Below are 144179 nucleotides of genomic sequence, written 5' to 3'. Positions count from 1 at the left end.
AAATTTATAATTCTTTCCCTTGAAGTTCTAATATTTATACCATTATAAAGTCCAGACAGCCGTCTGTACCTTAGGTTCATGAAAACAGACCATCTCCAAAGGCAAGACGATTTTAAATTCCAGGTAAATATCATACTGGACTGCTACGTCAAAAGACTATAAAGGTTCAGAAAATACCTGTGTAAATGGCGCCAATAAATAGTATTAAAACCATAAATTCATAAAATATAAATTCATGATAAAACACATAAATACAGGACACCAGATGGAGATAAAAAGCTAAACCCAAAATAAATAGCTTAAAATACAGTACAAAAATTGTCCAAAAAATACTATTAAATTCCGTGTGGATTTTAATCTAACTGCTGTTATAACATACCCAGACATAATTTTTTTAAAAGGCATGTCCTACTGCTGGAGGAGATCATAAAATATTTAGAGGTAGTGATGTAAATCCTCACAGTTATTGAGTCCTCTAGGAGCCTTAGTATCGAGCTCTAAAATATATTTGGTTTCCAGTTGTCTGAGCAACTTCTCCCTTTTGCCCCCTCTTTTATTGGGAGGGATACTATTGATTACAAAGTACTGTAAGACATTGAGATTATTGTCATGTTCTGTCTTAACGTGCCTAGCAACCGGATAGGAGGGATCTGAATTCACGGTTGCTCTTAAGTGCTGTAAAATGCAGGTGTGCACCTGGAGTTTCGTGCTCCCCACATATTGGAGACCACACATACAAGAGAGGACTTACACAGCATGAACTGTTTTGCATGTGAAATACCCTTGTATCTTGATCAACTCATCGGAAAATGCATTTTTATAGGAATTAGTGTTAATCCTAAATTTGCACGCTCTGCACGTACTGCACTTAAAAAAACCTTTCTTTGGTGAGAGCCAATTATCCTTATTGTAGAGCTCAGGACTCGTCTTAACCAAATCACTCCTCATAGAATGTGCCTTAGGTATGTAAAATTGGGTTTAGAAGGTAAAAACGGCATTAAGCGCTCCATCAGTTAAAACTATCGGCCATTGAGAATTGATGATCTTCCTTATGGTATGGGATTACCTGCTGTTTGTAGATATGAATCTACAATGTGTTTCAGACATGTTAGTCCCTGGATCAGTGGTATCAATTATAGGGATGACACTGATTTCTGTAGAGATAGTAGGGTTTTTCTTTAACAGTGCCGATCTATCCTTCTCGTTTGCTTTTTTCATAGCTAGATCTAACCTGTGGGCATTGTATCCCCGTTCTAATAATCTACACTTGGCTTTCTCTTGGGATTCTTTTATTGCCTTCTCAGTGCTGCATGCTCTGCCTATTCTCAAAAATTCCCCATAAGGAAGACTGGCTATCGTATGATGCGGATGGAAACTAGATCCGTGAAGTAGCGTATTGCTTATATATATATATCCAGCGGGTCCTAACCCCGCTTTATGGGTGCACCCGTCGCAAGTTCGGAGACCCTGTGGGAAGTTGGCAAATATTAATTTTGGCCTGCCTGAACCACCGTTGACCAATGGAGGTCATGGATTATCCAAATCCAGGGACAACTGCCATTTGACGGACGCCCGCAGGCGAGGGGTGTGATATAAATGGTGATTGAACACAGAAATTTACCATCAACAAGTGGCAGCCCAAGTGAGGGATTATTGAGGAGCGGCAGGACCGGTATGAGTGACAGGAGCCGGTATCCAATGAAACATCGGAAGAAATTTATATTGGCCATCGAGGTCTTTGATTTGAATTATAACATCGAGGATGCCGGCACATCATCACCATGCTGGGAATGACTGCTGTCCTCCCATTGCCCACGGATTAGCAGATTAAAACGCTGGACAATTTAAATGAATCCAACACTGTGTGTTTTCTACATTGGTTTTGCCACAATGAGTAAGGCATTAAGCTAAAACGCATCTTTGAAGGGGTTGTGCAACCAGCGGGTCCTACACCCGCTTTATGGCTGCACTCGTCGGGAGTTCGGCGGCCTCGGTGGGATGTTGGCAAAAGTATTAATTTTGGCCTTCCTGAACTGCCGCTGACAACCCCTATTGACCAATGGAGGTCATGGATTATCCAAATCCAGGGACGCCAGCTATTTGACTGACGCCGGCGGAGAGATTGCATTTTATCCAGCGGCAGGCAAGGGGTGTGATATACATGGTGGTTGAACACAGAAACTTACTATCAACCAGTGGCAGCCTAAGTGAGGGATTATTGAAGTGCAGCAGGTCTGGTATAAGTGACAGGAGCCGGCATCCAATAATACATCGGGAGAAATTTCAATTGGACATTGAGGCCTTTAATTTGAATTATAACATCAAGGATTCCGACATTATCACCATGCTGAGGGGGACTGCTGCCCTCTTGATTGGCCACAGATTAGCCAATTGAAAAGCTGGACAATTTAAATGAACCCAACACTGTTTTTATCCTACATTGGTTTTACCACACTGAGGAAGGCATTAAGCTGAAACACGTCTGTGGTTAATAAAGCGGTTTTATACCCTGTGAGTGCTCCAAGCATCCTTGAAGTGGTTCTATAACCAGCGGGTCCTACCCCCGCTTTATAGATGCACCTGTCACGAGTTTGGCGGCCTTGGTGGGGAATTGGCAAATATATATATATATATATAGCATACACTGCTGCATGCTGGGAAATGCAGTTTACTATCCAAGGCAGAGGCGACTCCATGCTGTGTTTGTCAGGTAACCCACACTACTTCAGAAGGTGGGACGGACAATTGAATTTAACTTTGTGGAACGGCAAGCAACAGAGACACAACTCGACCAGGGGGGCATTTGATAAAGGAATAACCCCCGAAACGCGTCATGCCCATGGTCTGAATAGAAAATAAATGGTAGATGTTCCACGAGCCTAGTGTGCTGCCTGTTTCTTTCTGCTGGAGGAGACGTCTTGGGTAATATTCAGCGTGTTGCCAGTGTTTAGCATTCGTGCTCAACCGCACGCAAGGCGTGCACCCCCCGCAAGTGTCTAATGGGGGTCGCGAAATGGAAGACCCTCTGACTACCCCGTATCAAGCCTGTAATGGACAATGCTGTAAATACAGTCCATACCTGTATGGAGCTCCGCCCCTACTTTATTGGCGTTTCCTTTTCCAGGACAATCTGAAGTGTGAGGAAGGGGAAGAGGCATGTGGAAGTCATCACCTGAGCCCAGAACAATTGCCACAGCTCCCGCCAGACGACATGGCATACCGGCTGCTGACCTAGCAAGAAAATCGAGCCGGTAATTGGTATCGCCGCCGGCATGCATACACTGCTGCATGCTGGGAAATGCACTTTACTATCCAAGACAGAGGCGACTCCATGCCGTGTTTGTCAGGCAACCCACACTACTTCAGAAGGTGGGACGGACAATTGAATTTAACTTTGTGGAACTGCAAGCAACAGAGACACAACTCGACCAGGGGGGCATTTGATAAAGGAATAACCCCCGAAACGCGTCATGCCCATGGTCTGAATAGAAAATAAAAGGTGGATGTTCCACGAGCCTCGTGTGCTGCCTGTTTCTTTCTGCTGGAGGAGACGTCTTGGGTAATATTGAGCGTGTTGCCAGTGTTTAGCATTCGTGCTCAACCGCACGCAAGGCGTGCACCCCCCGCAAGTGTCTAATGGGGGTCGCGAAATGGAAGACCCTCCGACTACCCCGTATCAAGCCTGTAATGGACAATGCTGTAAATACAGTCCATACCTGTATGGAGCTACGCCCCTACTTTATTGGCGTTTCCTTTTCCAGGCCAGTCTGAAGTGCGAGGAAGGGGGAGAGGCATGTGGAAGTCACCACCTGAGCCCAGAACAATTGCCACAGCTCCCGCCAGACGACATGGCATACCGGCTGCTGACCTAGCAAGAAAATTGAGCCGGTAATTGGTATCGCCGCCGGCATGCATACACTGCTGCATGCTGGGAAATGCAGTTTACTATGCAAGGCAGAGGCGACTCCATGCAGTGTTTGTCAGGCAACCCACACTACTTCAGAAGGTGGGACGGACAATTGAATTTAACTTTGTGGAACTGCAAGCAACAGAGACACAACTCGACCAGGGGGGCATTTGATAAAGGAATAAACCCCGAAACGCGTCATGCCCATGGTCTGAATAGAAAATAAAAGGTGGATGTTCCACGAGCCTCGTGTGCTGCCTGTTTCTTTCTGCTAGAGGAGACGTCTTGGGTAATATTCAGCGTGTTGCCAGTGTTTAGCATTCGTGCTCAACCGCACGCAAGGCGTGCACCCCCCGCAAGTGTCTAATGGGGGTCGCGAGATGGAAGACCCTCTGACTACCCCGTATCAAGCCTGTAATGGACAATGCTGTAAATACAGTCCATACCTGTATGGAGCTACGCCCCTACTTTATTGGCGTTTCCTTTTCCAGGACAGTCTGAAGTGCGAGGAAGGGGGAGAGGCATGTGGAAGTCATCACCTGAGCCCAGAACAAGTGCCACAGCTCCCGCCAGACGACATGGCATACCGGCTGCTGACCTAGCAAGAAAATAGAGCCGGTAATTGGTATCGCCGCCGGCATGCATACACTGCTGCATGCTGGGAAATGCAGTTTACTATCCAAGGCAGAGGCGACTCCATGCAGTGTTTGTCAGGCAACCCACACTACTTCAGAAGGTGGGACGGACAATTGAATGTAACTTTGTGGAACTGCAAGCAACAGAGACACAACTCGACCAGGGGGGCATTTGATAAAGGAATAACCCCCGAAACGCGTCATGCCCATTGTCTGAATAGAAAATAAAAGGTGGATGTTCCACGAGCCTCGTGTGCTGCCTGTTTCTTTCTGCTGGAGGAGACGTCTTGGGTAATATTCAGCGTGTTGCCAGTGTTTAGCATTCGTGCTCAACCGCACGCAAGGCGTGCACCCCCCGCAAGTGTCTAATGGGGGTCGCGAGATGGAAGACCCTCTGACTACCCCGTATCAAGCCTGTAATGGACAATGCTGTAAATACAGTCCATACCTGTATGGAGCTACGCCCCTACTTTATTGGCGTTTCCTTTTCCAGGGCAGTCTGAAGTGCGAGGAAGGGGGAGAGGCATGTGGAAGTCATCACCTGAGCCCAGAACAAGTGCCACAGCTCCCGCCAGACGACATGGCATACCGGCTGCTGACCTAGCAAGAAAATCGAGCCTGTAATAGGTATCGCCGCCGGCATGCATACACTGCTGCATGCTGGGAAATGCAGTTTACTATCCAAGGCAGAGGCGACTCCATGCTGTGTTTGTCAGGCAACCCACACTACTTCAGAAGGTGGGACGGACAATTGAATTTAACTTTGTGGAACTGCAAGCAACAGAGACACAACTCGACCAGGGGGGCATTTGATAAAGGAATAACCCTCGAAACGCGTCATGCCCATGGTCTGAATAGAAAATAAAAGGTGGATGTTCCACGAGCCGCGTGTGCTGCCTGTTTCTTTCTGCTGGAGGAGACGTCTTGGGTAATATTCAGCGTGTTGCCAGTGTTTAGCATTAGTGCTCAACCACACGCAAGGCGTGCACCCCCCGCAAGTGTCTAATGGGGGTCGCGAAATGGAAGACCCTTTGACTACCCCGTATCAAACCTGTAATGGACAATGCTGTAAATACAGTCCATACCTGTATGGAGCTATGCCCCTACTTTATTGGCGTTTCCTTTTCCAGGACAGTCTGAAGTGCGAGGAAGGGGGAGAGGCATGTGGAAGTCATCACCTGAGCCCAGAACAATTGCCACAGCTCCTGCCAGACGACATGGCATACCGGCTGCTGACCTAGCAAGAAAATCGAGCCGGTAATTGGTATCGCCGACCGGCATGCATACACTGCTGCATGCTGGGAAATGCAGTTTACTATCCAAGGCAGAGGCGACTCCATGCCGTGTTTGTCAGGCAACCCACACTACTTCAGAAGGTGGGACGGACAATTGAATTTAACTTTGTGGAACTGCAATTAACAGAGACACAACTCGACCAGGGGGGCATTTGATAAAGGAATAACCCCCGAAACGCGTCATGCCCATGGTCTGAATAGTAAATAAAAGGTGGATGTTCCACGAGCCTCGTGTGCTGCCTGTTTCTTTCTGCTGGAGGAGACGTCTTGGGTAATATTCAGCGTGTTGCCAGTGTTTAGCATTCATGCTCAACCGCACGCAAGGCGTGCACCCCCCGCAAGTGTCTAATGGGGGTCGCGAAATGGAAGACCCTCTGACTACCCCGTATCAAGCCTGTAATGGACAATGCTGTAAGTACAGTCCATACCTGTATGGAGCTACGCCCCTACTTTATTGGCGTTTCCTTTTCCAGGACAGTCTGAAGTGCGAGGAAGGGGGAGAGGCATGTGGAAGTCATCACCTGAGCCCAGAACAAGTGCCACAGCTCCCGCCAGACGACATGGCATACCGGCTGCTGACCTAGCAAGAAAATCGAGCCGGTAATTGGTATCGCCGCCGGCATGCTTACACTGCTGCATGCTGGGAAATGCAGTTTACTATCCAAGGCAGAGCCGACTTCATGCCGTGTTTTTCAGGCAACCCACACTACTTCAGAAGGTGGGACGGACAATTGAATTGAACTTTGTGGAACTGCAAGCAACAGAGACACAACTCGACCAGGGGGGCATTTGATAAAGGAATAACTCCCAAAACGCGTCATGCCCATGGTCTGAATAGAAAATAAAAGGTGGATGTTCCACGAGCCTCGTGTGCTGCCTGTTTTTTCTGCTGGAGGACACGTCTTGGGTAATATTCAGCGTGTTGCCAGTGTTTAGCATTTGTGCTCAACCGCACGCAAGGCGTGCACCCCCCTCAAGTGTCGAATGGGGGTCGCGAAATGGAAGACCCTCTGACTACCCCGTATCAAGCCTGTAATGGACAATGCTGTAAATACAGTCCATACCTGTATGGAGCTACGCCCCTACTTTATTGGCGTTTCCTTTTCCAGGACAGTCTGAAGTGCGAGGAAGGGGGAGAGGCATTTGGAAGTCATCACCTGAGCCCAGAACAATTGCCACAGCTCCCGCCAGACGACATGGCATACCGGCTTCTGACCTAGCAAGAAAATCGAGCCGGTAATTGTTATCGCCGCCGGCATGCATACACTGCTGCATGCTGGGAAATGCAGTTTACTATCCAAGGCAGAGGCGACTCCATGCTGTGTTTGTCAGGCAACCCACACTACTTCAGAAGGTGGGACGGACAATTGAATTTAACTTTGTGGAGCTGCAAGCAACAGAGACACAACTCGACCAGGGGGGCTTTTGATAAAGGAATAACTCCCAAAACGCGTCATGCCCATGGTCTGAATAGAAAATAAAAGGTGGATGTTCCACGAGCCTCGTGTGCTGCCTGTTTTTTCTGCTGGAGGACACGTCTTGGGTAATATTCAGCGTGTTGCCAGTGTTTAGCATTTGTGCTCAACCGCACGCAAGGCGGGCACCCCCCTCAAGTGTCGAATGGGGGTCGCGAAATGGAAGACCCTCTGACTACCCCGTATCAAGCCTGTAATGGACAATGCTGTAAATACAGTCCATACCTGTATGGAGCTACGCCCCTACTTTATTGGCGTTTCCTTTTCCAGGACAGTCTGAAGTGCGAGGAAGGGGGAGAGGCATTTGGAAGTCATCACCTGAGCCCAGAACAATTGCCACAGCTCCCGCCAGACGACATGGCATACCGGCTTCTGACCTAGCAAGAAAATCGAGCCGGTAATTGTTATCGCCGCCGGCATGCATACACTGCTGCATGCTGGGAAATGCAGTTTACTATCCAAGGCAGAGGCGACTCCATGCTGTGTTTGTCAGGCAACCCACACTACTTCAGAAGGTGGGACGGACAATTGAATTTAACTTTGTGGAGCTGCAAGCAACAGAGACACAACTCGACCAGGGGGGCATTTGATAAAGGAATAACCCTCGAAACGCGTCATGCCCATGGTCTGAATAGAAAATAAAAGGTGGATGTTCCACGAGCCGCGTGTGCTGCCTGTTACTTTCTGCTAGAGGAGACGTCTTGGGTAATATTCAGCGTGTTGCCAGTGTTTAGCATTCGTGCTCAACCGCACGCAAGGCGTGCACCCCCCGCAAGTGTCTAATGGGGGTCGCGAAATGGAAGACCCTCTGACTACCCCGTATCAAGCCTGTAATAGACAATGCTGTAAATACAGTCCAAACCTGTATGGAGCTACGTCCCTACTTTATTGGAGTTTCCTTTTCCAGGACAGTCTGAAGTCCGAGGAAGGGGGAGAGGCATGTGGAAGTCATCACCTGAGCCCAGATCAATTGCCACAGCTCCCGCCAGACGACATGGCATACCGGCTGCTGACCTAGCAAGAAAATCAAGCCGGTAATTGGTATAGCCGCCGGCATGCATACACTGCTGCATGCTGGGAAATGCAGTTTACTATCCAAGGCAGAGGCGACTCCATGCCGTGATTGTCAGGCAACCCACACTACTTCAGAAGGTGGGACGGACAATTGAATTTAACTTTGTAGAACTGCAAGCAACAGAGACACAACTCGACCAGGGGGGCATTTGATAAAGGAATAACCCCCGAAACGCGTCATGCCCATGGTCTGAATAGAAAATAAAAGGTGGATGTTCCACGAGCCTTGTGTGCTGCCTGTTTCTTTCTGCTGGAGGAGACGTCTTGGGTAATATTCAGCATGTTGCCAGTGTTTAGCATTAGTGCTCAACCGCACGCAAGGCGTGCACCCCCCGCAAGTGTCTAATGGGGGTCGCGAAATTGAAGACCCTCTGACTACCCCGTATCAAACCTGTAATGGACAATGCTGTAAATACAGTCCATACCTGTATGGAGCTATGCCCCTACTTTATTGGCGTTTCCTTTTCCAGGACAGTCTGAAGTGCGAGGAAGGGGGAGAGGCATGTGGAAGTCATCACCTGAGCCCAGAACAATTGCCACAGCTCCCGCCAAATGACATGGCATACCGGCTGCTGACCTAGCAAGAAAATCGAGCCGGTAATTGGTATCGCCGCCGGCATGCATACACTGCTGCATGCTGGGAAATGCAGTTTACTATCCAAGGCAGAGGCGACTCCATGCCGTGTTTGTCAGGCAACCCACACTACTTCAGAAGGTGGGACGGACAATTGAATTTAACTTTGTGGAACTGCAAGCAACAGAGACACAACTCAACCAGGGGGGCATTTGATAAAGGAATAACCCCCGAAACGCATCATGCCCATGGTCTGAATAGAAAATAAAAGGTGGATGTTCCACGAGCCTCGTGTGCTGCCTGTTTCTTTCTGCTGGAGGAGACGTCTTGGGTAATATATATATATATATATATATTTGCGTGCAAAACTTAAGAGAGTGTCGAATCCTGGTAGACTATCAATCCTTCATACTGACGTGGAAAAACAAGTGTGCAGGAGTGATCCTGTCAGTTTCTTCTTTATTTCATATTTGGATTTAGAAGAAGATATATTTGCTACATATTTTTGTTAGGGATTGAAGCCGCTCCTGGACACACCCATGGACCCTTCTCTTGCAACTCCTGCAAGTTCGGCGGCACCAGGAACAACCCCTCATCCACGAACTCCAAACAGAGCTCTGACACCAACCACCTCAAATGCATCCTGCTCAACACCCGCTCGGTCCACAGGCACGCCATCGACCTCTGGAATCTACTAGACACCGTCTCTCTGGACGTCGCCTTCCTAACAGAAACATGGAAGAACACCTCATCAGCCCCACACATCACCATTGCCATCCCGGAAGGCTACAAGATCATCCGTAAGGACCGCACCGACCACACAGGAGGAGGCATCGCTATCGTCCATAAGAACACCATCCACATCTCAACCAGCTCAGACGTCAACCTTGCCAGCGCCGAACACCTTCACTTCCAGATCCACACCGACCCCAAGACCACACTCAGAGGCACCCTCCTCTACCGGCCTCCAGGACCCCGCGCAAAATTCAGTGACGACATCACTGACTTTATCACCCCACACGCCCTCCCCTCCAAGGAATACATTCTATTGGGAGACCTCAACTTTCACCTGGAAAAGAGCAACGACAGCAACGCCACCACTCTCCTGGACAATCTCGCCAACCTCGGACTCAAACAACTCGTCACTACCCCCACCCACATTGCAGGTCACACTCTCGACCCTATCTTCACCTCCAGCAAACATGTCTCCTTCAGTCACACCACAGCTCTCCATTGGACGGACCACAGCTGCGTTCACTTCATCTACAATAAGACCACATCCCACAACCATCCTCAACCTACTCTGCGAAGAAATTGGAACAAAATCACCATCGACCAGATCTCCTCATCGCTTCTTCAAAACCCCCCTGCCCACTCCTCAAACCCCGACCAAGCAGCCACTAACCTCACCCAATGGCTCTCCAACAGCGCCGACATCCTAGCACCATTGAAAAAACGTCAAATCAAACTAGGCAGCAAAAACGCCTCCTGGTTCAACGATGACCTTAAGAAATCTAAGAAACTCTGTCGCTCCGTCATGAAGGCCTGGAAAAAAGACCCAAACACGAGCACCAGGGACGCCTTCAAAAACGCCACTCGCATACATCACCAACTAATCCGGTCTGCCAAGAAAGCTGCATTCAAAGACCGACTAGATAACAACGCCCATAACAGCAAGGAATTATTCAACATCGTCAAAGAATCTACCAACCCCTCAGCCAACTCCAACGACATCACCCCCTCACAAGCCCTCTGCGACTCCCTAGCTTCATTCTTCCACAACAAAATCGCAGACATCCACAACAGCTTCGACAACCGACCCGGACACCAACCCATCCAACCTCCTGCAGGACCTTCACCCCCCTTAAACATCCTTAATGACTGGAACCCAATCTCCACTGAGGACACCATCCGCCTGATGAACTCCATCCACTCAGGATCCCCCACAGACCCATGCCCTCACCACATCTTCAACAAAGCAGACTCCATCTAGCACCACACCTCCGAGACGTCATCAACTGCTCCCTCAACTCCGCCATCTTCCCAGAAAGTTGGAAACACGCAGAACTCAGCGCCCTTCTGTAAAAACCCACAGCTGACCCCACCGAACTCAAAAACTACCGCCCCATCTCGCTCCTTCCATTCCCGGCCAAAGTCATCGAGAAAGCTGTCAACAACCAGCTCGCCGCCTTCCTCGAAACCAACAAATCCCTCGACTCCTCACAGTCCGGCTTCCGAACCAAACACAGCACTGAGACCGCCCTCATCGCAGCAACAGACAACATTCGAACTTTACTGGACAATGGAGACACAGTCGCCCTCATCCTCCTCGACCTCTCCACAGCCTTCGACACAGTCTGTCACAGCACCCTGATACAACGCCTCAGAAACATCGGAATCCAAGGAAAAGCACTGGAATGGATCACCTCGTTCCTTACCGGAAGAACCCAGAGAGTCCGCCTCCCACCATTCAAGTCAGAGGCCACTGAAGTCATCTGCGGCGTACCACAAGGATCCTCACTCAGCCCCACCCTCTTCAACGTATACATGAGCCCCCTCGCGGCCATCGCACGCCAACACAACCTCAACATCATCTCCTACGCTGATGACACTCAACTGATCCTATCACTTACCAGAGACCCTAACACTGCCAAAACCAACCTACATGAAGGAATGAAAGAAGTAGCCGAGTGGATGAAGCATAGCCGTCTGAAACTGAACTCAGACAAAACAGAAGTCCTTATCTTAGGCACCTCCCCCTCCGCCTGGGATGACTCTTGGTGGCCAGAGGCCCTTGGAAAAGCACCCATCCCGACGGACCACGCACGGAACCTGGGCGTCATCCTGGACTCCACACTCTCCATGAACAGACAAGCCAACGCTGTTTCATCATCTTGCTTCAACATTCTTCGCATGCTCAAAAAAACATTTAGCTGGATCCCCACTAAAACTAGAAAAACTGTCACTCACGCACTAGTCACGAGCCGCCTGGACTACGGAAACACCCTATACGCCGGTACCACCGCAAAACTCCAGAAAAAACTCCAACGCATCCAGAACGCTTCAGCCAGACTCATACTAGACATCCCGCGTAAAGACCACATCTCTGGTCACCTGAAACACCTCCACTGGCTCCCCGTCAATAAGAGGATTACTTTCCGCCTCCTAACCCACGCACACATAGCACTTTACGAACTCGGACCCGAATGCCTCAACACACGACTTTCCTTCTACACCCCCTACCGCCAGCTACGATCCCTCAACCAAGCCCTTGCTACTGTACCTCGCATCAACAAAACCACCATGGGAGGAAGATCCTTCTCCTACCTGGCAGCTAAAACCTGGAACTCACTTCCCACTCACCTTCGCCTCACTCAGAACCACCTAGCATTCAGAAAGCAACTTAAAACTTGGATATTCGACAAGTAATTCCCCACCCTTCTTCAAGCGCCTTGAGACCCTCTGGGTATGTAGCGCACTATATAAATCATTTGACTTTGACTTTGACTTTGACTTTGACTATATGTCGGTTTCTACACGGAAGTGGAATAGCATGAAACCCCATAACTGGTAACAACCTTTTTAATGACTGGATGATGTCATTGGCCAATACTTTAGCACCCATAAAGATAAATACTATCCACAAAAAGTCAGCCCACTGGTTTACCCCACATCTAAAAGTCTTAAAAAGACAATGTAGACAAGTGGAGAAACAATGGCGCAAACTATTTGAAGTAGAAGACCTAGGGTTTTTCAAACTAGCCCTCAGATCATACCACCAACAAATTATAATAAAGAAAAAGACACAGTATTCTAATTTAATAAACAGGGCATATAATCAGAAAACTATTTTTAATATTGTGAAATCGTTCACTAATCAAACCAGTCTAAATCAAGAAATTCCACCTTCACAGGACCTATGCGATCGAATCTCTAAATTCGTTGAGGAAGAGCTGTGGCGCCACAGCCAGGGCGACTGACTACAGAATCTGGGGATCACGGTTCGATCCCCGGGCCCAGCACCATGTGACTCTGAGCAATAGCTAGCTTAACCTTCCCGACGGCCCTCAGCACCTAGAGACCCTTACGGGTGATTGTTCGCGCTTTACAAATTTGGATTATATTTGATAACAAAATTAAAGACCTAAAAAGGATTTCACTAATAAATCACATCAGCCAAACAAGGCCCAAGCCTTTAGAACGAAAAGGGAACCCACATGTTTTAAGGAGATCATTTTAGAAGAATCCAGGCAAGCCATTCTCTTATGTAAGTCTGGTTCGTCTTTCCATCCGTGCCCCCCCAAATATCCTACATGCATTGGTGGATACTGTAAATCCTGCTATCAATCAGATTATTAATACCACCTTTAGGCTAGCAAAAATCCCTCAAATTTGGAGAACTGCCGCTGTGAAGCTACTCCAAAAAAATAAACTCCCCGACCAAACCACTCTTTCCAACCTCAGACCGATTTCACTACTGCCATGTCTGAGCAAAATCTCTGAGAAATTAGTTAATATCCAACTCAATAATTTCCTGCAAGAAACTAACACCTTACACCCTAAACAATCGGGTTTCAGACCTGGCCATTCAACAGAATCAGTGCTGCTCCACACCACTGACACCCTAAAGTTTGCTCTAGTACTGGTTCTATTGGACTTATAGGCAGTGTTCGATACTGTCTCCCATGACATCTGGAGAGACAGGTTGGCACACAGCAGCGTCACGGACATGGAACTGGCCTGGATCACATCTTTCTTATAAAACAGGCATCAGATGGTAACATTGGGAAGCTACAAATCGGGAGAATAATGTCTGTCTTCAGGGGCTCCTCAGGGCTAATCCTTGAGCCCAACCCTTTTTAATCTTTATATGACACCACTTCTCTCGCTGATGGCCACTTTTGATGTTGAATCCATTGCATACGCAGATGACACTCAGCTGATTCTCATGCTCGATAAAAATTCTACAGTGCCAGAAGACAATTTTCGCCACTGTCACAGCAGTGATGGATTGGATGAAACTGAATCATCTGAAATGTAACAGCTCTAAAACAGAAATTATGCTGTTTGGAAAGTCAAATGTTTTAGGCCCAAACAGTGGTGGCCCTCAAATTCGAACGCTCCTCCCACTACAGTAGACACAGTGAGAATTTTAGGAGTAAAATTTGACCCCACATTATCTTTCCTCAAGCAGGCACTTGCTAAGGCAGGCATGTTTTTCCAAACCATAAAAACTCTTTAAAATTCTTGCACCTACTCCCAATGCTTGCCAGAAAGAAGGTTGCAGCAGTCCTAATTTTATTGCGCCTGGACTACTGCAATAGTCTATATGCTGGAAAAAAAAAGACAGTCATGAAAAGATGGCGGGGGGTCCAGAATGCTGCGGTGAGGTTGGTACTTAAACTGCATAGAGACTCCTCCCCAGCCACAGCACTCAAAACTCTTCACTGGCTACCTGTCCATAAGAGGATCCTTTTTAAAATATTGACCCTCACCTATAAAGCCATGAGAACAACTGGACCAGAATATCTAAGATCTAGAATCAAACCATACACCACCCAACGTACTCTGCCGTCCTCCTCAGAGAATTTAACAGAACCCAATTTCAAATTGAAATCCAGGGGGCGGAAAGACTATGGCGGTCCTAGGAACCAAAGCCTGGAACACCCTGCCCACTCGGCTGAGGCACACACTAATGGAAGTTACTTTCAGGAAGCTTTTAAAAACCTGGATTTTCACTGCCCCAGATCATACGGTATTATCTTTTATCTAAATTCCACTACTTAGTTGTCCTCTCTTCTGTGAAACCTTTCAGATATCCTTTCTCTGCAAAAGTGCCAAGATGCTCCTCGGAGTGAACGTTGCGCTATAAAAAACTGCTCATTCATTCATTCATATGTATATATCTATATCTATTTACCAACCTGCTCCATTATAAAGAACAGCCCCCGACACATCATGTGCTGCATATTCGGCCTTTTTCAACATGAAGGGCGCCATTGGAGGTCTGTATTTATGCAATGATGTATCATGGATGGAATGGAAAGCACACTCCTTGAATATTTATTCACTACAAACCAGTCTATGGGACTCCTACGTTTTACTAACCATGTCACAACACAAGTCCATTTTTTATCAATCCAATCCTACTAATTATTTTGGTGTAATAATCATGTTTTCAAGTGGGGCATGGTGGCACAAGTTAATATTGCCATTTATTACATAATACATTTCAAATGGGGATCCAAATGTTTATTGGGCAGAGACGAAAACGTCGGCAGAAGCCAGGAGGTTAAAATAGTTCTGTTTTCAATAGTTTCCTAAACCTGTGGTGGGCAGTACATTCTCATTGGTTTAAGGGAAGTTTATTCCAAAGATGGAGGGCTAGGAAATTAAATGAGCTGCCTCCTCAGAGGGTTTTTTTGATGTGTGGTATGAGAAGTAGAGACTTGTTCGTAGTTCTTAAAGCTCTACTTGGTCGATAGGGAATACGTTTTTCCATCATATAGCTGGGTCCCTTTCCACTAAGTGCAGATTTTAAAGGTGATAAGCTTTCTCCCAGGCAGCCAGTGTAGTGCACACAGTAAAGGGACGAAGGCAGTTCTTGCTTGTAGATCATGAATTAAACAAGTCGCTGTATTCTGAACCACCTGGACTTTATCCAGGAGAGATTCGCTGATTGCAGCCAGTAGAGCACTGCCATAGTCCAGGCGACTAATCATCAACGCCTGGACTAGGGTCTTGCATACTGTCTGTAGGAACATTGGAAAAACTCTATCTAGTAGCTGTTAGATTTGGGGGTCTCTAGTTGGCACAGGTAAATACTTGTAACAAATAGGGACCCTCTCCTCTAGTCAGGACAAGGGGATTACACTCATAAAATAACCCCTGTTCACCCTCTAGGTTGCGTGGCGCGAGCAGTCAAGGCTTATTTCAGAGGCGTTGTAAGTTAAGCAGTTGTGACCACATACAGTAACCCAGTGACAACTTTACAAATGGACACCACACAGGTTTTATATCAAACATTAGTAGACGTTCTATAGAGCTACCACAAGACCATAAACGACAAAAATACACAATAGGATTACTTTAAGATAATAGATTTAAGCTTAGTTCAGTTCAATTCTTAGATGCGACACTCTGCGTCAATGTACCTTAAGTTGCGTTGCGCTTCCTCGACAAGCAATGTCTCAGCGATGGGAAATGCGGCAAACTTCAGATACAAAGAAATAAAGACGTGAAGATCTTCCAGATGCGGCACGCTTCTCGGGGATGCGAGAAGTCCTCGGTTCGATGTGTGGACTGCAGCGGCGACACCCTTACGATGCGACGGCAGCGCACTCCTCAGGGATGCGAGGTGCTCTTGATCGATGCGGTGCAGTGCGATAGTTCCAGCTGCGACACCCTCCTTCGGAGTTGCGACGGCTGGCACGGGGCGGTGACACGTCCGACCTCGTTGCAAGATTCTTCTCCTGATGCGGTGCAATGCGACAACTACAGCGGCGACACCCTCCTTATTCGGAGTTGCGACAGCAGCAGCGACACGTTTCCTATCCGATGCGGTGCAGTGCGACAGTTCTAGCGGCGACACCCTCCTTCGGAGTTGCGACGACAGGCACAGCGACGGCGACACGCTTCTTCTCGTTGAGTCACGCTTCTTCTCGTTGAGTCGCGCTTCCAGCTAAACTAATCCCAGCTGCACTTTTTCCAGTTTCCTCAACTGAGCTAGTCAGTTCAGCCAGGCAAATCCTGCACTGACTGCAGTCGAGATGTAAAGCTAAACGTATTAAATGATAAGACTATCCTGACAAAGCTATGTATTCAATGTCTAATGAACATAGGAAGCAAGGGGGCGCTGTTGAGCCCACGGCAAGATGGCCGTGCAGTAGTGCTGCTCCGCCGGCCGGGAACACAATCCGATAAAAATCCGGGCCCAATGTAGCCGTCGACAACCCAGAACACAGGGAATGCATCGCAGACCTAGCCCCACATGAAGTGGGAGAAAAAGAGCTGCTGCCTTACCAGGCATGCAGCCAAAACGGCGAGTGGAAAGACCTAAACTTCCCCTCTACAAATGGCGGATGCTGGAAATGGCTGGTGACTGGTGATCGGAGTCAAGGGCCGAGGTGAGGCTGTGATGCTGATCCCAGTCCCCTGGGGCGCTGTCGGGACCTGCGGTGGACCAGAGAGACCCCACCCCCTTAGCTGACAGAATCAAGCAGCTAGGCGGCTTGCAAGGCCTGCCAGGTGGAGGTGCCGGGAGATGGGGAGGAGAGAAAACGGCAAGAAGCAGGGGAAAGGACGACATAAAAATGTCTCTGCCTGTGCCAAAAGGAGTCTGAGATGTGCGTGGCAGCAAGGGAACTACGAGTCATGGCGGCAGTAATAACAGCGGGAAATCAAGAGTGCAGCTTGCGGGAAGGTGAGCCGAGCTGGGCAGGGCGGGCATAACACGGACGCAGTTCACTCAGTAGCGGTGAAAAGAGGCAACAAGGACACCCTGCCCCAACAGCAAAGACCTAGCTGCCGCTTAATAGGCGCCCTCCAGGCCTGACGCGGACATCGCCCGACCACGCTGCTCAGGCCCAACTGCTACTGGAGGTGCACGGGGGAAGCAATAAAGTGCTGCAATTGAAAATAACTCTAAGTGGGGAGGCGAAACAACAAAAAATTGTTAATTATAATAAATAATAAAAACAGTACATGCCCAAGAGCAGGAACGTCTTACTGGAGCCCCGCAGAGAGCCCTAATCACACCAACTTACAGCAACATACTCTCCTGCCAGGAAGGAGAGTGTGCAACGCTCTCCCCTCTCTACAGCACTTACTGCGCCGGAGGCAAGAGCCATCGTACACAAGTGTGCAGATGCCATAAGGACAGAGCAATGCCAGCACCACAGGTCACCCTGACACGGGGGCTGTAAATCTAGCATCCAACTTTCCACTGTCCGGCGAGGGGTAACTACGAGGAAGAGGAGTCCCACAGGCCACCACAGTGGAGGGAGCACTACGCATAAAGAGTGAGCGCTGCACGGCGTGTTGTGCGATCATCAATAAACTGAACCAACCAGATCATGACAAGGAATGAATAGTCGAGTGAAACAGCACATCAATACAAGCTTACCTGTCCCTCAAGATGGGGAAAAAGGACAGGCAACAGACGTGCCTCTCTATTGAAGCAAAAAAAGCGCCCCAGATTGCGCAGCATGCTCTTTCAGACTCCGAACAGGAGCCACCTTCGTAGGCAAGCGGGTCATTGGAAGCCAAGCTGCAGGTCATGCAACAGTCTGCAATCGATTGATGGAAAGATAGACACTCTCAATATCCGAATGTATAAGATGACTTCTAAGGTAGAAAAACAAGAGAGGAGACTCACCACGGCAGAACAGTGTATCTCGGGTGCCAAAGACACCATCCAAGAATTGACCTAAAAACTGCTAAATATGGACAAGGTATTATCCGTCACCCAAGCTGAGAATGAGGACATGGAGGCATGGTTGCGCTGTAACAACCTGAGCATATATTAGAAATAACTCCAACATGCTTGAGGTAGATTTATACACCAAGCCGACAGCAAGGAACACCTTACTCCACTTTACCAGTTATCACCCAAGGAACCAGAAGGATAGCATTCCGTTCTCCCAGTTCCTTAGGGTGAGACGAAACTGCTCTAATCTGAAAGACTACGACACTCAATCAGATACAATGAAAAAGCAATTCCTTGAACGGGGCTATCCTCATCGCCTCGTTAGAGAGGCATACAAGAGAGCCCGGTTTTACAATCGAGATGCTCTGTTCAAATCCCAAAAGGAAAAGCAAGAACCAAAATTGGTATGCATAACCAAGCATTCAACCCTGGATGCAACTGTGAGACAGATCATCAATGCCAATTGGCATCTTTTAAATGTAGACCCAACTAAAAAAAAACTAGGCAAACCCATTTTCGCACATCGCCGTAATAAGAACTTAAAAGACCTAATAGTTCATTCAGGCTATACTGGACCAAATAATAACCCCCCCATTCATACAAAAATCCATTGATGGAACCAATCATGTGAGAGGCACCTCCCGATGTGGCTCCTGCCAGTCTTTTGATGGTATCCTCACAGGAGAATCACTTACATTCAACCAATTTGATATCATAGCCAAAGAACTATGGACTTGCAATACGCGTAACATAGTATACTTGATTTCATGCCCATGTAATTTGGGTTATGTAGGTGAAACCTCAAGAAAGATGAAAACGAGACTCACAGAGCACAGGTCTGCAATCAAAGCAAGTAAGCATTCAGCCCCTCTTGTCAGTCACTTTTCTGAATTTAAACATTCACCTTCGGACATAAGATGGCGTAGTCTAGAGAGAATACAAACCCCGAACAGCAATGGGGGTGATAAAATCAGAAAGAAAAAAGAAATATTTTGGATTTTCTCCTTTGGCACTTTTACCCAAGGATTGAACAATGAGTTGCCCTTGGAGAATGCCATTATATAAAGCTGTATTCGATGGACGTAATACGCACCAGAAAAGCCCAATAAAAACACTTGTTTCGCCATGAACATGATAACTGTATTCCTTGCACATTCACTGCATGCCCTTGTCCTTCATCCTTCCCCTCCCTATTTGTACATTAGCTCCATATCCACCCCAGTTGTTCTACCAAATCGTGAATCAATATGGTCATACCATATTAAATCTTTTTATCTTTTATTTTTTCAACTCTTCTCTTGGCCTCACATAAATATGAGGTGTAACAATTAGATAATATAGAAGTCTCATCCCATTACATATTTTCAATAGCAATGTACCGACATCTGTCATACAACGGCCCCCCGCGGCGGGATGCCTGGCTTTCACCTTGGGGATGCCCTGTAGGGGCTATCTCACAGGGAAAAACCAGGACGGGTTCCCAAGGCAAGCGCGGAGATACCCCTTCGGGGGTCGATTCAGGCGCTATATAAGAAACATAATAATAATAATCGGTATCTTGTTTTCTTCTCAATCATTAGTCTGAGAAGCCTATATCTTTAAAAGGCGGGTCAGGCACATCCTGACACCTATTACCTCGTGGTATATATAAGCGAATCAGAAGGGCTCTCTCAGATTCGACTTTTTGTTTGTGGTAACAGACGCACGTCCACATTGTCCCGATCAGCCGCGCGGTTCTTTCTAAACAGGTAACGTCTGCTCAATGATTCCTCATTTAGATACAACAATAGAAAACTGCAGCACTAGTTTACAGTATTATGCCACTTTTGTAATATATTTACTTTCCCTTTAGATTACCGATATTATATAATCTTCGACATCACTTTCGGGAAACCACCTCTGAATCGTTTAATATTCATCCAGCTACAGAGCTGTGTAACATTTTTATCCCAGGTAAAGAAACATTCCTGCGTTTTCACCCGCATGATTCCATGCATGTTAGTTTTATTTTTCTCCCGTCACATTAGTCAAAAAACATCAATCTTTCTTTAAAGAATAGTTTATTAAGAGTAATATTATGCGCATTTCTGCCAACAGTTTTCGAATTACATCCGCCCACTAATCATGGTACAATATAAAGAAATGAATCTATTTGGCAATATCAAACGTGACTGATCTTATAACAGACCGGACATCAGACCACGCCGCTTTCTTTCAATAACGCAGCTTCTAAAAACAGGTAATAGCCGCTCACTCTCTTTTTATCTGATTAAAACTTTGGAAACTTTACCAATTAGTCTGTAACATGACTGTATATCTGTGCCGTTTCTTTATATTCGTACTTAGCAAGAGGATAATCCCATCTGCCCTGGATTCAGCCACGCTGCATTGGCTCTCAAAGCGGCTTTTAACTCAGGTCATTACTAATTAGTCCATCTTCTCATTGTCCCAACTGTAGTAACTCGTAATATGAGCCCCCAACGTTGCTCATGTTTTGTTCGCTAGTAGATTTTCAATATAACTTGGTTAACCTTTTTGGAACGTCTAAAAACCACGATAAGTCCGAGCATCTCTTACCCATTAGCGTTTTATTAATGGTAAGACCAAGATATATACATCTTTAAATACAGACGCTCCCTGGATTATACGTTCACGCTTAATAGGAAGCAGCTATCTACCCACATGTAATATATTAGGGTCTACTCATTGTATAACTATTAGGAGGATTAATTAAATAATGTACATTTTTCACTTCCCAGCATCAGAAAAAGACTCCAAGCGTATTCTATTACAGGACCGGAGGCTTCAGATTATGCTTCTCTTTCATTTACTGTAAAACTCACAGCAGCCAATAAACATACAGTTTATCAAAGTTAAACTACATTAACCATCATGCTTGGCCCAAGCCACGCCTCCTTAGCCCTACAAGAGCCCTGGTAACAGTCCCAGCTTCCTCTTTCTTTGCTGCTCACAGCAAGAGATAAGTGCTCCGCTCCTATTACTCTTACAGTGCTTTATTGCTTCACGAGGGTTTCATTGTTTATCTATTTGATTATCGAGTGTTTAATTGGTGGTTGTTTACCTTATTTGTTGCTTGTGAAACGGCGCTGCCGTTTGTTTGCCGATTTGTCAGCCTTTGGTTGCCTGGTGTGGAAAACGTGCGTTTCGCGCTGTTAGGACCCGCTTCTGGGTCGGCGGTGTCAGCCGCTTCAGGAGCGCTGCTGCGCTCGTCTGTGGAGCCTTGCTCCGGTTTACCTCGCGCTTCGCGCGCCTGTACCGCCCCGCCCTGCGGGTGTCTCGCTGCCTCGGCCGATGATTAACGCTGATGTTACTGTCCAACGTTAGGAGTTTCAACCACATAAGAAGCACTCATACTATGGACCAGCTGAATAGCGACCCATTTATTAACATGAGGTATAAACATGGAAATCTCAATTACGCAAACGAGTTTAATGTAGAGGCCAATTTCTTGAATCCATTGTCCATAAATAAGTTACATACATATGTCAACGAGTGACAATGCCATTTGTTGAGAACATCTGTTAGATATTTAAAAACCGACGCCACTCTAAAAGGATTAGTCATGGTCAATTTCTCATTTTTCTTTTTTAACATTATCTTGCGCTAAATAAAACAGTTGTTTTTTTCTGTTTTTTTCATTGATTACCATAAACAGATAAAGAAAACCTTTGTCGAATCTTTGACCGCACTTATCTGGAATAATCTTTATTACATTAACCGAAGATACAACACATGGTAAGCATTGACATGGTATTTTTGATATAGCTATACCATTTTCTTTTAAATATGGTATCATTTCACATGTATTTACCTACCTCCCTACCAGTCCCCATCCACTGTCTCTTAGCTCAAATTAGGGCTCTTAGTTTCAAAAAAGGTAAATAGGTAATAAGAATTCCAAACCAACTAAAATTTATGTACACTTTAAAACATTGATAGGAGACACACCAGATCTCTCCCTCCGCTAATGATAAATACTAATCTTTCTTCTGATTAAATACCTATGCACTCTTCTTTATCTTTTTTGCCCAATTTTCATGAGTTTTTTTGTTGATGATCATGTTTTTCCCATATGAGATAAATGTCAAATTTTTCAATCAAATCATTTTCTGACAATAGTTTTTCCTGCTGTCAATCATGCTTCTCCATATGTGATAAAATGATAAATGTTCTAATTAAATCATGTTCTTTTAATAGAGTTTCTGTAAATAAGATAACAGAATGAGCTGATGTAATGCGGAATATCAATTTACTGTATCAAAACACTGGCAATGTTGTCTAAGTTAATTATATTAACATTTATACACTGTCTAGCAAAGAGACAAAGTTTTAAAATATATTGTTTATTTCACTTTCAGTAACAAGATGGTAGTATCCTGAGGAAGACACTTTCGGTGTGTCAAAACGCGTAGACGGGACCATCTCCTTATTGTATCATCTAATTATATAAACAAATAATATGTATTTGCTATATATCAACTGAAAGAACTTTTTTATATTGCTTTTTTAATCAATATGTCAATGAATTTCTTCATGATATTTTTACACAACTTATTAAATTGAAATTTCTGTGCTACTTTCAGTGTCTTATCACCTATTACTTATTATTATTAATTTTATGTTTGATCTGTTGCCAGTGTGTTTGTGTTGCCTGGGTGTTTTAACTTTCATAACGTTCTTCCCTCTCTACAGCGCTTACTGCGCCGGAGGCAAGAGCCATTGTACACAAGTGTGCAGATGCGATAAGGACAGCGCAATGCCAGCACCACAGGTCACCCTGGCACGGGGGTGTAAATCTAGCATCCAACTTTCCACTGTCCGGCGAGGGGTAACTACGAGGAAGAGGAGTCCCACAGGCCACCACAGTGGAGGGAGCACAACGCATAAAGAGTGAGCACTGCACGGCGTGTTGTGCGATCATCAATAAACTGAAACAACCAGATCATGACAAGGAATGAATAGTCGAGTGAAACAGCACATCAATACAAGCTAACCTGTCCCTCAAGATGGGGAAAAAGGACAGGCAACAGACGTGTCTCTCTATTGAAGCAAAAAAAGCGCCCCAGATTGCACAGCATGCTCATTCAGACTCCGAACAGGAGCCACCTTCGTAGGCAAGCGGGTCATTGGAAGCCAAACTGCAGGTCAGCAATATCCGAATGTATAAGATGACTTCCAAGGTAGAAAAACAAGAGAGGAGACTCACCACAGCAGAACAGTGTATCTCAGGTGCCAAAGACACCATCCAAGAATTGACCCAAAAACAGCTAAATATGGACAAGGTATTATCCATCATCCAAGCTGAGAATGAGGACTTGGAGGCATGGTTGCGCTGTAACAACCTGAGCATAACAGACGTCCCAGAATCTACCACCACGGGTCAGATGGAAAACTATGTGGAGGAAATGCTGGAGAGTGTATTTGGCAGTGAGGAACTGTTGGCAGTGCTTATAGTAGAATGGGCACATAGATCCTTACAGGTGCGACTGCCTCCTGGTGCCCCACTGCGCCCGATTATAGCTTACCTACTGAACTATAGAGATAGGGATGCAGTGTTACGAATCTCCCGCGAGCGTGGAACGGTCAAATTCGATGGCAATGAACTATACTTATATCCAGATTTCATGGCTGCGGTGCAAGCAGCACAACGGGAATTTAGGCCTGCAAAAAAGACGCTAGAATCATTGGGCCTGAAATACACCATGCTACACCCAGCTCGCCTGAGAGTGGAACAGGATGGCTATCCTATCATACTCAGCACTCCCAAAGCAGCAATGGAGTTCATCAAGAAAATGGGAAGGCCACGGACTCTTTCCTGAACAACGGCACAGATGATGGCGGACCCCACTTCAAAGAGACTGAATAGTATCAACGAACTGTATGCACAGATAAGTAATTTCAAGGGGGAATATGGATGGACTGCACAGGCACTGTTAAGAGGCACTACGAAAAAAAGTCCTAGCTACACCTTAGATTTGCTGGGAGGGTACATGGGACAGAGATATATATATATGGTACCCATCCTAAAAAAAAGGGCTGGGAATGGCGGCCAGGGTTCCCCTTACAATATTCCCAGCCCCCTTCGTACCAAAGAAGGGTAAAGTGCTCTTACTCCCTGTAACCGGTGCGGGACTCGCGGGGACAGAAGAGAAGGGCAACAGTCGGGTTCTTGTTACAACGGGCTTTAATGAGTCCAACAAATGGTCAGAACAAGTCTTTCTGAGTAGTGTTGTACGGCGGGGAGATCGACTTCGGGACCTTTTCCTTCTTCGGTGCTCGACGTACAGAGTCCTCCGATAGCCGGTCTGGTTTCGTCTGGGTTTTGTATCGTCCTGGTCCGTCTTGACAACTCCTCTCCCCCGGGCCGTAGGAAACAAAAGAAAGGGCAGCAAGTGAGGAGGTTGTCCTACTCAGACCGTTACTACCGAGAAAAGGGAGTGAGGAAGTAAACCCACACGTGCTCCGAACTTATATACAAGTGAGTGGGACGCAGGTGTGCTCAGGGTAGAGAAAACCGGGAACCAGGGACTCCGCTATTTTACAACGGGACCGCCCTTCCATCCCACCCAGCCCTTGAGCCGATTACGCACCTGGGCAAGCCACACACCTCCCCCGGGTGAGTGGCTGGGCGGCTCGTGGGATCGGTGGCCTCCAGACGTCTCCTCCTCGGACAGGACTTCTCCTCCAGTATGTGACTCCTCCGTCCAACTTGCTTCCGTCTTTCTCCGACCTCTCTCCTCGTCTCCTCTCCAGGTGTACAAGCACACCTCGTCGTCCTGTGCTTCCGCTTTTGATGGTGTTCCGTCGTCCTGGAACTCCGCCCACTCGTCCTCGCCCTGATAGTTAAAGGGCCAGTCTCTGTCTCCTTCTCGGCCTGACGCAGCCTCGTATCCAGCCCCTCGATAGTCCATCTGCTGAGGGATACAAGAGGGGGTATGTGAAGTACGTCTCGTAGTCCCTGGTGATCGAGCAGGTCCATTCCCCATAACGGGGATCAAAGTCGGGGACACCCCGTTACAAACCTCCCCCCTAGGACGCTCACGTTCGGGGAGCGGATGTCGGGACAGGAAATCGGCACCTACGTTGTCCACCCCTTTCCTATGCTTCACAGTGAAGGAGTAAGGCTGCAGGGACAAGAACCAGCGCATCACACGCGCGTTATTGGATTTGTTCCGGGCCATCCAGGGGAGGGGGGCGTGGTCAGTGAACAGGGTAAACGGATGCCCCTCCAGGTAGTAGGAAAGTTTCTCAACTGCCCATTTGACCGCCAAACACTCCTTCTCAATGGTGGCATACCGCAGCTCCCGGGGAAACAGTTTACGGCTCACATACAGTATGGGATGGTCCCTACCGTCCTGTCCAATCTGTGAAAGCACGGCCCCAATGCCATACTCGGAAGCGTCAGTGTGCAGGGTGAAGGGTTTAGAAAAATCAGGGGAGGTCAAGACGGGGGTGGACGTGATGATATGTTTGAGGTGAGTGAACGCTGATAGCATGGCCTCAGTGGGTAGGAGGGGCGTGGTGGACTTACCGGGATGTCTCAATGAATCTGAAAGGGGGCAGCGATGTGTGAGAATCGGGGAATGAAGCGTCTGTAATACCCTACTAAGCCTAGAAATGCTTTTAACTGTTTACGGTTGGAGGGAAAGGGGGTCTCCGCTATGGCCCTTATCTTCTCGATCTGCGATTCAATGAGCCCATGGCCCAGGACATACCCTAGATATTTCACCTTCTGATAGGCGACTTTCGATTTTTTTTGCATTTATTTTCAGGCCAGCCTTTTCCAAGGTTAAAAACACTTCATGTATATGTCTTAAATGGGAGGACCATGATGGACTATGGATAACAATGCCATCCAGATAAGCCGATGCAAAAGTTGAGACGTCTTTCAGGACGGTGTTCATGAGTCGCTGAAAGGTGGCAGGGGCTCCATGGAGGCCGAACGGGAGGACCGTGAACTCGAAATGCCCTTCATGGGTACTGAAGGCGGTTTTCCGTCGGTCTTCTTCCTTCAAGGGCACCTGCCAGTATCCTTTTGTGAGGTCTAGTGTTGTGATGTGCTGGGCATCTCCCAAACGCTCTATTAATTCGTCTACTCTCGGGAGTGGGTATGCGTCGAAGCTGGAGATCTCATTTAGCGCCCTGAAATCCATACAAAACCTCCGTGAGCCATCCGGTTTAGGGATCATGACTATTGGACTGGACCAATTGCTTTTCGACGGCCGGATGACTCCCAGTTTTAGCATGTCCTCCACTTCCTTTTGTATCGCTCTTCTTCTGGACTCTGGTACTCGGTACGGTTTGATCTTGACCGTCTTCCCCGGGGCTGTATCGATACAGTGTTCGGCCATAGAGGTTTTACCTGGTATATTAGAGAAGAGTGTGTCATGTTGGAGTAATAGATCCTTTAACTCCTCCTTCTGCGTAGAGGTCAGCTCGTCATTGATCATCAGCTCGTCTCGTGTGGAAGGTGTGGGTACTGTCGCGGCTAAGTGGGCCCTGGACGGCACTGGACCCAACCACTTCTTCAGAAGATTGATATGGTACACTTGTGTTTTGTGTGGCCTGATCTGCAGTCGGTAACTGGTGTTTCCGATGGTTTCGACTACTTTGTGGGGGCCCACCTATTCCGCTCAGAACTTCTGGTTTGAGGAGGGGAGGAGGATTAGGGCCCAGTCATCTATCTTCAGATGTCGCCATCTTTTCCCTTTGTCGTAGGAGGCCTTTTGACGTCTCTGCTGGGTTTCCAGGTGAGTATAGGCAAGGTCCCGCAATTTCCCCAACCTTGATTTTAGGCTTTGGGCGTATTCTAAGGTGTTGGCTGTCTCTTCCGGTAACTCATTCTCCCATGCGTCCTTCGTCATTTCCATCAATGATCGGTTGTCTTCCGTACAGAAGCTCAAACGATGAAATGCCTAGGCTGCTTTGTCGTTGGCCTCTGATAACATAAAGAGCCAGTGGCAGGATTTGGTCCCATTCAGCCCCACTGACCTCTAACATCTTCCTGAGTGTCGTCTTGAGTGTCCGGTTGTACCTTTCCACAAGGCCATCAGTTTGCGGATGGTACACGGAAGTGCGAATCTGGTGTATATCAAGATTTTTACAGACTTCCTTCATTAGTTTGGACACAAACGGGGTACATTGGTCCGTAAGGATTTCTTTAGGGAAACCCACTCGGCTGAAAACTTCAATCAACCGCTCAGCCACCTGTTTAGTGGTGGCCGCTGTCAAAGGAAAGGCCTCAGGAAATCAGGTGGCATAGTCTACCATTACTAGTACATGTTGGTACCCTTTTCGTGTCTTCAGGAGGGGACGGATGAGGTCCATGCCAACTCTTTCGAAGGGCTTCCCTATATCAGGAAGTGGCTGTAGAGGGACTGGTGGGGGCTTAGTCATGTTCATTTTCTGGCTTATGCTACATTCCTTGCAATACACCGCGGTGTCTTTATATATGTGTCTTCTGCCTTCTTTACTTTAAAGAAAATTAAGAAATTGCTGCCTTATCTCCCCATCTCAGCTGGGAAGACCCTAGTTACCACCTTGGTGTTTTCCAAAATTGATTACAGAAATGCCCAATTTCTCAACTCTCAGAAACTCGTTCTGTCTAAGCTACAGTCTATACAGAACGCGGCTGCTAGAATTCTCTTAGACATTCCTCACCGCCAGCCTACTACTCTCGCCATTCGCCAGCTTCATTGGGTTAGAGTAGAAAGCCGAATTAAATTCAAGGCCCTCTGCATTGCCTATAAGGTAGTGCATGGCGTCGGACCCAAGTTTCTGATCGATGCATTTCAGTTGTACACCCCTAAAAGGCTGCTGAGATCTGCCAACACCTGCCTCCTACCGGTACCCCGCACAAGAACAGCAACTTGGGGAGACAGACGTTTTCTGGTTGCTACGCCAAAGCTCTGGAATCTTCTGCCACTCACTATTAAAAACGCCCCCAACTTGATGAGCTTCCGTAGGCTCTTGAAGACATGGTTGTTTAACCAGTGAATTTTGTTTGTTTCGGTCCCGCTAGCCTACATATGTGCCGAGACACCTTCGGGTATTTGTATGCGCAATAAAAATTCCATAAATAAATAAATAAATAAAATATGCCAGGCCAGTAGAAGTGTCTGAGAATGTTCTGGGTAGTCATTTCTCCCCCTGAATGGCCAGCTAGTAAGTGACTATGTGCAAAGAATAGCACCCGGTTACGGAAAGAAACTGGCACCAGTAATTGAGCCTCCTCGTTGGGGTTCCCTTCCCGGTATAAGAGATCATGTCTAATGACAAACTTGGGAAATCTGTCCGGATTAAGCCCTTGAGCCTGATGAGCCTGCTCCCAGGCGTTGAAAAGGGTGGGGTCATTGGATTGGGCGAATCGGAAGCTCCTATCCAGCACCCAGGGTTCCGGGGAGAGCATCGCTGGGCAGGGGGCACGGGGCCTGTCTGCATGAGGGGGCGGGCTACCTTGTCTTTCAGTGCTAGATTTAAACATAGACAAAAACCGAGGGTTGTCTGTACCTATAATAAGGTCCTCGGGCAAAGAGGCTAACAGTGTGGCTCACTGGTTAGAGGCGGCAGACCCGAGAGCAGAGGACGGCCCGGGACCAGGGTTCGATTCCCGGCGCGGCAGGTTTCCGGACCAGGGTCAGCGGACTCGATAATTCTCTCGCCTCGGTGCCCACTCTGATCAGCGATCACACTCGGCAACTCTGGGCATTAGCTTGCCTCATCTTCACTAACGGCCCCACCAGACCGCCGGGGATGCCTGGTCTCACCCTGGAGATACCCATTAAGGGACCATCTCTCAGGGAAGCCAGGAAGGGTTTCGCAGCGGTCGAAGCGCCTTGGGACCCTACGGGTAAGTAGTGCGCTATATAAATGCCAATACATTTACACATTTACACCCTAACCGTCTGGGTATCCCCCTTTTTAATTTGTATGGGAATGTTCGCTACGGGGTAAGGACGTACATCACCATGTACACACCGAATGCTAACCATTTTTCGGGGTATATATTGAGACAGTGTAACATGCTTGGTTTGAATCACAGACTGTCTACACCCGGAGTTTAGTAAGGCAGGAATAGAGGCCCCGTTTACCCTGACACTTACTCTGTACATGCCTCCCATCTCCGCCGAGAAGAGTACAGATTTGGGGAGGTATCCCACCTCCATAGGTTCTTCCGGGGGTCTTCGCTTGGGGCAGTGTCTGGCAATGTGCCCCCAATTTCCGCAGTCAAAGCATTGGGGACCGGATGCTCCAGGACTCGTGGGTCGCCAGGGCCGTGGCTTGGTTAGTTCTCGCTGACGCTGCGGCTTCTTCTCGGGTTTGGGACCCGGTCTGAGAGCCTTCTCATGTTCCAATCCGGGATTCCTAGGCTAAGCATGAGCAAAAGAGGAGGCCATTTCTATGGCCTGAGCTGCAGTAAGGTTATGATGCTGCCTTAGCCACCTCTGAGTGGCGTATGGAAGGGCTTCTAAATACTGCTCCAGATATATACGGTCCATTATTTCCTCCTTGGTGCTCACGGAGGGAGTTAACCATTTGTCGGCAGCCATTCGTAAACGTACGAATAGAGTCTTGGGATTCTCCCCAGGGGCACCCCGTTCCTTCCGGAAGCGTAGACGATAGGCCTCTGCATCCAGCCCCAGATGATCTAGGATGATTCTTTTTACCTCTATATATGGGGTATCCCCAGTGGGGTTTGCCACCTGATACGCGGCTTGCGCTTCACCCAGCAGGAGGGGGGCTAAGAAAAACGGCCATTTAACCACAGGCCAGCCACAGGCCCGGGCTGCGCGTTCGAAATTCAGGAGGAACGCGTCCGGATCCTCCCCAGGCTGGTATTTCTGAAGAGCTATGGCGGCCGAGCCATGTGGTATTACTCTCTCTGCACTGCTTCCGGACAGGACGGGATCTACCCACAGGGCTGAGGGTCGGGTTGCCAATGCCTCCTTTAGTAGATCTCTGTTGGCTTGGGCGGCGTTGAGTTGTTGCTCGGCAACCCATTCAAGCCTCTCTTGTCCTTTGGCAAGCTGCTCAATAACGGTTTCCATCTTCCGTGCACAGATGGGGTCTATGCCTGCATTCTCCACCACTGTAACCGGTGCGGGACTCGCGGGGACAGAAGAGAAGGGCAACAGTCGGGTTCTTGTTACAACGGGCTTTAATGAGTCCAGCAAATGGTCAGAACAAGTCTTTCTGAGTAGTGTTGTACGGCGGGGAGATCGACTTTGGGACCTTCTCCTTCTTCGTTGCTCGACGTACAGAGTCCTCCGATAGCCGGTCTGGCTTCGTCGGGTTTTGTATCGTCCTGGTCCGTCTTGACAACTCCTCTCCCCCGGGCCGTAAGGAAACAAAAGAAAAGGCAGCAAGTGAGGAGGTTGTCCTACTCAGACCGTTACTACCGGGAAAAGGGAGAGAGGAAGTAAACCCACACGTGCTCCGAACTTATATACAAGTGAGTGGGATGCAGGTGTGCTCAGGGTAGGGAAAACCGGGAACCAGGGACTCTGCTATTTTACAACGGGACTGCCCTTCTGTCCCACCCAGCCCTTGAGCCGATTACGCACCTGGGCAAGCCACACACCTCCCCCGGGTGAGTGGCTGGGCGGCTCGTGGGATCGGTGGCCTCCAGGCGTCTCCTCCTCGGACAGGACTTCTCCTCCAGTATGTGACTCCTCCGTCCAACTTGGTTCCGTCTTTCTCCGACCTCTCTCCTCGTCTCCTCTCCAGGTGTACAAGCACACCTCGTCGTCCTGTGCTTCCGCTTTTGACGGCGTTCCGTCGTCCTTGAACTCAGCCCACTCATCCTCGCCCTGATAGTTAAAGGGCCAGTCTCTGTCTCCTTCTCGGCCTGACGCAGCCTCGTATCCACCCCCTCGATAGTCCATCTGCTGAGGGATACAAGAGGGGGTATGTGAAGTACGTCTCGTAGTCCCTGTTGATCGATCAGGTCCATTCCCCATAACGGGGATCAAAATCGGGGACACCCCGTTACACTCCCCCAACGAGGGTAGGCCCCACCTAATCTGAATGCTTATTTCATATCACAGTCTTTTGCAAACGTATGATATTCTGTTATCCAAATATAAATTATTTGTGCTGGGTATGGTTTTGGCACGTTCCTTTTGCCAGAGTGGAGGGGGGAGGGTTTGTTACTGTTGATATGTTAAAGTCACCCAGGGTACATTTATTTTTACACCAAAGCCCACTTGGACACGACTAGACCTGAGAAAAACCTGCCTTGCAGTCCGATACTGCAATGGGATATTTAATTGCTCAATAGAACGCACACTCTCAATCTAGTTACCTGGAACGTAAGAGAACTAAACAACCTCAAAAAAGTCAGGCAGGCTTTCGCATAGCTTGACAGGCACTAGATAGATATTGCATTCAAGAGACGCACCTCACACTACGAACAGCAACACATTTCGGAGCACAATGAACACATGAAAGAGTGGTATACTCATACTCCTCTTACTCAAGGGGAGTACTCACCCTGGTACGTAAGGGAATTCCATTCACGATACACTCCGGAACTGATGACAAAGTGAGAGTCGTTATATAGCCTCACAACATGAAAGTAGGAGCCAATGGTAGACAACACCTGGTCTTTCATGGTAAGGTTCTGGTCAAGTTTTATTCCCATATTTTTCACTGAAAATTTTAGAGCAGGTGGTGATCATAATTCAGGTCGCCACCACTCAAGGCACCACAGCAGTTGAGCAGCACCAAAGAGCATAATTTCAGTTTCTCCATTATTTAGCTGGAGAAAATGTGCGACCATCCAATCTGTGATAGCTTTCATGCCTTTAGTAAAATGATCGCTTGTTTCGGACGAATATTTATCAAACGTTAGCAAACGTCAAGTGCCGTCCGCATATGAGATAGATATGACACCATGGGCTCTTATGTTTACAAGATGCGTAACACATATGATAAACAGTGCGGGCTCAGACAAGAGCCCTGGGGCACTCCTTTATTAATTGTCCTGGTTTGTGACCGAAATGGACCCAGGTGAAGGGTCTGTGTCCGGTCAGGACATGGTTAGTAATACTTATAATGAGACGCATAGACTGGTCTGTAGAGAATGAATACCACGGGAGTGTGTTTTCCATGTCCACGTATGATACATCATTGTATAAATACGGACCTCCCATGGTACTATTTATGTTGAAAAAGGCCAGAGCCTGTTCTTTATAGTGGAGCGGGTTGGTGGATGGTTATCTTTCGAGTTGCTGGCATCGGATTCTGACGCGCACCCTCGTTTAGGAGCACTGCGACTGTCCCCATTTTGAGGAGTCTGTATGTATTGTGTGTGTGCACGTATATGTACATATATATATATTCACTGAAAAAACCATAGGTTTCACACCAGTTATAGTTAGGAATTAGCATTTTAAAAACCTATTAAATTCACTGAAAAAAACATAGGTTTCACACCAGTTATAGTTAGCTGGAAATTTTACTGACATAAAACCATTGAAATTCCCACGTTATAGTTAGTTGGACTCACTATAACTTGCGCGCCTGCAATGCACTGCTGATGACGTCACATATTACATCACACATGACATGGTCAGTGACATCACTGATGACATCTCTGATGACACCATCCAGTGAATGTGTGTCTTTCTGAAAAATAAATATGTTTTATATATGTATATGTAAAGGTCGATGGAAGAATAAATGTTTAAATAAGTGTCTTAATTGATGTTTTTAAAAAAAAAAATTGATTGGTTGACTGGCTTATTAAGTGTATCTTAGTGAATACATATATTAGCGAGTATTGTTTAAATATTTAAATGTTTGTATCAGTGTTTCACTTTGTGTATAAGTGGCTGCATGGGTTGGTGAGTAGCTACATGTGTATGTATATGGGTTATTAGATGTTTTTTTTAGTATCAGTATGAGTGTCTGTATGGTTTGGTGGGGGTGTTACCTAGCACATAGATGCATCAATGACTGACTCACTGTTTGTATGTGTTTTGAAGACAGCATATGTGTGGGACTGTATGGGTGGATGAGTGTGTATATGTGTGTGTTAGTAAGTGAATGACTATCTCACTAGTATCTTTATCAGTAACTACATATGTTTTAATCTAGTATATGTGAGTATTGATGTATATGAGTGAGTATATGTGAGAGTGAGAGATTGAAAGAGTTCTTGTTTAAATAAGTATGTGTTTCTATAAGTGATTGTTTAAGAGAGTAAGTATGTGTAAGTTTCCTTAGAAGTAAGGTGGTAGTGTGTGTATAGCTGTATATGCAAATAAATGGATGTTCAATAGTTTATTTGCATGTGTGAGTATGTGTGTGAGTAACTTTTGGATGACTGTCAGTGTGTACAGGATGTATATGTGTATCACTACATATGATGAGTGAGTATATGTATGAGTGACTATATAGAACTGTTGGTGAATGAGTGGATGTGTATCTAGATGGTGGAATTACTGAATTGGTTGTTGTAACTGGTATGGGTATCTCCATTTTTATGAAAATGTTAGTTTCTATTTTTGAATATGTGTTTCAAGGGTTACATTACACTGAAAGGAGGTCTGTCACTCTGTCACAAGGATGGTGTCATCAGTGATGTCATGAGTGATGTCACTGACCATGTCATGAGTGATGTAATATGTGACGTCATCAGCAGTGCATTGCAGGCGCGCAAGTTATAGTGAGTCCAACTAACTAAAACGTGGGAATTTCAATGGTTTTATGTCAGTAAAATTTCCAGATAACTATAACTGGTGTGAAACCTATGGTTTTTTTCAGTGAATTTAATAGGTTTTTTAAATGCTAATTCCTAACTATAACTGGTGTGAAACCTATGGTTTTTTCAGTGAATTTCATAGGTTTTTTTAATGCTAATTCCTAACTATAACTGGTGTGAAACCTATGTTTTTTTCAGTGAATTTCAAAGGTTTTTTTAATGCTAATTCCTAACTATATAAGACCTGAAAGCCCACCAGGAATCTCCAGTATGCGCCAGGGGACTGCATTGCAGAGAGGTGTAATGAAGCCATGACTCTTTTTACACCTCTCTGCAACGTAGCCCCCGTGCATGTTTGAAGAGAGGGAACTAATTCCCCTTGCATACTGGGGGCCCCTGGGGGCCAACTAGCCCACCTGAAACCTCCAGTATGCGCCAGGGGGCTGCATTGCAGAGGTGTAATGAGGCTATGCCCCTTGTTACACCTCTCTGCAATGCAGCCCCCTGCCGCGTTTGCAGAGGGGGAACTAATTACCCTTGCATACTGGGGGTCCCTGGGGGCCAACTAGCCCACCAGGAGCCTCCAGTATGCGCCAGGGGGCTGCATTGCAGAGAGGTGTAATGAGGCCATCCCCCTTTTTACACCTCTCTGCAATGCAGGCCACTGGCGCGTTTGCAGAGGGGGGACTAATTCCCCTTGCATACTGGGGGTCCCTGGGTCATATCTGCGCAAACACAGATATTCCGAACGATTGAAAATGACTTTTCTTGAGAAACATTTGGATTTGGATTATCATGTCCTATACATTGGAATTTTTGAAAGACTGACTTTGAGGATGCTATAAATTACTCAAGTCTGCCCGAATTGTGTGGGTAAAATTGATACCTAGTCACTTTGAATAAGAATGTACTTAAGTCTCCTCTAACATTTGGAAGAAATATCTAGTTATATGACAACAGGATACGGACATAACTTGAAGGAAATAAGAACGCCCTGAAGAAGTTCTGTTGTACAGAACGAAATGTTTCGGCTGGCTGTGGTACATAAACTTAAGGAAAATAAAAGCATTTGAATATACACCAAGATTCAGCGCTTCAATAAGGACTCTAAGTGATATGATTTGATTGGACTCATTGTGCAAGTGGTGCTGTGCCAAACTTTGGAATATTCTCCACTACTCTCTACTACTTACTCTCTCTTACTCCACTACTCTCAAATACTCACTCTCTACTACCGGGCGCTTCCCCCGCGAAAATCAAAAAATATATAAATGTGTTTTTGCCCCGCGAGGCCCTTTTATGGCCCCCACATCAAACCTTGGTGGTCAAGGGGGGGTCTACTCTGCCCCATTATGGTCAATTCTCCCTTTGTTTTAGCCACCTCTTGTGTCTCGATCCTACCGAGACACAAGATGACGGCCGCTCCGGACTGTTTGGAATGTTGACAGACACCCGAGAGCCAATCAGCATTCCGCACGCAGGTCGCGTAGCGCGCCCGGTACGCGCCCCGGTGCGCGTACCGGGGCGCGCCTATAGATATATATTTTTTTGATCCTAAATTACTCAAAATCCACTGGAGCACATATCTTGAGACATAGCAAAGGCACATCGGGCTACCAGTCCCTACAATTTTGCCAAGTTTGGTGGAAATCCATTCAGTCGTTCGGGCTAAAAGTGAGTTTGACTGCCCTATGGAAATTAACATGGGGAAAACACGTTTTGAGACCCCCTTTTATCTTGGCCCCTGCTTGACGAATCCCCCCGAAACTTTCAAGGAAGGACCGGAGCTCCGCGAGGCAAATTTGAGGAAATTTTCAGGCAGATTCGTCAACCGGCGCCAAAGTTATTCCAAATAGAATTTTGAGATTTTGCATTGAAAAAAATCCTAACTATAACTACCTACTGGCGACCGCCAATAGGTAATATACAAATATATATATATATATAAATATATAAAGGTGTGTGGGTGTATAGATATGTACACACACACACCTTTCCTTCTTTCACTTTTTTGTGGCAGTTTGCTATAGCGCAAACTCAACCTAAAGGCACTAGAGAGCTTTATATGAGCACCAGATTACATTACACAAAGTCAAATTAATTTATTAAGCACTGGAGAAGCACAGGATTTTAAGCCAATGCTGAGACCCGAACCTGATTCCAATTCCAAATAGGCAGCTCTGACCCCAACGCCACCTCCTCTCCCTGTAAATCTTTTTATAACCACAACTCCCACTCAACGTCATCTCGTGCCAGGGATTTGGTGTGAAAAAAAGTTATCCAACCCTTCTCTAAGACAACTCTGGTCGCCAGCCAGCTTTTCGTTCATCCCTTGGGTGGCACTTTGCCTGTAAATTTCCAGTAAAGGCACCACCCCATTGGTAATAGCAGTTCACATGTGCTTCGCAGATTGACCACAGACAGACACACAGTGGCAGCTTTGTTTTTCCTTGCCACTCAGCAGACATGTGGAGCCTTCTGCACTGTGCGACTTCTCACAGTGTTGTGGGGTCGTGGCGCAGGATGCTTTTGTTTTCCAGGCGGGCTTTTGGGAACACACCCTCCTAAGCCCCTCGGCCAGCCTGGCCACATGTTGCTGGGGGCATACAGGAGATTGCTGACAAAGAAGAGTGTTAGACTTGGCACCTTGGCGTGAGTCTCCCTTCCACTTTTTGCTGATGTGCCTCAGATGTTTTGCTGGTGTTCGATGCTCAGGGCACTGCGCCACGGCCGATCCGTGCCGCAGTGCAAGTGCTCCCAATGTAAAGTGTATGTGTAATTGATTTCCACAATTGGATTATTTGGTTTACTGCCAGTCCCCAGTAAAGTGCACGAGGCGTGCCGGGGCTTGCAGAACATCACGGGCTGCGAAAACGCCCTGTTCAAGGTTGCGGTTACTCCGCATTTTACCTTGTCAGGATTGCTGATTTACCGTCCACCTGGTAGCTCAGTGGCATTTCGAGAGGCTCTCCCTGAGGCGGTTAGTTCACTAGCAGTAGGGTCTGCCAATTTTTCTATCATTGGTGACTTGAATCTCCATTTTGACACTTTGTGTCTTTCTTCTGTGGGAGGGATGGTGGTGGACCTTGAGGCCCTTCAATTGTTCCAGCTGGTCTCGGACCCCACTCATAGTGGTGGCCACACTCTGGACCCCTTTTTTTCTAACTTAGAAGGGGATACAGTGCCCCCCCTCCCCCTGACCTGGTCAGACCACTCACTCGTGACCATTCACTGTCCTCTTGATGAAGCCCCACTTAAGGTGCCACTGCGAGCCATGCCCAGACGGCGCTGGAGCAAATTAAAGGCGGAAGATCTCCACCGCCTTCTCACTGACGACCCACTGGGTGCAGTGGAGAACGTGGAGTCTGGTTATGACCATTTCTGCGGATGGGTAACCAGGGCCCTCGACTCCCTTATCCCGATGGTTTCCAGTAAGTGTGGCTCCCGCGCCCCCAGTCCCTGGTATGATGGCAATCTGAGGGTTCTGAAAAGTGTCTGCAGACGTGCAGAGAGAGACTGGAGGAAGAGGTATGACAGCAGCAAAAAAAACCTGTATATGGCTGCGGTCAAGTCTTATCACTGCACGGTTTGTAGAACCCGGGCTGAATACTACGCTCTGGAGTTTCGCAATAGTGGGAATCCTGTTAAAACCATCTTTAAGGCCCTTAAAGACCTTGTGGCAAGGAAGCCGGCCGGTAACTCCATCAGCTCCAATACTCATTGTGAAGCGCTGGCGGCTTTCTTCCTGGAGAAGGTCCAGACCATATATAGGGCCTTCCCCTCCTCCACTGCACAAACCAGTATGGGGCCTCCCATCCGGTTGGATCAGGTGGTGCTAGACTCTCTCCCCTCTCTCTCTTTGGAGTCTTATACGGCCTTGGCTCTCCGAGTTAAGTCGGGGTCGCCGGACGACCCGCTCAAGCCACCTATGTTCAGAGACCAGGTTTTTGCTCGCCCGGTTTGCGACTTAATCAACACGTCGCTATCATCAGGCCAGGTGCCTTTGAAATGGAAGCATGCGGTAGTAATGCCCATTTTGAAAAAACCATCTCTCGACCCTACAAAATCGGAGAACTACCGCCCGATTTCGCTTCTCCTGTGGCCAGCCAAACTTGTGGAGGCGCATGTCAACACCGCCCTCACTGGTCATCTGTCGCGTGCCAACATTCTGGACAACACCCAGAATGGTTTTCGGGCTGGCCACAGTACGGAGACAGCACTGTTATCTATGGTCGAGCACCTTCGGGTAGTTCTGGATGCAGGTCAAACGGCGGCGCTTGTTTTGTTAGACCTAAGCGCCGCCTTTGACACGGTCTCCCATGACATTCTCCTGCAACGTCTTGAGGAGATAGGGGTGATCGGCACTGCACACTAGTGGTTCCGTTCGTTTCTCAGGGATCGTTCCTTCTGTGTGGCGTCCCCGCCCTACCAGTCCAAATGTCATCCTCTGTCTCTTGGGGTCCCACAGGGTTCCTCACTGAGCCCCACGTTGTTTAACATCTACGTGAGGCCGCTGGCTGAGGTTGTGAAGCTCTGTGGTATGACCATGGTGTTGTACGCAGATGACACCCAGCTAGCGGTCACGATCAGCGGGGACTCTGGGGTGGATGCCTCAAGATTCAGAGAAGGACTCAGGGCGGTGGCTGGTTGGATGACTTCCAACTGTCTCCAACTAAACGCCAAAAAAACGGAGGTGATGATCTTTGGGAAGCGGACGGACCTATGGGGAGATACTTTGAGCTGGGGCCGACCCCCACTCCGGTTGCGGAGATCAAAAACCTTGGTGTTTGGCTGGACCCTTCCCTCAACTTCGTTGGCCACACCAAAAGGACGGCGGCTTGCTGCTTCGGCATCCTGCGCAATCTGCGCCCTGCCCTTAAATACTTCGATGCCGCAACTCGTCAATTGGTGGTGCAAGCAACGGTTTTGGCGCGGTTGGACTATGCCAGCTCCCTTTTTATAGGATTAAACGAGGCTGAGTTAACCCGACTTCAAAGAGTGCAGAACGCTGCGGCCAGAGCGATCGTAGGTCTTCCTAGGTTTTGCTCGGCCGGTCCATCTTTGCGAGCCTTGCATTGGTTACCCGTTAGGCAGCGGATCCACTTTAAAGTTTTGTGCCTTTCCTTCAAAATTCTGAAGGGCCTATCACCTCCCTTACTGCACCAACTCTTGCGCCCTTACATCCCGGGCCGCACTCTGCGCTCGCTAGACCAAGAATTAGCGGTAGCCCCTCGGTTCAAACTCAGTCGGGTCGCTCTTTTAAGGTGCGGGCAGCCGCACTCTGGAACGCTCTCCCTTTGAAACTCCGGACCTTTGGTGACCTGCTCTCCTTCCGCAAGGTCGCTAAAACACATTTATTTGCTGAGCTTTGTTAAATCCTTCACTCCCCAATTTCTTAATAATTATTTCTGTTCCCCAGTTGTGTTGTGTTCGCCACCTTGTCGGTGCGCCGGGACGCTCCTTCGCTGGAGCAGCCGTGCGCAATACAAATAGCACTAACATAACATAACATAACATACAAATGCCGCTAGTGGGCCTGCAGCGCTGGTTGCGCCACCCACAGAAGCGGCCTCGTAAGATATGTCTCGGGTCCGCCATTGCTGACCCCGCGTACAGTTCCGTACTGTCACGCTGGCTGTGCAAGTGCCCACACTTGCCAGTCCCAGAACCTTCCCTCACCTTCATATCAGTCAGCCCTATGGTAGGCCTACGGGCAGGGTGCTTTGTAAGCGTAAGGTAGGACAGGCCTAGAGTGTGGCATGTCCTAGTAGTGAATTACTGCCTCTCTCGTTCTTCACTATTGAAGGGCTACTGGTTCTCTTAGGCCAGATGAGCTGTCGGAGCTATTACACGCTATAGTCCCGGCAGGCTCAAGGAACACGGTAGCAAGTCGAGTTTAGTATGCCTGAACTCAGAATAATAAAATACTTCCTTTAGTAAGGTTTATTTTAATATCCTGTGTTTGCAACTGCTACTTTTAGAAAGTTAGCCTTTGCTCGCCTAACTGTTCAGCCCGCCTCTGCCAGGATGTGTATCTGCTGTCTGGGTTTGTGTGAGTGACAGGGCTGGGAGATTCCGGGGGATAGTCGGGTGCTCAAGGTGGTGAATGAGATGCTTACACCAGGATGGGTGGGAGGAATAGTCCTTGACTCTGAATAGGGTTGTGCTCCACCACCACAATGCTGGCTCCACCTCCTGCGGAGCGTCTGATGTCTCTGCCCCGCACCCCGAAAGAAGACGGCAGCGTCCTGTCAACAAAGTACTTCAGAACCGGGTTGAACCAGGCTCAGGCCCCCTGGCCTGCAAAGACAAAAGAAATGCAGTATAAATATAGGAGCTCCGCTCCTTACAGATCAGATCCAGTTTTGACCACAACGAACCTCTGCCTGACTAGAAGGACCAAGAGAAGCTGAAGGACGGAAACCAGTCTGTATCCTGTGAGACTGGCCTGCAGTGGTGCCTTGCTGAGAACGGAGAGGAAAGGACCAGATAGGACTTTGTAGACTTGTGCCTGAAACTATCTTCAAAGGCATGATCGAGAGCTTGCCCCCTGAACGGAACCCCAGGACCACGGAGTTCTTTCTGCTTGTGCCCGTTTGCTGTGGGGCCTCAGTTCTTATTCCCTCGCCAGAGTTGTGACTCGGGTGCCTTCGCCTTCTCCCAGGTCGTGACAGCTCGGAGCTTGGTCGCCCCGCCGTAGAGAGCCCCGCTCATCCCAGAGCCGCTCTCCTCTTCAGTGCCGGGCCGCCTGCTCTCCTGTCACCTCGCTGCTTACGGAGCGAGCTTCGCACCGCTCATCTTCTCCAGCCGGAATCTGCACGGAGAGCATCTCATAGCCTCGGACGGTCCGTACGTCGTAACGTACCTGACTGTCTCGCTTTGCGCTCTTGCATACCAAGGCTCGTGCCACACCTCAAGAAAGGCCTCCCCGTACTGTGGTACCGGAAGCCTGGTGCTGCACCCGTCTGCCCGAGAACTCGACGCCCCTCACAGATTCACGAGACAGACCCGGCGTGCTAAGAAGTAGTATGCCCCGCAGGCCTGAACGGCGCCTCGCCCAGTGAGCTGCACCGATCACGGATCGCCGCAACCCTCCACAGTCTAGCTCCTTCACCTCGCTCCTCGAGGGGGATTGAGCCGGAGAGATCCTGTGGAGAACCGTCGGCCTCGTTCGGGGTCCGCCCTCACAAGTAGCCGCGCCTGAAACGCCTCGGACTGCCACCAGTAAGGTACACTTGTACTCCGTCTCGAGTTCATATCGGATCCAGGGTCCGCAACGTTCTCCCTGTCATCGTACCTTGCTGAACAGCGAACACTGAAAGACTAAGTTTGCCTATTGTAATCTGGTGACCTCAATTTAGTAAACGTTATTCTGGTCTTGTGATAATCCTGCTTGAATCTATCTTTTGTATAAAGTATACGTATTTTTGATACAACCATACGACTGGTGTCCATTTGTGGTGGGTCAGTGGGTTTACTGTGTGTGATCATGAATGCTTAACTTACTATCGCCCTGAGGATTAGCCTTGTCTGCTCGCGCCACACTACCTAGAGGTGACCAGTCCACTCAAATCCTGTTGACAGCTCCAGTCCTGAGACATCTGCAAGGTTCCGCCCCAGAGAGAAAGCTGGCTGTTCTGCAGACCATGGAAGACAGCAGTCCGCAAAGCGAGATGATGCAGCCTGCCTGTAGCAGCAGATATTTGACAGCGAGTAGTGATGATAAGTGTGCAGCACTGGCCGGTGGCAGCGGAGTTCAGTAGCTGCAGCATTTTAAAGGCACTGGTAAGTGCTTGTTAGCCATAAAATGGCAGGATATGCCCAGACGTGCGTGCCTTGCTCACTTTGTCACTATTCAAGATAGCCTGGCTGATGAGGGCTATTAGCCCGAAACCGGTACCAGGATGCTTGTTTCCAGTCCAGGGAAGACATGGCTTGGCAGTTTGGGGTGGACTGTTCAGGGTCAGGACTGATTTGCATACGGATGTCTCTGGGGTGGCATGGTGAGCAAAAAGAATGATGATGGATTCAACCGGGTGAGAGTCTGAAAAGTTTCAGCGCTCAGTCCATCATCTCGTGTTTGCTTTGTGCGTACTGCAAATTTGGCAAATACATAACTGCAGGTAGTCACACATTTCCTTATAAGCATCGCTAAAGGAAAACGATTTCCTTAAGCTGCAATGTGCAGGAAACTTTATTTTCGTCCCTCCTTATCAACTAATGATTTAACGCAGAGTCCTTGGAGATAATGCTTTGTTCACAGTGTGCAGGGCTGCGCTCAAGGAGCATCCTCCCATGCCGCTCGAAGCAGTCTCTGTCCCACTGTAAACCAATTAACATGATGTTGCTTGATGTCAGTATCCCTTTGCTTGGCAGACACGCCACTTTGCAGCCCATATCTGCCAATATCCGGTCAGGTGGCGTCGAGTGAACTTCCAGAACCTTCGGCTGGGATTCCAACTGCCGAGCTCACGTTTTCTCGCCTACACAGACGTGCCTGGCCGCCTGCCCTGCTGCCAGGCAACCATTGGACTAAAAGAACGAAAGCGCGAGACTCCAGCTCGTGGAAAGATCAAGAAAGACTAGCTAATCGACAGCCCCGCCCACTTGGCCTCCCTGAATAACCAATCGGAAACAAGGGAAACCATCAATTGAAGAAAAAAAAGAGATTAACCAATAAAAGTCTGGGGAACGTGTCGAGCAAGTGCGGTTGAAAGAGCGGAGAGAAAAGAACGAGCCAATAGTTGGGATTCAGAGCAGAAGCCACACTAGAAATATTTTTCGGAAACAGAGCTCGACCTTTGGCTTTTTTGGAGATACAAAGTAAAACGTAGACAAAGCGTACCGAAAACATACACAAAAGCTTGCAATTTTTTTATTTTAACAAACGACTACGACTCTTTAGGAGGGGTACAAGAAATAACAGCATTTTGAATCGTACTGTGGTAAAGCCATAGCATTCTAGATTGCCTGTGCAAAAATATGTTTCTTCTTCGTTTAATCCAAATGAAACACCATTCTAAAATGGCCGTCAGAGTTTCACGCGGGTGAGGGCGGGCTGGGGTGGGATGGGTAGCTGGATCAGTTGCCCTTCTACTCTGTCTATGCCGGTGTTTCCCAAGGGAAGCGCCAGGCGCTTGTGAATTGAAAAGCCTTTGAAGTGCATCAATGAGAAAGCACCGCCCCTCTGCTGAGATGGACGTGGTACTCATCCTATGGGTCTCGTCGGGGAGGTTGCCCCGAGGGCGGAGTCGGCGCCGTGGCTGTCTGCGAGGCGGGGGCGGGTTCCCCGTGACGTCAGGGGCGCTCGAGCTGGGTTCGTTGGCTGCGAGGGTGAAGCCGGGATAGAGGAGTCAGCGAGAGGCGAGGAGAGCGGCAGCAGCGGCGGCACCGCACGGTGAGCGGGGCGGCCGGGCCGGACCGGGCCGGCGCGTGGGGAGGGGGGAGAGGCAGAGACTGGCACGAGAGGGAGACAATCTCTGGAACAAGGGGAGTGACAGCTGTAAGTGGTGGGCTAAGTCAGATGAACCTCAGAGACAGCCCCTGGGATAGAAGCGAGAGCTGTGACTGAAGAGGAAGATAGGCAGGCTGCGGCAGAGACGGACTCTGAAGACAGGGAGCATGACAGCTGTCAATATTGCTGAAGCACAGAGAGAGTTATTGGGATAGAAGAGAGAGAGCTGTGACTGGCCACCAAGGGTGGAAGAGAGAGTGAGCTGCTGGCTGTAGACGGGGCAGCCTCTGTGACGAGAGAGAGAGGATGACAGCAGCTGTCAGTCCTAGAGATAGAGCAACTCTTCTCACGACAGAGGGAGAGAGCTGTGACTGCCCACCAAGGGTGGAAGAGAGAGTGAGCTGCTCTGTGACGAGAGGGAGGATGACACCAGCTGTCAGTCCAGGGGATAGAGCAGCTCTTCCCAAGACAGAGGGAGAGACAGTCCTTGAGAGAGCTGTGACTGCCCACCAAGGGAGGAAGAGACAGCCTCTGTGACGAGAGAGAGGATGACAGCAGCTGTCAGTCCCGGGGATAGAGCAACTCTTCCCTCCCCCCTCCCCCCCCCCCCCCCCCGACAGAGGCCGAGACATTCCTTGGGATAGCAGAGAGAGCTGTGACTGCCCACCAAGGGAGGAAGAGACAGTCTCTGTGACGAGAGAGAGGATGACAATAGCTGTCAGGCCTAGGGGTAGAGCAGCTCTTCCCCCCAGACAGAGGGCGAGACAGTCCTTGGGATAGCAGAGAGAGCTGTGACTGTCCCCCAAGGGAGGAAGGGAGTGTTGGCTGCTGGCTAGAGGCCGAGCCAGTCTCTGTGACGAGAGAGGCAGCATGACAGCTGCTTGTACTGGGGCTAGAGCAGCTCTAGCACCACACAGTCCCTGAGACAGAAAAGAGAGTTGTGACTGACTACCATGGGAGGAAGAGAGAGTGGTCTGCTGGCTGTAGATCGAGGCAGTCTCTGAAGAGAGAGAGAAGGACTGCACGAGAGCTGTCAGTATAAGGAACAGAACAACTGAAACCCCAAATTGCAGGGAGAGTCAGTCCCCTGCGATAAAAAGAGAGCCGTGACTTGCCACCAAGGGAGAAAGAGAGAGTGAGCTCCTGGCTATAAACCGAAGCAGTCTCTGTGACGAGAGAGAGGATGACAGCTGTCAGTACTGTGACTAGAGCAGCTCAAACCCCATACATAGGGAGAGACAGTTCCAGAGACTGTGACTACCAATAGAGAAGAGAAGGACTGGGCTACAGAAGAGATGTTTGGAGAGAGAGGGGTGCCTGCTGAGAGGGGGTATGGCAGCTGTCACTTTACGGAAGAGAGGACCTAACCAGAGTATAAACGGAAAGAGACATGACAGCAGTAACTAAGTAGGAGAGAGTAGCTCACAGAGCGCCTCTGTGATCAGTGAGTAGGGTTTTTTGTTAATTGAGAATGTATAATGTCTGCCAGGCCCAATCTTGGGGATAGAGAGCCTCAGTGGAGGCTGTCACTAAAGGGGATACGACAGACCACAGGCTGTAGGGATAGACAGCCCTGTGGATTGAGAGGAGTGACAGCTGTCACTAAAGAGTAAATCTGATCTAACCCGCTACACGATGTAGGGGTTGCTCTGTGGAGAGACTGGTGTGTTACCTGGCAGTTAAGAGTAGGCAGAACTTGGCACTGTAGCGATACATAGTCTCTGTGGAGAGACAGGAGTGTCAGCTGTCAAAGAGTGGCCTGGACCTGACCCCTGGCTTTACAGGTAGAGGGTCTCTGTATAGAGACTCGAGTGTCAGCTGGTAACAAAGAGTAAGCAGGACCTGGCAGACACTAGGCTGGGGGGGTGGACAGTCTCTGTGGAGAGACAGGAGTATCAGCTGTCACTATAGAGTGTCCTGGACCTGACCCCGGGCTTTAAAGATAGAGGGTCTCTGTAGAGGGACACGAGTGTCAGCTGGTAACAAAGAGTAAGCAGGATCTTGCAGACACTAGTCGGGGGGTGGACAGTCTCTGTGGAGAGACCGAATTGACGATCGGTACCGAAGAGTAACTAAGATCAGAGAGACGTCCACTGTGAATAGAAAGAAGTGACAGCTGTCACTAAAGAGTAGACCGAACCTGTCAGACCCCGGGCTGTAAGGATAAAGGGTCTCTGTGTAGAGGGACACGGGTGTCAGCTAGCAATAATGGGTATACAGAACCTGACTGCCCCTAGGCTGTAGGGACAGACATCTTTGTTGTGAAGCTGGAGTGACAGCTATCACTAAAGAATAAAGAGGGCATGAAGGACCACAGACTGTAGGGATGACTCTATGGAGCCACAGGAGCAACCGCTCTCACTGAATAAGAGACTGCATCCGACAGACACCAGGCAGTAAACATGGACATCAGTAGTGAAAAGAGCAGAGTGACAGCTGTCACTTAAGACGAGATAGGATCACATAGACCCCAGGCTGTAATGGTATATGGTTTCTGGGAAGGTACTTTATGCCAGCTGTCACTAAAGAGAGAACTCATCCGCCCAGGATGCAGGGATGTATTGCTGCTGTCTAGTGTTGCATGCCAGCTATCTCCAAAACCGAGAAAGAATCTGACTGAGTCTGTTGGTAAATACAGCCTATCTGAAGAGCAAGGAGTAACTTTTATTTTTTAAAGTAGAGTTGCAGACCCCAGGATTTAGGGATAGATAAGGCTGTGAAGAGAGAGAATGGTAGCTGTCAGTAGAAGCAGAGATGCTCGTCCCTGTGAAGAGAGTATGACAGCTGTCCCTAAAGCAGACAGGAGACCGGTCGGACCCCAGACCGTAGGCAGAGAAAGCCTATGTGAGAGAGAATGCCAGCTGTCACAAAAGAGGAGACGATCGGAGAGACGGCAGGCTTTAGGAATAGACAGCATCCGTGAAGAGAGTGGAGTGGCATCTGCCACTCAAGAGAAGAGATGGTTTGAAAAAACGTCATGTCTTAAGAATAGACAGTCTCTATAAAGGGAGCTGTCATTTGTCACTAAATAGAAAAGAGAGGGCAGAACAGACCTCTCACGTTATAAGCAGAGACTGCCCATTTGAAGAGAGAGAATAGCAGCTGTCACTTACGTAGAGACAGGATCGGAGAGACGCCAAGGTTAGGGATAGATAGACAGCCTCGGTGAAGAGAAGGTTGACCACTTTCACTAAAGAAGAAAGGGGGTCTGGCGGACCCCAAGCTATAGGAAGAGACAGCCTCTGTGAGAGAGAACGGCAGCTGTCAAGAAAGAGGAGAGAGGATCAGACAGATGCTAGGCATTAGAGACAAATCGTTCTTGTGAATAAAGATGCTAGCTGTCGCTAAAAAGGAGAGGTAGGATGTGACAGAGGACCTACCTGTAGGCAGACAGTCCACGTGGCTCTATACCTGAGACGACACCCTTTGGGACTGTGAGTGACATTACGCCCTGGCTGGTGGAATTGGTGTCCCCAGACTCCGGGTTTCATTAAGAGCTGACCATTAGCATCTCCAACAGCGTCATCTGTTTCTCTTTACCAGAGATGTGGTACCAGCTGAGAGCCCTTTGGCTGCAGCGGTAGCCTCCTGGGCAAGGGGGTGCCAGCCGCCACTGAAATGAGTGCTGAGAAATCATTGGGGCTGGAAGAGACCGCTTCCGATAGAAACGACAGCTGCCACTGTGATGAAAGGAGGCACCCGTGTCTGTGGAGAGGCCAGCGCATGATTGACAGCTGGCCTCTGTAACTTTAGAGAATCGCTCGTTAGCGGTCTGGGGGCTGAGACATGCATCTCTGGGACGAGGGACGCTGTTCACGTGGGAGGATGTGCTTGGCGCATCAAGGACAAACCGCGGGGGAGAGAGGTTGAGACACCCACGTGTGTGGGCAAGGGTTGGCTGCGAGTGACAACTCCTTCTAAGTGGCTGTCTTTGCAGGGCGGGGTTGGGGCTTGGATGTGTCTACTGCAAAATAAAGAGGTGGGATTCAACCAGGAAAAATAGATGACGTCGACTGATGAGGGCCAACGGACGTCTTTCAGAGGAGACAAAGGCTGCCTGTCTCACTTGAGAGTTATAGACTGTCGTGAAAAGAGATCAAGGGATAAATCTCTTTGGGACGGAAGAGACTGCCGAGGGATAACATAGCCTGTCTCTGCTTGGCGTTAAAGAGGAGATGTCTCTGTGGTTAATTACGAGCTGTCTAATTTGGGGACTAAAGTGAGATGTCTCTGTGCTAAAGATGTCTGCTCTTAGAGCGAAAAAGGGGCGGCTGCATGTACGGGATAAAAAGGTTGACTTGGTGGGGATAAAGAGGGCTGTTTCTGGTGGTGCATACCGTGAGACTGTTTCTATTTGAATATACAAAAAATCTGTAATTGCAGGGAGAAAGAGTGCCTGGGACAAGAAGGGCGTCTTTTTTGGTGTTTAGAGGTGTGTCTGTGTCGTGATGGCAGCCTGTGATGTGTCGTGAGGCCAATGTGTGCTTACCTGGGAGTGCCAGGAGCCGGTGACAGCGTGATGGGCACTGGAGGATTCTCATTAGAGGCAGGGATGTGGCAACTGTCTCTCGTGTACCGTGCTGAGACCACTGTGCATGGGTACCGACTGTCTCTTTGTGCAGAGGCCCCGCCTGGAGAATGTGCATTTAGAGGTCGTTGTGCTGCGGCGTGCCTCTGCAGACATGCTTGTGTATTGTGTCGTTGTGCAATGGCGTGCCTCTGCAGACAGGCTTGTGTATTGTGTCATTGTGCAATGGCGTGCCTCTGCAGACAGGCTTGTGTATTGTCATTGTGCAATGGCGTGCCTCTGCAGACAGGCTTGTGTATTGTGTCGTTGTGCAATGGCGTGCCTCTGCAGACAGGCTTATGTTGTCTTTCTTCGGTGGAGTCGATAGGGCGACGGACCGTGTCCTGTAAACATGGGCAGCAGTGTGGGACGCAGATTGACTATATAAGGGTAATTATGTAGATGTGACGAATGTCTCTTGTATGATGAGTGTATACAGGGACTGGACGAAGAGACAGTTTCATGTAAACTGTACTGTATACAGTGATTGTGCGAGATATGATGGCCTAGTGTAGTGTGAGACTGCCTCGTGTGCACTGTTGTGTACAGCGATTGGGTGGGGCGATGGCTGCATGGTGCAGTGTTTAGGCTGTCTCTTGTTCACTGTGCTGTGGACGGTGATTGGGAGGACACACCCTGTGCGATGGCTGCATATGGCAGTGTACAGTGATTGGGCTGAGCGATGGCTGCATGTTGCAGTGTGAGACTGCCGGTTGTGCACTGTGCCTTTTGAGGTGGTTGGGCGGAGACAGCCTGTGCGTTGGCTGCATGGTGCAGTGTTGAGACCATCTATTATGCACTATGCTGTGTACAGTGATTGGGGAGGAGGCAGCATGTGCGATGGCTGCACGGTGCAGTGTAAGACTGCCTGGTGTGCACTCTGCTTTATGAGGTGATTGGACAGAGACAGCCTGTGCGATGGCTGCATGGTGGTGCAGTGTTGAGACTTATTGTGCACTGTGCTGTGTACGTTGATTGGGTTGGGGGGCAACAGCCTGTGCAATGGCTGCATAGTGCAGTGCGAGATGCTTCGTGTGCAGTGTGCTGTATGAGGTGATTGGATGGAGACAGCCTGTGCATTGGCTGCGTAATGCAGTGTGAGACTGCCTCGTGTGCACTGTGCTGTGTGCAGATGGTACCCACACACCGTGCAGAGAAAGGGATGCTGTGATGCATCTTGTGCTTGGTGCAGTGTGTGTGGGCAGCACCTAGAGTGGAGGGGATGATTGCTTCTGTGTATGTTGTAGTACGTGCCAGAGACCTTGTGTGGCACGGTGAAGGCAGCGTGGGACTCTGCACTCAGGATGGAGGCAGGGGCTGTCTAGAGGGCGCCATTGAGGCACAAGCTGCGTAAAACCGGGGGTGTCCAACATGGGTCAAAGAATGCCTGAGTTTTTCAGGTAACCATTGACCATGTAAACTAGTTTCATGTAGATCCATTGCATATCGATTTCATCTTATCTGTCCCAGACATACAGTGGCGCCCTGGTGTCCAGATGTGTAGACTGAGGCGGCAGAGGTGTGTGTGTGTGTGTGTACTCGGAAGGTGCAGCCGGTGCACATAGAGGCTGCCTACCTGTGTGTAGTGCGAGGATAGCTAGATGTGTGGAAGCAGAATCTCACCCCTGCGTCCTATAGGGCTGCATACATTGATGGGACAAAGCTTGCATTGATGTAGCATCGGACGTACAAAGCAAACACAAAGAGATGATGACGGAGAGCTGAAACTTTTAAGACAATCACCCCCAGTCACTATTAGATCTGAGTTGAATCCATCATCGTTCTTTAGCGCACTTCACCACCACACTTCAGACCCAGCCATATAAAAATCAATCTCGAACCTGTTCCTCATGGGAACGGTCCAGCCCGATCTGCCAAGCCAGGTCTTCCTTGGACCGGAAACAAGCATCCAGGGACCCATTTTGGGCTAAAACCCCTCATCAGCCAGACTAGCTTGAATCCAGTGGCAAAGTGAGCAAGTCACCCATGTCTGGGCATACCTTGCCAACTTGGGGCGAACGAAGCAAACACAAAGAGATGATTAATGGAGTGCTAAAACTTTTCAGACACTCTCCCCCAGACGTAGGTCCCTTGTTCACTTTGCCACTGGATTCAAGCTAGCCTGGCTGATAAGGGGTGTTACCTTAAAACTGGCCCCATTATGCTTATTTTCGGTCCAGGGAAGATTTGGCTTGGCACCTCGGACTGGACCATTCCAATGAGGAACAATGTCAAGACTGATTTGCATAAGGCTGGGTCTGAACTGGGTTGGTGAAGTGAGCAGAAGAACGAAGTGAGCTAAAACACGTTCTCCGTCCATCATCTCCTTGTGTTTGCTTTGTAGCATTGGACGTGTACAAGGGCCTTTGTAGGGTGGCATAGAGTCAGTCATCTAGTGGCCTGGTCGTACACAGCATTGCCAATCAGTGGCCCGTGTTCTCTGGCCTCAGCATGGCAATGCTTGCTTCCCTTCTCTTGTCTCTTTGCTGCTGTCGGTGTGTGCTGTTATTTAGCAGGAGGCTGTGGAGTTTGCTTCTCGTTGGCTGATTGGATGTTCTTTCCACACGTGATACGTGGTAGAGAGGGGGTTCTGCTCCCCTGGTGATGGCTTCTTTTCTCTGCCAGCCACTCTGGTCGTTTCCAGCCATTCTCGGTCCAGAGCTTGTCTCTGTGTGCTGCACAGGGAAGAGGGGTGGGTCGGGGGATGGGGGTGTTGTCACTAAGAATGACCCTTTGCACTGCTGACACTAGCAAATCTGCACACACTGGCTCTTCAGGGACACTCAGATGGTTGCTTAGAAACAAACAGCCACTTGAACTGAGATTTTACAATTAGAGAACCATCCGAAAAGATGTCCAGTCAGGGGTTTTGATAGGCAATTCAGAAACAAAAGAGACCTCTGCTTGTTACCCGGCTAAGTGGCAGCAGAAGTGGGAAGAGGAGCAGCTGCATTTGGTGCTCCGGTTGCATAAAGATGGCTGGATGTGGGAGCTGGGCTTGTTCTGAAAGACACCCAGTGAGAGCGAGAATTGCATAGATTTGGAAGAACAGTTTGATCGCCCCAGAACTACTCGTCCCCGCTGTGCCTCCACAAGGGGGGTGGCATATGGCAGCGGGCAGTGCCAACTAGATCTGCCAGTGGCAGATTCTCCTGGTGAATTGCATTGGAAATCTGCCTTTATTGTAAATGCCACTGACTGGCACAGGATTCGCAATCCAAAGACGTGGAAATACATTCAGAATATTGTTTAATTGAAATCCGCTCCGTGTGTTATGTTTTTTGGAACACGTCTCCCTCTGAGGTTAACATCAGAATTTTGTCAGTGGAAATTCCAGCAATAGTTTTCTTCTAATCAGTAGGCCACAGATAAAGGCAGACCGTCTGTCCATTTGACCTGACATCTGTAACCCTGGGTGACATTGATCTGGTGCTGCCCTGTGAAATTTCGCGTTTTGGTCGGATGCTGTTGCTTGATATTTTTGGAGGTTCCTGGGGCGACGTTGTGAAGCTTCTGTGAATCTAGGTAAAATTGGATAAGTGCTGCCAGGTTGTAGATGTGCACGCAGGCCCGGTGCTCCTATGTAGTACTTCTGGATGTTAGCTGGGTGCTCCCAAGAGTTAGTTGTGGATAAATCCAAGTGCTAGTTGTGTACATTGTGGGTACTTCCATGTAGTAGCTGTGACTTAGTGTGGTGATGCTATGTGATAGTTATGTATATTGGCAGGGTAGGCCATGTTGTGAATGTTGGTCCGTTGCTACCATGTGATTGTCGTGGGTATTGACAACTGCTGTGGCATCCATAGTTGTAGATATTGGTCTAGTGGTTACGTATGCTAGTTGTGATTGTTTGAGTGGTAATTCTATGCAGTTTGAATGTTGGTCTGTTGCTACCATGGGATCTTGAGGATATTTGCCGGGTGGTTACATGTGGTAGCTGTGGTTGTTTGAGGGGTGATGCCATGCAGTTCTGAATGTTGGTCTGATGTTACCATGTGATTGTGAATGTTGTCAAGTGCTTTCATGTGAGTGTTAGCCGAACACTGCCATGTGATAGTTGTGGAAGTTAGTAGGGAGATTTCATGTTGCTGTGGATGTTGGGCGAGTGCTACATTTTAGTTTTTTGTGTATATTGATTGGTGTTGCCACATCGTATTTGTGGAAATTGACTTAGTGGTAGTTTGTGAATACCAGGACAATGGGGAAGAGTGCCTGTATTTCTGGATGCTGGTTGAGTACTACCATATGATTGTGAATGTTGGCAGGTGCTTCCATGTATTATGTGTGGATGTTGACGGGGTGGTGTCATAAAGTAGCTGTGGATGTTAGATCAGTACATCCAAGTGGTACATTTTTATGCATGATGGGTAATCTCGTTGGCTGGAACACCATGAGTAGTAATTTTGATATTTGTTAGGTGACCGCTTTGTTTTTTTAATATAGATATTGGTCATAAATCCAAGCATGTCTGTCCTTTTAAGGCCTCATTATTTTTTAAACTGTGAGATCAGCTACTTTAAAAACTACCTAGACATAGAAGATATGTACAAAATCATAATGAAATGTATTAATTCTCTGTACATTTAGAATTGTATTGTGTCTAAATTTCACCCAGATTCACAATCCTTTCTCTTGTTTGAGTGCTATTTCTCTATCTTTTAATGCATAGTATTTACATTAGTGCAACGTCTGTACATGAATAGATTACCATACAGTTGTAAATGTGTGCTTTTTGAAAGTTTCTATTTCTAGCACGAAAACCACAAAAAGTTAAAACATTTTGTCTGTCATTTTTGGTCTTTTCACACATTACCCATACCATGTTTTTCTTTTTACATAACTTTTCACTCATCAAGACAGTCTCTGAATCCCACAAATGGCTCATGTTTTATGTTCCAGTGTTGTTATGGTCTTAACGTTAAAGGTTTTTAAATGCCCTCCCCCATTAAGGAAGCAGGAACCATACTGTAGGATTGTTTATGATTAACACATCCTGTCTTCCCAACAAATAGCATTTACTATGTCACACTGCACCACAACTAAGCATAATGGAGCCAGATACAAAACCTTTCTTGGTTTTCTGTTTTCCTAATATATTTTTCACTTTGTTGCTTGTGCAAGTCCCCCACCCCATTGGCCTACCCCTGTCATCTAAGACTCCAGGCTTCTAACTGCTTTTAGTAATTGTATCCCAAGGTCTGTGCCAATCAAACCCCTACTTCCTCCTTTGACAAAAAAAGCCAGTCCACCAGTGATGTATCGTGGATTCACGCAAGCATGCAGGACTGTGTGGAGCCTGACGCTTGGTATTATAGGGAAGAAAACATAGTTTGTAGAGAAGGGTTGGGAAAGAATACCAGTGTTGTTACAGGTGGTAGAGAGCAAGCGGGATGAAGCATATTCGAGTGACTGAAGAAAGGGCCACATGCATGACCTCTAGGAGACTAGTTGGCAAAAACAAAAAGGGGACTTCTCCACTAGGGTATCTGCTTACTGAGGAGGCTCCTTCCTTGTGAAAATATGTTATCATTATTATCTTATCCAATTATAAATCTGCACATCGCTTCCAGAAAGCGAACACATGCAACAAAGATTCATAGCAGGTAGACTTGTTAGTCCCATGCAGTACGTACATTTACACACCTGTTGTAGCACCAGAAGACCCAGTATCCCTCTTTAGCCCTGCCTTGCACCCTATTCTTAATGCCTTCTGGAAGCCATTGGCATTTAGAAAATCTGTTGCTGTACTTTCTACCTCCGCTACATACTTCACATTTTCAAATGAAAGGATTTAATTTTGTACCAGCTGCTAAAGGCATCCTCCTTTAACAATAGGGAGAATGTTCTAAAATCTCTAGAAACTTCATAACTGTTCTTCGATATGGGCGAGCCCATGAACCCGCCTTCTATATTAAAAGGTTTCAAGTGAAGTCGTCTCTTACTTGGTCCATAGTGTCACAACTTGCCTCTTTGGATTTCAAATCTATTTCCTGGGACTTAAAATGGGAAACCATAACATCGTGCAGACCAAGAAGTCTGCCAAGGTGGACAAAAATGATATTGTTTGACAATGTTCTTTGATCCTTTTTAAAGCTGCTGTTCCATAGCTTCTTTTGGGGCTGATTGGAGTACTCTGCAAGCTTTGTGCATCTTCCAACAGACCGCACCAGCTGGCAATATAGTAGCCTGATTTTCCACCCATCTACTAGAGACATGAAGCTCAGTGATGGGATGCATTTCTTTCTAATCTGCTGAGATGGTTCCTCTGCCTTGAATTTGAGATGTGCCTTGTCACGATGTCAGACTGATTCTCAGTAAGTATAATTTTGTTTCTCAATTGAAGTTCACCTGGATGGAGTGCAATACTACTGATCCGTAAAAGGCATCATTCCAAAATGTGGAAACAGCTCTCTTTATGTATTATTGATTCTGACTTGACAGCTGATGTCCCATTACAAAATGTTGCTAAATAGTGTGGGAGGTAAAAAATAGAGTAAAGGGGAATTATGGTGAGAGGGGCGGAGAAAATAGCCCTTCCCATGCATTGTAAAGCAAAGTCTTGATGTCAGCGGGAAAGATGCATCATCCACTTGAAACACTGAGACGTAAATTCTCCAGGCTGTGACAAACACAAGAATAGGGATGCGAGCCATCGAATCAGAAGCAGGCAAGTGAGATCAATAAAAAAAACATGCAGTTATGAGCAAAGGGCTGACCCAAAGCCTACTAAATATGAGTAATATTTTGGCAGTAACAGCTTTCCAACAGACAGTAGATGAAACTTGAAAAAAACACCGGATGCCAGATCATCTGATGAAGAAATTCATTTTCAAATTCTGTGTCCTCCCACATTTCTTGTAACGCAGATGGAAAAGATTAGAGAACCTGTGTACATTAAGTTTGACAGATTCTTGAGCTGCAAAGCACAAATGAAAATTCACTTCCAAAATTGGAAGTTGGGAAGTTTTTTTTCGGACTTAGAAACCATGACTGTCATAGCCTCCAGCTGTATAGTTGATTCAGGCTTCTAATAATAGTGCTTCTTAGATCAGAGCTGGCTTCGTTGATGACACACAGCTCCAGGGATTCTTTGCTTATACAACCAGGAGAAGCAAAACTGGCTGCTTTCAGCTTCCCCCACCTCAGGTTTTTCCCTTGGATGACTATGTGATCATAGTTCCTGAAAATGTATGTCGAGGAATTCTGATGTTGGAACCAGAACAGAACTGGAACTGGTGCCTGGTTAGCAAAAACAGCTCTGAATGCCAAATAGTTTAACAATTTCAGCATCACTGGTTGTCAAAACACTTTCAAACAATTCAGCCTTTGTTGTTTGCTCTTAAAAAACTATTAAACCCAGTTTTAGAACTGGTAATCTGTAATGGATTGAGATAGCAGGGTGTTTTTAAGGAACTGTATCTAAACCTTATTTGAGGAATACATTATTTTGAGCATGGACTACATACAACATTTATTAGTTTTGTGCTTAGAAACGGTATGGGTGGTTTGCATACACAGCATGAGTCCTACTCTGATCACTGATTAATAACACTTATGTAGAGAAAAACGGGTTGAACATTCAGCCAAGATCATCGGTGCTTAAATACAAGATGAAGTTAAGTGAGCCCAAGGAAAGATTAGGCATTAAGACAGCAGGGCACAGCACACCAGAAGAGAATAGAGAGCGAATTGCATTCTGTGAATTGGGAGGCTGTAAGTCCGAGTACAGGAAATTGTGCCATAAATCCTCTATAGAAATGCATGAAAGCTCCTGGATGCCGAACTAGCAAAAGTATGTCACCTGGCCAGTATTTGTATATCAAGACATATTCCAAACATTTGGAAAATCGGTGAAATTCTGTTCTTTCCATCTTTGAAATATACATTTTAAATGGCAAATATAAAAAGAAATCCCCTTAAAATAACGTTTGCGCTGTTTAAATGATGTGTAAATGGTTATTTAAGCAAACAGAGGGAAGAACACCTAGAATTCTACATACATTTTTATTCAAATGGAAGATTTGGGTCTTTCAGAATATCAGACTTTAAAAAAAGCCGGAATTTATTTTTAAAAAAAGGTAGCAATCTTCAGTGGAAGCAGCAGTAAAATGTTGTAATGGTGCCTGGGCTCTCCATCCCACCCCAGTGAGCAGTGTAGAGAACTGAAGTGGTAGGTGTCGCTGTAATGCAGGAATGGGATAAATCTGTTGAAACTCGGGTGTCTCTTCCTCATTGAGGTCAGGCCATTAATCTCTGTCCCTTATCTGGTTCATCTTTACTAACCTTGATAAAACCGTGGCAGAAAGTGTCAGTGTTTTATGGCCCAAGCAGTGGGTGGGACTTTTAGACAAATTTAGCTTTTCTCTGGACCAAAGTTGGCAGCCAGAGAATACTTCGTTGGCCTCGCTCTTATGTTCTTGGACAGCAGCTCATTCTTAATGCCCTTTACAATTATTTAAAAAAAAAAAAAAACTTTTATTGAGTTTTATACAATTTAAACAGATGAATTACGCATGCTTTGTACACTAAAGATAAATATTGCAGCATATATACAGATATTGGAATGGATTTTACCCCAGTAGAAAACCATAGCAGCCTATCTGCAGCAACAAATAAGTCTGTGTACAAATGCAGAGTAGAATTGTATTTGATACGTGGGAATTGCCACCTCTGCCACCATCTTGTGTTTGCATCTCATGAGTGCACCCATCTGCCGAGTAATTTAGTTCTTTCAGTGCATATTGTAATTAGCAAGTATGTCTCTATTTACAACATGCATTCGATTATTTCCAATGCTGAGATATAACTGCTACGTTCAACCATCATCACAAATAATAATCATTGTTACCAACATATTGGAACCGAGAGTTGAATAGCAAAGGAAATAACAATAAAGATATCTTTAATACTTAACAAAAAGAAATACCACAAACATGGTGATACCTATTAATAAGAACATTTCTCCTAATGCCCTTTACAATGAAAAAGACGGTACAAAGTTTTCAGCATTTGGGCCGACACCTGCAGCCATGCAGCTTTAGATTCCTCAAGAAGGTGAACCTTGTTGAGGAAGGTCATTACTCACTGCTATCTTTTCCAGAGATGTACAATTAGTTTTCAGGAATGGGAGTTATTTTGCATTTTTTGACAGCTTAACAATGGCAAGTTTTACCCCCTTCTACCTTTTGGCTTTATTCACATTACCTGCCTCAGATTGTGTTGACCACCCCTGAGGCTGTCTACACGTCAGACCTTCAGATTCAAGGAGATGATGCACCCCCCCCCCCCTTTGTTTAATGCTTCAGCCATTGGGTAATTTGTTTTTTAAATGTACTTAAGTATGTGAAATTCGTCTAGAGCTCTTTGTTGAGCCATCTGTCAAGCAACAGGTTGCACTAGTTCACAATAACTGGTGTGTAGGAATCCATTTAATGGGGCTTGCTGCACAGGAATGGTAGGCACGATTAATAGTTGAACGGTGGGAAGTGGGCCAGGTGGGAGGGAGCCTTGTGCAGCAGCTGCCTGAATTTCTACATTGCTGTTCCCATGGAAACGAGGAAAAATCCTTCGTAGGGAAGAGAGTGGAATTGAGACATGCATGGGCCCTTTGGGCGAAGGGGGGTAGCTCTCATTCATCAGTGTGCCTCCAGAGATAGCTGTGGGATTGGTCATACACCCCCGCAAACCTAACAAGGCAACTTCCGGCAGCCTCTTCCTCCTACGTAGGAGGTAACCTTTTCTCCCAAGAAAGGCAATGTAGATGGGTGATGTCAGGAAGCGGCCATGCTTAGAAAAAGATAGCGCACCTGTTGCGATATGCAAATCCTAGTTGTGTATTCAATCGGTCTTTTAGACGTAACCCAATGTGAACACATACCACACATTATTAATCTTGTGTCAGGTAGAGTACATAATCACTCCATTTCTAGATATTTGCTGTTTGAAAAGAAACATCGTGCCTATCTATAGACTTTGCACGATCTACTGTTCTTGTTTACCAGTCTACACCCCATATATTTCCCCGGGGTTGTTTCAGCCTTACATCAACCATTTTCAATTTTCCAAAGTACAAAAACTATATCAGAACGACGAAAGGAGACGCCTGCTTGAGAATCTTTCCCTATAGGAAAGAGGGCTTATTGTTTCCTTGTTAATACAGTGCAATACCAAAGAAAATGAGACTTGAGCAAATGCAAAGGGTATTTGTCTAAAATTGACGGAGAGCCAAGAAGCGCATAGTGTTGTCTCTTTACCTTTCAGATCGTGTTGCAGCTTTACTTCTTGCTTTTCGTCCGTCGCTGGATGCAGGGATCTCAGCTGCCTGAAGAAAGCTGTTCCTCCCATTCTGAATTGGTTGGTTAGACCCCACCTGATTTGTGCCTCTGCGCTGCCTTTTAAAGGGGACATGTGCAAACGTGTGCGTCCTTAATAGTAAAGATTCATAAAGAACCATTTTTGCACAATGTATTTCTAAGATGGAGTGCAGGCACTACTGTTATCAAGGACCTCCGTATTGGCAGTGAAAGCTTTTGCTGCCTCTAAAGACTTCAGTTGTCTGCATATTGTTTTTGTGGTGGCTGCCTCTGATACACCGGACTCTGCCATGAAGCTGAACTCTAACCTTTATACAGCTAGGTTTGCCTTTGCTTATGGTTGTTTCGGTCCTTTAAAAAACAGAGCACTCACTACACCAGGAGCCCTTGCTTTAATCTCTTAACAAAAAAATGCAGGTGAACTTTTTTGTTCGCACCAGTGCCTCCAGTGTTAATATCAATGCCCACACCACAGGCTTCAGTGCAGCATATAATTTTCACAACCATAACAGACTAACCTATATTTCTTGTGAAGGTGGATCATCTGGATTCTAAGACTGCAGTCTTTCGATTTCGCCATATGCCATTAGTTAATTTTGGTCAATCTCCCCGGTGGTTCTCTGGTTGTTGCAGAAGCAAAGTGCACAATGAAAGGTAGTGCTCTCGTCCTCCTATTCCAGGACACACTTCTTTGCTTATCTGCAAACGTAGACTGCACGTGTGACCGTGCAAGGTAGGAATGCTTGTAGGACCTTTCCCCTTCGTGGGACTGTTTGTTCCCCTCTTCTCTGCTTGGCTACTATTTTATTTTATGTTCTTGTATAGCGCAAGAATCGACCCCTTACGAGGTATCTCCGCGCTTTGCTCGCAGGATGGAAAAGCTGCTATAGAACAGAGAATGAGGATGTAGACTGATGTTTAGAAATTTTTATTCTTCCTGGAATAAGATGGTTTTTAGTTTCTTCCTGAAAGAGAAGTGATTATGGGTTTGTCTGAGGTCAGTTGGAAGATTATTCCAGAGCTTGGGCCCTACCAGAGAGAAGGCTCTGCCCCCTTGTCTGGAATTTTTGACAAGAGGGGTTTTAAGTAGCAGTTGATTGCTTGACCGTAAGGCCCTGTCAGGTTTATAGAAGGGTAGCTTTTGGGACAGAAAGTCAGGGCCTTTCCCGAACAAGCACTTGTGGACAATGCAACAGATCTTAAACTTGGTGCGTTGACGTATTGGCAGCCAATGCAGTTCACGCAGCAGGGGTTTGGAAGGGGTTCTGGGGGGGGCGTTCCGGACCAGTCTTGCTGCTGTGTTTTGGACTACTTGGAGGCGATTAATAGCACTCTCATTGGCTTGAATAAGAAGTCCGTTGCAGTAGTCAATTTTGCTTATCACCATAGTCTGCACTAGGGTCTTTCTATAGTTGTCAGAAAGATAGGGGAAGACTCTTCTTAACAGACCGATGGTGTGAAAGCATGCCCCAGCGACTGCATTCACATGTTCCTTCAAGGTAAGGTCCCGATCCAGCTTCACCCCCAGATTTTTTACTGTTAGTTTAGGGGTGGGTACTGGTCCCAGATCAAGGGGCCACCAGTCGGGGGACCACAGTAAGGACGCTTTTCCAAAAAGCATTAGCTCCGTTTTACCAACGTTGCATTGGAGGCGGTTGGCAGCCATCCAGTTGGAGATGTCCCTCATTCCTTCCGCAAAGTTGTCCCTAACGTTGGAGTTGAAGGAATGGAAAGGGTAAAGAAGCTGTGTGTCGTCAGCGTAGGACACCGGGGTGAATCCATATTTTCTCACAATCTCAGCAAGGGGGGCCACGTACACATTAAACAATGTGGGGCTTAGGCATGAGCCCTGTGGCACCCCCTTCGTGAGCATCCTGGAAGAGGAGCGGTATGGTCCCAGGCTGACAGATTGTGAGCGCCCGGACAGAAAACTCTCCAGCCAGGAGAGGGCTTGACCTCCTATGCCCACTCCCTGTAAACGGCTCATGAGGATCTTATGGGACACAGTATCAAATGCGGCCGACAGGTCTAACAGCACCAGAATCATTGAGCCTCCTCTATCCTGTGACCTCTTGATGTTATCGGTCACGGTGAGGAGAGCAGATTCGGTGCTGTAGTTGGGCCTGAACCCAGATTGAGAGTGGTCCAGGCCCCCTGTCGCCTCAATGAACCTGGACAAGTGGATGTTAACATGCTTTTCGGCCAGTTTACTCAGGAGGGGCAACAAAGAGATGGGACGGAGGTTAGAGAGCTCTGTCCATGGGGAGGTGGCATTTTTCCGAATAGGATTCACCACTGCCTCTTTCCATTGCTGAGGGAGTTTACCTTCTGTATAAGAAAGGTTCAAAACTCTTTGGATAGAGGGGCAGTGCTTCACGTGAATGACTTGGACCTTTGAGTCTCCTGCTTTTGTGCCCATAATTCAGGCCTCTTAATACTTAGGAAATTACAATTGTAAAATGTATGCTCTTGAATGAAATGAAAGTAAACATTGTTTAGTCTAACTCTAAAGTTTCAGATGGTCATAGTGGAGAAGATTCATTGAGTCGATTATTCCCTTTTTACTCAATTTTTCTTCACCCCTGCTAATGGTCTTGCTCCATGTCCTCCATTCGAATAGGGAGAGCCACTTGAACTAGCACTGCATCTTTTTAAAGAAAACTAAACTGCCAGCAAAGCACATAAGCACCTGCCAGACCTCTTTTTAACTCGGAACAAGATTCAAAGTTATACAAACATTATTCTGTTAACAAAGTGCCCCTGTCCTGCTAACCGGATAGCTCAGTTTCAGCATCATGCTTATTTGCTATGATAATAAACCGTCCCAACGATTAAAATTAGCCATCATCAGAACCTCTAATTCGGATTTTTCAAAGATTGAGCCATAAAAGCAGGTTCTGGAATGCTAATTATTTCCTGTGTTACTTTTCCGTTAGAGAGTACCTGGATTGTCTGAGGTAAATATTTTGATATTGTTACCTGCCTGCTTAGAATTCCCCCAAAGAGCATGCTTTTATTTAATTGAGTAGGACTAATTAATGCCCAGTGCCAGAGGATGAATGTGACTTCTATTGAGAATCACAGCCACCCAGCATGCGGGTCCATTGCCTTTTCTCTGACACATTAAATCAGTTCCTTTGTTATTGAAAGCCAGACAAACCAGGTTGAAAGCATTTTTCCAAATGACCTCTGGAGCATGCTGCTAGTTCCTGACATAGGACTAGTGTGCTATTGCAAAAATATATCTCCTTTGGTGGCTATGGTTGGAATATTTGTAAATGCTGTATAGTTGGCGCGGGTAACCAGGCTTTTGAAATTTTAGGTTATACCACGTATGGGCACTGTTTTCTCCACTGAAATAGGGTTTCACATTTTGATGAAGGCGAGTCAATTTTGTTGCACTGGAAAAGTGTCAGGCAGGATGCTCAGCTGTCTCTGGTTTTGGATAGAGGAGTTCGTCGACAGACCGCCCTACATTTAGGAATAATTGAGTTGCCTCAGAGCTGCAGGGATGTGTGGCGTAACTTTCAAGGAGCAGTTTTTATAGCTTCTGGAGCTTGAGTTTTTTTTATTGGCATACCAGAAAACAGCTTTCTGCCATAATTAACATTAGCACGGAGCATTACACATATACTGGGTTTATGAGGTGCAGCTCTGTGAAGCATGGAATACCCTATCATCCTTGACTCAGCAGTGTTCATATCCTTTTAACATAGGATTTTCTAACTGTCTAGAAAGAATCCATGCCATTACATTGCCCCATTCTCAGTCTCAGCTTGTCAGTCGATGAAGCTGAATGCCGCACTCCAGGATGTTGAATGGAACTGCTAATTGGTATTAGTAAAATGATATGTGATGCGGTGTCATTGTAGTCCAAGAGGGTGCTTTGTGTCTGTTCTTGCGGAGATACCAAAATGTTAATTTGCCCGTCTCTGGTGATTCGCCAGAAAATAACAAACCTCAGTAGTTCACTCTTATTTTCTTCAAATGTTTTTGTTTTGACCCCCCCCCTCCCACCCACCCATACCCACTTCCCCCCCCCCAACCCCCCCCCCCCCCCGAAAACGCCCGATGCATATGCAATATACTTGGCTAGACAGTCATGGCCCATAGAATCTTTCTGTATGAGACTGAAAACTCCAGTTTTCTATAGTGCAAATGGTATATTATCATCCAGCTGGTGGGCACACTCTTGTTCGGTTATTATCAACTGTCAGTAAGAATTAAGACATGCCTTTGAATTATTTATTGGTAGAAATCATTAGACTTTGGGTGGAATGTTATTTATTATTTGATGACCCTTAAGCTTTCGAGTTTCATCACTTTGAATTATCGAGTTTTGGACAGGGCATCCGTGTGTGCTGCTCTGTGTTTGAAATGCTATCCTGTTGGAAGTCATTAGAAGAAGTGTAACATTTGGCAGACTCGGCAACATAGCAACATCTGAAGGTCTGTCTGCCCTCTATAAATCTCCTCGTTTGTCCTCCATCATGTGGCAGTTGTCTTTTCATTTCGCATCCATCAACTTTTCCTGCCATCTCCATTTCTGTGTGGCCGATGTGGTCAATATATAAGTATACATCTTTCAGGTTGCTTTATCTTTCTCCTCGCTTTGTGCAGAAATACACAGAGCTGCCGTAGGGTCATGGAAGTGTAGTATTTTGCTGAACTGGTCATTTCCTTGGAGCTGCTTTCTGTCATTGCAGGAGCTTTCTGTATGGTCCTAGATGCCTTCAAACTCAAAGGTGGTGTACCCAGCTCAACAAATTGGGGGAAATATACAAAATGATTTATTCGAATGAATTTCACCAAATATCTTGTGTTCTTAAATAGGGGAGATTAAAAAGGGTAACTGCCCCACTGAGACCTTTGGCGGTTATCTTTTGGCTTCGTCGCAGCGTTAGAACACTCATAGGTGATGTATAGAGAAAAGCTGAATTCCGCCCCTGAATGTTATCTGGCTGCCTTTTTCTAAGAAGTTTCACCTTTTGGAACAGGAGTGGGTGTATCAGAGATAGGGATAAGTGGTTATGCTAAAATGTAAATAGTATGCACATGTGCTTCAGACTCCACATTTATAGCAACCCTGTTCACTTTGAATGTATTACATTCACTTTGAATATATAACATTGCATGGGCTAATACTGTCCACAGCTTGCTTGACCAATCAAATGTCTTAGATTAATTAACTCATGAACTGTCTGTGAGTGCTAGTGCACGAGCGTCAAAACATGGCAGTAAACTTTGCCTTCTGACTTTGTTGTCTGAAACAAATGGGCAAGTATTCAAGAACCAATTGAGCAGTTAATGCACACTCATGAGCTTTGCAACTCTGTCCCTGTTGGTTCTTCACATTATTTTGTATGGCTTCTCTGTTTTTGTGATCTGGCACAGTTGCTCAGAAACCTCCATTTTTATGTTCACCATAATTTGCTAGAAAACAGTGCACTTGTTGTATAACAAGAGTCCTGAAAAAGAAAAATTCAATTTTAGTTGTGGTTCTTACACAAGAGCCATGCCATGCCTTGGCCAGAGATATGATGAGGCTGCATCAAACTGAATACACTGCCAATAGGTTAGCAGATGGTGAAACATTTCAGGAAAAGGCGTCAGTTATACTGTTATATGTTATGGTGTGTTCCATACCTGCTGTGTCTACCATAACCATCCATCTTCAAAACAACTTATACAACTTATTGTTTTATTGATATGAACAGAGGCATCCAGAGGAATGACCAGGATCATCGGTTTAGCCAAAAAAAAATTAAAAATTGTGTTCTTACAAAACTGACCATGTCTCTGCTGTCTTAATATATCTGCTATGAGGTGTACCTTTTTTCGACTAATTCTGAAACCAATTGGGCTCTTGTTTGTTTCTTTATCAGAATTCTAGTTTGCGCCTTAAAGAAGCAACCATTTGAACCTTCACTTCTCTGGAAAGGCCTGCTCCACAGCGCCGGCGGCAGGCTGCGGCAAATCACCTAAGCAATGTTTAAGTGTGATCACAGACAGAGGGAATGCAATGAGTATTTTCACAAATCTTTCGGTGACGGCGTGGCAGAAAAGCGTAGGACAACCTTTTTCAGTCTGGGTATTACCTTAGGAATCCTATCGGCGCACTTTGGGGGTAGGTACGCTTTTGCCATTATTGGGACAGGGGTTGCTACACTATGTACGATTTGTAGGAAATGTTAGCTAGACTTGCACTTTTCTGTATGCGTACATTCAAAGTCACCCTTTCATATGCCTGGATTCATCTTCTCTGCAAGGTCAAAATATAACCTGTCTCGAAGGGCACTAAATAAGCTCAAACACATGTATGGCCACGCACCCAGGCTGTCCAGTATTCTTGCAGCCTTTCTTTCCTATGTCTGCAGCATTTTGCACACAACGCCCGTTCTCCTTCATGCAAATGCACAAGTTTTCTAAATTGCTTTAGTTCTTAACAGAAACGTTATCAAATTATTTTCTCTGCAAATTGACCGAGTTCTCTGGTAGGACTAGGTTAAAGAAACAGGTCCTGCAGATCTCAGATTCTAGAAGACGGTGCTTAAAAGACATGGTCTTTATCACCTCAGGGAACACCACTCAGTACATATACAAGATGTCTACCACCCGTCCGGATTCGAGAAGACATCTTCAGACTTCAATTTTCAAGGAGGTGCTCAGTGATACTGAAAGTAATCTATTGGTAATGTAAATGTTATCTTTCCATAAGTCTCCTCGGAGATCTTGACTGCCTGAATCTGTGATGAACGGCTGTCAATCCATTCATGTTTCCATGTATTAATCGTCCTCTCTGAGCATTGGGATGGGTACCTTTATGATCTGAGTGTCAGTGACTTTAACCCGATGCCTGCTTACATTGCGCAGTTTATTACAGAATTGATGGAAACAGAAATAGAACAGAATTCAGTCTGTCAAACAGGATACATTCCCTTCGAGAGTACCTTTCCACAGTGGAATACTAATTTTAGATGCTTGGTCCTTACTACCTCAGTTGTTGCGTTTGGGCAGAGTTTCAAGTAAAGGACATACAATTTATATCCTTCATCATTGAGACTAAAGAAGGGATACCAGAAGGGGTCTCCCTAAAACTTGAATGTTCCATTATCTCTTCTAGTAGGTCAATCGTTAGGTTTCCGTTTCACTCACCAGAGGGATTTAGTAAAACACTCTTCTGAGTAACCTGAAGTGACCAAATTGCGCCATTTAAGTTTGCTGCATGTGGTGTTTAGAAGGAATAATATCTCGAATGAGCATCGCAGACCCACCAACAGCTTTTTTCTTTTTTACACAAAAAATACAATAGTAATGTTGTATTTACATTGTGGGGAGGTACTCACTCTACTGACCTATTTAATCTTGCAATGAAGATGTGGTTATGTACCCAAAAATAGTTATGTCCTTTTAATCTGTAACTCGGAAGATGGAGGGTCAGAACATTCATGCAGACTACTTTCAAACAAATGACCCTTTCGTGTGCATAGTTTGAACCAGTTATTTGAAATGAGGTTAACTGAAGATTGACCTCTACCTCCACATAGTGTAGGCCAAAACAAAATGTACTCAATACACTTTTCTGCATGGGTAGAGACCTGCTTGTGGTAGGAGAATTATTTTTGCTAGGCAAGATGTGAAACGCATACAGGTCTGTACCGTCAATTATGTTTTTTCATAGCTCACCATGCTGAATGATTCTGGTGCTCTCACTGTGGCCCATCAGGCACTGGAATGCACAATTCGTCTGCCTCCATTGAATAACCGAATCCTTCATGATGTATTGTGTTCTTCCGCTTCTTTTGATCCTTAACCTATGCTTTAGGGGTTTGGGAGTTATGAACAATTTACATCTAGGGCTGTTGAGTTGGAATGTATTAACCCATCAGGCTTAGTAGGGTTTTTAAGTAAAGTAGTAAAAGAGCAAGGTGCTTTGGTTTACCATTTAGTGCTGCAAAAAAAGATCAATTTGGTGTGTTACATTCTGGGTCTCTTTTTGTGTTTGGTTTGTCTTACTTAGCCTCCATAAGGAAGTTGATTTGGGCATTTCGATGAGCTCCCTCCTGCTGCTTTCTAACATTCAAAGCTCCTCCTCCACATAGATTAAGATTTGAGTATTCTCTATTTTAGCTGATAACCCTTTTAAACCTAACACAACCAGTAACAATACATTTGTAACATGAAAGATTCTGTACCTCCGTTTTGGCAAATAAGTGAGTTGCTGTCTGTTATTTCACACTCGTCACACACTGTATGATGAAGATAAAGTGGGCCCCCAGACCTACTCGTATTTCCCTCTGAAAGTCTGAGCAACATTTCTGATGGATTCGGGCACTTTCCTTCCTCCTTTTTCATGCCAACTCTCTTGGGAGTACAGCCGCTCCTCCATAATTTTGTTGTTCATTGGACACTTTGCAATTCTGTTTGGAGCTTACCAGCTCACTCAGCTCAGTTCATAGGATGTGCTAAGTTGTAGTTTCTGTGCTCCATCGGAGGCAGTAGCTAAGGCTCTCTTGTCCATTGGATAGTTGTATACTGATGGCATTAATCTTCTGAGGCGTCCTGTTGTGCTCTAGGGTAAAGTAGTTTCTAAGACCAGTCCTGATAGACCGGGTAGGCAAAGATGCCTGTTGGGAAGTCTGCCCTGCATTCTGCATACTGTGTACTCGAGAGCTGATTATCGGTTTGGCTAAGCCTTGGTAATAAACATCTTTTCATGATTTCTAAGTAGTAGTTAAAGCTGTAACACAATTCCGTCCATCTACTCAGTATTTTACACTCCTTCCACACATGTGGAGGAAGGACTGTTAAGGCCATTAGAGTTACCCAAGGTTATACTTCATGGATATTTAGCCCTTTGGGTCCTTTTGTTTAACACAATCTGCATACTACCCCCTCTGCTCAAAATTCATTAGTGTACGTAGTCATGTAGAATATAGAGCAAAGCATAGTGTGGATGGCCAACTGAGGATGGCTTGGGTGCAATAAGGAGCAACGAATGAGCTTGGCTTCAATATTCCTTCACATGTTCTAGTCCTTAACTTGTAGTGAAGTATGTCCCAGTAGTATGAAAGGAGGGCTGAAGGACCTCAAATACAAAATTTACTATGATGAGTAGCTTGTTTTTTATCAGAGAGCAGTGAAAGTGATTCTAGAATGTCTCGCCTATCTCAGGGGTCTCGCTATACTTTAGCAGAAGATGTAAGTGATTAAAAAAATACATTCTATGCAGGTAGTGATATGCAAAACAATAAAACAATTCATAAGTTGAACACCCTTTTTTGATTGCGCTGCAGCAGACTGCACCATGGTGGGAAAATGCTGTAGGTGATGTCTGATTTGTATCAATGGATTGAGAAGAGTCAAAAAGGGGAAATATCTGTGCATATTTGTTAGCCATTTTGGGCTAGATGTAGGTAAATCATTTTTACCGATTTTTAAAATACCGAATTTTACCGATTCGGTATTTTAGAATCGGTAAATCCGATGTAGGTAATGATTCAGTATTTTTTATCAAATCGGTAAGATTCGGTAAATGCCGAATCGGTATTTACCGATTCGGTTTTTGCCATTGATTCCTATGGGCCTGGAGGCCCATAGGAATGAATGTCAATTACCGAATCGGTAATTACCGATTCGGTAAATACAGAATAATTCAAGGGTGGCAGGGTGTCACTTTGACACCCTGTTGCACCCCTGATTAGTGCTTGTGTGCCATGTGGCACACATCCTAAGGGCATGTATGTGTGCCACATGGCACAGGTGTACATGCACAGATTTGCATATACACAGGTATTCGTTATTTACCACCAACTGATAGTTGGTGGTAAATAACGAATCCTTAAAGCCCTGTGGCACTGTTTACAGTGCCACCTACATATCAAAATACAGATTCGGTTATTTGACCGAATCGGTGAAATTACCGAATCTGTATTTTGAGATGCCCTACATCTCAGTATCCAAATACCGGTCGTTAACGGCCGAAAATCAGTATTTTCGGCCGTTACCGACCGGTATTTGGATACCTACATCTGGCCCTTAGTTTGCTAAATCTGTTAATTTCTGGTAAATAAGTAAACTTGGCCAGCCCTCATATGCAGCCATGTTCATTTTCAGCATACTTAAATATTGTGTCCGGTTTATAATAGTGTTTAAATGTTTGGCCTTTCCACTTATTACAGTTGAACCATACTGAGATAAACTGATAAGGGGGTCTTCTAAAGCATTAGTCTTTCTTTCCAATTCTGGTGCCCACTCTCCCTTTCTACCACTGCAGTGTATGAAATGATAATGTATAATAAAATGTCCTGGCCCTGTCAGCCTGACTGTTGTGCCACAAAAGTGTGAAACTATTTTGGATTGTAAACAGGCAGAACAAATTCTGCTTTGTCCGCCCATTATATTACATGAAGAGGAAATTAAAAAGGTGATCTCTATGACAGGTTTCTACTAAAAAATGGTTAATGTGTTGGTATGGGGAGAAATTATTAATAATATCCTGTCTAAATTAAAACCTTATTATGTTGAGGTAAAAAAACATATATGTTGTCTGATTAGTGGGAAATGATTGACAGATTTACTAAAATGTTGTCTTTCTCTTCCATCCCTTCTCCCACCCCATTCTTGCCCGAATCATTACACAGTAGCATTTGAGTTCCTCCGACTTAAAGGTTGTCCTCAAAACTCTCCAAAAACATGACTTCTTCCACCTAGGTCACCAGTCTGTGTTATGGGAATCCAGCAGGACTGGAGTTCATATAATGCAGGCTATACTCTGGAGACGGCACTTGCCATCAGTTGTCCTAGTCAGACCCTCATGTGTTAATAGCTTCTCGTTTTCTTTTTTTTCAGGAACTAAGAGCCTCAGCCAGAAAGAACATCTCGTTGACATGGGCAAAGACTATTACAAGATTTTAGGTATCCCAAATGGGGCCAATGAAGATGAAATCAAGAAGGCATATCGGAAAATGGCTCTTAAATACCATCCGGACAAAAATAAAGACTCAAATGCTGAAGATAAATTTAAGGAGATTGCAGAGGCATATGATGTCCTAAGTGATCCCAAAAAGAGGGCCGTCTATGATCAGTATGGAGAGGAAGGTAAGAAAAGTAACATTTTGTAGAAGCTCAGTGAATCTTTTAATTAGTTGTTACTTGTTGTGATGTGAAGAAACAGTGGGTGACGGCCATCTAAAAGATAACGCTTCTATAATTGCAAACCGAGATAGGGCTTTGTGTTGTATTTTAAGATTCTCTGGAATTTTTTAACAAAAGCCCCACTGGTTCTGAATGACGACTCGCTGATATAGCAGCTAAGATAATGAAATGCACTGATGCACAATACTAAACGTTTTGCTATATGCCTGAGAGGAATATGAATTATGTACCACTCGTTTCTGAATATGAAAATACAGTATAGGCTATACCTATTAGTGTTGAATTATGGATCTGTTGGGGTACCCTACATATTGCTGGCCTAGACTTGGGAGCCTACTGACATTAAAACTCTTATTTTGTTAAGTACCAAAGGACTTAACAAAAACATTTCACCCAGTCGCATGATTTGTCTGAATTGAAGGTCTTGTCTTTTACATGTTCCACACCTCCTGCTGTGGAGAGAAACTGCATATTGGCACTTGTAAGTGCATTAAAGACTGCTTTAGTTCAGAGAATCAAACTCCCTTTAATCACTTCATGGTATAACCAGCCATTGCCAGGATTGGGCGAGCGGTCACTGTGCTCCTAAGAATAATGTCCCAGGAAGCGCGGTGTCCTGGGAGGAGACTGTGCATGTGGCAATCTGACAGAGCCTGTGTCAGTTGGTGCCTCTCTGGTGCCTCTCTGAGGTTTATGTGGATTCTGCCATAACATTCCCTGAGAGTAATTGAGTTAAGGTGTCCTTCCCGCTTGCATACAGAAATGCCCGTGGGAATGTAGTGAATGCAGGGGAGTGGCTCCTGGGGACCTCTCACCCGAGCAGCTGCAATGGGACGAACATGTTAGCTTATTTGTGCAGTAGCGGAGTGGCTTTTACAAGCATGGGTGGGGGGGGGGGGGGGGTCCTTAGACTTAACAGCCTATATAGAATATTCCATTCGGACTGTGGGAAAAGTGAAATTACAGTTGCAAGGATGTAATTCTTTAGAAATATTTGGCTCAATTCACAGTTAACTGTCCAAAACAAAATCTGAAACCTTATGCGTACATCTGTTAAGTAGCTCTCAAGGCAGATCATCAAAAAGAATTTTTCCATAAAGATTTGAAAATGTTCTAGTTGTACTCTGGTGTAGAGGTCTAGTCATTATGTTCTTACTCACCTTGGGTTCTACTATAGAATGTGGTTCTATGATCTGGCTGGAGATTCAGTGGGGACAGATATGTTGTATTGGCTTCAAGAGGGCTGACCTCCTCCTTCAAGCACTTCCTGACCCAAGGCTGAAACACCACATTTCTTTAATTTCCTAACCGTACCATTCTGCACTGTGGTAGGAATATCAGGCATACCCGCAATGGATGTTAAAGACCTGCCTCTGCCGTCTTGGATTTTGTGAGGACACTCTGCAACTTTCTCCACGCCTCGCGGAACCCGCTGCGCGGGTCCCGCTTCGCAGAGGGGCACTTATCTTCCTGGGGTGAAGCTGCTGCTGGGGTACATCAGGGGCCGAGGGCTGCGAGCAAGAGGGCTGGGACTCCATTTCCCAGGAGCCCCAGCAACCCGCCCCCGCTCCACCTGGGCTGCTCTCCCTCCCCGCCCCCAACGACCAGGTGAATTAAATACCGGCTTGCCCTGCAGTTCGTGGGACCTTCCAACAGACCTGCCTCTGCCGTCTTGGATTTTGTGAGGACACTCTGCAACTTTCTCCACGCCTCGCGGAACCCGCTGCGCGGGTCCCGCTTCGCAGAGGGGCGCTTATCTTCCTGGGGTGAAGCTGCTGCTGGGGTACATCAGGGGCCGAGGGCTGCGAGCAAGAGGGCTGGGACTCCATTTCCCAGGAGCCCCAGCAACCCGCCCCCGCTCCACCTGGGCTGCTCTCCCTCCCCGCCCCGCCCCCAACGACCAGGTGAATTAAATACCGGCTTGCCCTGCAGTTCGTGGGACCTTCCAACAGACCTGCCTCTGCCGTCTTGGATTTTGTGAGGACACTCTGCAACTTTCTCCACGCCTCGCGGAACCCGCTGCGCGGGTCCCGCTTCGCAGAGGGGCGCTTATCTTCCCGGGGTGAAGCTGCTGCTGGGGTACATCAGGGGCCGAGGGCTGCGAGCAAGAGGGCTGGGACTCCATTTCCCAGGAGCCCCAGCAACCCGCCCTGCTCCACCTGGGCTGCTCTTCCCTCCCGCCCCCAACGACCAGCCCACCTCCACCACAGCCATAAACTAACGCGTGAGTACCGCTGCGCGGGAGCGTCCCGGGAGAAGCCTGGGACAAGGGCGGGACCGTCTGTGGCCATCAGTGGCCAAAGGAGGCCGGGCTGGGCCATACCCCTTATCCTTTCCCACCCAAACTCTGGTTGAACTCTGACTGTGCATAAGGTGATGCCCTCACCGCCAACACGTGAAACTCCATTAAGGGAGGGGGGTAGTAATACTGGGACGCTGGATAACTACTTCAAATCCGCCAAAGGAGATGGGGGCAAAGAAAACTCCCTAGAGAGACGCAGGGCGGACCGTCGGCGATCTATTGAATCAATGAAGAGTAGACCCCTGACAGAAATTATCCCGTATCCTATTTCTCAAGAGGAGGGTACTCCCCCCAATAGCTTAAATCCGACGACCCTAGAGGACTTCCCCCTCTTACTTCGGGAAATCCCAAGTACCCCTGGCATGTTGCCTGAAAAAGTCGCAGACACAACTCTACCCCTGCCATCTGACACTCCAGTTAACCAGGGTACTCAATCTCCCCCCCCGAATATGAATAAGAAGAGCAAGCCAAAGCAAAGTGTTGTGGTGGAGTTGCACAGGGCTCCACCTAGTAAACGCTGTAGGAAGTCCACAGGGGGGCGGGGGAAAACCAAACTATCTCACCTAGATTTTGGTAAAAAACATAAAAATGCACTCCAATCTGGGAAGGACAATGAGACCCCCCCAAAGATCCAAGCCCCAGTATAGCTGCTATTAACAGCGTTCCAGTGGCCAACACAAACCCCCCTCTCACATCCATAGGGAGTATAGAATTCTTGTTTCGTTCCCTTTTGCAGCCTATTAGTGATAGCCTGAAAAAGGTTGAGATAAGGCTGACTATACTAGAGACATCCCTTACTACCTTAAACACCCTAGTTAGTAAGCAATCCAAGGATGTGGGACCTCATCTCCCTGTAGGAAATCCCACTAAAACAGGAGCCTTACAGGGTACCAACATAGTCCCCCCCCCCCCCGGGGAGTTTCTACTGCTTCCCCCCTCCAGCAACTAATGGCTATTCCAGTCCAGGCACCGCGTAATAATCCAACTTATAGGCCTTCACAACCAATAGACTCTGCCCCCCCAAAGTTCTCAGACAGGGACCAATGATGGCCTCCCCGAAGCTGGCAGCACCCTCCTTCTTCCCCCGGGGCGACCAGTCCCAAGACCACGGAGACCAGATCTTCCGCTAGAAGCTAACAATCTAACGGTGGTGTTAGCAGGTGCTCCTCAACTAAGAACTGGCGAAAATGAAGATTACCAATCCCTAAAGAAAAAGGTGATCAAGTGGCTAAATTGGAACCGACCCTTACCATCTCATTTTAATAACGAGATTATTATGGTTAGAAGGGTCCCTTGGTTAGGGAAGACCAGAAAAACAATAATAGGGGACTGCATTCTGGTAACTTTTAAAGACCCGGGCACCGTTTTGCATATTTGTGAAGGAGTAAATCGATCACTGGATTCCACCATCCAGACCCTCCCAGTATCCTTCTTCTACCCTCCTATTCGCATGCACTATGCTCCTCCGCATGACGAATGGATAAGGGTGGAACGTAGACGCGGACACAAAGCATATGCACAGCACCCTAATTTCCAAGTGCCTGATACACCGTATTCCCACTTCAACCGCTTTAACTGCTTGAACAACTTGGATGGGGTTGACTGACTCTCTGTTCACAACCCAGTGACTCTGGATAGTGGCACCGACGGAGTTCTTGATCCATCTCCCCCGATCGCTGGTAAAATTCCTGGTCTATTGAATGTTACGGTGACTCAGGATAATGGCTCTTGCAGACTCTCTGATCCACTCGCCCATAGTGTTGGCAATGATCCTGAACTATTAAATGGACCAGAGCTCCTGGATAATGGCCCCTGCAGTCCCCCTGAGCCATCTGCCCCCACCATTGGTAACATGCAAGAACTATTGATCGAAACAGCACCTGTAACCATCGCCTCCAACCCTTCTGGCACGGCAACTGACACCCCCGAACACCTAAGGCTAATCTGCTGGAATGTTGCTGGTCTTGCCAACAAACTGGGAGACCCGGACTGGGTAAATTACATCGAGACTGGAGATGTATGTATGTTCCAGGAAACCTGGGCTAGAGAGAATTATGGTCATCAAGGCTACATGTCCTTTTCCATCTCAGCTAGGTGGGAAGGCAAGGGCCGTCCGTCAGGGGGGCTTACGATCTGGGTTGCATCTCATCTAGGCTGCACGGCAACACGGTTGTCGGCTAACTCAGAGGACATTCTTGTGGTTTCATTATCCTGGCCTAACCAAGCCAAACTTGTTTTAATTAACATCTATTCTAGGCCAGTGGGAATTGCAAAGGAATCAACGACCATAGATGAACTCACGACCTTTATATCTGAACTACCGAGTGATTCATTCTATGTGGTGGGAGGGGATTTTAATTCTCATTTTGAGCCACTCCCTGGTCTTTTGGAGGGGTTCTCATCGGAAGAAGAGGCCAGATGGGCAGTCCCCCCAGTGGAAGCTCCCCCCCGAAGGCTTGGACCCCACTAGCACTACAAATCACAGCTCTAACCCTAAAGTTCGGAATCAGAGCCTGTAACGGGCGAATGAAATCAGATATACCCAGTAAAACCACCTACAACAGACTGGGAAGAGAGTCTCGCCTGGATTATGTCCTGGCCCAAATAGTGAAGTGGCCGACTATTCAGGATTTTAGGGTTATGGAACGGTCAGATAGCGACCATAATGCGCTCGAGCTCGACCTTCTCAATCCTGGCCCTCAAGTCCCTGTGACCAATGTGGAAGGGAACAAACCTGCGCTTCTCCTGGAAAATAGTAGGAGAAGAATCAGGTGGGAGCACTTGGTTACAAGAAAGAACAAACTCCCCATGCTCTATGAGGGGATAACTCCCATCTTGGAAACTGTGGGGAGCTTGGACAACGAGGCAAGCAATAATGATTCCCGGGCTAAATTGTACAAGGCTCATGAGGACCTTATAAAAGCTGCGGCCCCTCATCTCTCTAGTACCTCACGAAAACCTAGACAGGGGCGGCAAGGTAAAACAACTTGGTATAATCCGGCATGCAGACGGGCAAAAGCAGAACTCCTCAGACTTATTAAGGAGGGACTTGGGGGGGATAGCCTAAGACAAAGCAGGCGGGCTTACAAGAAACTAGTTGCCCACGCTAAGGCCGAGTGGGAGGAAAATCAGTGGGAAGAACTTAGCAAGGCCCTAGCGATCCAAAACCAACGTCTCTTCTGGAGGATAGTGAATGGGGGGTCGGGGCACCTTCAATCGGCAATAGAGCCCAATATTGCCCCAGGGGTGTGGCAGGCTCACTTCCAGTCTCTTTACAGCTCTGAGCCGGGAGAATCTCCTACTGTCACCGAGGTTGGTTGGCCAGGCTATGAAGGAGAGCTGATAACGCTGGGTGAGGTCACCGCTGCCATCTCAGGTCTTGCTTCTGGAAAGGCGCCAGGACTGGATGGCTTACCTGGGGATATGTTCAAACAGGAGCCCATTGTATGGGCCCCCTACCTTACTGCCCTTTTTAATGGAGTTCTAAGCGGCATGGAAATTCCTGGTACTTGGCTGGGGGCAGAGGTGGTCCCTATCTTTAAAAAGGGCTCGCCTCTCCTCCCGGCCAACTACAGACCCATCAGCTTAATCGACGTGGCACAGAAGCTGTTTGGCAGGGTTTTGCTGAATCGCCTTCAGGATTGGATGGAAGAGGTGGGTGCCCTTAGTCCCTATCAGGCGGGATTTAGGAAGGGGGTATCCACAGTGGACCAGGTTTTTAGGTTGAATCTTATTTATTGGAGGGCAGCAATATTCGAGGGCGGCAGTCTGTACACAATTTTTGTGGACTTACGGGCCGCATTCGATCTGGTGCCCAGGGGAAAACTCTGGAGCGTCTTGACAGAGATGGGCGTCCCCCCGGACATCCTAGTAATCTTACAGAGGCTCCACCATAATAATTATGCCCGAGTGAGGTGTGGGAGGTCGGGGGAATTGACCGATAGATTCCCCGTTGACCGAGGGGTAAGGCAGGGTTGTGTGTTGGCGCCGACCCTGTTTTGCCTCTTCGTCAACGGGGTAATCGCCCACCTAAATGCCACCGACTATACCGACGCCCCCAAACTCAATGGCAGCAGGGTGCCCGCAATCATGTTTGCGGATGACACCCTGCTGCTATCTAAAACCCCCATGGGGGCACAGAGGATCCTTGATTCATTTGTAGCCTTCTGTACGGACAGGGGGCTAGAAATCAATGCGGCAAAAACTAAATTCATGGTTTTAAATCCAAGCCCAAAATTGCGGCCGAATCCGCAATTGGGAGCAGTACGGCTTGAGAGGGTTGCCACCTTTGAATATCTAGGTGTGACTCTTAATGAAACCATGACTTGGGGATCCCACCAGAGCAGGGCGAACCTCAAACTTATACAAACCACAGGGGGTATCGCCCGGATGATGACCGGCTCTTCATATCGCCCGTTGGGGGCCCTAATCCAGATATACAAGGCTCAGGCCAGGGGAGCGATCATGTACGGGGCGGAACTGTGGGGACACACACCATGCCGTAGCCTGTCACTAACAGAAAACAAGTTTATAAGACAGATAACCGCGCTTCCCCCCCAGTACCCCGCTCCTCCCCTTGAGGCTTGACCTCGGTCTACGACCATTATCTGATGAAATAAGCCTGAGACCCATAGCCTTCTGGCGTAGGTTATGGAGCAGTAATGACCTAGCAGCATACAGGGCGGAACTGGCAGAAATACTGAACCACCCAAAAGCGCTCCGTATCCCTTGGGTCAAAAACATCCAATCCACCTGCATGGAACTAGGGCTCCCTGACCTATGGACTGACCCCGCGAATGCCGCACTGAACATCTCTAAAAGGTCCCTGACTAACGTATACCACGAACACAAATTAGCTAGGGCCCGAGTTACCCAGGCAGAAGGGTCTCTATCCTCTGTGTTTTTGCAATGCAAGGACCTTTATAGGTTTGAGAGGGCATTGGATCCGATCTTTCCGGTACTTGCTAGGAAGCTGTTTCTCCAATGGAGATACGGCTCACTGCCCTTCCGGTCCTTTACAAGTACTTGGTCATCGCCCCCCACTACGACGCAGTGCTTGGCCTGTGATGCTTTGGAGGAAACTGATTTACATGTGGCCTTCTTCTGCCCAGCCTACAGGGCAGCTCGGAAATACTGGCTTCTCCCATTGATTAGGAATATGGGTGGCAGGGAATATGCTCCAATGTACAGGATTTTAAAATCTGATCTCTCTGGCCCGACTGTCCTCGCATTATCAAAATTTCTTACCAATGTTTGGCATACGCGCAACCGTATTTTAAAGGTGTTGGGCCCCCCTTAAAATTTTAGACGCCCAGTTTTTATAGTATTTTTACATATGTATTTCCAATGTTTTAATGTTTTGACTTATTGTAACTGTATATGTGTACTGTTTTCTTTTATGGCCAAATGGCCGAAATAAAGATTGGAAAGTTAAAAAAAAAAAAAAATATATTACAAAATGACACACATAATTTACTAAACTAGTACAGCCTCTATACTAATATCGATATATATAGATTTATATAGATATAGGTCGATATATATATATATATATCTTTATAGTAGTGCAAATGCAGGCAAACTCTAATAACTTAATAATCAAGCGATGTACTGTGTGACTCGGCCCGTAGTTATTAGGTTAGTAGTTTTGCCTTTCTGACTAATGTTGCATTATATATCACAATGGGCAGTGCTGGACTCTGCACCGTTAATGCAACACATTTCAAATATTCTGAATAAAAAGTGTAGATTTACCTTTCTTGTGCGAAGATTTAAATGTTTGTTCCAAGCATGGGGCAACTCCCAGCTTTCTGGTTAACCTAGATCATGAACCGACTCGTTTGAGGACTTACGGTGGGATGTCTGTGCTTTAATTAATGAAAACTAGTGTTTCAGGAGATCGCTGAATGGAGCACTCACTTTCTGTTCAACACAGGTGGTCATTGAGCGTACTATCACAATTGTTCAGTCGTAATAAACTTGTCTCTCACCTACACCTTTCTCCAACACGTTATACTCTCCTTTGATATTATGTTCTCCATAGTTTTAGTAGCGAATGCTGTAACCTGCTAGTACTTTCAGCTGTACACATGCAGTAGGCCTCCCAGTTTAAATATCCATATGCATGCACCAATAACATACCTTTGACAAAATATACTGTATAACAGCTCTCTGGAGTCTAATGATCCAGCCGGCCTTTACAGATCACAGTAGTCCCACTTTCCCCACGAGCAGAGAAAAAAAGTGAAATTTAGGTGTAGCAAAGTTCAAAAAGCAAATTTAGCCTCCCTTGTGTTGCTAAGTAGACACTGTAAAAAACGTGTTACCTTGTGAATCGTTTTCCAGCCAGTAGTGTGTGGAGCTCCCACTACATATGGATGCCAGTTTCATAAAATGTCTAGGTTAGGCACTAGTAAACCTTGAGAAGGACATGCAAAATTGGCACCATGCACTCTTTTCTTGCCAGTAACACCGCTCGTTGGACCAACCATAGCCCATCAACTCACAACTTTTTCCTGCTGAGGGAAGGTATCGGGGAGGGAAAGCGGCGTAAGCCACAAAAAAAAACTTGGCACTCAGACCCTTTAACTTCCAATGTTTGCAGCAACCATCGTACAAGACTGATGGCAGCAGTGGCTGGAGAAGGGACACAAAAGGGTTGCTCTTTCTAACTGACGTCCATGTGTGTGCATGCAGTTATTTGGTCCCAGTGCTGGCTACCTTCAACTCTTGTCTCTCTCTCGCTCTCGCTCGCTGTCTCCTCCGTGTTGTGCTGCACTGGCAGCAAATCAGACAGAACCCAATTTTAGCAATAGGTTCTTGTTTTGCAACTAGGTAACAGCTGCTTTGGCCCAGTTGGCATGGTTGAGTTGAGAGCTGTTATTCCAAAGCTTCCCCTGCACGGCCTTATTAGTCGATAGTGTCTGATTCTGTGAGACCCAGGAGTGGGAGCCGCATAGCTGTGCCATGAGTCAGCAGAACAACTTGGCTCTGATGGGAAGGCACAGGCTGCCTTGGATAGAGTCTCTCAAGTGAGGCACTTCCCAGGCCGTGCTCGAAGTTAAGTGTTTAAAATTTGCATTTTGGAGTAATACATTACTTTTTGATGAACCTTGTTTGGAGAGCTGTGCTATTTCTTGATCTGAAATATATGTTCTGCCTGGGAACAGTGGTTTGACAGGGCTGGGAGCCTGCTGCCAATCGAATAGTTTTGGCATGTGACTTTGTGTGATAAAAGTATTTGGACCTAACGTCATGTATGTGTTAGTTATTTGGGCCTCCTATTCGATATATTGATTATATTGATGGCTCTCTGCTATATGAAGAAGTGTCTCTAGACCAGTGACGGCCTGATGTAGAATCGGGTGGTTACAAGAATACTACCAAAAAATGGCCAAATCTCTGTTCGCACATTCAAAGACCAAGCTGCCCTGTTTGGAGTTTCATGGATTGCAGATATCTGTAGCTTCCCAAAAATGTGTGCCATATAAGTTCCACATGAACGGACTGAGCCCAATTAGAAGGAGCTGGCAGTCCTTTCACACAGGTGATGCCAGTAGGCAACTAGACCACAGGGAAAACGGCCTGGATCTTCGACGAGAATCATTTGCTGCTACAATTGTCTTCAGCCGAGTAAGATGTTTGTGTTCAGTCCAATGAAGGGAGGAGAGTGCTTGGTTGTACCCCTTTAGGCCATAGAACTCCACTTTGTGTCTCAATCAATTTCCCACAGGCCATCCGAATAAAATGCATGATTATTGTGTGTGCTGAAGCAAAAAAATCAGAAATGCCCACATTGGGCATATCAGGGGAGGGGTGCATGCGGTGCAGAGGCATGATGGGTACTTTTCAATCCCAATAGTCTGTAATTCAACTTAAGGATTAAGGATAAATACAACATATCATGTTTCCGTTGCCTCACCTTCCTTTTATGTTGTGCAGCAGTGATTACGATTTATAACTACTAATGCTAGCCATTGTTTGGTCTTTATGATGTAAAGGGACATCCTTCTGTCCATCCTTCTGTCCATCCTATCCTGTGGCTCTCACCCTTGATGCTGTCTTTGCTTGTGAACTGCGATCAGGTTCACAGATCTTCTGTCTTTTTCTATTCTTTTAGGCCACTACTTTCTTGAAGTGATTTGCAATGTATGCACTTAGGTTTTGCTCCAGGCTTTCTGTGGGCACATATCCCAGATGTGAGCCCCACAGCTGGCGCCTATTTGTCACACAATGCTGAAATTTAACTTTATCTGAATTCAAATAGGTTTGGTATCTGTCAGCCCCATCCTTATCTACGGTGTTGTGCTTGGAATTTTTTATCTGCAGGAGAAAGAAGATTGGCTGATGATATGTAAATCACTAGTAGTTTTGTCTTTCTAGTTTACCAGCCCTTTACTCCATAAGATCCGACCGCCATCCTCGCATCTGAATTCTACATATATAGCAGCGCTAGAAAATAGTAAAAAATAATTCTATGTATAAAATAGTTATTTATATGGCCTTTCAGCCAGCCATCCTCATCCATTGGTCTGTAATTGTGTGAGTCACATTTTTCTTCTTCCCACTACATCACACAGAATGGGGCGGTGGGTCAGCCTTCTTCAGTTATTGGCCAATTTCACTGTGAGTGACAGCATTCTGCCCTTTTCGGCACACAAAGCAGTTTCCTTCAGTGCCAGGGACTACTATTGCAATGTGTGCATTTTGAGACCCAAAAATATTTGTGATTTTCACCAATGTTTTTTTTAAAATTTAAATATTGACGAGAGCCCGGCAGCTCCCCCATCAATCAATCGAAAGTTTATAAAGCGCAGCTTTATATAAAAGGCACGGGGGAGTGGGTGAGTGTAGCTTGTGCCGGTGAGGTGGATTAAAAAAGCCAAGTCTTCAGTTATTTAGTGAAGCTGGGGAGAGAGGAGGTTTGTCTGATGTGGATGGGTAAGGCGTTCCAGGCGGTGGCTGCGAGGTAGGAGAAAGAGCGTCCTCCTGTTCTGGTTTTCCTCATGCGCTGTACTTCTGCGAGGGAAAGCTGGGCTGAGCGTAGGGCCCTGTGAGGTACGTAGAGGTTTAGTCGCTGCTTCAGGTAGGCTGGTCGGTGTTGTGGAGGGCTTTGTGTGCATGGGTGAGGATTTTGAAAGTGATTCTTTTTTCTATGGGGAGCCAGTGCAGGGTACGTAGGTGTTGCGAGAGGTGGCAGTAACGGGGTAGGTCAAGGATCAGTCTGGCAGCGGCATTCTGGCAGTTTTGTAATTTGCGGGTGAGTTTTTTTGTTGATTCCGGCATAGAGCGTGTTGCGTTAGCCCAGTCTGCTGGTGATGAGGGCGTGTGTGACAGTCTTTCAGTGTTCGAGGGGGATCCATTTGAAGGTCTTGCGTAGGAGGCAGAGGGTACGGAAGCAGGTGGAGGTGACTGAGTTGATCTGATGGTTCATGCTGAGGTCGGGGTCCAGGATGATTCCGAGGTTGAGGGAGGATCCCTGGGGCACTCCGCAGCTGGTGGATGTGGGATCTGCAAGGAATGGGGTGAGTCTCACTCGTTGGTTTCTGGCCGAGAGGAAGGATTGCATCCAGGCGAGGGCCTTGTCTCTGATGCCGGCTACGTGGGGTCTTCTTATCAGGGTGTGATGGGAGACTGTGTCGAAAGTCGTCGAGTAGGATGAGTGCCGCCGTCTCTCCCTTGTCCAGTAGGGCTGTTTCGGTGCTGTGGTTAGACCTGAATCCGGATTGGGCGATGTCGAGGATGTTGTGGTCTTCTAAAAACGTAGTGAGTTGTCTGACTGCTTTTGCAATGACTTTGGCAGGAAATGGAAGCAGGGAGATGGGTCTGAGGTTTTTGAGGTCAGTGGAGTCTGCCGAGGAGTTTTTGAGAAGGGGGTTGATCTGGGGAAGGTGGCAGCAGCTGGTGAGCAGTTGATGGTGAGGCGGAGCTTGGGGGCGATGGTGTCTGCAGCTCTGTTGAAGATGTGGGGGCAAGGGTCCATGGGGGCCCCAGAGTGTATGGACTTCATAGTTTCCAGGGTATCTTTGGGGTGTCCAGGAGGAGATTGTAGGTTTGTTGGTGTCGAGGGTTTGGAAAGGGGGGTTATTTGCTTTGGTGGTCCTTGTTGAAACTGTCGTAGATGGTCTTGATTTTGTGGTGGATGTAGGTGTTGTCTGTCGCATAGGTTCTGTGAGGGTGGGATGTCCATAGTTTCACTGTTGGGCTGGGCAATCTCCTTGATGATGCTGAAGAGTTTCTTGGTGTTGTGTGTTTGGGAGGAGATCCTGTCTTGGATAGACTTCTTTCTGGTGTTTCTGATGAGTTGGTGGTGTGCAGTGGTGGTGGCTCTGAAGTTGCTGGTGGCTTCTGGGGGTTTGGTGTTTCTCCAGATGTTCTTGAGGCAGCGACAGGAGCATCTTGATTCCCGGAGTTCGGAGGTGAACCAGCTGGCTTTTTTTGTGTGGGTGGTGTTCTTTTTGAGGGGGGCTAAAGTGTCCGCGCAGTCGGTGATCCAGTAGTGGAAGGTGCTTGCTGCGGTGTTTGGGTTATCGTTGCGTGCAATGGTGGTGGCGACGATTTTGAGGGCAGCGGTGAGCGTATCGTCGGCTATTCTTGTCCAGTTTCTATGCGATGGCTGGAGTTGGGGTCTGGTGATGGTTGGTGTGTTGAAGGTGAAGTAGATGTGTCAGTGATATATCCATGGTAGTTTCGTGGTGTGGCTGAAGGTGGCGGAGGTTCCTGTAGTGAAGGATCAAGGGTGTGTCCTGCGCAGTGTGTTGGCTCTGTCACGATCTGTCGGAGTCCTATGTTGTGGAGGTTGTCTGGGAGGGATGCGGTGTTGTGGGTCTTGTAGATTCTCGAGGTGGAAGTTGATATCTCCTAGCAGAGAGTAGTTGGTGGCTGCGATGGCTTGTGCGGAGATGCAGTCCGAGATGGAGTCGGCGAGAGGTGTGGGGGGTCGGGGCGCAGTAGATGATGGTTCCCTTGATGGTGGATGTCGGCCTGGTGTGTAACTTGAAGTGGAGGTGTTACATTAGGTCAGAGGCTTCTTTGGAGTCTTCGGAGTGAGTGCTAATTTCTGGTTGTCAGTGTTCTAATGTGTTGATTTCATGGGGCAACTTTGGCTTTCCTTTTTTTCCTGTGTGCATCCCTATGTGCCTTCTTTGTTTCTTGTTGTTCAGCTGCCTTTTCTTTTACTTGCATATTTACACTAGTCATTGCCTCATTTATTATATTTAATTTTGTTTGTATCTTTAAGGGTGTTAGCTCTGTAATACGATTGGCAGACTTTTGCTTTTTATGTAGAGCGATAATCTGTCCTTTCGTACTTCTTTTTTTAGTTTTAAATTGTATTAAGAAAAGTTTTTAAAAAGTGTGCTTAGCACTGTCACATTTATAAAAAAAATTAAGGCTGGAGGGATTTATACCTTGGTGCTTTTTCCGCCAACACTAGTTCCCGCTGCTTTGTTTAGTTTAAAGTTCCCTGCATCCATAAGAAGGTCTTGCTTTCAGCATTGCTTGACATAACAATAATAAATAATGTATGGAAATACTGGAAAACCTTCTTTATTGATACTTCATCTCAAATACATCAAAAACTGCAAAAGAACTGCCAATGCGCATTTTGAGAAAACAAACTGTTGTCATGCTGCATGTGTAGTGCCATACCTGATACCTACAGTTGGAGCATATGCAATTTAACTACATTGGATACGAGGCAAGCAATATCTGATTAAAAAATTGCATTCGATAACTCGAGTTTTACTATAACTTTGGATTCTACTAACATTTCGGGTCAACCGATTTTAAGAAGAACTTGGGACAGGACTATTTGTAGCCTTTTTAAAGAGGCGATTCCTCAAAACGCTTGGCTGTTCTTTTGCTGTGTTTGAGGTCTTTGAGAAGAATTAACAACAAATGAGTTTTCTAATCCTCTGGACTGTAAGACACTTTTTTGGATAATATTTAGTTTCGTTGACTTGGGCATGTCATTTTGGTAGACTGAAAAAAGAAAAAGAAAAAAAGAGACTGGGGGGATAAACAGGTTAGGTAAATCGCTGCGTTTACTTTTTGAAGCTCTCGCGACAACTTCCTCCAAGCACAAATCATATTACATTGTTATATCTTTTATTTACAATGTTAATGCATCCTGAAACTGTGATAGTACCTACAGAAAGGGTTCCAGCTAGTGCAGCCAGTTAAACAGCATTCAGCTACTGGTGGTCTACTTTCTTCAAATATTGACATGTTTACCCACGTGGAGGGATAAAGCGACCGTCTCAAGATAATGTTTATAACCATGCAAGAGGTGGGTTTAAGTAATAATAAATATTACTAACGCTGTTGCCACTCACGGAAGAGTGATCAAAATGTATTTTGGTGTATATTGGCATTTCAAATATTGAAACGAAAAATTCACTGGTAAGAAAAGAGAAGAAGCCGTTATTAGGACGGAGCAGAGGCTTTCCACGTGATGGAAGACCTTTCAGTGGTTTGGAGAAGCTGCAATGGATTGTCTATCATCCCTCTGCGCTGGAGTGTTTGCAGGTTATTCTTAGCTCAGTGGAAATAACTTGTGTGTGTGACCCCTGTCCTGCGACGTTGGTACAGTGTCCTCTTTCAATACTTCATTACAACAGGCCTGTTTTCTAAGATCTTTGTTTATTAAACTCTTTTAATAGATTCTAGATTCTCAAAACTGTAGATATTTACAAATTGTACACGCACGACTATGATTTGAGCAGATTTCAGCCTGTTTGGGGATTCACGAAAGTCTCCAGTGGCCAGTCAGCAGAAGTAAGTAATTCATGACAGATTCAAATTTAGAGAGTCCGCTAGAAGGTTTCTGAAGAGTTGGAGAGAAAAGTACTTGAATACGGGAAACTTTTTTAAGTATGCTGGGACTTTGTGCAATAAATAGGTTCTAGGCTGACGGAGGTCGTAACTTTCCTGTCTTTCGGTGCATTTCTTTCAGTGCCTGTGACCTAGAAAGTAGTTGGGCTTAACGTTGTGAATTTATCTGAAATATTAGGCAAAAGTCCGTTAAACTGGACTCGAGAGGAGAGCAGTAAAGGGCTTTCCTCTTTGTTGAGGCAGTTGTTGAATTTAAGAAAACAAGTGTGTTTATGCTTTGGAGTTACCTTGGTAAGATTTTAGGCCGAAGAATCAGTTGCTACCATATCCAATTTTGTCTATTTAATTTCAGAGTGCTATCAAATCAGAGGGGGGGTGAGGGGGGTACGCTGCTTAGGCAGTGCTGTCAAACTATTGCCTCGTTTGGAAGAGAAGCATGTCACTGCTGGAAGTACACCCCACTTCCTGTGCCCATTGTGCTTTTGACCTGGAAGCTAAAATCCCTTTAATGAAGTGTAAGAAGAAATGGCTAAGGGAAGGAGAGAGAGAGAGAGCGAGGGAGGGAGAGAGAGAGAGAGAGAGAGAGAGAGATAGATAGATATTATTTCACATTTTAAGCCGGCCTGGGACTTGCTTCAGCCATTGAACAATTCCACTGTGAGTAACAGTCTTCCGCTCTTTTACAAGCAGCATATCTGCACACAAAGTAGTTCCCACCTGTGCTAGGGCCTACTTTGGAATATAGAAATATTGTTTGCTTACAGTCACTTTTTTAATGTGTGTGTGTATGTATAGTCAGTCAGTCATAAAGCTTTTATTTTCGGTTAAAAACCATAAAAAGACATATTTACAGATGAGCACATACTTCAATAGAATTTAAATACAAATACAGTTTAAAAAATGCCAAAGACCTCGATGGACAACGTTCTTAAAAGGATAAAAAGATTTAAGAAATACATACATAAGTATCTCACAAGATCAACAAAGATTCCCTACTGAACTGCCTCATTTCTTTATTAGGAAAATACCTTCCGCTGTTATGACATTATAGCACCCCAGGAGCAGTAATTCATGAATTAATGGATTTTTTAATATTGCACATCTAGTGAACCACATAGACAGAAGAAATGTTGCCGTTGCATATACTGTCAGAAAGGTTGTGTCAGTTTTAAGGATTCGGAAGGTCTCCCTCTAATCCCTTATACCCCTGGACTTGCAGAAAATAAATATCCATTTTGCTCTTGCCCGAGAGTACGAGGGGCAGAAGAGCAGAACGTACAGATCTGTCTCCCTGCTACCTGTGCACCCTGGGCAAATACTCCCTGGAGGTGAAGCATTTGGCCACTTATCAGTGGCCTCCCTGAGAGGGAGTGAGCCGTGCCTGAACTGAATATAAATTTTCTTGGCCAGGGGGGCCTGGATGTCGTCGAGGAATCTCTCAAAATTGTGATGTAGCTTAATCTCTAAGAAGGTGTTAGTAAGTCTACCCAGGGAGGAATTTGATAATAGGAGGGCCATACCATGCTCTCAACTGCGAGCTCAAGGTTTTTCTTGAGAGCTGGGCGCAGCCTGCTCAGGAGAAGACCACAGGTCTCCCCTACCAAGAGACTGAGAAAGGTCCTGAATGTACTTTAACCATGGGATCCTCCCCGCGCCCCTTCTAGCTAGCAGATCCCTCAGGTCCTCCCTGTAACTCTCAAGTTCCGGGGTCGCCCAGAGTCGTCTCCAGTATAGCAGTGGACGATTCGAGACGAAGTCCTGGATGGGCACCAGACCCATGTCCAGCCTTAGTGGGGTAAGGGGAGTACTCCGAGGGAGTCTCAGGAGACGCCTCATAAAACTATTCTCAGTAAGGGAGAGGGCGCCGCACTTACATGTCCCCATAATTCCGCTCCGTATAGCGCACCACCTCTTGCCTGAGCTTTATATATCTCTACGGGTAGTCCCATCAGTTTAAGGGAAGATTTGTTAAAAACTTTTAGGATACCACCCGAGGATTGGGCAAGCTTCAGATTAACTTAAGCTCTCTGCGAGCCCCAGTCCATTCTGTCACTTAGGGTGACCCCCAAATACTCAAATGTGGAAACCCGGTCCAGAGCCAATCCGTCCAGGTGCGGATGGGGGCAACTTGGGTGTTTCATATTAAACACTGTGTACTTGGTTTTGGCAAAATTAATTTCCAAGTTCCTTAATTTGCAAAAACTGGAAAAAGCCTCTAGTGTGCGCTAAATACCCCCCAATGACTTTGACAATAGGAGGGTATCGTCAGCGAACATTAGGGCCGGAATGTTCTGTCCAGCTAAGGTAGGGAAGTCCAAGTTTTTTTCTCCCAGTAGGAAAACAATCAGACCGTTAAGAAATAGGGAGAAAAGCGTGGGGGCTAGGACGCACCCTTGCCTCACTCCCCTTTCCACTGGGAACGGAGATGACAATTCCCCTCCCCTGCCAAACCTCACCCTAGCATACGTCTCTTGATGCATGCGCTTGAGTATTTCACACAAATAGGCCGGGGCACCCATCTCATTTAGAATTACCCAAAGCTTGTCCCTCTGGACCAGGTCGAATGCAGACCGAAGGTCCACAAAAATCAAATACAAACTACCCTCCCCTAGAATGACCGTCCTCCAGTATACCAGCTGTAATCTGAACAGCTGGTCGATCGTGTGTATGTATATATATTCTTGAGTGCTCAGCAGTTCCAAAAACCAAGACAAAACAAGCATTGACAAACCAAAAGGCTGGCAGCCAATGCCAGACATATTGGCTTTGAATCCGAATTTGCATGCCCACAGCCTGTCCTTGTGCTTTGATTCACTGGTCAAATCCAGTGATAATAGGCTGCCAGAGACTGTCCAGCGGGGAGACTGTGAAGGCAAATATGCCTTATGCAAGGCACATTCAGTGAAGCAAAGATGGCGGAGACACCTGATGTACCGTCCCTCCGCAGTATAACTTTGCTCCCTTTCTTTCTGTTTGTGCAGTGTACGGTTTGCCCAAGTAAGGCAGCTCTTTAACATTGCGGCTTCCTTCCAAAATGAATGAAAAAGTTCAGACATTAGAGTCAGTGAAGCACAACATTATAATGCCACCCCCTGGAGTACTCTGGTGGCTGCCACTAGGTGTAGTTCAGTTCAGACTGCAGCAACAGTCCACTGAAATGTCTGGCAATGGGTGTGAAATTTGTTGGCTTGAGTTTTGAGTCCGCAAAACGTTCTTTGTTAACCCCTTGCATGCTGATGACGAACCCCAGCCGTCATGCACTACGGTGCTCGTGTGCTGATGACGGCTGGGGTTCGTCATGGCCCGCCCCTGTTCATTTGTTTACAGCACAGGGGCGGAAACGGGCCAGCAGTGAAGGGGTTAAGAACCACATCACATTTTCCAGAAGTCTGGAAGATTCTTTAACGAAGAGGGGACATCATATGAAGATTTCCTGTATTGTTATACCATCTGTCTCGCCTTGCACTTGGCATCTGAATCCTCTAGATTGCTTTCGTGTCATCCTCTGTTATGGAAAAATGAGCAGTAATACGTTGTACTCGGGTGTTGTGCTGATGACCAAGGACTCTGCATTCATTTTTCTGTTTTCAGCACAATCTTGAGCCCGACTGGCAGGGCTTGGGATCAGAGTCTGTGTGCTCAGATCTTTGAGTCTTATTTCACAGTCCTTAACGATAATATGCTAATCTAAGAATTTTAAGAATTCTGTTATTTGCATTGCTTGATATAAATGACTTTAAGGCAATTTCAAGAGTTACCATCATTGCTCAATTATGTTTGCTTACAATGTTCTTTCAGGCTGTATTGCTCTTTTCCTGCATCTACTGCCACCTGCTTCACACATTCTGCTTACCTTCACCATCAAGCACCATATTGAAGCAATCAAAAATCTTTAGACCTGCATCAGCCGTATTTTGTAATACTCGGGCTCTGAAAAGCCTGCTGCTTTCCCTCAAGACACACTTTAAAAAGATATGCCATGAATTATACTTTTTTTATATTAAAATATTGTTACTTTTGCAAGAAACAAATACACGAATGAAACAAACCTACTGACATGTTTTCTAATGTTCTTTGTTCACTAGGTCTCAAAACTGGAGGTGGATCCTCCAACAACTCAGGCAGCACTTTCCACTACACTTTCCATGGAGATCCCCATGCAACATTTGCCTCTTTCTTTGGTGGTTCCAACCCTTTTGATATCTTCTTTGGATCCAGTCGTACTCGAATGCCTAATGGATTTGAACACGAAGACATGGATATTGAAGAGGATGAGGATGATCCATTCAATGCCTTTGGACGCTTTGGGGTAAATGGATTTCACCGGAGGCACCCAGAACCTCTTAACTCACGGCGGAAAGTACAGGATCCCCCTGTAGTCCACGAGCTGAAGGTTTCACTCGAAGAGATCTTCCATGGCTGCACAAAGCGGATGAAGATCACACGGCGCAGGCTCAACCCAGATGGACGATCCATGCGGACAGAGGATAAGATTTTGAACATTGTCATAAAGAGAGGGTGGAAAGAAGGAACCAAAATCACATTCCCCAAAGAAGGAGACTCCACACCAGACAACATCCCTGCTGATATAGTGTTTCTTCTGAAGGACAAGCCACATGCACACTTCAAAAGGGACGGAACCAACGTGGTCTACACGGCTAAGATCAGTCTTAAAGAGGTAAGTGAAACTGTTTTCTGGTCAAGCCAATTTGCTACTCTTGGAAGCTTCATTTAGTTCGTTTTTAATTTGATATGGTTGTTGCCAGTGGAGCTCACCAAAACTGATTTTTGGGACCGCCACTTATTTTTCTTCATGGACATTGACTGATAGTAAGAGAGATTAAAGCAAACACGAGAAAGGAGCAAGGAAATACAGAAAAGTGTCACAAAGAGAAAAAGCAGGTACCTGCAGGAGAGGGTGTGTCTGGTAGTAGCTTAAAGAGGCATGTGGTGGAATAAAGACTAACAATCGACGTGCCGACATATAGTAGCATCCGCCTCTGACTTCTGAGCAGAGCTTTGGGCACAGGCGCTCCTATTTTTGCAATTTATTCACTACATTTAGTCTAAATCAGTCATTGTATTAAACAAATGTCATGAACCGCTAATATGGGTGTGCCATCAGTGCAGGCTAACAGTCTTTTAGCAGCATGGTGTACTTTTTCTTGAATTTCCAACCACAAGTAATCACTTTTATGAACTAGGCTTATTGTGCTAATAAATGGAAAATGGTATGTTACATCAAATAGCCCAGCTTGCATTACATTTAGGTATTTCATAACACTCTAGAACAGACAGTGTAATATGGCCTCAAAACCCTAGCCTGGTTTGGGGCATACAGCCTGATTTAGAGTTTGGCAGACAGTTTACTGCATCGTAATGGTTGAGTACAGTACCTCCCCCATCCCGAGAGACCTCCCCCTGCCAGGTTTTGAGTTATCTGTCAGCCCGCAGATAACTCTATACATTGACCGGAATCACCATCATGGCAGTTCCTATTAATGTAGAAGCCATTTTGGAAGACTGTACGGGCAGACATAACAGCCAGCAATCAAACTGTTCTAACGAGTTTTGTTTTTCAAGAAAGCACCCCAAGAATGTTTAAAAAAAAACTAGTGCCCCCTCACCCTCAGAGCTGCTTCAATTAAACAAGGTGGGTGGTGTATATAGTCCTTTCTCCAACAGCCCCTTTTCCATGGGGCCACCCGAGAAAGTATTTTACCAATAGTGGCCACATCGACAAAATAAGATACGTGGATCTAGGGTTTAACGGGAAAGGTACTGAGTAAGTAACCTGTCCACCAAGCTCTACATCGGGCCCGCACTTTGTGTTGACATTCATTGAGCTGGAAAAACATTTTTAATGGAATACGTTAAAGGAATACATCCACTGCAGCATACAAATACAAGCACTGATCACCATCCTCGGCCCCCCTCATAATTTCTCCCCACACCTTGAAAATGTTCCTATTATTCCCTATAGTCCTCTCCACAGTTGCACCCCTTTGCCTTCTACTTACAGTATTATCACTTGACACCATCATTTTCTTTAATGTACCTACTAGAAAGGATTGGAGAACTAAGTTTAATCGATGCCACTGCTGCAGTATATTTCGGCACTCCCCCTCCTCCCCCCACCCCTCATCCTGATCTACCTTCCCCTGCATTCATCCTTAGCTTACTGACAGTGTATTTATTCCTCTTAGATTGCCAATAGCTCGCTTTCTATTCACCCATTCTCTCACCTTTTAAATGTCCCTTTCCACTAATAAGAAACGGACAAAATACCTAAAGGAACTTTTCCACATGCAGCATCTGATATATGCAAAATACCAAAGAAATTACATCTCATCAGCATCACCCGACTAGACATATAATACGTAACGAGAGGTTTCCAATTTCTCCATCAAATGCAAACTTTAGAACAACCGGTAAATCAACGCCAACTTTGATGAAATTGCAGGCCGCTTCTCATACACAATCACACCCTATAAAAACCAAGTAATGGTTTAGTGATTTCCCCAGTGCATCAAGGATTACAGTCCCCTAATGTTTCTCCATCTTGCCTATGGAAAGGCAGATTTAACCTGGATTAGGTCTAGCATCCATACATCAGAACAAACTCCAGCCACAACGTGGTTTTAAATACTTCAAAATCTCCCACACTCCAAAAAATATTATCAGATTTTATCAATCACCTCTTGGAATACATCAGCTCAAATGTAATGTGTTCCAGAATATCGAAATGTATCCCCTTCAGCATCATGATTGCCACAACTTCCTTGTTAAATGCTAACTCACAAGCTAGGTTGGTGGTATGCAAATACTTTACATTACATACATACTTTTTCCATGCCTAGTTGCCGTCTTGAATTACTTTCATTGCCATTTGTCGTTTAACCCATGCACTTTGGGAACAGAATCCTCAGCATAATATTGTTTGGCCCTGTAATCTGCCATAAATGGTGATTGGTCCAACCACTGTGTTTTTACTTTGAGCCTATAACTTCTAAACCTTAAGCCGTGTCGGCTTATCAAAACGCTCTATCTGTTTGAATCGACCTCCTGATGAACAAACACATAACATTTTGACAGCACCCTGTTCATCACAGACATCAACCCACAAGTAGAAGAAACAATAGCAAAATGAAAAATGTAATCAACAATTTGTCTCGTAGTAAAAAAAAAAAAAGTTCTGGGTGCAGCCGTGCATGTTTCAGAGACCTTAACCAAGTAAGTAGATAGCAAAAAACCGAACGTGAATCAGCAATGGCCCCAGCTCCTCTTCCAAATATTTTAATCAAGAAAAAAGTAGAAAACTGACATTACCCGAGCCAAACAAAGTCATTCCTTCTATAAAAGCAGATCCACAGTGTGCCCAGTTGACAAATCCCAATCACTTTAAATAACCTTCGTTAGCAGGCAACTGTCTGAAAAATTTAGCAAATTATTTATCCTCACCAAGACCTCGGCCTCCACAGTACTTAGCAAAATTAATTTTCATTCCGATTTCCTTCTTACTGAGTGCGGGTGTTAATAGTCTGAGTCCACACCCATCACTAAAGATGACCTATTAAAAGTCATGGGTACATGAAACCCACTCATTAAATGCAACTTAATCTTCAAATATTAGCCAGTGCTCACCCAGCAGTTGGTCTTGTGCCATCCAGAGAAAGATTTCGAAGTGAGTTGCTAACCTGACACTGGGGTCCTGCCTTCATATCTGTCTGGCTAGCCAATAGCTTTCAATAAGTTTGATCACAGAAGACTTACTCATGATCCTGTGATAAATCCCGGGCTTTCATGGTAAGGACTCAGACAGATGGTTCCCTCCTTCTTGGACAAAAGGCACCAGTTGTTCAGCATCTGTAAATGAAACTCTAAAGCTGTCAAAATGGCCGAGGTGTTCCTTCGGGCTCCGTCTTGCTTCTAGATTTTTCACTTTGAACTTGGAACTCTCCAGATTTACGATGGAAATGTTTAGTGTCTCATCTCCTTCAGCAGAGCTGGGGATTATCTAAACAGAAACTCCCCAGCTATAGTTAAACAATAATCAACATGGCTCTTCTTAAATTGTTCCTGGTGAAGATCACGTTCAGCATATCTATGAATTGCTTAATGCTCCACCCAATTAAAACAGAATTTCTGATCAATGGTTGCAAAGATTCTTTAAGTTGACTGTCTCAAAGAAGTAAACACTCTAGGGATATCATTGATACTCTGGTCACAAAGGATGCCTGCATCGAGGAAGGAATCGGTCGAATCCACCTAATGATGAAAATCAGGCACTTATTCCCTCGACTCTACTTATTGACATCTAATAAGCCATCTGTGTCCTTCTTGTGCCTCCTATATTTCAAAAACTGTAGCATTGTTATCCTATCCCATCCACCCTTGCGACTCTGCACTCACCACAAGTTTTTAGTTAATTCCTCAAGAAACTTTGCAACTTCATCTCTTACTATGCAATCAGGCTCACAAGGTGTTAGAAGTAACACCTCGCCGATACTTCGAACTACCAAATCCCATATCGGGGAAGCTTTTAAAACTGACAGTATCTGGCTCTGTGGAAAGAAATTAGAACACTCTTCCCACACTCAACCCACTATTCTGGCCGTCTTAGAACTCTAAAAACGTTCCTTATCCACAACTTCTTTTGTGATTGATAAGTTATGCAGCAAAATTACTCTCCTTAACTCCTTGCTTTATTCTTTCATACCTCATCCCTTCTCTCCTCATTTTCTTAGATGTATCTTTACAGACACACAGTCAATGTATATCTATTTGGACCTGCAGTGTCCTTTGTGATTTATATGCCATGATTCCACCGACTTGTAGTGCCACATACAACATACAATACATCTAGGTATTGTGTGCCTGTCTCAACCAAAACCTTAAGAAGCTCAAACGTAATTCTCTCTGAGGCAATGTCTTTTTTTGGTCTATGACTGAGTTTTGAAAATGAAGAACTGAGGGGGCAATCGAACTGGTTCTGACTCACCTGTGTGGGCAGAAACATTTGGTGTTTTTGTAAAAGGGAAAAGGTGATTTTGTTGTGTCTAAAATATCATGCAGCAGCTGTGCCTAAAGCATCTTTGAAAAGAAAACCGAAACGTTTCTTGTTCGTCTGGCAGGCTCCAGAATCTGGCACAGCCTCCCAGTTGACAGTTTGTTGTAAAAACCCTTACACTGTATTTTGCTTGATACCAGCATGCACAGTCCAGAATCTAATATTAGGTCCACTTCTAACTTGCCATTCCTGGCTAGGGTATTGGGAAAGAACGCCTGGATAACCATAAGTATCCTTCCCCCATATAATTTGGGTTTCGCACTAGGCATGAAAATGAGATGTCTCTTTTGGGTTTCTCGGTTGATGCTCACAGGTTTGCAGCAGTTTGTGGTGATATCTGATCTCTCTGTTGACTTTGACAATGTGGGACATACCATCATTTGTGCCCGATTGACCTTGGTAATACATGCTGATCTTCAGACACTGGCTTGGATCCAGTCTTACCGGGAGATTACAATTGTCAATGTTGTAAGTTTCACTTCCAAAGTAGTACCTCCTTCTGGGAGTCCTCATTCTACATCTACAGACCCCCGGGTCCACGCACACAATTCAGCGAAGACATCACCGACTTCATCAGCCCACACGCCCTCCTCTCCGCTGACTACATCCTTCTCGGGGACTTCAACTTCCACCTGGAGAACAACAACGACCGCAACACCACCAACCTGCTGGACAACCTCGCCAACCTCGGACTCAAGCAACTGGTGACCACCGCCACCCACTACGCCGGCCACACGCTTGACCCGGTCTTCTCCTCCAGCAAGGACATCTCCTTCAGCCACGCCACCGGACTCCACTGGACGGACCACAGCTGCGTCCACTTCAGCTTCAGCAGGACCACGATCCACCACCACCAGCAACAGGTTGCACGCAGAAGCTGGAACAAGATCACAGCCGACTAGCTCGCAACTTTCCTGAGCATGAACCCTCCCACCAGCGCAATGAACTCAAGCCAGGCGGCCACCAACCTCGCGAAGTGGATCAGCAACTGCGCAGACGACCTCGCCCCTCTGAAGACCCAGCCCAGCAGACCCGGCAGCAAGAAAGCCCCATGGTTCACCGACAAACTCAAGAGCTCCAAGAAGAACTGCCGAGCCCTCGAGAAAGCCTGGCGCAGAGACCCAACACCGAACAACATGACTGCCCTCAAACTCGCCACCCGAAAACACCACCAACTGATCCACGCCACCAAGAAAACTGCATTCAAGGAACGACTGGACAACAACGCCCACAACAGCAAGGAACTCTTCAACATCGTTAAAGAGCTCTCCAACCCCAATGCCGGAAACAACGACATTACCCCTTCACAAGACCTCTGCAACGCACTCGCCTCCTACTTCCACAACAAGATCGCGGACATACACAACAGCTTCAGCACTCAACCGACGCACGCCACGACTGAACTACCGCCCCCCCCCCCACCACCCTCCGCGCCTGGACCCCGATCAGCACCGATGACACCGTCCGCACGATGAACTCCATCCACTCCGGATCTCCGACCGACCCCTGCCCCCACCACGTCTTCAACAAGGCCGACGCTGTCATCGCACCCCACCTGCGGGACATCATCAGCACCTCCTTCGACACCGCTACCTTCCCGGAGAGCTGGAAGCACGCGCTCTACTAAAGAAGCCATCAGCCGACCCCACCGACCTCAAGAACTACCGCCCCATCTCGCTGCTCCCGTATCCTGCAAAAGTCATCAAGAAGACCGTCAACAAGCAACTGGCCGCCTTCCTCGAGACGAACGGATCCCTCGACCTCTCGCAGTCTGGCTTCCGGGCCAACCACAGCACCGAGACCGCCCTGATCGCAGTCACCGATGACATCCGAGCCCTGCTCGACAACGGAGAAACAGCGGCCCTCCTCCTCCTAGATCTCTCCGCGGCCTTCGACACTGTCTGCCACCGTACCCTAGTGCAGCGCCTCAGCAACGTCGGAATCCAGGAGAAGGCACTGGAATGGATCATCTCGTTCCTCGCCGGAAGGACACAGAGTCCGCCTCCCCCCGTTCAGATCAGAAGCCACCGAAGTCATCTGCGGCGTTCCTCAAGGCTCCTCGCTCAGCTCAACCCTCTTCAACGTCTACATGAGCCCCCTCGCAGCCATCACACGCCAACACAACCTCAACATCATCTCCACCGCCGACGACACCCAGCTGATCCTCTCCCTCACCAACAACCCCGCCACCGCCAGAGCCAACCTACACGAAGGGATGACAGACGTAGCCAAGTGGATGACGAACAGCCGCCTGAAACTGAACTCGGACAAGACGGAAGTCCTCATCCTGGGGTCTTCACCCTCCGCTTGGGACGACTCCTGGTGGCCCCCCGCCCTGGGCAGCGCACCCAAACCAACAGACCACGCACGCAACCTGGGCTTCATCCTGGACTCCTCCCTCTCCATGACCAGACAAGTCAACGCCGTCTCCTCGTCGTGCTTCAACATCCTGCGCATGCTACGTAAGATCTTCCGGTGGATCCCCACCGAGACCAGGAAGACGGTCACCAAGCCCTCGTCACCAGCCATCTGGACTACGGCAACTCCCTCTACGCCGGAACCACCGCCAAACTCCAGAAGAGACTCCAGCGGATTCAGAACGCCTCAGCACGACTCATCCTGGACATCCCCCGTCGAAGCCACATCTCCGGACATCTGAGAGATCTGCACTGGCTCCCGGTCAACAAGAGAATCACCTTCCGTCTCCTCACCCACGCACACAAAGCCCTACACAACCAAGGCCCAGGATACCTCAACAGCCGCCTCAACTTCTACGCTCCCACACTCCAGCTTCGATCGACCGGCCACGCCCTCGCCGCCGTCCCCCGCATCCGAAGAGCCACCACAGGAGGAAGGTCCTTCTCCTACCTGGCCGCCAAGACTTGGAACTCCCTCCCGACCCACCTCCGCCTGACCCAGGACCACCTTGCCTTCAGGAAGCAGCTCAAGACCTGGCTGTTCGAGCAGTAGCGGACTCCCCCTCCCCTAGCGCCTTAAGACCCTCCGGGTGAGTAGTGCGCTATATAAATGCTTTGATTGATTGATTGATTGGTTGATATTAAGGAGCAATCAGCGTCTATACCAACCTATGCCACGGATACATTGGTATATGTTATAATCTCTAAAGTTCTCACTTCCAACTGTACACTTTTAAAGACTCTCGTAGAAGTCAGATACTGATGAGTTAAAGAAGTCTCAAGTCTCAAACCTAATACTTCCTACACAGGGATTTTTATTTTCAGGGGAACGAGTTCAGACTTGAAAGACCTTCCACCATCAGGCCTTTTCGTCCAGCACATCAGCTTATTAGAGAAGTATAATAACTTGGAAAGTTTTTTGAGCAGTCATGTTCATCATCCACCAGGTTAGTGAAATGGTAAGCAGCTCTTTTTTACAAATGATAGGATTCGATTCCATTTGACCTCTTAATTGCCTGCGGCGTCATAGGTGGTTAGAGCAGGTATGATTATCTCCCTGGGCTACTGCACTGTTTTAAACGCAGGCCTGCTTGCCACCCTGCTACACAAGCTTACAGAGGGCCCAGATTGCAGCTGTCCAATTGGTCCCTGGTTTTAGGAATAGGATTACATCACGGGAAATAGGAAACATTGGATTGGCTGTCACATACAGAAGGGATCAAATTTAAGCCAGGCTGTCTAGTTTTCAAGTACTTCCCTTATTTTGCCCCTTTCTGCTCCGCCAAAATCATACCTACACCTCTGCCATGGATTCCTACTCTTGGTTACAAAATGCACTTTAAATTAGTATTTATAGGAGGTTGAGGCTTTTCTGTTTTTTGGCACCATCTGCTGGAATATACTCCTTGGTAGTATTCTGATCCTTTGGCTTTTAAGTAATTCAGTTAACAATTGAATACCCACTTTTTCTAATTATCCGGCTTCATGGTGCATGTAGGACAGGAGCATCATGATCCTTGTGAGACAGGAACAAATGTAGTCATCCTATTTGGTAGAACTGTTAGTGCCAGCAGGTCCCCATAATTCGAATGGGTCCCCTTTAGTGTCCGTTCCCTCTTGATTTGCAAGAGAAAACATAGAGATTTACTTTTGAAGTCTGATATAAACTCCTTAACACCATTTCGATAATTTCCATCTCACACCATGCCGAGTCTGAATTTCAAAAGTTTGAGCCCTGTGGAATTAGTGAGCTGAGTAGCAGCTTCCAGTAGGCAGGCATAAGTAACATTTAGAGTTACTGTGCACAGCCAAGCCATCTTAAGTGCATTCACCTCTATTTTAACACTGGGCTTGCCCATTCATTAGGAAGAAGGATAGAATTGGAAGAGGAAACGGAGTGGTCGAGGAGCGAAGATTAGCAACCAAGGGCTAAGAATGTTGAAGATGTTAAAACTGGTATTCTAGGGTTTTAGACGTAGTATAAATTATCATATGGATGGGAGCAAGCTAGCGCTGGAGAGGAGATTACCTAGGTAGTCATTTCAGTGATAATGACTGGACTCGAAAAAGTCTTAGATGTGTATCTGTGAGTCTGCTGTGAGATGTATTTGGATCTCTGCTTTTGTTTTATGTAATTGACATGCTAAGCAGATTTTACGACCTATTACTATGTGCATATTAGTTCTGTCATGTGTGTCTAAAAGCGATTACTTATGCATATCTTGTTTCGAACACAGATTAAAACCAGATGTAGAAATATTGAAGAGCAATCTTGCTTTCAAGAAGGCTTCCTTTTTGGTAAAACTCTGAATTAAGTCCTTGCCTTGAACAGTTTTATCAGAGTGACCAGTTGTGGTCCAATTGTTGTACTCTGAGTACTAAGGATGAGAACGGTTGTCTTTGTAGTGCACGCCCATACTTGATTGCCTGGCATGCTAAAGGCTGCAGCCACAGATTCATACATGCTTGGCCTAGCGAGCTTACTCCTTCTGTGCTGATGGATCTTGGCTCGCTTCAAGGCTCTGGGCCTTTTTAATCACCCACCCCCATAGCTGGCAGAGACGAGACTCTGGAAAGCTGGACAGCTGATGGCTTACTCAAATATATCAGCTCAGCTGAATTTCAGTGACCTCACCCGGGCGTGTGCATCAAGGCCAGCCACCTTTCCTTTCTATATTTAGTGTTCTCACACTTCCAGGAAAGGCCGGGCCGGTGCCCTCTTGTCCCAACCTCCCCTGGCTGTGTCTGCTTGGAGATGCTGTACCACCCAGCGTCCTTTAGCTGGGATAAGGATGTGGTTTAGGGCCCTTGGCTCACAAAGGATCTGCCCATCCCTCAGATTGATTGAGTGGTGTGAGACTGCTGCTAGAACTGATAGCCTGGCACAGCATTTTTCAGAGTGTACCACAGAAGGATGTGAAGAGATATGTACGGGTCGCGACCCCTAGAAACATACCGGAATGCTCAACACATTGGCATGGTGGCAGATGGCCTTTTGTCACAAACCTGGCATAGCTCTTGCCATCTAGCCTGTGGTGGGCTGGTTAATAATGCTTTGGCACTTTCTGCAGCGGAGCCAAGGCTGCAATGCGTGTTAGCGTGAATGATGTTTACTGGTTCCTTTCAAACAGAGTTGTGGCTAATGTGCCTGTGTTGCTCACACTGTACCCTGCTGGCGGCTGCGCTGTGGACTGGATGCCCCCTTAGTATGGCTCTTGGCTTACCTTCCCACTCTAGGCTGTGTTTTAATTTGACTTGAATCAGTAGTTATCAGCCAGCCGGCCTGTGTACATTGATTTTCAGAAATGGCATGTATGCTTGACAGTGGGGCATGGATTTAATGGCATTGAAGGCAGAACTCTCTTCTCTGTCTTTTTTTCCAAAGTTGATGTCCAAGGACTGGTGAGTAGGCAGTTTTGCTTTGTCATGTGCATACTAGGTATGCTCTCACTCCTCATACTCGATAAGAAAAGTATCAGCTACCTAGAAGGCAATGGCCTTTAACCCCTCCCCTGCTGATGACGGAACCGCTCCGTCATCAGCTACGGTTGGGCTGTGCTGATGACTGAGCGGTTCCGTCATGGCCCAGCCGCCGCGCTTGCGCGGCGCTGATTTCGCGCCTGCACGGCAGTTTTAATGAGCGGGGCGGGTCATGACGGAACCGCTCCGTCACCAGCACAGCTCAACCGCGGCTGGTGACAGAGCGGTTCTGTCACCAGCATGCGGCCGCCAAGCAACTGCCCCGCCCACTTAGCGCTGCGGCGGAATAGCCGCCGCAGCGAAAGGGTTAACATGCAGTATCTATGCTTTTACTGGTCTGTGACTGCTGTACTTTGATTCCTATCGAGCACAAAAACGTCACAAAGAAATTTTTAAAAAAAAAGACATGTCAGCCTACCATGGGTTTTAGCACGGAGGCCATACTAAATAAAGACTATGCCCTACACCAATGTACGTGAGGAAACAGAAAATATCTTTTCACAAACCCTCTTCTGTCAAAGATCTCCACTGTTCACCTGTGCTTGTATGAGATTTGAGTATTTTAGCTTGCTTACAAAGACATACATGTCAGTGAAATGTCTTATCAAGCTGACCTTGGTCCTGGAAGCTTGCTTTTGACAGGCCGTTGGTGCATTTTAAAACGTCATAATGGTAACATCATAACATAGAAATCCCCTGAAATCTTACACCCTGGAATGAGTAAAAAAAATCTCTAAGAGGCTGCATTCTGTGTGTTCAGTGTTGCTACACCTGGTCTCAGGTACTTGGACAAGTAGGCTTCATTTCGATGCATTCAACACTTCTAGACATTCAGATGCACAGGAAATGATGACCAGGCAGGCTCTTGTCCACTTGCTTATACAACTGATCATATCCCATTATCTTATGAAGGCTTGGTACTTTCTAGAGGTCTTCTAGGTTAAACAAGTCGTGTGATATATTCGGCACTTTCCTCTTAAGAGTATAAAAGCTCAATCTGAAAGAACAGACGGGAACAAGGCCATTTAAAACGTAGGAAGCGATCAAAAAAGATATTTTTTGGCATTGGTTTAAAAAAAAAAAGAAAGGTAATCACACCTGCAAAATGCAAAGTACATGGCGATTTACAGATATGATTAGAAAATGCCTCAAAAAACGGCCACATGGCTCTACATGAAGCATCTCTATCGTGCCAAAAGAGCTCTCGGAGACTCCTGGAAGGCCATTAGTTTGAAAGATTTCTACTGTTTTTATATATTCCATATTTTTTTTTAAATTTAACTTGATTCCTGGCATAAAACCAAATTACATCATGAAAATCCAGAATGAAAATGCTGGCGCATGATTTCGCCCCCAACATTTTGCAACTTGTCTGTCGGGCTTGTGAAGTGCTCCAAGTTCGCCTCAATGTGCATTTTAAATTTGGTGTTTTCTTTTATAGTGTCCTTTTAATTGTTGATTCCTGTGTCTCCCACCAGTATACGCAGTATAGCATTCTAATACATGCATGGAGCATGTGGGTGCAATTTCTGAAAGTGTTTATCTCGGACTGCCTGGCACAAAAATGAATGATTGGTAATACTCTGTTATTCATAGGCAGCATGACAGCCCAGTATCCAGTTAGGAAACTAGCACTCACTTGCTCCACTGGCACTCACTTGCTCCACTGGAGTGTTCATTATAGACCGTTTCAGATTACAGCTTCTTGGCTGTGGTTCATGTAGCATAACTAAGAAAGTACAGGCTTCCAATAGGAAACCAGCCTGCCAACAGACATCATTTTTAGCACCTATGGTTTTAAATAGTCTGCATTTGGTTCTTCGCTGTTTGGGTGGCTGAGTACATTTTATAAGTGATCCTTGCTTGCAAGAATTGTCAGCAGGAATGCCTATGTCGTTCTTGACATTTTTCTCATTCAATTACTTTCAGAAATTGGGTAAAACCAAAATTGCACATTGATTATGAATGCAAAACATGGGCAAACGGATTTCTGTTCTTTGTGTTTTTTTCTGGTTTACAACATATAAATACCTTTTTGCGCATTACTTCCAGATTATTGGCCCAGGAAAGAGACAAGATTCCCTGTCCATTTCTTTACTTATTATCTGCAGAATTTGATTCACGGGGGCTTGCATCTTGAACATCTGAAAATGCTGGTGGTGGACACTGCCAGCAGGTCCTCTGCAAGACCTAGTGTGAATAGATGGTCAGAAACGTCATGCCTTCAGGTTGATGCTAGTGGATTATCGTGTTCAAGTAAATATGTGTCAGACATACTTTGCTGTTGGATCAACTTTTTCCAGTTAGGCTATTAAGTGTATCCTCTGTGGTCTCCTTTACCTTTTCCTTTAGATATCACCTGGTGGGCTCACAATTGTGTCTGTTTTTACAGCCTCTGTGGCAGGCCCGGCTCCTGGAATTTTTATTTGGGTGGGCCAAGGGAGCATTTGGGTGGGCCACTGTGGGCTCGATTTGTCGCATATATGTCTAGGCAGGCCTGATTCAGGGCTGTCCTTTATCTCTTCTAAGTCTTATAAGGCCCAGTAAAACGCACTCTTTTCCAAATCTCTTTCTAAATATTATCACTCCCAAAAAGTGTGTTTTCCATTTAATATTTCTTTGATGGGAAGAGGAGGTTTCTGAGGAGGGAGTATCAGGCAAGTGACACTTCTCGGGTTCCCTCTGTGTGAGCTTCAGGGAGAATCCTCATTACTACCTCCACTTGATCCCGGACTCTGCAACACACTCCCTTACAGGCTTGATTATCCACTACTCCTCTCCAGTGCACCTTATCTCACTGCTGACCTTGGGTCCCAGCCCCATATCAGGCACCAATGGGCTCCACTTTCATTTTTCCTGGTAAAAACATCAGTAAAATCACCTTCAAACCTAAAACATTGAATATAGCAGTAAATATAATTAGCACACACTTTAAAGTATGTTCCACAGTAGCCCTTATGACCCAACTGCTAATTAAATTAAATAAACAAAAACAGAATGGCCATGACAGAGCTGCCTTCAGCGCTGATGTGAAAGTCTTTTTTTGTTGCCGCACCAATAACCTCTTTCTCCGTAAATACCTTTACTACCACCTTCCAACAGTACCACTCATACCTCAATGGCCCGCCCTATTGACCTCCTCCTCCTGATTCCCTCACTGCCACCCTCCACCAGTGCCCCTCATCTCTCTGTAACTTATCCCCCTCATGACCTCCTCAGACTCACTCACTACCAGCAGTGCCCCTCATCTCTCAATAGATCCCCCCTCTACCCCATGGCCTCTTCCTCTGATTCCCTCACTGCCACCCTCCAATAGTGCCCCTCATCTTTAGGTAGCACCTATCTCATATGCATTTCCTTTGTTGTACAGCGCTACTCATATCAGTGTAGTGTGTGTCAGTACTGTAGGAGAGTAGGATCTGCTTCTTATGGTTACCCCGACTTTTTGCTGATGGTTCACTGTTTTTCGACTTTAATCTGGCTGGGGCCCTGCTATCCAGGACCCCAGCCTAGCTGCTTCCTCTCTAAATTGATTCCCAGTACCTTAGGTACACTCCACATTGGATTCTGGGGTGCCCTTGTAAGTCCCTAGTATACTATATGTGCCCAGGACATAGGTACCCCAGAGGCCTACCAGGGGCTGAAGCATGTATTATGCTACCCCTGGGAAGACTTCCAAAATGACACCACAGGACTGCTACTGCAGCCTAAGTGGGGTGGTGCATGCACCCCTTACTGAGATATAATTTCACTATATCTCACCCTATCACTGCACAAATAGACCTATCAGTCATCCCTATGACAGGCCTTATAAATGCTGAAGGCAGGGTGCTTAGTTTTGTGTGAGAGGGTGTCTGTGATGTAGCCTGACCATATACTCCTTAGTGCATTATAACCTCGTGGTAAATGCTAACTTTGGCATGGCTGCACGAAACATGTGTTTGGTGTCAAACACATTGGAATCATACCCCAACACGAGTAACCGGTGTGGGAGTATGATCCCACCCTTCTAGAGGGAGAGACATGACCGCACAGGTATACCCGCTACCAGCTTACAGATCCCTGGCATCACAAAATTGATGCTGCCAGCCACAGGCACGAGTCTGCCCTCCTGCTGCTGACCGAAACTTCGGCAGGGGAGGCCTGGACAATAGGTTTCATGTCACAGAGAGATGTCACCACCTCCCAGAAACTTCGGCAGGGGAGGCCTGGACAATAGGTTTCATGTCACAGAGAGATGTCACCACCTCCCAGACAGGCTTTAGTGTATTAGGGCTGGGTGGGTGCACTCAAAGAGTGCTTTGAAGTCTGCACTGGGGGAATATTTGGTGTCCCTGTGCATAGTCCAGTTCAAACCGGTCACAGGGGCTACCATCCCCTGCTCTTGCACGAAACTGGACAAAGGAAATGGGTGTAGCCACCCCTCTTCCCAAACCCTAGGTCCCCAGAGTTAGTCCAACCTCTTCCTTGGGTATAAAGAAAGAACCCCTGTCCTTAGGACTTTAGATTATACCTGGATGAAACTCTGCTACAGAAATCCCGGAACTTCGACGATCTACACGACTAGATGTCTGAAGAATCTCCCTTGGAGTAAAGGAGTTACTCCCCTGCTTGGCAGGCACCAAAGACACATATGACCAGGCTACATCTCCGAAGATCCTGAGGACTCCGAAGACTTTTGCAGCACAGGAGGTGGGTTTCCGCGGTCATAGAGGTAGATCAGTGCCCCAAGTCTGAGGCCCGTATCCCTCGTGTCGACTGTGCAACCCGAGCCCCTGGCCACCACAGCACTTTGCAGCTGCACATGCTTCCCGGCATCCCCCGAGGCTGTGCATTGGCCTACATGTAGTCCAAACACCTTCCTCTTATTGGCGGCAGCAGCACTTTGCAGGAATTCACCATTGAAAACGACGACGCGACCCGTCAGCCTTTAACATCTATGCACCCGGCTTCCCTGGGATAGATAACACGAGTACTCCGGTGCTCCCTTGGGTGTTGGCCCTAGAACCATCCAAGTCCAAAAGGGTTTGTTCCTAGTCCACCTCTAAGTGTCCTTAAACTTTAAATTTCCAACAGCGACTTTCCCCATAGAAGCTAACGGTGCTCACAGCTGTGTTCTCACACTGCACGCGTCCACCGTGGGTCCACTAAGCCACTACCTTGGGTGGTTTCGCAGGGTCTAGGTCATGTGTCTAGTCAAGTCGTGGTTCTTGTACAACTCTTTTAGTTTGGTTTGTCCCCCCCACCCCCGGGCCTATCGTAAACTGTGCTGTTTACTGTTGATATCTTACTTGTAACTTGTGTACTTTGACCTCTAGCCTCATAAACAGACTAGTGGGTTGTGTTTTAGAATAAATACATATATCTATACTACTATAATAAAGGAAGAACTTTCAGCCTTTGAGGAGGGTAAACTCGAGAACCACAGCGCCAATCCACACACCCGATACACCGTTGGAATTGTCAGGGTGTGTAAATGGTTATAGGCTATATAAATGTAAAAAAAAAGTTATTTAAAAAATTTACAGTAAAAAAAAAGTAGTCCCTCCGAAATAGCGCCGGCCGCGACGTGCGTGATCACGTCAGGAGCGCGGGGAGGAGCGGCGTCCAGGAGCGCGCCGAGGATCGGCGGACATGGCGCGGGGAGGAGCGGTGATGTGAGGAGCATCGGACAGGCCAGCGGCGGTGCGAGCAGCGGACAGGCTCGAGGAGCGGCGGCTGAGGTAAGGAAGCGGCGGACATGGCACGGGGGAGGAGCGGTGACGTGAGGAGCAGCGGACAGGCCAGTGGCGGTGCGAGCATCAGACAGGCGCGGCTGAGGTAAGGGGACCCATGTCGGGGCAGGCGGGGAACGGGCTGGGCGGGGGCCCGGGCTGCAGGAGAAAAGAGAATGATACCGTGTTTTTATGGTGAAACAGCAATCATTAACATACCTCTAGGCCAAAAAGATTAGCTATGATGTAAGCTTACCCAGCCAATGTACACTCTGTAGAACGGCTTGGTCAGCTGTACACCTCTGCAAAGAAGAACAGACATATTTAAAGCAGTATATCAGCAGCGGACAGGCGGGAGGAGCGGCGGCTGAGGTAAGGGGCCCATGTCTGGGCAGGCGGAGGTTGGGGCAGGCGGGGGACGGGCCGGGCGGTGGCCCGGGCTGCTGGACAATGTTGGGGCGGGCGGGGGTCGGGGAAACCTGTTGCTCCCGGACAAGGTCGGGACGGGCTGCTAGTTTTATATATACCTGGTGTGGATCTCTTTTCATTTGGTCATTCAAGAGATTATAGACTGGTAAAACGAGCTGCTTTACATTACTTCAATACTTAACCTGAAGGCTGCTCTCCATAGCTACCACTAGGATAGCTTTCAGTAAAGGTTGTCTTTAACCTAACATCAATAAGGGGTTGTTTGGACTGGTGTAAGGTGCCCACTATAATTAGTGGACACCATATACCAGGCCAACTTCTCACAAGTTTTTTACATCACGCACACATTATACAGAGACAGTAAACCCTACAAGTATGTAAATCAGTCTACAGGCAATGTATGTAAATCAGTCTACATAAGCCAATGAGGATTACAAGAATCGCATGTCATCCATACTGGTGGGCAGTATATTTATTTTAAGAGGGTTTGGTCTGGGCAAACACAACCTTAGGATTTAAAGAGTATTCCATGGGGTTCAGCTTTATTGATAAAAATGTATATCTGCCCTAACATACTCATTTTAGGAACATTAGAATGATGAAAGACTGGGGAAGTTCTAACTATATCACAAAAAAAGAGAAGTTCTAACTATACCATTCATGTGTGTATGCAGCTCTTTGATGACCGTTCATTGGTCACTGTCCTATGTTAGGATTGTAACTTCTGAACTGCAAGTAGCACAAGGATCTCTGTGACAAAGGCAGTAACCCACTGAGCTATCCACATAAAATGCACTTCATCTGCATTTAAAAGCTACTAACAGAAAATGATTGCTCTCCAGCAGGATCATTATTCACTAGTGTTATCCGGGCATTTTGTTTTGTCTTATTGTTGTCCTGCATCGGCCAGGATTATGATAAAAACTGTTTAAATGAAGCACTCACGAAGTATGTGTCCTGCTGGCCTGTGCAGATTTGAAAAAGAAAAACAAATAGTAACACATTCTCTTACCTACTCCATTAGTCAAACTTGGTGTCACAGCCTGATGTGATGAGGAGCTGCAGGGGCCAGGAAAGGTGAATAGGAACAAACAAACTTCTTTTCTCCTAGCTGCATGAAGCAGAAAAGTAGGCAAAGGTTACCATTGTCAAAGAAAGGAAAGGTTACCATTGTCAAAGAAAGGATTTGTCACCTTTGCAATGTGGAGATGAAGGGTTGAAAAAATAAACAAAGCCTCATTAACATGTAAATCGTCTTTTAAAGAACTGTGAAGTACTGGGTGAGGGAGGCTGCAATAATCTCTAAAACTGTCTGTGTATGTGCGCCCAGGAAGCTGTCTGGGCCCGGGCTGACACACACAACGTGTGCGTTGCGCGCCTGCCTTCAAGTCCTCACTGCAATGGCCAAGGCTCCTCTTTGTGTGGGCCAGGGTCCTGTTTGGGTGGGCCTGGCCCACCCGCTGGAACCGGGCCTGCTGTGTGGGCCTTCTCACAGCCGTATATGCTTAAGAACCTTTTACAATAATCTGTCGCAATAAAGATTTAAGAGCCACCCCTCTTAATCCAAAAAATTTTATCGGTCTACCTGGACTACGAAATATGCTCACATTTTTCTTTAAAAGCAGTGTTTTCTGTACTGACGAAATGCTGTCTGTGTTGGCTATATAAAGCCTGCCTTTTGCTCCTCCATTCATTTTATTACCTACGGTTGTACAAACTTATGAACTTTAGCTTAGAAGACGACTGTTGCAAGATGTTTCGATACCTGTAATAGAGTGCTTGAGCTGCAGGGCTCTGCCTACCATGAACATTAAGAGAGTTCCTGTGGTGTGGAGTTGTCAGTAGCAGATTGTTTTTGGGTTGAACTTTAAAGATGTGAAGGAGGAGCCCTCCCTTCTCTAGATGTTGATATTATCCGAGATTTAGGTAGCTAGATTGTAGGAAAAGGATCAACTTTTGATTTTGCCTGCTGTGGCCCCAGACCCAAGCTCTCTCCAATCATCATCATCATCATCATCATCATCTCATCAAACCCTCCATCACCAAGACAGCTCTTGACACTAATCCTTTCACAATTGTTTTCTACATATGGAAAAGACGCATGGTGTGTTGCCATAGGCAATCTGTATTTGGAATGCTTAACAAGTCTAAACAGCGGAAATCTTAATACTGCGTGTAGTGTCAACATAATAAAAAAATATATTTTTTTTTCCAATGGACGGAGTGAACCAGGCGCCAGGCGCTAAATAGTACTGCGTTCATATACTCCTTGGAATTTTGAGTTGCCTATGTTGGCGGTTAACATTTAAACATTTACCCATATTGTTCCTTCTATAATGAACTACTTTTTAACCAAACTGAACTTCTTTCTGATCGCTTTGACCGCATCTCCCCTGCCCTTAAAGTCCTTAAATGGCTTCCTCTCAAAGGCAGATCCGCCTACATCAAAGGACCCCGATCTACCTCTCAAGTAAACTCAAAAAAGCGGGCTTATCCCGACCGATGAGAAGCACCAACTCTTCCTCCTCGTCCCCCTCTGCTAAAAAAGAAAGCCTCCCAATCTCGTTCCTTCTCTGGTAATGCTCCTAACATCTGGAATGCCCTCCCTACAGATTTGCGTTGTAACCCCTCTTACGTCTGCTTTAAAAAAGACCTCAAGCAACACCTGCTTAACAAATATTGGGGCCCTTAAACCTTCTCTTATCGCTCGTTCTATACCCTTTCCCCTCTCCTGTCCACCTATCTCCCCCATCACACCCTTCGACCTTTCTTGCCCTTCCTCTTCCCTATACTTTCTCCTCATTCTCCTCCCTCATTGCCTCATCCTTCCATTACTCCATCCCTCCTTTCGCACCTAACGTACTCCCGCTATACACAGACTACGGAGTTTACCTCCTGTTGGTGTATCAAACTTGTAACTTATTTTGCCACTTTTTGTTTGCAAATAACTCCTCAGTTACTTATTTGCCAGTGCAAACTATATTTTTTAATGTGTTCTCTCTATTTACCCTGTCTGAATGCTGCATTTTTTAATATATATATTGGCCGGCAGCAATTCATACCCGGACAACGTCGGGACGGGAGATATATATATATATATATATATATATATCTCCCGTCCCGACGTTGTCCGGGTATGAATTGCTGCCGGGGAGCGTACTATGAGGAAAAAAGAATGACAGTTTTTAAAAAAGGAAGCCTTTTTTTAGAAATTGGAGGTAGTTCTAAAAAGAACTTTTTTTTTCTTCTTTTTGTTGTTTTATTTTTTTTGTGTATTTTGAACATTTTGTACTTTTTTTGGCTTTTCAAAACAGTTTTATATTTTTTTTGTATTTTTTTTAGGGGGAGAAACAAAAAAAAGGGAATTGAAACTGGCTCAACTGGAGCAAAAAAACAAAAAACCCAAAAAATGTATTCTTTTTGGGGCACTTGTGATTGTCACCTGCAAGGACGATGAGCTTTATGCTCTGTTCATCATAGGCGATAAGCTTGCCACATGCAGTACAAGTGATTTTAAAATCAGCAAATCTTGGCTGAATACAAGGCATCATCTCTGATGTTTCTGGTCCCGATGAAGTGGGTTCGTTTCTTTGGGAGGTGGTCCTTGAAGACTGGGGGAGGTTACTGGCCAGTTCCCTGAACTCTGCACGAGAATAGTTGTTAGGGTGCTTACGAGTCATATGTCGAATCATGGTATAGTTACCATAGGAATATTTTTTGTTTGGGTTGCCCCTTGAGAGTTCTTCATTACAGATTAGGCAAGTTACCTTGGCCGCATTCACTTTTTTCTTGCCCTCTGGGAGTGAAAAAAACTCCCATACAATGTGTGGCTTGGGCTTGTATGGGGTATTTTGTTCAGGCAGCCATCTTCTCCTCCCCTCCTCCTCTTCCTCTTCCTCCTCTTGTTGACCACCAATATAATCTTGAGCTGGTCCTCTTGGTGGTGGTGGTGGTGGTGGTGGTGGTGGGGCAGATGCACCAGCTGCTGCTGCTACTGAAGCCATTATAAAGATCAAAAAGGTACATAGAGGTACAAACAGGTCTTCCTCAGTCAAAGGACAAAGTCAGAATAAGGAAAAAAGTGGGGTCTTTCATCATTTGGAAAAAAAACTGTCCTGAACCAATGAGAAGTGTTATTTTCAGGTCACAAGACCAGGGGCTTCATCATTATGAAACCAAAATTGTTATGAACCAATGAAAAGTGTTATTTTCAGGTCACATGACCCGACGCGCTTACGCTACGCTCCCCGGGTCGCGTCGCGTAAGCGCGTCGGATGTTTACGTTGCGCGATCGTATTCGCTCGAGTACTTCCGGGTGCGCTTACGCCGTGCGTATCACGCGGACGCGGCTATGCGATATGTCACGATCATGTTTTCGTTCGCGATATTGGCGCTCACGGGACGCTCCCCGGAGCGCGCCCCGGGGCGCTTTATAGAAGTACGCTTTCCGGGAGCGCTCCCCAAAAAAAAAAAAAAAATGGGAAAATTGAAGGGACAGGTAGCCCTATTCTGAAGTGCTTTTTACGAAAATTAACTTTGGAAAAATATGTATTGTGCTACATTGGGCTTTATATATGTTAGAGCCAAAATGTAGCCCAAATGTAGCCCAATGTAGCCCAAAGATGGCCACCAGAGACAAAAAAAAAAATATAGCTCAAATATAGCCCAATGACAGAATGTATCAGAGTGTTCTAAACAACTAGAGCGCTAAAAGTCTTACTTATAAAATGAGACTTATAGTTAGGAATTAGCATTTAAAAAACCTATGAAATTCACTGAAAAAACCATAGGTTTCAGACCAGTTATAGTTAGGAATTAGCATTTAAAAAACCAATGAAATTCACTGAAAAAACATAGGTTTCACACCAGTTATAGTTAGGAATTAGCATTTAAAAACCTATTAAATTCACTGAAAAAACCATAGGTTTCACACCAGTTATATTTAGCTGCAAATTTTACTGACATAAAACCTATGAAATTCCACGTTATAGTTAGTTGGACTCACTATAACTTGCGCGTGTAATGCACTACTGATGACGTCACATATTACATCACTCATGACATGGTCAGTGACATCACTCATATATATATATATATATATATATTGGCATGAGCACAATTTAAATTACAGAAGAACACATTCATTTGTGGTAGGCACGGGGAGACAAAACGATTTGCCTGGAATCCCAGGATGTTGAGCTGATGCCGAGATTCAAACGTAGCTCCCCAGCTCTAAAGTTCGCAATTCTAGAAGTTGTGGCAGGAGGTGTGTCTAAAAGTGTATGTCGGTGCTGGCCATCAATGAGAGAGACCTGTGCATTTTTCAAATGGGTGGTGAAAAAATATGAGTATGTTGCTGGAGATGTGGGCCGCCGTGCCACCAATGTACTTACCGGGGGAGGGTAAACACCCATTATTCCGCAACTTTCTTTCCGCATACCATCACTCCGCATACTTTCATTACGAAAGTACCATGACTCCGCAATGGCATTATAACGCATGGCATGACATTTTATATGCTTTTACCACTCATACATTTACAATGAAATTCGTTGTAAATGCATGAATGGTAAAAGCATGTTTTTTTTGTTTGGATAAGGTAAGTATGGGTATAGGGGTATATGTTTTGGGGTACTGAGGTAAATGTTTTGGGGTGTTTGGGTATTTTAAGGGTTCAGATATCGTTTTGGGTTAGGGGTACAGTGGTAGTTTTAGGGTTCAGAGCTAGGTTTGGGTTTTGGGGTATAGGGGTATTTTTAGGGTTCTGGGGTAGGTTTGGGTTTTGGGGTACCGGGGTATTTTAGGGATTCAGGGCTAGGTTTGGGTTTTTGGGTACAGTGGTATTTTTAGGGTTCAGGGCTAGGTTTGGGTTTTGGGGTACCGGGGTATTTTAGGGATTCAGGGCTAGGTTTGGGTTTTTGGGTACAGTGGTATTTTTAGGGGTCCGGGCTAGGTTTGGGTTTTGGGGTACAGGGGTATTTTAGGTTTCAGGGGTAGGTTTGAGTTTTGGGGTACAGGGTTATTTTTAGGGTTCAGGGCTAGGTTTGGGGTACAGGGGTATTTTTAGGGTTCAGGGGTAGGTTTGGGTTTTGGGGTACAGGGGTATTTTAAGGGTTCAGGGCTAGGTTTGGGTTTTGGGGTACATGGGTATTTTAGGGTTCAGGGCTAGGTTTGGGTTTTGGGGTACAGGGGTATTTTAAGGGTTCAGGGCTAGGTTTGGGGGTACATGGGTATTTTAGGGTTCAGGGCTAGGTTTGGGTTTTGGGGTACAGGGGTATTTTTAGGGTTTAGGGATAGGTTTGGGTTTTGGGGTACAGGGTATATTTATAGGGTTAAGATGGGTTAGTGTTTAAGGGTGTTGGGGTATTTTAAGGAGTAAGGTTGGGTTATGATTATGGGGTGCAGGGGTATTTAAAGGGAGCAGGGTGGGATTAGCACACGATATGAGACATGGCATGAAGGGCGGAACGTACCACACGCCCCCAGCGTATGTCACTCCCCCAGCACACGCCCACAGCACATCGCAGACACGCCCACAAGGGACTACTTTGCTGGCAAGGTTCTTTTACCTTTTAAATGTATATGGTGGGCGTCTGCATAGCCTATGTCCTTCTGCTGCAACTGCCCTTTCCAACGCTGAATTGGGTGTTGTGATTGGTGCTGTGGTTCCTGAGATTACCCGCCTCAAAGGTTTGAGCTCTCTTTATTATATTAGTACTAGCAGCCTGTCCCGACGTTGTCCGGGAGCAATTAGGCTTCAGGGCCCCCGCCCGCCCCGACGTTGTCCGTGGGTCCCCCCGGAGCCTTCCTCCATATATTGCAGTATTATACCTCTGTTTACTTTGTACGCTTTTGTAACCTGCACACGTCACTTTTTCCTCCTGTAATGCAGTATTATACCTCTATGTTTACTTTGTACGCTTTTGTAACTTGCACACGTAACTTTTTCCTCCTGTAATGCACCATTGACTCACTTTTGTAATGCTCCGTTTGCTTCCTCTTGCTCATGATTGTCATTTTTGCTTCATTTTTCCGCCGCTCACCGCTCCTAAATAAATAAATAAATAACCTACCTCATCCGCTGCTCACTGCTCCTCCCCGCCTGTCCGCCGCTCCTCACTGCCTGTCCGCCGCTCCTCACTGCCTGTCCGCCGCTCCTCACTGCCTGTCCGCCGCTCCTCACTGCCTGTCCGCCGCTCCTCACTGCCTGTCCGCCGCTTCTCACTGCCTGTCCGCCGCTTCTCACTGCCTGTCCGCCGCTTCTCACTGCCTGTCCGCCGCTTCTCACTGCCTGTTCGCCGCTTCTCACTGCCTGTCCGCCGCTTCTCACTGCCTGTCCGCCGCTTCTCACTGCCTGTCCGCCGCTTCTCACTGCCTGTCCGCCGCTTCTCACTGCCTGTCCGCCGCTTCTCACTGCCTGTCCGCCGCTTCTCACTGCCTGTCCGCCGCTTCTCACTGCCTGTCCGCCGCTTCTCACTGCCTGTCCGCCGCTTCTCATCGCCTGTCCGCCGCTTCTCATCGCCTGTTCACCGCTCCTCCCCGCGCCATGTCCGCCGGTCCTCCTCGCGCTCCTGGACGCCGTTCCTCCCCGCGCTCCTCACGTCAGCACGCACGTCGCGGCCGGCGCTTCTTCCAAGGGACTACTTTTTTTCGGTAAATTTTTTTAATAAAGTATATTTATTACGTTTATATAGCCTATGTCTATCTGCACACCCTCACAATTACAACAATGTATCGGGTGTGTGGTTTGGCGCTGTGGTTCCTGAGTTTACCCGCCTCAAAGGTTCAAAGTTCTTCCTTTATAATAGTAGTATAGATATATGTGTGTGTATATATATATATATATATATATATATATATATATATATTGTCACACCAAAGTAATCCCGTTACCAAGGGCACACTCTTGCACAGCCGGTGCGAGTTCACAGGGAAGGGGCTTTCCCCGAAATAATTTGCCTCCAAACAATTATACTCGCACACGTTCAGGAACGTTTACATTAGCAGGGTTTATTTTATCATGGTGCCATCACAGCACACAGCATAACAACCTACGCGTTTCGATCACTAGATCTTGGTCACGGTTACAAACTGTTCCTGAACGTGTGCGAGTATAATTGTTTGGAGGCAAAATATATATATATATATATATATATATATATATATATATATATATATAATATACACACTGTACTATGTGCATTTTATAATATATTGTACCGTACTATCTTTAAACTTATGTAAAGCGCTCGGATACCCAAGGGTGGAGCCAGCGATATATAAAACCCTTTTTAAATAAACTTCAAATGGCTTGTGTAATCTCGGACTAGCACAACATTAGCAATGATTTGTTGGCTCTGTAGTCCGCTTGCACTGGTGGAAGGCAGGCACGACTTTAGCATCCATGTGTAGGCCAGTAGAGTAGTAAATCGGGGTAGAGAGAAAGGTCCTGCTTAATAAAAGGACTTTGTTTGGGTTGTCCAGCGACAATTTGGCAAGTACTCGTTTAATTTTAAGCAAACGTGAAAGCTGTCCAGCGTAATTTGAAATAAAGAATGCTTTAAAGCTGAAGACTTAGAGGTATGAGGTTTGAATATGCAACATGGCCAAACTGGCTTTTCAGCATTAGAATAATATGATATTGTCTTCCTGGCCCAACTTCTAGGCCCTCATTACAAGGGGCCTGGTGTTTGGAATGATATTCATCGTACCTGAAAAAAATCAAACAATGCTTGGGTATAAGGTATCAAGAGAATAGCGATTATTAGATCTTGGGTTCCTTGGAAATTGCATGTATTAGCATACCAGTAGTAATTACCACGCCCAAATTGCACCTTACCATACTTTGTCATGCAGTGAGGTAGTGGATACCATTACTTAAGCTGTACCATTAAATCTGAGGTCTCTGCTGACGTAATGGGAAGGGGCAATGTTTTTCTTCAAAGGCTGATTTTGCTTTCTTCCTTCTGCTTTCCTAATTCGATTACTTTGATGAGTTGATGGGCACCTAAGCTAATTGACTCCTTTCCTTTCTTACAGGCACTCTGCGGCTGCACAGTTAACATTCCCACCATTGATGGTCGTGTGATCCCTCTCCCCTGCAGCGATGTCATCCGCCCAGGAACAGTGAAGAGACTGAGGGGTGAAGGCATGCCTTTCCCGAAGGTGCCCACCCAACGAGGAGACTTGATTGTGGAGTTCCAGGTGCGATTTCCAGACCGAATACCTCTGCAGACAAGGGAAATCCTCAAGCAGCACCTACCTTCTTCTTAGAACTGCCTCAGCCGATGTATCAAAAGCAATACGTCAGAAGCTTGTACCCGAAAGCCCGTAATCAGAACTATGCCATATTGTCCAAGTAAAGAAAAGCAGTGTAGCCACCTCTTCAACTCTTCATTTTATTTTTTCTAAAATGAAGTGTTTTGTCCTAAAGGATTTTTTTTTAAATTGACCTATTTTAAATCACAAACTACTGACCTGAACTTTATTGAGTCTGTTGTATGCGTCTTCTCGTACAGCGTGGCGGATTCTGAAGCTAGCCTCACTGCTTCCTGGTCCCAGTCTCTTGCTGAGTTTTTTTATTATAAGCCTTTGCCGTGACCATGTTTCATAGGACTGTAGTGAGTAACAAAGTGGAGGTATAAGCCAAGGCCCCCATCAATTTTGCAATCACTCAGTTTACCTGCACCTATTTATACACGCGCCGAACTTTGAAGCCGATTTAAGCCCCTTTTTTGCGGGACAGAGATTTACCTCCTTGGGGCTGGGGGTCAATGGGGGTTGGGGAGGGAAGAAAGCCAGTGTAAAGAGGTTTGTTTATAATCCTTGTAAATATAATTTATGAGAATCTACAATTTTAAATTTATATGAACGAACAAAATAAAGCGTAATTTAATGCTTTTTCCTCAGTGACGCAAACGTATTTCCCAGAAGGGCTGTATGCAGATCATGCTACATGTATCAGTATTAATGTACTTTCAGGTACTATCTTTAGATACTGTAATCGATGCCAAAGGGCTCCTGTTCTTAAACACTAAGTGTGGTAAATATACATAATGAAAAGAAAAACAATTCAAAGCTACAGCTTCTGCCTTGAGTGCTTTACACCCAACGATAAAAAGTGGGCAGTAAGATGGATTTATAAGCAAATAAGCTCATGTATTAATTTTCAAACTTGGATATTTTGTTTTGTAATGCACATTTTATGCTATTATAGCACGCAAGTAAATTATTGTCATTTTTTTACACTGAAGACACTCTAGGGCTCCACTGAAGGTGCTTCGTTCTTTTACATCAGTAGCAGAATGGAGCCCTGAATATCTGTTGCCCTTATTCTTTGGGTTGGAGAGTGGGCCAGGCTGGTAGGAGGGGATCTGTTCACCTACTAATTTCAGGGTGTAGCCCAGGCTGGTAGTGCCCTTACCTGCAGCCGCTGGCCAGAGGAAACCATCTTGCTCCGGATGTGGGCTACTGTGACTACAGTGAATGATTGCAAGCCTCCTCATCCAGGGGCTATATCGTAGCTAAGAGGCTAGTCACACAATTTACTTGATGTTGTTTAAAGCCGCAGACCTGCAACATGCTTGAATTTCTCGAAACAGTGATTGGCTGGTGTGGTTTCCTAAAACAAATGGAACCCGTTTACAACTAAGAGAGCGTTTAAAGGGTAACTTAACTTTCTTTTCATACAGAATAAAGTGCAACTTATTTTTGGGAAATCCTCTATTGTGGTTTTCCAAAGGCCTTTCCTAACCTTTAACTTGAAGGGTTAAGCGCTTCTAGACCCATTTCTGAAAACCGGGACATTTGCTTGTGCAAAAGAAACAAACATAGAAAAATAGAAACCCAGCCCATATAATGATATTATTTGGCTACAAACGTGAATCGTGACAAACTACAGATGTGACCCTCTTTTTATACTTTCTGTGCATTTCGCCTTAATTTTCTTATTTTCTCTTTTTCGTGTAAGACACTGTGAGCATTTAACATGTCCTGCACTGTTGCGCACACTCTGTCACCGCATTTCACACTGTCAGCACTCCTCACGTTCAGCAATCGGTACCTTGCTTCCTAGTAGATCTTACAATTTAATCTTCTCAATGCACATTGACACGCTTACACCAAACAAGGAGCAAAAATCACTCCTAGAAGGCCCGTCATTTTGTGCAACTCACACCCTACGAACCCATCTGTTAGTGCATACATACTCTTGTGTTTTTCCCTGGATATTTTCATTTTCTCAGTTTGCATTTCTGTCAGCCTTTGTTTTGTTTACATTTTTGCCTAACGCTGCTTTTTTGGGATTGGTAATAAGAAAGTATGTTCCCCACCTCGACCTCTTAGCTGTGTATGTATGCTCGCCTTGGTCGTGGTCTTATTGAGGGGGCACTACAAGTCTCCAGATTGTTACCAGGAAAGAGAAGAGACCTGTGTGACGTAGAGTAGGGATGTGTAGAGGATAAAGAGTGATGAGGCGGAAGCCGTGCTGTCTGGAGGAAAGGTGAAGTGTTGTGTTAAGGAGGTGCAAGTTTGTGCTGCGAGCAAGTGTTTAGTTAGATGTAGCATCCTGTAGGTCTGAGCTGGGTAAGTTACCGGAGGTTCAGGGCTCCAAGTGAGGTATGACAAATCTCTTCAATAAAAATTGTGTACTAGATTTGGCTTCTTCCAGTAGAGGTTATGTTCCTGCAGTACACCTCTTTGGTGGGGATATGTACATAACTAGATGGATAGTCCATGTGTGCAAGGCAAAATACTGGTCGTCACCAACCTCGTTTATGTCTGTATCTGCCTCCTTGTATTTAGGATACAGGATTACTACTAGTCTCCTCCATGGAGAAGGTTGTGCTAGAATAACAAACCGGTGTAGGAGGAACGAGAAATAAACATAGTAGATTATTGTGGTCATGCACAACATTTTAACAAGGGGGTGATTGGAGGAGTATGTACAATATTAGTAGGGGAGACGGGCTGGAGTGAAAGGGAGCATCAGGCAAACTAGGAGTTAGAAACAAAAGAGAGTTAAATGGAAAACGGGAACAGGAAGTTAGATTTCTATTTGGTACAAGGGGCTCAAAAGAAATTTCAGAGGGTTGCAGGGACGCTTATACTTTTTAGTTTGGGAGAGTGGTAAGCTATCACGTATATTTTTTCAAGGGTCACGGGCAATACATTTCTCTTGTTTCAAGAAGGGGAAATTGTCTCAGTTTTTTCAGTAATAATACCTGCAGTACAATTATATGTTTTACCAGAACGCCACTCTCTGTTTCCCTTTCACTCATCTTATGTTTTGATTTGCAGACAATATTATTAATTTATAAGGAAAGTTTTGCTTAATTTACTCAATTTTATTTATGATCTGAAACCATTCTTTCAACTTTTCGTCCTTGTTTTATAAAAGTTTAGTTGCATATGAGCAACTACTCTTTTCTGGGTTTCATCTCTATGCTTTGGACAACTCAAGAGATGTCCTGCAATTGAGGAACAGGCCCTGCCTTTTTAGTGTGATCTCCTCCACTCAGAAGGAGACTGAATGGCAGAAGCAGACGTATTCGTTCAGTTCAGTTAGCTCAACAGTCTCCCTCCGGCTAGACCTATCACTAGACAGTATGTATTTGGTTCAGTAGACGATTAAGAGTTGTTGCTCAATAGACTTCTTTTTAAGTGTGAGTTAGAGCAAGCCAATTCTTTCAAAGCAAAGATTTAGCTTAAAACTAAACACTATGGGGAAAGGAAAAAAAACAGGAGAAACATATTGGATGGGGCAAAACGCAAACGACAAAAAGTAAAAATAATATTGATCGTTTATATTCACATGTCAGTTTTAGTCGCCAAATGTATGTTTTTACTACTCCCCGGAGTTGCTTTCAGAAACCACCCTGGCAGCACTATCACTGTGATGTGAAACGTGGGATTGAGGCCAAGATAAGACATCACAGTTTAAAGAATTAAAACTTTTTTCAAGTGAAAAGTATGACTTCTTTTTTATTTTTCTAAAATATCAAACTAAGTGAAGTTCTGCAGTTTTTATTTTGTGTTAAGAAGTGAGAAATTCCGGTAGCACTGCTTCTTTTAAAGGCCCTTCAAGTAAAGCCTTATACCGTCTCGTACATCATCAATCAACATGGCCCATGTTTCCAGTTCAATTTGTGGGAGCCTTGAAACATTCCACAACTAGTACAGATCATTGCACTTTTAAGGGCATACCAAAAAATATTCAGAACTGTAAGATACTTAGGTCAATATTGTGAATTAGCCATGAACAAATAGGCTGCCACTTTTTAATAATTTTGTTTCGTAGAATAAGCAAAAATGCTAAATTCTCAAATTAAATGTGCTGCCACTTCTCAACAAAAAGAATCCCCCCAAAACTTACATCTGGCCTAGAGGGTGCTATTTCTAAGTTGGACCTTACTCTTATCTTAAGGCCTTTGTCACGAAGGCTGTAACAAATGGAAATCACGCACTACTGAGGTCATTTTTGTGACTGTAACTTGTATAAGTAAACTAAGCACAATTAAAATTATTTGCTAAGGTTATTTTGGTTGTTTTTTTTCTTTGATGAACTGTACTTTCCTAGCTCTTAGTTTAGGGTTCCGGTTGCATGCCTATATTGTATCTGCGGTGCAGAATAACTATTCTTCTCCATGGGATCCTGAACATTTTTCATAAAAGCTCAAATGTGTTTGAGATCCAAGAATGCATCGCAGGAAATACACGTTTTTGAAAACCAATAGCACAAGGAAGCAAAATGCCCAATTAGGCAATAGCTACTGTCTTTCTTGGTGTGGATGGGTAGCATAAGTGTCTGCATGACTTGGTCTTACCAATTCATTAAATCTACTGAAAGTGGACATTGGCTCCATTTGCTCTCTCACCTCATGCAGTTAACTGTTTGGTGTATCAGTTTGCGCTCTATCGAGTGCTTGCTTTGCCAATCATGTGGTACTGTACTCTGCTTTAACCGCATCGCTCGGCGGCTTTTCCCACTGTGTGCGGCAAATTTAAAAAAAGCCGCATTTCATGACGAGCTCAGCTCGTCATCCGCACACGACCACCGTGGCTGATGACGAGCTCAGCTCGTCAGCAGCGAAGAGGTTAAAAGAACAATGAATCATCAACACATGAACTTCTTTATCTGCTAGCGCCATTATACTCGGACAGCAATCGTTTTTTGTTTTGCTTTTTTTTTTAAATGTATTTCTGTTACAGTTTAGCATGCTTTTTTAGTCAGAACTCAAATGCAAGCAAGACCCAGTCGCTTTGCTAATGAATGATCTATCTGTCCATCTATATCCACTCAAGTGGCCACATTCGGCTGGTAACACCTGCAATATAATACAAATTGAAAAAGAATGCAGGAAATGGTGTCCTAATACTGAAGTATGCTGCACTCTCCCTTCAAGCCCAGCGGGGAGACAGGCAGTTCATGTTTTTCATTCTTTGACAGAGTTGCTATCGCATGAGGTCTTTCAACATTTTTGTATCTTTTATTTATATCCGTAGCAAGTTTTGCTGTTATCACTGAAGGTTGATAGCCTTCATGTCGTTGTAGCCAACAAGCCCTCACGTTTTGCTATATATTCAGTCCATGGTGATAAAATATCCAGCAAAGATGGTTATTGTATGTGTGGTCTGTCTCTTGGAACAAATTTCAGGACTATAACGTTTGTAATAAAATGTCCCACGAAGACTATTGCAGTAACCAGATTCAGTGCAACCTGTGACACAAGATGTGGTTGTTATCGACCCCTCTGGAGAGGAAACTATGGCATAAACTCTTGCTCTGACTATTTCTCTGCAGAGGACTCAACCTTACCATAAAGCAGCTGAGGTTCTAGGCCTACAAATAATAGTCCAGTCCCCAACTCCTGTGCAGCAACCTTAAGTTAAAGCCACAATTCAGGCTCAAGATGGCATTAGTGGTACACATGTTAATAGCATGCTGTCCTTCCAGAGCGAAGTCCTCTTCGCCGTTCAGATGATGAATATGAGGAACACTTTTGTTGTAAATGCTTGAGACGGCCACGTAGTGAGTCTCCCTGTTCAAGGTAAGGTAGAAGGCTCAGCTGTATTTCACAATATACTTATTCGGATTCTGGGTCCATATCTTCCACTGATTGGCATGCTCGGTCTCCAGTTTTGGTAAAATATGCGTCTTTGAACATTTAACCCACTCACAATTTCTTTTAATTTCATGAACTTTCTAATAGAACTCCAAGAAAGTTCAACATCCATACCATTACATCTGAAGTTTAAGCATCGTAATCTTTGAAATTATTTAAATTAAACCACAAGAACACACAACAGTTCCTTTGGTTCCTCAACCCTTTTTTCAGTTCATCCAGTTAAAATATGACTGGAGAAGAAACTTCGAGCAGCGGTCGTTGGCCAAACGTTATTAAAAGAGAAAGAACATCCTAGGACAGATTCTTGGATGGTTTCATATGAAATACCATTCAATATGTTCTATGTTATACAATTCTCCAGAGAAAGATAAAAGGGAATGAGATGCTATGAGGAAGGATGCAGATGTACCAGGCATCTGCTGGTATGGCCAGGGCTGCCAATTCTCTGGTCCTCATCAGTGGTTCCTACAGGCCCTTTAAGGGTTCATTCATCCAATTTGTTAAGCATCACCAAAGGGACATAAGAGAAAACCTCAGAGACATCGTTAACCTCTACCGCGCTAGCGGGTTTTCCCGCTGTGCGCTGAAATTCGAAAATCGCGCGGTTTGTGACAAAGCCAGCTCGTCATCCGCGTAGCGCAGGTAACGCCCATGACGAGCTGTAACGCCCATGACGAGCTGGCTTTGTCATCCGCATCGAAGGGGTTAAAGAAGACCTGTTCTCTTCTGATAATCCGACAGGACGTGTGAGGAATACAGTGGCTCTTGCCACTGCCGACATCTGACATGGGATGTCTACCTGATGCTTCTTGTAGCTGAGGCTCCACAAGCCAACAGATGATACTATAATTACCATTCCATGGTTCTTTGTTGTTTGGTTCTCAGGCTGAAGATGAAATGGACGTAGCTGTCACTGGCACAGTGGCCCAAGAGCGGAATTATGGCTGTCTTTTTACATGGTGCAGGTGGGGCCCATTTTCCTTGCTTTCCTAAATGCTCTTGACCCCCTTGTTAGACTACTGTGAGGAAATTCGGAATAAGAAAACAGAAGGAAAAACCTTAAGATCACTGGGCTTGGAAAAGAGTTCCTTTTTAGGGCTGTGGTAAGAGCAGGAAGCATCCCCACATTCCTTCCTGAAACAGCCTACAGTAGAAGCACAGGGAACAATGGCTTCAGTCCTTTCAGAGACATACTTTTTTCTGTGGCACAGACCGTAAACAACATTAAGCTGCGACAGGCAGGCTTCACGTGAAACAGTAGTTCCATCTGCTTGACTCAACTGTTGTGTATGCCAGTACCCAACCATTATCAAATGGCAAAATATTGCAAAATCACATGGGGGCCAGAGGAGATTTAGAGATCAGCAGGAGTTAACTCCCCTAATGTATCAATATGAACCACAACAGAAACTCCTGGGTCTGCAAACGTAAAACAATATTGACCTAGTTGTGGTGGAGTATCGCACTAATAAAGGTATTTGCTGACCCTTTAGCTAGTTTCAACCATCACAAGTTTCTTTTGTTTTTGCTCTGCTGCCCTCATCACCCTTAGCTCATCTAAAAGGTATTTACTATTCCTCATTAGAAAAATTCCTTAGTTCTTCTCTCTGAGGCGGTTGTAGGCCACACCATTACTAGGCATCACAAAGTATTTATTATATTTATTTATTTTAAAGGTTTTATATAGTGCTGGCTAGACAGACCCGGAGGTATCAGAGCGCTTTACATGAGTATCAGACCATAGTTACAGGTTACATCGTTACAAAGGTTACACAGTTATTAGAGCATGGCAACATAGTTACTTGTGAGGTCGAGATAAACAATAAGCACAAATACGTAAGGGGAAAAGCAGGCAGCGGGAAAGATTCAGGGGAGGGGGGAAGAAGCTAGGGAAGTAGAGAGGTAAAGAAGGCAGGAAAGAGGAGGTTGAGGGTGAAGGACATCACATGGAAAGCGGAGGGGAAGGGCGACGGGGACACAAACCGGTAGACTAGTCAAAGCAACGTCCAAAGTCCAGTAAGCCATGGTCCCAGGGGAAGTGGTATCGCTTCCCTATCTCTGTTGCGGGAGGCTCCCTTTACACAGTGGACTCTCTCAGAGGGGTCTCTGAGACTCCAAGGCCTACATACTGGATACTGCCTCAAAAAGGGGAGAGGGAGTGCTTTGTCAAGGGGTGCCATACCATACCTCAGCTGTGAGTAGCTCCCTAGGTGCAGTGGACTCTCTCAGCGGGTACGCTGAGACTCCAGAGTATAAATATTGGATCTTTCCCCAACAAGGGGAGAAGCAGTGCTTAGTCAAAGGGCTCAAAGGACAGGGGGCTAGGCAGACTAGCAGTCAAGGTGAGAGATTCAGGGGAGAGTGGATAGGAGCTGGGGAGGTAGACAAAGGGAGAAAGAGTACTAACTGGGAACAGATTTAATTAATGAGTTATTATACAGTGCTGGCTAGACCCGATGGAATCAGAGTGCTTTACATGAGGGACAATAATGTTGCAAATTACATCAGTTAAAAATTACATAAGTATCAAGAAAAGCATTTGAAGAACAGGGGACAAGGTGAATGGAGCAGGAAGGGTAAGGGGATAGGGTAAGGGGTAGGAGGAAAACAGGACGTAGAGACGAGTGAAAAATCTGCCCAAGGTCCGGCTGGGTAGGTGACATCAGGGAGGGGGAGTCCACAACCCATCTCCTCTTAAGCTATATGGTAGCTCTACCGGGCATCAGCCAAATGACTAGGTCTCCACAGTCTGGGTTAAGTTCCGCAGGTTCCAAGCCCTGATGTGTAGGCAAGTTAGGGGATAGATTTAAGGTCTGGTCAATGTCCAATTGTTGTCCCAGGGAAGTAAAACAACGTGTAGGGGACCACTATGGAAGCCATCTTGGGGTCAGGCAGGGGACTGTACTGTACACTGGTACTCTGGTGGCCATCCTAAGCTTAGGCATCAGGCAGTTGAAGTCAATATCCAGGACAGCGGCCGCCAGAAAATAACAAATCCAGCGTGCACATACATCACACGCACAGACATGCACAAGCACCCACCAATAAGAGCACACACTCTCCAATGCGCACTGACGCACACAGACAAGCACATAGCCAGAAACATCCAAGAACACAAATACACATACAATCCCATGCTCTAATGCAAAAACACCCATATACATGCACACGCAAACATCATCACATGCACAATCACTCACAAATGCGCTCACTCTCATATACACGCAGACAAGCACAAACGCACATACAGAAGCTATCAAGAACACAAGCACACATAGAATCACATGCCCTAGAACAAAAATACCCGTACACACCATCACACGCATAGCTATGCACAAGCACACAACAAATGTGCGTGCACACTCATACGTGAAAAGAGGGCGCACATACAGAAACATCCACATGCACAAGAATACATAGAATCCCATGTTCTAATACAAAAACACTCAAATAAATAAATGCACACACATCACACGCACAGACATAAGCACAGAAACATCTGCGCGCACAAGCACACATAGAATCACATACTCTAATACAAAAACACCCAAATACATGTCCACACCATCACATGCACAGGCATGCCCAAGCACACAACAAATGTTAACATAGTCTTTCATACACGCACAGGCGCACACACACACACGTGCATCCGCACACACCCTCAGACGCACTCACAAAAGCACTCCCATGACACATTTCTCCAGGACTGCTGCAGCATTGATGGCACACAGTCAAGAGTCAATGGTACCGATGTCCGGGGGAGCCTTGGTGTAATGGTGCCAATTCCTCCTCTCAGCCGCCAACTTAGGGTCAGGCTAAGAACATAGTGGCAACAAACATTATCTTGCAAAAAGAGGGGAAAAAGCCGGTACGAGCTGTTCCATTTGCTCCTACCCGACTCTCTGCCCGCTCACCGTCCGGGCCCACCTCTCAGGGCAACACAACCCAGGGCGCCTCGAATCAGGCCCCCACTGCTATGCAGACTTTTCTCACCACCAGTGTCTGCACTCTGCTGGCCCCCTACGTGCTCAGGGGGCCGCGATGATGCCCCCAGGCTCCGAGCCGCCCACAAGACCGAGCCTGATCCCCGGGCCGACAGATCGTCGCCCTCAGCCCTTCCAAATCAGCACCTCTCCTCGGATGCAGGCACCATTTTAAGCTTCATAAGTCAGCAAAGCCCTGGGCACAGATCGTCAGCAGAGACCACCAAGCACCTTCCCCAGTGGCAGTGATGTTCCTCTGTCAACTCTGGTGATTGGCCTCAATTCCTCCCAGTTCTCTCCCTGCAGCCACCAGCAGTCTTTATAGTGCTGAACACTCCTGAAGGCAAGCGGAGCGCGTGACACCCACTATGCCAGCACCCTCATTCCCTGCATTGTGAATGAGGGTGCATGGAGGTTCCCCAATGATGAGGTATGCCACCTATGGTGGATGAGGGAAATCGTCCTTTAAAAGGGATACTCCACCATGACTAGGTCAGCATTGTTTTGTGTTTTTTGCAGACCCGGGAGTTTCTGTTGTGGTTCAAAAAAGTGCAACAGGCATATCCCGTGCAGAATGGGTACAACATCAGGTTTTCATCACCTCACATTTGACAAAAGGAAAGAATCCTGCTATGTTAGGTCAGCTGGTTTTAACAAATAATGCTTTCTTGAAGAAGTGCTCTAGTCCATCATAGTGGCAGTCCTTGTAGCAGCACAGCAGTCCTTCCTGGCAGAGTTGGACCAGCACAGCAGTCCTTCCTGGCAGAGTATCCACAGGTTCAGAAGTGTGCTGAAGTGGTGATGTCTGAGGTCCTTTTACACACTTCTGCCCTAGTTCTGGAAGGTGGGAGAAGCTTCTAGACAGTGGCTTTGAAGTGAATGGAATTTCCTGCCTCCCCTGCCATGGCTCCAAGTTGGCTGAAGGGACAATGCAGGTTCGTTAGGCCCTTTGTGTGAAGACAGGGCAAAGCCTGTTCAAGTGTAAGTGGAGCTGTGCCCAGCTCCTCCCTCCCGTCCTGCCAGTGATGGTCCATCTAGTCACACCGTAAAATATCAAAAATGTAGAAGTTCTTAGTGGCACCTTCGGCTGACTGCGAGATGCGTCGTAAGAAGGATCTAGGTCCCCTAATGGAGGATGACTGGTAAATGGCATGCAGCTCCTATGGGGAGGTACAGATCACCTCTCAGTTTAGAGCCATCGATTTGAAATACCTGCATCTGGCTTATTACAAGAGGGAATGTTTTGGGAAAAGGGGTGTGATTTCCATGGTGGACTGCCTGCGGTGCCGTGGACAGGTTTCCTTTTGGAATACAGTGCTTGGTTGTTGGAGGGGGGGGGGGGGGGGTTTGGAGGATCCCTAGGGGCCCAAAGATTACTCTCCTCCACATATCCTTAGATTAAGTTTGTGATGGATATCAACAGGCCTGTTAGGGCTTGGTCTTGTAGTGGCCAAGAGAAATATAGCCATGATTTGAAAGGCTGCAGAGCCCCTGTCCCTGTTTACGAGGCCCTGATTTGAAAGGCAGCAGAGCCCCTGCCCGGTTTACAAGGCTAAGGGATGATTAGATTTAGGCGAAATGGTCCCAATTTAGGGGTATCATCCTTGACCCTATTAAAAGGCCCCACCAATCCCTGGAGAATGAGTTACAAGACTCTGAGGGGTGATTTCCCATGGGTGGATCTAGACTTACTCGTAGTACTCGCACTCTGATCAAGGCAAGGCTTGACGCCGCTCCAAGTGGTCCATATCCATATGCTCAATCGATGCTCTGTGGGGGAAAAGATTTACTTTCATTGTCCAACACTTTGGATGTGATCTTATGTATTTTATGTTTAGGTCTGAATCAGCCCAATAAATAGTTTCATAAAAAATGTGTTCCGGGATACTGCACACTTGCAGACATATTTCACCTTCTTTGAATTGGGAGAGAATACCCATTGCGAAGAACTAGGATTACAAGTAAGCCCTATTCTTTGATATTCATAAACACTAGAAAATCCCTTCCTTGTTGCGGATTGCGAAACACATTTACAAAGATAAAGTATCTAAAACACTGTTCTCTGAAGCAACATTCCTATTTTATTCTTTAACGGATCCAATTGTAATTACAAATTGTGCACTATGCAACAGTCATAAATATGTCATATAAATACTTTTTGGTGTCAACTAGTGGAGGACTCTGCAATGTTTCCTAGTAAAGACTACTTCCTCTGCTCCCTTTTCGGCCATCGTGATGGTTCTCTTTTATACCTTTCTTCCAGTAGTACTAAAGAACCTTTTATGGCACAAGACGTGGGTTTCCTCACCGGTTCTCACACTATTGAAAAGTGTAACATATTACAGAAGATGCAACATAGAAGTCTGGATAACATAGGGAGAGATAAAACTGAGATTTCTGAGGAGGAAAATAAAATAAACTTCCTTTTAGAATACCATCCTGGCAAAGAGGTCATTGAAGACAAAAGCATCACCTTGGAGCTTGGCAGTAACCTACTCTGAAAGACTGCAGTCCTCCAGACAAACTGCCGGGTTTTAGAAATACCCATCCATCACCTACATTGTTGCTCCTTTCAGATGTCAAGATAGAGGGTCTCAAGGGATTCAATGTTGGAACTAGGTTAACAAACTGTTCAGCATGTCAATGTCAAATCATCCTTTCTGATCAAGATGACACTCAATGGCCAGGCTGAGGGGAAATAAAAAGCCAATGATACCTTTATCAGGGCATCTAAGGTCTTCCACAAAGGCTCCAGATATCCAGCCTCTACATCTCTGGAAGAGGGCTCAATTCATGCTCCTCCAATGCAATATGTGGGGGTTCCTTTATCACACAAGGATGCCCAACAAATCATTGTCTGCCAAGGGCAAAGGCACCTGAGCTGCAAGCACCTCGTGAGGCAAGTCTCGCTCCTAAGGCAAATTACACCCCGTATACCAAATATATGTTATGGCAGAGAGCAGAACAGATCTCAGCTGGGTTTCGATTTGGGCAGCATACTGCTCTCGGTTGTCTTAGTCCATACTTAAAAGAAATTCCCCCTCTGGGCTAAATTGTCACTTTTTATGGGGTTACCTACTGAGAAGCGAGGGCATTCAATGTTGACAGATATCCTATAAGCTTGAACATCAGTGTTTTTCAGAGATGCACAGTCAAAATCTTTTTTTTTTTTTTAACTACTAATTCTAATCCCTCAGCCTCTTGGAACTGTCAAGAACTGGATGCTGTGAAGGTGTTTCAAGTTTTCTTCTTGATTGCTCAGAGAAAAGGCAACTCCTGCCAGGAAGCACAGTGTCCCGCCTGCACTTAGTACAGAATAATATTTATTCCTCGTTACCTCCTTGTTCTGCAGCACACATAGAAAGAGGAAAAGTCCTCGGGAGATTGTTTTAGGATACGAAGGTGTCCCTTCCTGCACAGAAACAATCCTGCCCGCAATGCAGGCACCCATGCAACATGATGCAAGGGTGCCTGCGATGGCGCTAGGCAGCTAAAAGTGCTCCAGCCCTAGGAAAGGACAAGTATGCACTGGAAAATTATCAATTCAGCGCACTCCTGCCCTTTACCTTAGCGCTTCGTGAAAGATTGATGAATCTGACCATCAGTTTCTGGGTTTTGTGGTGGACACAGTGTAAACTGATCTAAGATTGCCAGGGATCAATTGAAACGTCTAAAGAAGGAATTGGGAGGTTCATGGGGAAGGAAGAATTGAGTGAGAATGTTGTAAAGGATTTTAGGTTTACTTTCATCAATTATTACAAGCTATCTACCTAAGCCCTCTTTATCGGGTGCTGCAGAGAAAATGAAACATCTGAGACAGAATTGGTCGTACACTCAAAGGATAATTTCAGATCAGGAGTCAAGGTAGAGACTGAATTAGTGGCTAATGACCATGAATGCTTGGTACTGCAGGGCTATTATTGAAGAGGATCCAGAGATAGTGATTAACCCCGGGTGGAGCTGGCAGAGGTCCACAGAGTGGGTGGAAACTCCGTGGAACTCCGCTCCGCCACCCGCCTCCACCCCACCTAATAAAATAATAGTGACAGAAATGTAAAAGAAATCAGAGTAACTTACCTGTATTGCGGCAACCCCAGGCTGCCCTCCTCCTCGTCATACATCTTGCATGAACTGCGCCTGGGCGCATGCACATTTCTCACAAAGAGATGTGCAAGTGCAGTTTGTGCAAGTTGTACAGCGATGAGGAGGAGGGCAGCCCGGGGACACCGCAATACAGGTAAGTGACTTTTATTTCTTTTAAATATCTTTGACTCTATTATTTTATTAGGCGGGGTAGAGGTGGGAAGCCAATTTAGCGGGAGAAGGGGGCTGGCTAACTTCGCTCTGTTGTCTGAGTTTTTTCCCTACTCCGCATTCTCAGCGGAGCGCGGAGTAGGGAAATCTCTGCAGACTCCGCTGGCGGAGCAGACTTCTCCACCCGTGCTTAATAGTGACAGAGTTGGATGCGATATTTTGGATGGATGGGCTGCGAGATGCGTAGAATTATCTGCAGATGGCCATTAAAGAGATCAATGACCAAAACTTAATGTTAGCACAACATCAAATGTGATTGCATCACAGAGTGTCAAACACCAAATAAGCTGTTCTAAGGGACCGAAACTGGGTGGAACAGCCCAATTTATTAGCTCATGACACTGTAAAGAGGACGCTGTGCTAATTTCTGCCATTCGTGCAGTGCAATGCTGCAGATCCTCAAGCAGCATTGGAGCGCGAGATCTGTAGTAATTCTAGGCTGAAGACCGTTAGCATAGATACAAACTCCATTCAAGGATGGACAATAGCCTCTCAATGCCACAGATTCGAGCCACATTCCTGATCAAAATATTTATTGCTGTCATTGTACAACTCTAGAGCCAAAAGAATTCAAGCTTGTTGATGGACAGAAAGAATAAATGAATGAATTGTCGTATATAGAGTGGAGAGTGAACTCAACGAGGTATCTGGACATCAGCCGGCACAACATTGAGATCACAGAAATGGATTAATAAAGAGCTAAGTATTCGATGCCTTGCAAAAGGTCGGAAGATTTTTAATAGTCCAGAGGTGAACTCCAAAATGTGGCTTTTTAAAACCAGAAGTACCCACCATCAATTACCACAAAGTGCTCTTCATGGCTCTTGCCTGTCCAATCAAAACTTCTACATGACATCCTTGACTTGTGGCGGTTGGTGGATTCCCTATTTCGATCTGATTCCAATGAAAAGATCCAAAATATGGAAACTGAGGCAGGAAGCATTAAGACATTGAGGGCCTTATACACAAGAAATAGAGGCAGGGCGGCGCCACCACAAGGCATTTAGCTGTGCCGTGCTGCATCCTTTTCAACGCACAAGGACGTGTTAACAATAATACAAGGGATCCCTGTGCTTTCCACTGCGCGGAGCCCCCTGGCACGGAAGGCCCTGCTGCAGGAAGCACACACTGCTGGAGTCCACTGGGACTGAGAGGGCACTGCTGGAGGAAGCTCACACTGCTGGAGCCCACTGGGACTGAGAGGGCACTGCTGGAGGAAGCTCACACTGCTGGAGCCCACTGGCATTGAGACGGCACTGCTGGAGGAAGCTCACACTGCTGGAGTCCACTTGCACTGAGACAGCGCTGCTTGCGGAATCTCATACTGATGGAGCCCACTGGCACTGAAAAGTCACTGCTGGAGGCAGCTCACACTGATGGAGCCCACTGGAGCTGAGAAGGCAATGCTGGAGGAAGCTCACACTGCTGGAGCCCACTGGGACTGAGAGGGCACTGCTGGAGGAAGCTCACACTGCTGGAGCCCACTGGGACTGAGAGGGCACTGCTGGAGGAAGCTCACACTGCTGGAGCCCACTGGGACTGAGAGGGCACTGCTGGTGGAAGCTCACACTGCTGGAGCCCACTGGCATCGAGAAGGCACTGCTGGAGGAAGCTCACACTGCTGGAGCCCACTGGGACTGAGAGGGCACTGCTGGAGGAAGCTCACACTGCTGGAGCCCACTGGGACTGAGAGGGCACTGCTGGAGGAAGCTCACACTGCTGGAGCCCACTGGCATCGAGAAGGCACTGCTGGAGGAAGCTCACACTGCTGGAGCCCACTGGGACAGAGAAGGCACTGCTGGAGGAAGCGGACACTGCTGGAGCCCACTGGCATCGAGAAGGCACTGCTGGAGGAAGCTCACACTGCTGGAGCCCACTGGGACTGAGAGGGCACTGCTGGAGGAAGCTCACACTGCTGGAGCCCACTGGGACTGAGAGGGCACTGCTGGAGGAAGCTCACACTGCTGGAGCCCACTGGGACAGAGAAGGCACTGCTGGAGGAAGCGGACACTGCTGGAGCCCACTGGCATCGAGAAGGCACTGCTGGAGGAAGCTCACACTGCTGGAGCCCACTGGGACTGAGAGGGCACTGCTGGAGGAAGCTCACACTGCTGGAGCCCACTGGGACTGAGAGGGCACTGCTGGAGGAAGCTCACACTGCTGGAGCCCACTGGGACTGAGAGGGCACTGCTGGAGGAAGCTCACACTGCTGGAGCCCACTGGCATCGAGAAGGCACTGCTGGAGGAAGCTCACACTGCTGGAGCCCACTGGGACAGAGAAGGCACTGCTGGAGGAAGCGGACACTGCTGGAGCACCCTGGCACTGAGAAGGCAATGCTGGAGGAAGCGGACACTGCTGGAGCACCCTGGCACTGAGAAGGCCCTGCTGCAGGAAGCACACACTGCTGGAGTCCACTGGGACAGAGAAGGCACTGCTGGAGCCCACTGGGACTGAGAGGGCACTGCTGGAGGAAGCTCACACTGCTGGAGCACCCTGGCACTGCTGGAGGAAGCGGACACTGCTGGAGCACCCTGGCACTGAGAAGGCAATGCTGGAGGAAGCGGACACTGCTGGAGCACCCTGGCACTGAGAAGGCACTGCTGGAGGAAGCTCACACTGCTGGAGCCCACTGGCATCGAGAAGGCACTGCTGGAGGAAGCTCACACTGCTGGAGCACCCTGGCACTGAGAAGGCAATGCTGGAGGAAGCGGACACTGCTGGAGCACCCTGGCACTGAGAAGGCACTGCTGGAGGAAGCGGACACTGCTGGAGCCCACTGGCATCGAGAAGGCACTGCTCGAGGAAGCTCACACTGCTGGAGCACCCTGGCACTGAGAAGGCACTGCTCGAGGAAGCTCACACTGCTGGAGCACCCTGGCACTGAGAAGGCACTGCTCGAGGAAGCTCACACTGCTGGAGCACCCTGGCACTGAGAAGGCACTGCTCGAGGAAGCTCACACTGCTGGAGCCCACTGGCATCGAGAAGGCACTGCTCGAGGAAGCTCACACTGCTGGAGCACCCTGGCACTGAGAAGGCACTGCTCGAGGAAGCTCACACTGCTGGAGCACCCTGGCACTGAGAAGGCACTGCTCGAGGAAGCTCACACTGCTGGAGCCCACTGGCATCGAGAAGGCACTGCTCGAGGAAGCTCACACTGCTGGAGCACCCTGGCACTGAGAAGGCACTGCTCGAGGAAGCTCACACTGCTGGAGCCCACTGGCATCGAGAAGGCACTGCTCGAGGAAGCTCACACTGCTGGAGCCCACTGGCACTGAGAAGGCACTGCTCGAGGAAGCTCACACTGCTGGAGCCCACTGGCATCGAGAAGGCACTGCTCGAGGAAGCTCACACTGCTGGAGCCCACTGGCATTGAGACGGCACTGCTGGAGGAAGCTCACACTGCTGGAGTCCACTTGCACTGAGACAACGCTGCTTGCAGAATCTCATACTGATGGAGCCCACTGGCACTGAAAAGTCACTGCTGGAGGCAGCTCACACTGATGGAGCCCACTGGGACTGAGAGGGCACTGCTGGAGCCCACTGGAACTGAGAAGGCAATGCTGGAGGAAGCTCACACTGCTGGAGCCACCTGGCACTAGGAAGGCACTGCTAGAAGAAGCTCACACTGCTGGAGGCCACTGGGACCGAGAGGGCACTGCTGGAGGAAGCTCGCACTGCTGGAGGAAGCTCACACTGCTGGAGCCCACTGACATCGAGAATCACTGCTGGAGCCCACTGGCACTGAGAAGGTACTGCTGGAGGAAGCTCGCACTGCTGGAGGAAGCTCACACAGCTGGAGACTACTGGCATCAAGAAGGCGCTGCTGGAGGAAGCTCACACTGCTGGAGCCCACTGGCACCGAGAAGACACTGGCAAAGAAAGCTCAAACTGCTGCATCCCACTGGCATCGTGAAGGTACTGCTAGAGAAGCTCACACTGCTGGAGCCCACTGGCATCAAGAAGGCACTGCTGGAGGAAGCTCACACTGCTGGAGCACTCTGGCACTGAGAAGGCACTGCTGGAGGAAGCTCACACTGCTGGAGCACCGTGGCACTGAGAAGGCACTGCTGGAGGAAGCGGACACTGGTGGAGCCCACTGGCATCGAGAAGGCACTGCTGGAGGAAGCGGACACTGCTGGAGCCCACTGGCACCGAGAAGACATTGGCAAAGAAAGCTCAAACTGCTGCATCCCACTGGCATCGAGAAGGCACTGCTCGAGGAAGCTCACACTGCTGGAGCACCCTGGCACTGAGAAGGCACTGCTGGAGGAAGCGGACACTGCTTGAGCACCCTGGCACTGAGAAGGCACTGCTGGAAGAAGCGGACACTGCTGGAGCCCACTGGCATCGAGAAGGCACTGCTCGAGGAAGCTCACACTGCTGGAGCACCCTGGCACTGAGAAGGCACTGCTGGAGGAAGCGGACACTGCTTGAGCACCCTGGCACTGAGAAGGCACTGCTGGAAGAAGCGGACACTGCTGGAGCCCACTGGCATCGAGAAGGCACTGCTCGAGGAAGCTCACACTGCTGGAGCACTCTGGCACTGAGAAGGCACTGCTGGAGGAAGCGGACACTGCTGGAGCACCCTGGCATTGAGACGGCACTGCTGGAGGAAGCTCACACTGCTGACGCACTCTGGCACTGAGAAGGCACTGCTGGAGGAAGCTCACACTGCTGGAGCACAGTGGCACTGAGAAGGCACTGCTGGAGGAAGCGGACACTGGTGGAGCCCACTGGCATCGAGAAGGCACTGCTGGAGGAAGCGGACACTGCTGGAGCCCACTGGCACCGAGAAGACATTGGCAAAGAAAGCTCAAACTGCTGCATCCCACTGGCATCGAGAAGGCACTGCTCGAGGAAGCTCACACTGCTGGAGCACCCTGGCACTGAGAAGGCACTGCTGGAGGAAGCGGACACTGCTTGAGCACCCTGGCACTGAGAAGGCACTGCTGGAAGAAGCGGACACTGCTGGAGCCCACTGGCATCGAGAAGGCACTGCTCGAGGAAGCTCACACTGCTGGAGCACCCTGGCACTGAGAAGGCACTGCTCGAGGAAGCTCACACTGCTGGAGCCCACTGGCATTGAGACGGCACTGCTGGAGGAAGCTCACTGCTGGAGTCCACTTGCACTGAGACAGCGCTGCTTGCGGAATCTCATACTGATGGAGCCCACTGGCACTGAAAAGTCACTGCTGGAGGCAGCTCACACTGATGGAGCCCACTGGGACTGAGAGGGCACTGCTGGAGCCCACTGGAGCTGAGAAGGCAATGCTGGAGGAAGCTCACACTGCTGGAGCACACTGGGACTGAGAAGACACTGGCAAAGAAAGCTCAAACTGCTGCATCCCACTGGCATCGTGAAGGTACTGCTAGAGAAGCTCACACTGCTGGAGCCCACTGGCATCGAGAAGGCACTGCTGGAGGAAGCTCACACTGCTGGAGCACCCTGGCACTGCTGGAGGAAGCGGACACTGCTTGAGCACCCTGGCACTGAGAAGGCACTGCTGGAGGAAGCGGACACTGCTGGAGCCCACTGGCATCGAGAAGGCACTGCTCGAGGAAGCTCACACTGCTGGAGCACCCTGGCACTGAGAAGGCACTGCTCGAGGAAGCTCACACTGCTGGAGCCCACTGGCATCGAGAAGGCACTGCTCGAGGAAGCTCACACTGCTGGAGCACCCTGGCACTGAGAAGGCACTGCTCGAGGAAGCTCACACTGCTGGAGCAAGCTCACACTGCTGGAGTCCACTTGCACTGAGACAACGCTGCTTGCAGAATCTCATACTGATGGAGCCCACTGGCACTGAAAAGTCACTGCTGGAGGCAGCTCACACTGATGGAGCCCACTGGGACTGAGAGGGCACTGCTGGAGCCCACTGGAACTGAGAAGGCAATGCTGGAGGAAGCTCACACTGCTGGAGCCACCTGGCACTAGGAAGGCACTGCTAGAAGAAGCTCACACTGCTGGAGGCCACTGGGACCGAGAGGGCACTGCTGGAGGAAGCTCGCACTGCTGGAGGAAGCTCACACTGCTGGAGCCCACTGACATCGAGAATCACTGCTGGAGCCCACTGGCACTGAGAAGGTACTGCTGGAGGAAGCTCGCACTGCTGGAGGAAGCTCACACAGCTGGAGACTACTGGCATCAAGAAGGCGCTGCTGGAGGAAGCTCACACTGCTGGAGCCCACTGGCACCGAGAAGACACTGGCAAAGAAAGCTCAAACTGCTGCATCCCACTGGCATCGTGAAGGTACTGCTAGAGAAGCTCACACTGCTGGAGCCCACTGGCATCAAGAAGGCACTGCTGGAGGAAGCTCACACTGCTGGAGCACTCTGGCACTGAGAAGGCACTGCTGGAGGAAGCTCACACTGCTGGAGCACCGTGGCACTGAGAAGGCACTGCTGGAGGAAGCGGACACTGGTGGAGCCCACTGGCATCGAGAAGGCACTGCTGGAGGAAGCGGACACTGCTGGAGCCCACTGGCACCGAGAAGACATTGGCAAAGAAAGCTCAAACTGCTGCATCCCACTGGCATCGAGAAGGCACTGCTCGAGGAAGCTCACACTGCTGGAGCACCCTGGCACTGAGAAGGCACTGCTGGAGGAAGCGGACACTGCTTGAGCACCCTGGCACTGAGAAGGCACTGCTGGAAGAAGCGGACACTGCTGGAGCCCACTGGCATCGAGAAGGCACTGCTCGAGGAAGCTCACACTGCTGGAGCACCCTGGCACTGAGAAGGCACTGCTCGAGGAAGCTCACACTGCTGGAGCCCACTGGCATTGAGACGGCACTGCTGGAGGAAGCTCACACTGCTGGAGTCCACTTGCACTGAGACAGCGCTGCTTGCGGAATCTCATACTGATGGAGCCCACTGGCACTGAAAAGTCACTGCTGGAGGCAGCTCACACTGATGGAGCCCACTGGGACTGAGAGGGCACTGCTGGAGCCCACTGGAGCTGAGAAGGCAATGCTGGAGGAAGCTCACACTGCTGGAGCACACTGGGACCGAGAAGACACTGGCAAAGAAAGCTCAAACTGCTGCATCCCACTGGCATCGTGAAGGTACTGCTAGAGAAGCTCACACTGCTGGAGCCCACTGGCATCGAGAAGGCACTGCTGGAGGAAGCTCACACTGCTGGAGCACCCTGGCACTGCTGGAGGAAGCGGACACTGCTTGAGCACCCTGGCACTGAGAAGGCACTGCTGGAGGAAGCGGACACTGCTGGAGCCCACTGGCATCGAGAAGGCACTGCTCGAGGAAGCTCACACTGCTGGAGCACCCTGGCACTGAGAAGGCACTGCTCGAGGAAGCTCACACTGCTGGAGCCCACTGGCATCGAGACGGCACTGCTGGAGGAAGCTCACACTGCTGGAGTCCACTTGCACTGAGACAGCGCTGCTTGCGGAATCTCATACTGATGGAGCCCACTGGCACTGAAAAGTCACTGCTGGAGGCAGCTCACACCGATGGAGCCCACTGGGACTGAGAGGGCACTGCTGGAGCCCACTGGAGCTGAGAAGGCAATGCTGGAGGAAGCTCACACTGCTGGAGCCACCTGACACTGGGAAGGCACTGCTGGAGGAAGCTCGCACTGCTGGAGGAAGCTCACACTGCTGGAGACTACTGGCATCGAGAAGGCGCTGCTGGAGGATGCTCACACTGCTGGAGCCCACTGGCACCGAGAAGACACTGGCAAAGAAAGCTCAAACTGCTGCATCCCACTGGCATCGTGAAGGTACTGCTAGAGAAGCTCACACTGCTGGAGCCCACTGGCATCAAGAAGGCACTGCTGGAGGAAGCTCACACTGCTGGAGCACCCTGGCACTGAGAAGGCACTGCTGGAGGAAGCTCACACTGCTGGAGCCCACTGGCATCAAGAAAGCTCTGGTGAAGAAAGGTAACACTGCTGGAGTCCCCTTGCACTGAGACAGCATGCGGGAGGCAGCTCACACTGATGGAGTCCACTGGCACTGAGAGGGTCCTGCTGGAGCCCACTGGAACTAAGAAGGCACTGCTGGAAGAAGGTCACACTGCTGCTGCCCACTGGCAACGAGAAGGCACTGCTGGAGAAATGGCAGACTGCTGGAACCCACTGGCACTGAGAAGGCACTGCTGGAGGAAGCTAACCCTGCTGGAGCCCACTGGCACTGAGAAGGATCTCCTGGAGGAAGCTAACCCTGCTGGAATCCACTAGCACTGAGAAAGGCATTGAACACACACACACACTGCCAGACCGTACTAGCAGTGACAGGACACTGCTGGAAGAAGCGCACACTACTGGAGCCCACTGGGACCGAGAAGGCACTGCTGGAGGAAGCTCACACTGCTGGAGCCCACTGGGACAGAGAAGGCACTGTTGAAGGAGGGACACACTGCTGGAGACCACTAGAGTCCACAAGCACTGCTGGGAAGGCACTTCGGGAGGCAGCTCACACTGCTGGAACCCACTGAGACTGAGAAGGCACTGTTGAAGGAGGGTCACACCACTGGAGACCATAAGCACTGGGAAGGCACTTCGGGAGGCAGCTCACACTGCTGGAACCCACTGGCACTGAGAAGGCACTGATGGAGGAAGGTCACGCTGCTGGAGCCCACTGGGACTGAGAAGGCACTGTTGAAGGAGGGTCACACTGCTGGAGACCATTGGAGCCCATAAGCACTGGGAAGGCACTTCGGGAGGCAGCTCACACTGCTGGAGCCCACTGGCACTGAGAAGGCACTGCTGGAGGAAGGTCACGCTGCTGGAGCCCACTGGCAAATCACTTAGGGCCATATTATCAACGGCCAGCGATAATTATCGCTGGACGTGCTTAGCGATACATTTTTTATCGCAGGCTATCTCTGGAATATATCGCCATGGTAGCGCGTTATTAACAACGTGTTTCTCCAAGGCGATAAAAATTCCAGATATAGCGAGGTTATGGCCGTTTTGCAGGGAACCTCTCTGGTTTTCCAGCGATGTTCCCTACAAAACGGCGATAACCTTGCTAATACGACCCTGTGGTCATATCAGCATAATCCACCCCTATGTAAACATTAGTTGTTTGCAAAAACCGAAGTTTTTGCCAAAATCTAACATGTGCTAAAATCCTGTGGACTGCCTTGTAAATATCGCGATGTGAACATCAGTGATATTTGCAAGGTAGTCCATCCGGGGAATGCCCAGTGACGCCCACTTTGCATCTTATTAGAGATGCAAAGGGAGGCGTTAGGAAAAAGGGTGCTAACATGGGATTACGCATATTAGCACCCTCTTGTAAATAGGGCGATAGTTTTATCTCCGCTTTTTTGGCTTTTTAATCCAAATAAGCGGAGATAAAGCCCTTGTAATATGCCCCATTATCTCCCTGCGCCTACCAAAAAAAAAAGAAATGAATGTGTCCTTGTGTAACGTAACTGGTGCTCATGTAAAGGGCTCCAATACCTTTGGGTTGAGTTTGCGCTATATAAATCTGCAAAAAAGAAAAGCACTACTGGAAGAAGCTCACACTGCTGGAGTCCACTGGCACTGAGAAGGCACTACTGGAGGAAGGTCACACTGCTGGAGCCCACTGGCACTGAGAAGGCAGTGCTGGAGGAAGGTCACACTGCTGGAGCCCACTGGCACTGAGAAGGCAGTGCTGGAGGAAGGTCACACTGCTGGAGCCCACTGGCACAGAGAAGGCACTGCTGGAGGAAGGTCACACTGCTGGAGCCCACTGGCACTGAGAAGGCACTGCTGGAGGAAGCTCACACTGCTGGAGCCCACTGGCACTGAGAAGGCACTGCTGGATAAAGCTGGCACAAGCTTCTATCCTAAAGCCACTAGTAGACACGACGAGAAGAAGGTCACACTGCTAGAGTCAGGGATCTAACACACCTGGAGATATTTAGCGGGGACAAGGAACTATAGTGGGAAGTTCATACTACTTAGGATTCCAAGAGCACTGGGAATCCACTGGCAGATGAAACTCAAACTGCAAAATTCCTTAGGTAATAACACAACTGAGCCAGTAGAAAATAGGAAGCTCAGATCGCTGAGTTCACTGGTGCTCACAAGACGCTCTAGGATAAATTCCTACTGCTGCAGAACTCTGCTGGAGGCAGCCTTGCTTTCACTTACCCATTCAATTGTGCGAGTTACAATCCAATTTCTCTAATTTACTTGATGTCAAAATTCTCATGGTTATACTGGCATATGACTTTTTCGCCATTCATTTTTCAGTAGGAAAATTAGACACTGCTAAAGCCAAAAGGCTGAATGGAATTACACTATAATTAGCAGAAAGCTGGATCTTGGTCCAGAAAGCATGCTTTTTGTGATTTAGTGTATATTCATTCAGTAGTTTTTGAGAAAATAAGGTTAAAAATCCATGTATATATCGCACTGCTGATCAGAAAATCTGCAAGGTGTGTAGTGTGCTTGGCTGGACTCTGGCTGCAACCTGAACAGCAAGTTAAAGCCACCATCTTAGGACCCAGGGACTGGATGGTTCGGGAGGGGTCGCTAAGAAACACACCCATGTGTTTAAAATAGTTAAGAGAAGTTATTTTTGCACCATTCAGTGGCTCCATCACAACACTCAGTGTGGCCCCCTGAATCTTTGTGATGGAAACAAAACACAGTTACAAAAAACACAAATATTCACGTGCAACACACTCAGACACACACATCCACACACTTACACACACATTTATCCCTCATACACACAACTACTCCCATGAACACCCTCCATACATTTACTCACACACCCACACAAAGACACAGACGTACACACATCCAAACTGAGACACACATACAACTCCACAGATGCCCCCACAGGTTCACTCACAGGCAGCCGAACACACACAACCCCCCACACAAACAGTGACACACACAACCCCACATACAATTCCACACACATTCAACCTCACAAACACCCCAATTCACTTAGCGATACACTCACACAGGCACCCACACACACACATACACTGACAAGCGCACATCAATAACATCACAGCACCACACATACAGACACACACATCATCACACATTCCCCCACACACATATATACACACACACCTACTCCCACACACTCAGGCACATAACCACACTGAGAGAGGTACACACACATTCACACACACCTCTGCACACATACAACTACTACCACAAACACAACCCTATACACTTAGTGATACACTCACACAACTACACCCACACGGAAACACATGCACCCCTGTACAGACATCTCTACATGTGCAATATAAAACACCTATAAATACACAATGCCACACATACACAATCACACACCATCACACAACTTCACACATATTCCCTTGCACACAGATAACTACTCCCACACACTCAGGCACACACCCACCCTGAGACACAAAAACACATGCACGCATACACCTTCATACACATACATACACATAACTATCCCACAAACACACCCCCATACACTTAGTGACACACTCACCGAAAGATACCCACACACTCACATCCACTTGGACATCTCTGTACATTCACTGACATACACAGACACACTCACACACCTATAAACAATTAACCCCACACACACCATTGCGCACCTCAGTACACATACATACACATAACTACTCCCATACACTCAGGCCAACACCTATACTGAGAGACACACACACACCTCCACACACTTACATACACACACATCTACCCCCACCGGCTGCCATATATTTGGTGACACACTCACACAAAGACACTTTAACCCCTTTGCCTCGGCCACGATTTCGCAGCAGTGCGGCACTTCCGGAAAATGGGCGAGGTAGCGAGGTAGCGGCCGCACGCCAGGGGTTAAGAAAGAGCTAGGTAACCCACGAAAAGAATCTCTTGACTTACCTACACCACAGTTCCGGCTCTGAACGCCGATGACACCGCCCCTGAAAAGAAGAAAGACAAAGACAAATCATGCAAAACAAGCATTGGCATAGCCAATAGGTCTCGCTTTTGGGACCTTATAAGTATTTAGTTATGCAGCACAATATCCTTGGTGCAACAACATCAACTGTTGCATGGCTAAACACTTATAAGGTACAAGGTTTAGCCATGCAACAGCTGATGTTGTTGCACCAAGGATATTGTGCTGCAAAACTAAATACTGAAAAGGTCCCAAAAGCGAGACCTATTGGCTATGCCAATGCTTGTTAGAAATGTCTGAGGCTAATACGTTTCCCCTGGCACTGGCTGACTCTGGTTCAAACATAGCAGCAACACCCCATCCTGTAAAAATCCTAAATTCCAATCAACTCAACTTTTTTCACTGAGTACTTTGTGGCCTTTCTGTTACTAACACATATGGGGCACCGTTGTATTCAAGTGTAAAAACACAGGACAGTAAGAGTAGAGGGTTGCTTGCCACTAGTTACCGATAACAGAAGTTCAAAGGAAGCCAAATTAATGGTAAGTGGTATTATTTTTTTTATTTTTTATTTTTTTAACAACTGCAGTACGATAAAACACTGAATGACCAGCCGAGATTGAAACCTGTGACGAAGAGAGGAGTGGGGGGTCCAAATACAGATTTCTGCAATGGGAGCATTAGTTGATTGAGAAACCAGCCCCAGCTTACTACTGTACTTGAAATATAACATTTAGTCCAAATGAAAAAGGTACAGTGGATCCCTGATGGTTCTACTAACTTGATTAATTTACTAGACTTGTAAGCTTAGTAGAATTTTGTTAATTTTTGATGTCCTGCAGATAAATTATTTTAGACATAAGAAGTTGCAGGAGATATTGACAATGGCCTATAGCCGACCCCTTTATCCCCCTTATTCAACTATCCCACCCTTCACTTTCAAGATGGTACTACATCGAAGTGTGTCTATACTGAGATAGTACAAATGAAAACCCATTGTAATATTTTAAAAGAAAGCACTGCATAGTTACCTATAGCTAAAACCATACCCTATTTTAGGAAACTATTGGAAACCCATCAATCTATAGAAGTAAAATACATTCCCATATATGTAGTCCCTTCACATTAAACTATGATAAGGATCAGTCAAAGAAAGAAACGCGTTTATTTAGAGATGGAATACTTCCAAAGAGTTGCCGACCAAGCACAATTATATTAACTAGGCAAATGTGAAACGTTCACACAAAAATGAGATTCGGGTTAGAATGAGAACATACATGCAACAAAGCTTCACAGTACTTCTCGCTGACTTCAGTCGTTAGCACCAAACACCAGTACATTAATATGCGTTGTTATACACGCACAGGCCTCAATCTATCACAGTTATGAGATAACCACCTCATCGACACAATTAGTCAAATTTAACCTAAAATCAAATTAAAATACATCTTCATAGATCTCGGTTTTAGAGGGTCAGATGAAAAGAAAAGGTTTGAGATAATGACGGGACGTATTGCTACACCATCCTTTAGTTCCCCTAACGTGGACTGATACTCGAGAATCTAATATACAAATAATGCCAACTTGCATTTGAATACTGCACTGCCTCTGTGGAGCAGTTTTGAGGAAAGAAGTAGAGGAGCAAATAGTAAGTATAAAGACAACTATGAAGCACTAACAAGAGCCCACGAGGACGCCAAACAGCTATGTGGGGGCCGGGGGGGGGAGCCTTCTCGGACTGAGGCAAAACACATGCCGTCTCTGCCATACAGGGCGCTGCCTTGTATAGAGACAGCGACGCAACATGGAGAAGGTTGAAAGGTTCGGGACGGCGTGTCTCCCGGAACGCCCCTAGTTCCCACTTCCTCTCCGCACAACCATGCGCGCATAAACTGGGTTCTTACCACGAACACCGACTCGGGGATGCCCAGATGCACCTTCTTCAGGCCGCTAGCATTGCAGGTCTCAGTGGCATCTTCCACGCCCTGACGACGAGGTGTGAGACTCTACCGGGGAATAGGACAAGGCTTCTAAGAATGAGTAGATCGAAGAAATCAGCTGTAATTACTTGGGATCATGAAGCCCATTACGGAAGGCGTAAGTGGTTAATATCAATAATGCCCGCATCAGTAAGGCTGCTCCTTCTGTCTGGGGAGACTGAGGAAGTCGCAGCTGTCAGATTCCCAAACATGGTGAAAAAAATCTGCACAAATGCAAAATAAACAGCTGTTGCTGCCTGAAGGGTACCGAGGCAATTTCTACCCTTATTGCACAGAAACAGAGATTGTTTTGACAAGTCTTGAATTTTTCGTGCCAGCCCAGCTCCTGAAAATGCATTTATTTTATGGAGTGTTCCATCTAAGCGATTTAAAGAAGCGCTCGCTTGGAAGCAGGGGGGAGGGTGTTGGTGGCCTGCGCAATTCACTTGCGGGAGTGATAATTGCCACCATATGGTGGTGCTCGCTCCCGCAAGTGAATCTCCAGATGTGCACGCACTGCCATTGAAGGTAAAGGAACGTGTGCACGTGTTTGGCTGAAAAGCCAAAGCGATCGGAAAAGGTATTTTTGCCTTTGCAGCGCATGCGCGCTGCTTAGGCGAGACCTAAAAACTGACTTTCCTTGCCCTGCACAGGAAGAAGGCGGGCCTACCAAGACCGGGAACCAATCCGGGACCTCAACTAGAGGAAAAAAAGATGTCTCCAACCCACAAGGGACACGCAGAGGTGGAGGGCTAAGTTGGGGAATTATCTAAGACCGCAGAGAGCAGCAGATCGAGGGAGACGCTTGTGGATAGGGAGGAAAACCCAACTGGAGAAGCCTGCCTGAACGGATCAGAGAAGGAAGACCTCAAAACTCCAGAGGACTGGAGTGAGGAGTGCTGAACGCACACGAGGGATGCATATACGCCGCCATAACTCCGGATGAGGAAGGTAGTCAAAGGGAGGGTTCAGTTGAACCTGAGTCTGATTAAGTGGTGTATGACGCAAGAAGGAGTGCAGCGAGAGTGCTGTACGGTTGCTTTGAAGAAGTTTACTTGTTTTTC

The 144179-nt window shown here is 46.9% G+C and overlaps 1 protein-coding gene across 2 annotated transcripts; it reads left to right on the top strand.

Moving 5' to 3' along the window:
* Positions 1-43407: 43407 nt before the first annotated feature.
* On the top strand, positions 43408-119386 carry DNAJB5 (DnaJ heat shock protein family (Hsp40) member B5). 2 transcript variants are annotated; one of them, XM_086960257.1, is made up of 5 exons: positions 43416-43511; positions 64334-64575; positions 69300-69548; positions 88827-89419; positions 114891-119386. In XM_086960257.1, the coding sequence occupies exons 2-5, from the start codon at positions 64437-64439 to the stop codon at positions 115122-115124; spliced, it is 1215 nt and encodes a 404-aa protein (XP_086816383.1). In that variant the 5' UTR covers positions 43416-43511; positions 64334-64436; the 3' UTR covers positions 115125-119386. The 2 variants fall into 2 exon arrangements, with proteins under 2 accessions (XP_086816384.1, XP_086816383.1); XM_086960258.1 differs by lacking the exon at positions 64334-64575 and having other exon boundaries at positions 43408-43511.
* Positions 119387-144179: the final 24793 nt, after the last annotated feature.

Source organism: Lissotriton vulgaris, chromosome 3_1, assembly GCF_964263255.1.
Source record: "Lissotriton vulgaris chromosome 3_1, aLisVul1.2, whole genome shotgun sequence".
Lineage (NCBI taxonomy): Eukaryota > Metazoa > Chordata > Amphibia > Caudata > Salamandridae > Lissotriton > Lissotriton vulgaris.
This window is presented reverse-complemented; position numbering and strand designations above follow the sequence as displayed.

Coding starts and splice junctions, on each gene's coding strand:
- DNAJB5 (XM_086960257.1), top strand. CDS start 64,437: ATGTTTAAGTGTGATCACAGACAGAGGGAATGCAATGAGTATTTTCAC. Junction 64,576..69,299: donor CCTATCGGCGCACTTTGGGG/GTAGGTACGCTT, acceptor CTTTTTTTTCAG/GAACTAAGAGCCTCAGCCAG. Junction 69,549..88,826: donor TGATCAGTATGGAGAGGAAG/GTAAGAAAAGTA, acceptor TTTGTTCACTAG/GTCTCAAAACTGGAGGTGGA.